The sequence below is a fragment of the Adiantum capillus-veneris genome, chromosome 23 (genome assembly GCF_014529385.1).
Source record: "Adiantum capillus-veneris isolate H3 chromosome 23, ASM1452938v2, whole genome shotgun sequence".
NCBI lineage: Eukaryota > Viridiplantae > Streptophyta > Polypodiopsida > Polypodiales > Pteridaceae > Adiantum > Adiantum capillus-veneris.
This window is the reverse complement of record NC_140953.1, coordinates 54,651,548-54,795,726: the sequence shown is the minus strand read 5'-3', so window position 1 is coordinate 54,795,726 and position 144,179 is coordinate 54,651,548. Positions and strand designations below refer to the sequence as shown.

Below are 144,179 nucleotides of genomic sequence, written 5' to 3'. Positions count from 1 at the left end.
AACCTTGACCTGCCATCCCAACTAGACCATTCCATAGAACTTTTGGCCTAAAAATCCGCTTCAAACACACTTTCCCGCTATCCTTTGGCTGCCAAGGGCATCAGCACCTGCCGTAGCCTTTTGCACCGCACTCGATGGCACCCTTTGCCTGGCATAGACCACCACTTAGCTTCGACCAACTTTAGTTGCACCAACGGCCTCAACAGTTTGAGCCTATACCATAAATGTAATGGCATGAATACATCACAATTTGACATTGCCAAACATAAAATGTGAGCTTATATCTGTGTATTTGCCAATGCCTGAAACCGATTTTTCCATTACCCTTGATCCTAAGTCAATGAGCAGTACCTTGGCATGGAGTAGAAGACTTGCTTTTCATGATGGCCTTCAAAGAACTTTGCTTTGCAAAGCAAAAGATGTTTTCCAAAGTAAAGTTTAAAACAAAAAAATAAGAATAACTTGAAATTGTCTAACCTTGTTGCCCCTTTGTGGCAAATTGTGTTGAAACTCCAAAGTAAAGGCTCGCCTGCGAGCAGATTTCAATCTGATTTTTCTTGTCTTGCTTGAATGTGGCTCATAACCATGTATGATGATAGATTGAGAGTTGTCGTTGACGGGAGCAAAGCGAACCCCAAACCCCGACGGCCTCTAAAACACCGGGGACCGAATGGCGTGCCTCGAGCCTGTCATGGTAAAGCAAACAGGGGGCACCACCTAGCTTCAGCGGCTAGGACGCAAACAACACACCACCATAACAAAGTTTTCATCCAAGAGAGATGGATGCTTGGGAGTAATGATGAAAAGGAAAGGGAATGAGATCAAGTGAGAGAGAGAGAGTGAGTGAGGGAGGGGGTATAGCGGCTTAGTACTTAGGAATCATAAAAGGATGGCGAATTCACACACCCTTCACATATACACAAGCTCACTCCAAAACACAAGACTAGGTGGCGATTCCGCACACCTCACATGGGCAAAACATTGCAAGAAAACATACTCACAAAACCTCAAGCTTTATTTAGAGAATTAGGCGATGAAATGGGGAGCATAGGGTAGGGAAATGAGAAGGGAAAAGTGGTAGAGCACATGGCGGATAGGTGGGAGTTGATGGCGAAGACTCGCACGAGGATTATGGCCATCATCCTTCATTTAGTTGCCCTTCATCTTCCATAGCCAAGGGTGTAGAGGTCATGCTCAAGACAAGCATGGTGATTGCGGTGATGGTGATGGTGTGGGTGTGTGTGTGTGTCCATTAGGCACACACAGTGCATAGTGTGTTCTTTGGTGATGTCGTGTGTTTTTGTTTGATGGTGACCCCTCTTTATATAGGGGAGGAGGGGGGGAGAAATTCTAGAATTTAGAAATGAAGAAATCATTATCTACATAGGCCATGTGACTGTGGGCCCCACTTGTCTGGCTGTGTGTATATGTGCCAGAACAGCAGTCTCATGAGAGAGAGACTAAGAGAGAGAGATGGGTTGATGAAAAAAAAGTGAGAGGTGACATGGAGAATAAAGTAATTACAAGAGGGGAGAGAGGGGAGTGTGCTCAAAGGTGAATCTGTGTGCAGATGTGTGTGAACACAAGAAAAATCAGGTAACCACCGGGTGGGGATGGGTCTGTGGGCACCTTTTTCAGTGAAACTGAGTGTGTGTGAGTGTGGGGGAGGTTATTTAGCTACAAGACAAGAGACATGGAGCCCTTTAGAGAGAGAGGGGGGTATTTGGGTCATGGGATATGATAGGAGAGAGAAAGAGGGGGTGGGGTATACTATTTTGGAAGATAGGGTAAGTTGCATGTGAGTTAGGGTGCATTATTGGTGAGTTATAATGCATTATTGGTGAGAGGTGGGGTAGCTTGAGGGGAGAGAGAAATGAGAAAGGACAAAGGGAAGAGAGAGGGGGTTGACCTTTTGAGTGGAGCAGAGGAAAAGGGACACCCGGCGGGGCAACAGTGAAGAAAAAGGAGGCAAGGTGGGGATGGGCTACCCCGCAGGCATGAGGTGGCCTATTTTACCTTTCTTATATATTTACATAATCATACTTTATTTTTTCTTACTTTTTCCAATGCCTTTTATCACTCCCTCCATAAGAGGGGGTTTTCATGGGGTGGGGACGAGAGAAGAGGGGTATGGGAGCTTGGCTTGTGAAAAGCCCCCATCATTAGCCCTCCCCTTTTGGCTAGAGGCATTCATGTCTCTAGCTCATCTGTTTGATCATTATCGTCGGAGGTGGCGGCTGATGGTGTGTCCTCATCTGGATTGTCAATTGGTGGAGCCTGGTCAAATCGAAGAAAATAAGGTTTAAGTCGCCAACCATTTACCCTGGTTTTATGAAGTTTTCCATCAGCCTCCATAAGCTGGTAGCTTCCATTGGCATACTTTTTCCTGATGATAAAAGGGCCTTCCCATCAGAGCAGGAGTTTCTTATCCTTGCGCGTGTCGAAGCGATTGTCGTAGAGGAGCACCAACATTCCTTTCTTCAATTCTTTTTTCCGGATATGCTCGTTAAAGCTAAGTCGTCTATGCTCTGCTTGTGCTGCATAATAATTTATTGCTTCTTCTCTGTCCAGCTGCAGTCTTTCCAAGTTGATGATGTGATCTCTCAAATGCATGTTGGGTTGTTGAAGTTGGCTTGCCATTACTCTGAGACTTTGTAGTTGCACTTCAATGGGGAAGATTGCTTCTTTTCCAAATACTAGATGATACGGTGTGAATCCCAAGGATGTACGAAATGAAGTTCTGTAGGCCCATAAAGCTGGTAGTAGATACTTATCCCAGTCTCCAGGATGATTGTTTACCTGCTTGGTAATAATTTTAGAAACCATTCCATTTACCTTTTCAACTAGGCCATTACATTGAGGGTAATATGGTGAAGAGTGCCTCCTTGTAATGCCCAGTTTCTGCATTAATTCTCCTACCAAGTCTGCTCTGAAACCTGGCCCTCTATCAGAGATGATCTCTAAAGGTGTGCCAAACCTACAACATATGTGCTCGTAGATAAATTTAGCTACCTCTACCGCTGTGATTCTAGTGGTGGCTGTAGCCTCCTATGCTCATAGCTAATGGATGCTCTTGCCAACATACAGATGTCATAGCCAAATAAAATCAACCTTGTCGAGCTTTCATAGAGAATCAACCTTGTTGAGTTTTACATCTTATTGAGAATCATAAAAGTACCTTAGATTGTCCTCACTATTGAAAGGAGATAGATGAGGAAACTTAGCTATCAAACTTCATCTAACTACAAAACTTTTCTTGACCGAGGTAACTTTTGTTTGCTAAGCTGGCTTTGTAGAAAATTCTACAAGTTTTAATAAGTTCACAATTGTAAATTTTTAAATTTAACTTACTTACCACCTTGCTTGAATCACCACCCTTGGTAGTGTGCAGTCTTTTACATTTTCTACAGTCCTCTTTGTCGATGTATCGTGGCTGACCTTATGACCTGTTGATATACTGATAAGATACCTTGCTTCCATGCTCAAAAGTCATAACTAGACAGAGGTAAAATAAGGTTGACCTTGTCGATACTCTACCTTGTCGAGTAGGATGCCGTATTATTGGAAACATAAAAATACCTACAATATACGCCTATCATAATCTCACAGACCAAGATTACCTTAGTTGCCCAATATTAAGAGCATATACTACAAGAAACTTAGTTATCCTGCTTTAGCCAACTCATAAACCTTGTATTTTTGGAAATCCGTCTTTGATTACCATGTTTGCATGCAACCGTTGTTGATTATTCTTGAAAGGCCATCGGATCTTGGTTTCCGAAAACTTCTGCAATTACCTATAGCTTCGCGTATAGGGTCGGTCGGTGTCCCATTTTTGCAAGGCTACCACCGAGTAAGACTTGTTTACCACACTAGCTATGGGGAGAGTGTGCCCAGGGTAGGAGCACTCCCTTAGAGGAGCTTTGGGTTAAATGTGATCCTTGGGCACCCATTGTTTGAAGGTTTGAGGTCCAAGCTATGGCGGTAGTGCAAGGGAATGTAGGGAGAGAGAGAAACAACTGTGGCGTCCGAACGAGATGTCGAGGGGACGTGGTTGTGAAACAAAATTTTCTCTATACGATAGCACATATACAAAGGGGAAAAATGGCCCATCTCCTGTAGAGGTTGATGTCGGCCTTTTCCTCCCCCAAGTGGCCATTTTCATGATTCTTCCCGACGAGATTTTCCTGTGACTCCCTCTCTACCCTTCTCTACTATGCATGCAAACCATACAAGCACATCCAAGGCTTGAACTCTACAACCTTCCATGCCCCCTCATCACTTCCTCCTTCCTCAAAGCAAGAGATTGAGAGAGAGTTGAGCTCTGATACCAGCGTAAGGATACAAGAACATACACATGCTCTTCTCCACCCAACTGCACCATATATAGGCCCTTGGCCCCAACTATATACAGACCCCCTATTCTGCATGTGCGTCCTAGCCCTTGGCTTGACATATCTACTATCAACTAGTGATGTGTCCTTGAAGGAGGATGCTACTTCAATGGCAAAGAGGTCATTTTTGCATTGACTTTACCTAGAAGTGTACTGGTGGCAGCTAAAGAGGTGTATTGATTACACTACCGATTGATTGGAATTTAATCATGCAAGGGGGTGATATACAACCCTTCATTCCATATGCAACCACAACAAGGATAAGAGACAGAAAGACATAACCCCAGTAGACTCCACACAACCACATGTAAAAGAAAAGAACAGATTCTTAAATCCTAATGTAAGCAAAAGCCTACAATGAGAAACTATCGTGTAATAACCTAGAATATACAAAACATAAATAAACTACTACAATGTTGAAAACTTGACAACATGCAACCTCAACTTCACTCGTCCAAACAAGAAGAAAAAGATAATCACCTATATCATTAAAACAACTATGACATCTCTCCTCATCTTATTAGTGTCCAAGTGTCGGTGGTGCACGTTTAAGAGTTCATTTATGGTTAGTACATAAGCCTATAAAACCAACGAGGGAGTTGAGTTCACAAAAAAATAGGTTATCGTGTCCTTGAGAGCAATGAATGCTAAAGGGATCCTAGAAGTTGTGGATTAGCTAGATTGCAAGGTACTCCAATGAAAAAACTATCTATACTTACACACACACACACACACACACCCTCTTGAATGCAAAATGATGCCCTCTTGATGAAAATGTAGATGCAAAACACCACAAGACCTAGCTGGGGGGAGAGAGGGTTGTTTTGGGCCACAAAATAGCCTCAAAGTGGTAGCATTAGAGACGGAGAGAGAGAGGGTTTGATTTTCTTGCGAGCTTCCTTTGGCGAGCTTTTTTGAGAAATAAGCCTTTTTTGCAAACTTCTCCACTATTGAGGAAATTTTTATTAATAGCATACCACTATCAAGACTTCTATAAATCATGAAGACAAAGCTATAGGTGATATAAACCATCAAAAGTATGTGCTAATTTTTTCCTTGTATCCTTCTCCAACAAGACAACTCAAATGCACACTAAACAAGTTTGTACAAGGAGCTAAGTTGCATTTATACGCCCGTATATTATAAATTGTAGGTATATTACGGATTTATACGATGTATATCCATATTATACGCGCATATCTGAATAAAAAAGGAGTTCGATCGAAGTATATTTCGATCGAAATATATTTCGATCGAAATATATTTATACTTATAAGAGAAGAGGCGCCGCAGCAGTTCGAACGAACTACTGTGATTGTGATTGCTAGAGAGATAGAGACAGAGTTGCTAGAGCTTTAGAGAGAGCAGTAGACAGCGAGAACAACACATCCAGAGCGAGCCACAGAGTAGGTATTTCTTTTAGTGTTTTTCCTATTTTTTTTGCAGTTAATTTGTTAACACTATTGTTGTGGAGCTTTGCTCGCACCTCAGTGTTAGTTTGTATTTTGTTTTTTGCTAGCGCTGTTGCTATGAAGCTTTGCTCACACCTCAGTGTTAGTTTGCAGGTTTAGACACCCGTCCTTGGTTGCGTTGATCCTCATGACACACTGCAAGGGGGGTGACTTTAGACGCTTCGTCCTTGACTGTTACTGACCTCCGTGTCGCACTTCAAGGAGTGGCTTAGGTTGTACAATTAGACTTTTCGTCCCTGGTTGTTGCTGACCACCGAGTCGCACTACAGGGAGGAGTTAGCTATCATGCATCTTTTCTTCCTAGTTATTGCTGTTTATTGCGTCGCACTATTGGAAGATTGGATTTAAAAAAAAATAGATTCCTCGTCTTTGGTTGTTGCTGACCACCGTGTCGCATTGCAGGGAGAGGTTTAGGGTTGTCAAATCCATCGTCCTTGGTTGCTGCTGACCATCGTGTCGCACTCCAAGGAAATTGGATTCAATAGATTCCTCGTCTCTGGTTGTTGCTGACCATCGTGTCACACTGCAGGGAGAGGTTTAGGATTTTTATATCCATCGTTCTTGGTTTTTGCTGACCATCGCGTCGCACTACAAGGAGATTGGATTTAATAACTTTCTCGTCTCTAGTTGTTGCTGACCACCGTGTCGCACTGCAGGGAGAGGTTTCGAGTTTTTAAATCCATCGTCCTTGGTTGTTGTTGACCATCATGTGGCACTCCAAGGAGATTGGATTCAATAGATTCCTCATCTCTGGTTGCTGTTGACCATCGTGTCGCACTGCGGGGAGAGGTTTAGGATTTTTAAATCCATCGTTCTTGATTGTTGCTGACCATCGCGTCGCACTACAAGGAGATTGGATTCAATAACTTCCTTGATTGTTGTTGACCATCGCGTCGCACTACAAGGAGATTGGATTCAATAACTTCCTTGTCTCTGGTTGTTGTTGACCACCGTGTCGCACTGCAGGGAGAGGTTTCGAGTTTTTAAATCCATCGTTCTTGGTTGTTGCTGACTATCGTGTCGCACTGCAAGGAGATTGGATTTAATGAATTTTTCGTCTTTGGTTGTTGCTGACCATGTGTCGCACTACAAGGAGAAGATATATATTATACACTCTTCAATCCTGAATGCTTTAACCATCGCGTCTTTCATTACTGTTGTTATTATGATGCATGAAATGTTTAGATCTTTCATTACTAGAGGTTATTATTGGCCATGAAATGTTTTTGTTTAGATTTATTAACAATCATACATGTCAAATTTTTATCTATTCTGGATTTACCTTACTTATATTTCCTTCATGTATTTTCAGGCTTTAGTCATGGTAAAGACAAATTTAATGCGTCAGCATCGCAAAATTATTAGTGATGCTCTTATTTTGTCTCTCTATGGAGCTTTAGACGATCATTTGCGATGAGCATTTGATCCACTGCAGGCAAAGTTCGATGATTTTGTGATTGAACTTGTGGAACATTGTTGGCTGAAGCTGTGCAGTGCATTCCCAGTTTCGTTTGACCCAGCTCTGCGCACTAATGGAGTGATGCATAACACAGTAAAGCAATTATTAGGCCAGATCACTAGAAGTTTTGAAAGTATGGTTCATCCAAAAATCAAAAGCAAACCTGGAATCAAAGAGCGAATGCAGCTTGTAGCACAACTACATTCAGAATTAAATAGCAAAGATAAGATCGAAGGCTCTTCAAAACGTCCTAGGATAGAAGAGGATGTACCTCCTTCATCAGGTGCTCAGTCATCCGCTGTAAACCTGGATGATACGATGTGTCCTCCTATCCTACACTTACTTGGGGGGCATTCCATCTTTCACTTGCAAGCACCCCAATTAGGTGAAGGACGTTTTGCAAATGTGAAACAAGTATTAGTGTCTCATCCTCTCTTCAAAGACCCCGTCTATGCGGCAAAGATATACAAAGACCAAATAGGAAGCAAGCCAACATTGCAGATCGTGCTAGAGGAGACAACTGCTACAACTGTTCAGCATTGTGGCATGATATTGCCCCATGCTCTTGTTCCGTATATCAAAAGACCTATGTTGATCTTCAAGCTTTGGAATAGAGGTCATCTTGAGCAGTGGATTTAGGCATGTCATCATGATGGAAGCAAGCCTGCAATCAGAGAGTTCCAACACACATCTGGAACTATACAACAGTTCACAGACAACATTTTGCCAATATGTAATGCTCTTCTACAGACGATTAAATTCGTGCATAGTCATGAATTTATTCACAATGATCTACACACTGGAAATATTCTACTCCATTTTGGCGAGCGAGGAGTGTATGTTGGCATTGCAAAGTACACCATCAAACACTTTGGCAACATTTCCCAAGCTGCCAAATGTCACCCCTCAATGTAGAGCTCAATTTGAGCGAGATTATCCATGGACTGCCCCTAAAAATATCAGCACCAATCCTCCTCCATTCACCAAGGCATCTGATATATATAGTCTCTCCTATATTCTTAGGCGCTTGCTTGCATGTATTCCAGAGCCCGTCGAAGTTCTCAAGCGCGAATTTTTGTGCAATGTAAACAAACATCTTGCTAGTGGAAAATCTCCCAAACCATTAGATAGACCTAAGATATGGGATTTAAGCCTTTGTTTGAATGGAAGCCATAATGTTGGCTATCATATTGTAACCGAATCTGGCTTGAGACCTATTGATGATTAAACCAGTAATCAACTTTTTTGGCATTAATGGTGTCACGTGTGCAATGTGTGGTGTCACGTGCGCAATGTTTTTAAAGTTCTTCAAGTTGAATTTTTAAAGTATTTCAAGTTAGATCGCTCAATTCTTTAAACCATGTCTCTTTTTCAAGTGCTAAAACTTGTCTCGTTAAAGTTTATTATTTTGTATTTCAGTTATGGAAGATATTGCTCCCGACCAGAATGCACAGCAGCCTAATGATCCTTTGCTTAATCATGCATTGGCTCAACAAATTTACAAAGAGGAAGAGATTTGGGTGGCTCAAGGAGATCTCAGTGCTTTGGCTGCAACCCAACAAGACGAATCAGAACTTCAAGGGGAGCCACTGAATTACAGGCAATGCAGATAGTTATGCCCGAATCACTTCGTACGCAACACATTATTTCGAGTCAGTGGAAATGCTAAGGCTTCTGCTCCCTTTAAGGTTTCAGATTTGCAACACACTATCCTCGCATGAAATATCCTTGCAAGATTTATCCAAGTGTACACATCGCCACCAAATAATAATCAAGTGGCAATGTACTTTCTGCAACAAGTTATTGCTACTATGTATTGCAGCCCAAAGTTGATTGGAATGATCATCCCACTACAGGAGGTGTTGGGAAAGGGCGTCCAGTCGAGAAGATTCATGCACGGGAAGCTAATCAAGAAGACCCTCCTCGCAAGAGAGGTTACACATTTTTTCCCGAACAAACTGCAGTTATTGAGCAGCTTGCAACCCAAGGCGTGGATTTGGCAAGTCAAGGAGAGACCCCAGCCATGTTGCACTCTCGTATAGCTGAGCTAGAAAGAAAGTTGGCATGGTACGAGGCAAGGTATGGGCCTGTTTTAACGAAGAAGAGATGGGCGATGCCGGCCCAAGTGATTCAATTGGCACTTCAAAATTTCGTGTATCTGATCTCTTTGGAGAACAAGCCCATGATTTAAATTAAATCTCCCAAACAATACATAGATCTTTTTGTATTTTAAATCTCAAGATTAGTAATTAAAACCTCTTTTTGATATGTAAATCTCTGTTTGTTGGAACAAATAGACGTGATAGATGTTGTTGCAATTGTGTAAGTTATGTTCTCTCTACTACCCTCTTTTTAATAATGAGAGAGAGAGAGAGAGAGAGAGAGAGAGAGAGAGAGAGAGAGAGAGAGAGAGAAGGTATGGATTGTAAAGCTAAACTCCACATAATTTTCGCATTGAAAAATTAATTGATAATATAATACAAACTTTACAGCTCATCCGTCACTTCAATCACAGGCACCATGTCATCAATTTCTTCGACATTTGAACATTCCGGATCAATATCTTCCGGGTTCCATTCCATTTCATCATTGGCACGTGTGGCTAATTTCGCAGGCTTATGCATAAGTCGCATGTTACAAAAGACATACACCAAGTCCGCAACTCGTTTAGGACTTAATCGATTTCGTTTTTTAGTATGCACGAAAGCGAATGAAGACTAGTTTCTTTCACAGCTACCACTTGAGGTAGCAAACAGACAATACTCTCACAACCACATGTTGAAGTTCTACTTTTTCTCCACCGTACTCTTTCCACCAAACTGGTGCGCTCATCATCTTGATAGCATCTATATGCCAAGGATCCCCAAACGTAGTGGGATGATCATTCCAATCAGCGGGTCACACAAAAAATTTGTAAATTTTTTGTTGGCGACTTTGTTCTAAACAAAGCGTAAGAAAATGAATGCTCTCTTATAAACTTCACCAAGTGGTTTGCATCTAGAAGAGTTTGCTTAATAGAAGGAAATTTTCCAAAGTCCTTTAAGAGCAAATTCAAAGTGTGAGCAGCACATGGAACCCATGTAATCTCTGGATACTTTGCTTCAATTGCTTTTCCAACTGCTTTGTAGTTAGATGCATTATCTGTGACAATGGTGTCACATATTTAGGTCCCCCTGCTCTTCTAATCGAACGCTCATAAACACCAGCAAGATATCCACTAGTTTTTTCTTTCAGGGATGTATCGATCACTTCAAGAAAGATGGCACCTCTTGGACAAATCAACATCACATTAATCAATGGTTTCTTCTGGCAATTTTTCCAACCCTCTAGAGCAATTGTGCATCCATACGCCGGCACAAAATCAATAGTTGTGCACTGTAAAATATTCTCTGATGTTGAAGATAGGATTTTGAATGACATTAAAAGGAATTCCACATGCAACAAATGCTTGAGTCTACTTAAGATGGAGTTCAAGCAGACATTGTTTCCCAAATTCCTATTGCAAAGTAGGATCACTTGGTGCAAATTCTCCTCCAGTCCATGCTTCACTTTGGCTTATGTTAGCAGTAGAGCTTCCGGTAGGATTAGAGCTACAATTCCCAGCAAAGGATGAATGGCACCCTCCTTGACCTGTAGTAGGGGTCAAGTGAGGATTTTGATCATTCTCGATCGTCATCTCGATGTCCCTAGCCATAGATGGAGCCATCATTTTGGGACCTCCCTTTTTTTTGCCCTCAAGAATTCTCTTTGCCTTGAGCGCCCACTCGGGAAATTTTATAACAATACCTCTTGGGGGGTATTTGCAAGCTAGCACTTTTCCAGGGATTTTGAAACATGTTCTTTTATCCTGTGAGCATTTCCACTAAAATTATGGCCACAGGTCTTACACCTCAGCTTTGATGTATTCTTCCCACTGACCAATTCATCTACGTAGTTCCACTCGTATCCTTTCACCATCTTCTTCAGATTTGCAAACTCAAACAGAACTAGTTACTAAACGCACATCTAAAATCAAACTCTAATACCATTTACATTACTCTATTCATCAACGTTTTCAACTTCTTTAAATTATAAATACCAAAAATAATTTTTTAAGTGTGAGCTTTCACTTTACACATGAACATGATAAATAAATTGCTTAATCCATCTCAATAACTTCCAAGTGTGAGTAAACTCTACACAAAGCAAGATATCTTTAAAAGACCTATCTAAATTGCCTCCAAGTGTGAGTATAACTCTACACGTGGCAAGCAATCAAAATTCGCTACTATGTAAATCTCTTCTAGGTGTGAGAATACCTCTACACAAAGAGAGAGATTATTATTTAATCTACCTAAATTGTCTGTAGTGTGAGTATTACTTTACACATGACAGTCAATCATTAGATAAATCTAACATAAGTTACTTCCAGGTGTGAACATAGTTTAACACACAACAAGTAACTCTTAATTTTAACTATTTAACTAAAGTTACTTCTAAGTGTGAACATAGTTCAACACAAAGCAAATAACCGCTAACTTTAACTACCTTGAATCACCTCCAAGTGTGAGTTTCCTCTACACAAGGCAAGTAATCATTAACTATCTTACTTAACTTACCTCTCAGTGTAAGATATACTTCACACAGAGCAGGTAACTCAAAACTCTAAAGCCTATAAAAATAAATATATACAAGCTCTAAATTTTCACTAGAAAAAATATGCATATTTAAACTAGCATTTTTATATTTTTCTTCGTGTTGTAAGGCTCACCTATAGGTGAGATGAGGGAAGAGAGATCAATGGAATGAGCAAAACAATCCGTTTTAGCGTATATAAACAAATTTATTTTGATCTAATTAATATTTCGATCGAAGTATGATTTCGATCGAACTAATATTTTGATCTAAATAATATTTCGATTGAATTGCTGAGAAATTATACGATACGGTGTTTTTGCTGATGTGGCAGCGTATAATACGGTCAAATAAAAATGGGTGTCGTATAGTACGCCCGTTTAAGGTGTATTATACGTACACCGTATAACGTACAATGCAACGTAGACGAGGAGTATGTGCTAGCTCCTCTGAGCTTAAAAACCTACGCACAAAGAGATTCATATTACAAAACACAAAAAAATTAAGCATTCAACATAATATTTTCAAACAAAAATTTGATTAATAGAAATACTTCCCGAATGTGCAATCCGCTCTTCCCACCAACTCATGCATGTATCCAACAATGATATGTTTCCCTCCTCTACGTGTCCTTTGTGCCACTATTCATGGATTTCTTTACTTTTTAGTGATGCTTCCTCTTTATTTGTTGCTAATCACCATTCTTCACATAAGTTAATATGTTGTTTTCTTTCTTCACACATTGTTTAGTATGTCTAAATAAACTCTTTTTCAATGAAATAGGCATGTGTGATCCCTATCCTCCATGATGTTTGTTGGGCACCCATCTAGCATACATATCGATCAAAGCACGACCAAGCATGACATCTTTTTTTAAGAGCCCCTAAGGCCATAAGATTTTGAGTTGCAAGCATTGGTTGGAGAAAGGACTTCCATTTGCATACGTGAAAATAGCTTAGAGCTTCCTTGCAATAGCCACAATCGGCATATCTTGCAGCCATCACATCCAAGCGATGACATTTCAAAGAAGAAGCCCATGACGAACTTCTTGTCCTTTCATGGTCGCATCACATGTGGCATACACATTGACCAAAGCACTGGCAAGCATAGCTTTCTCCAATAGTCCCTGATGAGCAATGGTATCGTGAATTTTCTCAACCATGTCAACATCTTATGTAAGGTCACAAGCCTTCAAGATACAAACTCGCCTTCAACTTTGCATATTGCAATCGTGTTCATGCAACCCGGAGCCTTGTCCTCACCCTCACTGCTCATTCGATTTCCTAATGGCTGCTAACATTCCTAACCCCATTTCCCTTTGTAGCAACGCATGTGATGCTTTAACTTCTACTCCTTTGATTGATGGGCATCCTCATTTTTTAATTGATGAGAAAAGGAGGCACATGCATAGGTGGTGCCATTTGCAGAGGGTCCCTTTCCGCTTCGCGTTCGGTGAAAACAATTAAGAGCTTCCTTGCGACAACCATGTTGGGCATATCTTGCAGCAACACACTCCCAAGAGACAACAACCCAGGCAGGGAGCTCAACTAAAACTTTTTAAGCTTTTGTGAGAGCACCACATTTAGCATACATATTGACCACATCATTTCCAAGCACAACATGTTTCTCCACTAGCCTTTGACTGGCAACCTCATCATGAATACTATCTCCCACGACAATGTCTTGGATAATACCACAGGGATTCAAGGTTCATGCATAAGAATTGCATCGAGAGGGACCCTTTTTGTTTCACATCTTGTGAAAACAATCCAGACCTTCTTTGTCACGACCATGTTGGATGTATAATGCAATCAATGCCCCATATTTCAGGTAGGAAGGTGAACGAAAACTTTTCATGGTCGTGCCACATTTGGCATACATAACGACCAAAGCACCTCCGAGTACAACATGTTTCTCCAATAGCTCATGTTGCACCATGGCTCGAACAATATATATGCTCTCTCGAAAAAGAGTGATTCATGAAGTACACCACATTTGGCATACATGTCAAGCAAGACAATGCCAAGTACGTCATCTTTTTTCAACAGCCCTACCTAGCAATATCATCATGACTTCTATTGCTTGTATCAGCATCTTGCATAATGCCACATGCCTTCAAGATACAAGCATATGTGATTGCATTCGGAGAGTTGCCCTCTCTTTGCATCTGCTCAAAATAGCCTAGAGCTAAGCTAATTTGAGTTCATTTTCTCTATTGACGATATATGTGAAATTTTTATTCAAAGTGATGAAATCAATGAGAAGGATCGTGGCAAGCTTGGAGAGGCCATGAAACTTTGGAACATTCACCTTGGACACAAATACCTCCAAGATGTAAGCAAGACATAACTCTGAACAACTATGATTTCAAGAGAGATGTATCGCCAACAATTATGCTTTTTACAATATGTTTATTATGAGAATTATCATTATAACATAATTTGGAAGTCATTTTTCTCATAGAAGGAAAATTGATATTCAAAAAGGAAGTGTGTTTATTGCCGTTTTCTTGAAGAGGACAATTCCACGATAAAAAATCTATCATCATATGTGAAATTGTGAAGGTTAAGAGATTCCTTTCTAAGGTTAAATACTTTGGATGCTAAGGTTAACCTTAGAGCTTTCTTTCTAAGGTTAAGAGCTTCCTTTCTAAGATTAAATACTTTGGATTATTTTTAGTTAATTATAGCATGTAGATTGAGTTTGGTTATAAAAGGAGAGAGGAGACTATTAAGAGAAGCCTAAAGCTCTAAGAAGACGGTCAAGGTCATTTTTGTAGATAGAGGACTCTGTTCTTCAGAGAAGTAGGTTGTTGCACATGCAACACAACCCTTCACAAAAACATCCATAACTTGAGCTTTAGCTCTTAGAGTCATGCAATCCAAGACTCAAAAGAAGATCTCTTTGAGCTCTACATATCTATGGCATCACTTTTATGTTTGAATAAAATCACCTAGTGTTGCAACAACAACTTTGCTTGACAATTATTTTCATTAGTCCTAGAGAAGACAATGGATAAGTTATTTGTCATGCAAGAACCGTTCATAGAAATCTAAGGAAGAAGAGATCACAAAGAAGAAAGAAGATGATGCTTATTTTTGTTGATGCCTCTATGATTCTATGTTTCTGATAAGAGAAGGCCAACATTGTTGGCTTGATCAGAGAAGGCCATTATGTTGTTATGATGAAAAGGTCACCTTATTGTCAAGATGATATAACATGATTGTATTTAGATTCATTGTAAGATTCCATGATACAAGAGGGAGGGAAGATCGACCATGTTGACTCTCAATAATGTGTTGTTTCTCTTTATCTCTCTTTAAGTTTATTCTTATGCTTATATCATTGTCTCCATGTTTTGATGTTTTGATGTGATTATATTTTAACCATGAAGTGTCATAAAAATCTAATATCTAACCAACCCAAATGATTTTCTCATATTAAAACTGATTATTTAATGTGGGAGAATAGATGGAAACAAGGGTTAGAATATAGACATGTGCTTACAGAACTATCTCAACACGAGGCCAATGGTATAGGGGTCCAAATGAGAGATGGTATGTCAAAGAGAAAGGCTAATTAATGGAGCTTAAAATACCTTAGGGTTAGCTTCATTAAAGACCTCCGAAGGTTAGTGTTAAAAGTTCTTTGACCTTAGGTAATCTAGGGCTGAGCTTGAGGTGGGAACCCGGCCCCAACTTGAGGTGCGTGTTGTGCTTGATGACTAAGGTGCTTGAGGTGCTTTCTGTGCTTGTTGACTAAGATACTTGAGGTGCTTGTCATGCTTGCCGACTAGGGAGCTTGAGGTGCTTGTGGGAACACTACCCAAGCTTGAGGTGCTTTGTCATTCTTGCTGACTAAGGTGCTTGAGGGTAAGGTGTTCAAAAGTTAAATCCCATTCCTACAAGAGAGGCGGCGAGTCCTAAAGCTAGGGGATGAGAGAGAAAACACACACCCTCACACAAGGCAAGCTTGGTACAAAGAAAGCAAATAGGACACTTGTCAAGCTCCTCCTCATGTTGCCCTCATGGTGTGCCTAAAGCCTATTGGTTGGCCTGCCAACGGGTCCAAAGATAATTTAGTAGATTTAATTAATTATTTTTGCATTTATCAAGTCCTCTCTCTCAAAGGGAAAAGGGGGACACTTGTCCCAAGCCTACCCTTGTTGCTTGATATGCTTCTTGTAGGTGTTTGGCTAGGCCTGGAAGGGTCCAATGAGCTTCAAGCATGAGCTACAAGGGGGGGGTCGACCAAAACAAGAAGGGGGCTAGCTTGGGGGGTATACTCTCGCACACACACTCTCATTGTGTGAAATGCAAAGTGAAAGAGCTCCATCTCCTTCTCCAAGCTAGTAGAGAAGTTGAGAGACTACACCAACACTCTTGGCTATGGAATACAAATCCAACCAAGAGCCATGCTTCAATTCTTAAGCTTGGCATCTTCTCCATCTTCATTACTATGCTATTATGTATGCTAGCAAGAAGAGTGATGATAAGTGAGGAACTACTTCTTTCTCCTATGGATTGTTTCTTCTTCATCTTCCCTACCCTCATTCCCCCCCCGGTTCCCCGCTAGCTCTCTCCACCTTCGAAGGTATTTGAGGCCTTGGGACTAAGGCTTGGAATAGTTAATGCTTTTTGCAAAGTTTATGTTATGCTCATGATGCATGAAGCTTTTCATCTTCATTGCATCACTTAGGTCACAAGGAACACAAAGATTGTATTGTACCAAGTATCTCTTGATGGGAGAATCTATAATACAAATTCCTCTTGGAGGGGGGACCGGCTCCACATAAATCCAGTCCTCAACTATTGTCATGTTCTCTAAACTCTCTCTCTTGCAAAAGTATTATTCATGCCAAGTTAATTCAATACTATGTTTATGTTGCTACCATCAATTAAGTTCACCCTCTATGCTCACAAAGTATTCTCACAAAAGTGCTTTCTTTAATTTCTAATTCCGCTACTCTCAAAGGAGTCATATGCTATTTCCATTAAATTGGTATCAGAGCATTTGGTTTCTCTTTTCTTGCTTAAGAAGAGAGGTCCTTAAGTAGCCTATGAATGGCTGATTTTGTTAATTATATTAGGGTAAGTGGGACTGGGATATATTATTGGTTTTGTTGAGCCCACTATGTTGTCAAAGTCGGTGATGCGGAAGCGTGTAGACCAAGGTGAGAAAGCATGGGAGAGAGAAAGAGAGAGAGAGATGCACTAAACCAATCAACCAAGGCAATGAGATAACAAATGGTAATACAATGTGGGGGCTAAGGGTTTCTTATATAGAAATCTCAATAAATTGCCCTACCTAGACTTTGACAAATAAGTGAAATAAATCCCTAAAAGCCAAAATGAATACTGGGTTCACATTGGGCAGCTCACTTGACATGCCTAAACTTTAACACCCTCTTTGCAGCTCATAGTGGACATCAATAGTGAAACCAAGTCAATGAAGAAGCTACCATGGACACCCAGTAGTTGCAGACTACTGGATATACCTCGGTGTTGCTCTCCTCAACTTTAACACTCCGAGATAATGAACTCTAGAACACATCCTGTCCATGATCCGACCAACAAAAATGAATTGACGCACCCATCCATAGTGTCTTTGATACGCTTAATTGGTTTCCTGTCGGATGCATGTGCCTTGAACTCCGTCCTATGGGTCCAAACGTCAATAACTTGAACTCCTACACAAGGGTCCAAATAAATCATAGGGAGCACTATTTGCCCCTCTCTACCACTCACAAAACTCCACTTACCTGGGCGACCACATTGGGCTTTATACCCCAACAACCTCCCACTTAAAGTCCAATGTGGTACTTTAAGTGTGAGAGAAGCTACTATACAAGCTAATATACAAGAGATGTAGAGAAGTGATGTACTACCCTACACCTAACTGCTTGCGAAAGTGCGCAAAGCTCTCTGAGGGAAGTCCTTTTGTAAGTAGATCAGCAGGATTTTCTGTGGTGTGAACTTTGACAAGCTGAATTTGCTTATCCTCGAGCATTTCCCTGATGAAATGATACTTCACATCGACATGCTTTGTCTTTGAGTGATAAACTAGATTGCGAGCCAGTTGTATAGCACTCTGACTATCACAATATAACACGGGCATCTCTTCTTTGATTCCCAAATCTGTTACTAGTCGATTAAGCCAAATTGATTCTTTGCATGCCTCTGATGCTGCAACATATTCAGCCTCTGTAGTAGACTGAGTAACACAATCTTGTAATCTAGAACGCCATGATACTGCTCCACCAGCCAATGTAAAGACATACCCTGACGTAGACCTTCGGTTGTCTAAGTCACCTGCATAATCTGAGTCTGTAAAACCCTTTACACTTAGCTCCTGACTCCCATAGCATATACGCATACTCTTTGTAGCTTTCAGGTATCTCAATATTCCTTTCACTGCCTCCCAATGTTTCTTGCCTGGGTTTGACATGTATCGACTTACTACTCCCACTACAAATGCAATGTCTGGGCGAGTAGCAATCATTGCATACATCAAACTACCCACTGCAGAAGCATATGGAATCTTATCCATTTCAGCCTGTTCTTCCTCAGACACAGGACAATCTTGTTTGCTAAGTTTCACATATGGTGGCAATGGAACACTCAATGCCTTTCCCTTCTCCATATTGAAACGTTGCAAAACCTTGTCAATATACTCTGTTTGAGATAACAAAATCAACTTCTTTGATGTGTCTCTCTCAATGCGCATACCAAGTATATGACTTGCCTCACCCATGTCTTTCATGTCAAACGATTTTGCCATCTTTGACTTCAAAGCTGAAATTTCTTCCAAGTGCTTGCCAGCAATCAACATGTCATCCACATACAAAATAAGGATCAGCCAACTACCATCCTTAGCCTTCTTTGTATATAGACACTGATCGAACTCACTACGTTTGTAGCCTTGAGAAAGCACATTAGGAGAAATATGAACCTTGCATGGGCCTTGTAAGGAATCCTAATTTTTAGGGATTAAGGCTAATGGTGTGTAGGGTTAAGGGGACAAGGGCATTCAAGAAGCTAGTTTTGAGTAGGCTTTTCTAGCCTTTTTTTTAGACACATGTGGGATGGGGACCTAGGAGGTCACCTTCTCTCTCTAGCTTTTTGAAAGTGAAGGGAGTAAAGAGGTGTGGCCACATCATCAAAAACGTGGATCACTAAGAGCCAAAATTTGACTATTTTTACTTATTTTTTACTTAAAACTCCCCCCCAACATATATCCATATCAAAAAAGTATTTTTTGACATTTTTTTAAACCTACAAGCACTAAAAGTCCAATTTTTCAAAAAAAAACTCCCCCCCCAAAAAAAAAACCTTTCTTCTCTCTTCCTCCTCCCTCCTTTCTCCCTCTCCTCTCCCTCCCTGCCCCTTCTCTCCTCCTCCTCCCCTCTCTCCCTCTCCCCCACTGTCCCCTTCTCTCCTCCCATGTTCCTCCCTCTCCCTCCCTGCCCCCTTCTCTCCTGATCCTTCTCCACTCTCTCTCTCTCTCCCCCACTACCCCCTTGTCTTCTCCCATGTTCCTCTCTCTCCCTCCCCCCTCTCTCTTTTCATCCTTTGCTTCCTCATGCAACATCTACCATGGTGCTCAAGGACATCACAAATCGTATGCATACATATTTGCTTGTTCGCAACGTTTGCACCGAAGGCCGCACGTGAGGGTGAGCAGAGGTCATCCCAGGAACGTCGTACCATCGGTGAGATGAAGTTGAAGATTCTTCAATATCTTGCCAATACCATCACATATTTGAATAAAACACCCCTTTATGCAAGGTAATAATATACTTCTTACTTTTGATTGTGTTCTTCTTATCATAAACTTTGAAGTCTAAGGTGTTGCCTCTACTTGTTTTGTAGTGCTTGGCACAAAGGTTGCTTTTATGCACAAATAGTGAAAGGCTGCAGGTTAGAGAGGCCAAGTGTCACCACTTTTCCTTTAAAACAGTCTTCTTTGTTACATCTTGTAGGTAGGTGCTTCAAATCCATGCTTATTAGGGGTGGTAGTCTCATCCTAATGTATATTTTTGTATTGTTTATTCCCAGCTAGATAGAAATACTTGCAAATTTGTACAACATATACTTAACAAGTGTCTTCATTATATAGCTTGCAAATGTTGAATTCATACATGTTTTTTTTATAAGGTGACCTCTTGCTATGCTAGTTGAGTGGCGTTGTTTGCAAGAATGGCTCAAGGAACTGGCATAACATGAAGCTTTTACGGTGGCACAAAGCTCTCCTCAGCGGCAATGTGGCTCCCACTACACCAAAAATCATTATGCTGACATGAAGAGATCCCTAGTAGGACAATACAAAAACTTTTCATCATCAGCAACACACTCTTTCCTAACATGAGGGCACTCCTACCAAAGATATTTTTATGTGATAGGTCACCCCAGAAGCATACCATGTCATGGAATGGATGTAAGAACTATGACCGCACTACTCCTTGGAAAGTGTTCACATATTTATGTTTATCAAAGTTAATGAGAAGAAATTTGGACTTTTTTGTTTGTTGATGTGTAAGAGCACTCTAGGTCTACCATATTTTAGATTGTTTGATAAGTTAAATAAAATTTGTAGTCATTTAAAGTGTAAGTTTGTTTTTGTTTGGTAAGATTGTACATGAGAAGACATAATAAAGTATAAGAGATCTTGACGGAATAAGCCTCGATTAGACTCCTACCATGCACTTGTGACACCAGACCTCTCCTTGAACCTTTTGATTTCTATCATTGTGGGAAGTCTAAGGGTGGTCTATTTTCAAATTTTTAGCAATAACTTTTTTTTAAAGGAAATTTTGGTTATTTTAAAGTTTGTACACAGTTTAGGAGTTCATTCTGATTGTTTTCCTTCAGTTTCAATTTTTTATCGAGGGCACTCCTTGGAAGCCACTTTTGAAGGTGTTAGGGTGAGATTTTGAGAAAGTTTTGTATGTAGGAAATGCAATCCTTAACATAATAAAAAACATTGGTTCTCTGAGTATTTTCAGATTCCATGGTTTTAATGCCCGTTCGAGCCCGTAGATTAAGGAAAAAGTAAGAAATGTCTGTTTTACATCATTTTTAAAGAAATTGCCAACTTGCACGTTGATTTTTGGAAAATCCGAGTAGGATATGATTTTTTTGCATCACACGATGGTCGAAGAGCGCGACGAGATGAACAAATTTATGTGAGACAAGCCAAGACAGATTCGGAGCCAATTGAACCCTAGAACCACTTGAATTATGACCATGCATAAAAATAAATCTTGTACTTGTCATTTTAGGGCCCCAGGGACCCTCAACATGAGGGGCCACAAGGGCGTGCAAATCAGCCATCCAAAAAATTTGGGTGGCTGATTTGCACGCCCTTGTGGCCCCTCATGTTGAGGGTCCCTGGGGCCCTAAAATTACTTTTTTTGGATGCATATCCATGAGATAGAATTGGGCAAATTAATGTATTCATAGCAAACTCCCCCCCCCCAATGGCAAATAGCTAAACATTGTATCATGCCATGCACTAAAAAAAGCTTGTACTTGTCATTTTAGGGGCCCAGGGACCCTCAACAAGAGGGGCCACAAGGGCGCGCAAACTTGCAGACTTCCTTCTACACCTGCTATGTTCAAACCATCTGGAGGTGCAGAATTACTCAAAGCTGTGCGAAAAGTGTCCCAACTTTTCGGCAATGTGATCAACAGGAACATAGCTCTAATAGGTTCATCAAACTTGACACCTTGAGCTGACAACTGACTGTAGATGGTGTTGAATTCATTCAGATGATTGGACATAGGTGTCCCTTCTTTCATCTTCAAGTCAACAAGCTTCTTAAGCAAGTATACCTGTGAAGCTGCACTCTGCTTCTCATAAAGATCACTCAGCTTTGTCCATGCTTCATAAGCCGACATCTCGTCTGCTACATTGAAGTAAACGCTTTCTGCCAAAGTCAGCATAATGGTAGAAAGTGCCACTTCATCCATTTCGCTCCATTCATCTTCTTCCATATCTTGTGGTTTTATCCCCTTGAGCTTTATAGGTTTTATCTGCTTCTTTTGTACCAACACGTGCCAAATCTGCTTCTTCCACAATGGGAAATTGGTTCCATCCAGCTTCTTGATATTGTAAAGAGCAGTGTCCTGTGATCCAGCCATAGCTAGGCTTCACAGTAGTTTACTTTCCTAGGAAAAATTCGACAGAGTTTCCCCTGTAAACTGACCTCTGAACCAATATCAACCTGTCAAATGAACTAAGAAAGCTTCAGATTCTGCAGAAATTTCAGCAGAGTCTCCTTTGTAAAATGGCTCTGGTGTACTCAAAAAACAGACCAAAAACAACTCAAAAAACATTGTCTCTTTGACATTGTAAGCTGCGGGTAACCTGTCCTGCACCTGTACAGTCTCTCACTGTCCTATAAGCATAGACTGCAACAATGCCTCAACGGTAGTAAAGCAAAGATGCAATCCCAACTGTCTAACTCACAGTCAATACATCCTAGCTGCCTATCTAAGGGTGCTCGAGGGATCGCTCCAAGACCTGTATCACCAAAAGGATCTCAACATTCGAGAATCCCCCAGCTCAATAAAACCTCACTCGACCCTCAACAAAGGCTGCAGTGAATCTGACAATACATAGACTTCCCACAAAATCATACATCCACAAATTTCCCACTATATGTTGTAACCGCTGCGGCGGTTGTTTGCTGCGTGACTCACAGCCAGCAAACCCTCAACAAACATACATCATCTCTGACAATACATCCCATGTGGAAGTACCTGCAATGTCAGGATGAAATCTGGAATATCAAGCAGCAAACACAAGCTACCTGATGAACTAGTGGATGTCGCCTACAGTCTGTGTGTAGATGCGCCCGTGTCGTATGTGACACGCCTCCAAGAACTGTGAGCCGTCCTTCAATGTGTAGACAGCCACAAATCAACCTCTGGGAGTGCCGATATCCTCAGCACCTGCATTCATAGGCCGAAACCCCAAATTTGCAGAGTCGGATCTGCACCCGTAGAGACCACGTAGTCGAAAATGGCCTGCGCAGAACTTTGTCGAAGCCGAACGGTGGCCGTGTCTTCGCCTGTCGAATCTCACTCCAATCTGATCAGGTGACTCTGGCTACCTGCAAATGCTGCCCCGAGCCTCGATCTGAGCTCTGATACCAGTTGAAGGAGTACGAGCGGAAGTGTGACACGAGAGAGAGTGCGAGAAGAAGAGCACGACGATATGGTGAACTCGCTCTACTGTAAATGTGTAGAGCATAGTGAGTTCTTATTAGGTTTTACAAAAGAATATGTGTACATACCTGGCGGCCCGTCCACTTACCTGGGCGACCACATTGGGCTTTATACCCCAACAATGGCCTTAAGCCAAAAGGAATGCGGAAAAGCTTGACTCTTGACCATACATCGTGCCATTTCCGTCAGTGACCTGTTTTTCCTCTCAAAAACGCCATTTTGCTGAGGTGTATAAGGCACTGTACATTGGTGTTTTATCCCACGACTAGCCAGAAATGCATTAAATTCATGAGACATATACTCCCCCCCTCGATCGGAACGGAGGGTGCCCATAGTACATTTCGAGACATTTTTAGCCATAGCCAGAAATTGTTTGAAGCACATGAAAACTTCGGACTTCTCTTTAAGCGGAAATACCCATGCATGCCTGGAGTAATCATCAATGAAAGTCACGAAGTACAGGTAATTCCCAAGGACGGAGTTTGCATGGGCCCACAAACATCACTATGCACGAGCTGCAACCTGCATGTGGCCTGAACTGAACCATCCTTTGGAAACTTAGAACGTTGCATCTTACCCAAAATACAGCCTTCACAACCATGTTTGACATGTGCTTCAAGAGGCGGCAAAGAAGCAACCATATCAGATTTCTACAAACGCAGCAAACTGGCAAAATTTAGATGACCAAAATGTGCATGCCAAAGGTTTGCATCTGAAATAGCCCTTGCATCTGCAACAACATTTGCAAAATTTTGTCCACACTTGTCATACAAAGTGAGCTTATACATCCCACGGCACAAAAGGCCAGATACAACAATTTCATCACCAAAACTGAGATCATGAACTGTACATCTGTCATCCACAAATTTGACTACAAGTCCAAGTCTAGCAAGTGCGGATACAGATAAGAGATTCTTCTTGATCCCAGGTACATAAAGTGCATCAACAAGTGTGAAGGAACTGCCATTAGCAGCAGTGAGCACAATCTTTCCAACTCCCTGAACTGGATAAGAGGCATTGTTGGCACAAGTGACAGAATTCCCATGAGGGACAGACTCGAGAGAGGTAAACAATTCACGATGTGAGGTAATGTGCTTTGTAGCACCACTGTCGAAATACCACACATGTGAATCTGCAGCAACTGACAAGCATGCATCATGGACAGCGGGATTGTAAGTGCACTCTGTGCTAAAAGCCCATTCTGCATCAACATCAGCATTACAGTCTCCTTTCACAGAAGACTCAACAATGGCTACATTTGTAGTGGAACCAGCATTTGCAGTGGAACCACCCTCTTTCTTCTTAGCCTCTTTGGCCTTCAACTTAGGACACGACTTGATCAAGTGATCATTAGCTTTACAATAATGGCAACGCATCTTCTTTTTGCCCTTATCACCAGAATTTCCAAACGAATTCCTGCCAGCAAAAGCATTAGGAACAGAATTTTTGCCACTCACAGCAGAACCATAAGAAGTGGCTGCATTACTGTTACCACCCTTTCTTTGAGAAGCAATAAAAGCTTGTTCAACTGCACGCTGCCTAGTCCTATTTTTTCTAGAAAGTGACTCTTGCAACAGCAATGTGCATAATGCATCAAACTTGACAACTTCAGGATTTCCTTGGGTCATAAGTCTCCAAGTACTAGCAAAAGTCTGGTAGGAATTTGGTAAGGCATCAAGAACATTCTGCACAAGGGAACTATCTGAAATGACTTCACCTACAAAAATAAGTTGCTCATTGATATCCTTGACACTGGCAAGGAAAGTGTCCATATCATCTTCCTCATGCATAATCTTTGACTCCAGCTCTTTACGCAGCAAAGCAATTTTAGCCTCATTGCGACGTGCATAAAGACCTGCAAAAATATCCCAAGCCTATTTTGCAGATTTTGCTAAACGGATGTGAGGAACAATGGTGCGCTTCACAGACAACGTAATCAATGCATGAGCCTGCGCATCCTTAACATCCCAACGAGCTTGTTCTGCCATAGGCAAAACAACTCTAACAGCTTCTGCAATCCTTGCAGCAAGACCGGCAACATCCTCAACATCGCCTACATTCTCAGAATCAGGACGTACATCAATGCCCTGCACAATGTTCCAGACGCCCTTTGACACAAGAACATGTTGCATCATATAAGCCCACATAGGATAGTTGTCCCCATCCAACCTGTCCTCAGCAGCAAACATCTTGAACACATGTGTGTTGTTGTTGTCAGCCATGGTAAATGCTGCACCTGATGTGAAAACTGTCCAAAAATAGGAGAAATGGAGCGGGAACAACACGTGCTATATAGCACAAACTGTAGAAGACTATAAGGCACCTGTTATGCAAAAAATGGCACTGACATAAATTCTGCACAAAATGACAAAATTGCCTGTGCAGACCTGCCTATAGTGGAAACGGAGGCCGAAATGAGCCCAAATCAAAAATCTGAGCAGACCGAGCTTTACAAGCCCACCCAAAGTATTTGTCGACCTACGAACGCTCGCCAAAGCTCACTGAAATCGGAGAAAGTGAGCAGGCGTGTACTGGAGCAGCTGGCGACTAAGCCTGGGAGGACACAACCTGCTCTGATACCAATTGTTGGAATTAGGGTTGCAGAGAAACACACACATCTTGGAGAAGACGAAGGAAGCTCAAGGCACACAATAGAGAGTGTATTACTTAGTGTGCAATGGAAATATTGATAGCCCTAGAGTGATGGGCGTATATACAATGCACGAGGGAAAAAACCTCCTAAAGAGGGAAAAAATGCCCCGACGGTCCTAGTGTGCTCACACACATCACTACCACATGTATATGGTAACACGCACTTGACGCACTTGACGCACTTGCCTTTTTATTCAGCCGAAGGAATCACTGCTGCGTTTTAAAACGCAGGTGGGCAGTATTTTAACTCCACGCTGGCAGGGCAACAAGGGGTTGCGTTTCAAAACGTTGTTGGCTGCTGGAGGCAGATTGCTACAAAGGCAAGGTGTGAACAAGCAGTAGGGCAGGCCTGCATTTCAAAACGTGGGCGGCAAGGCAAAACCCAAGGCATTTTGTTGTGCAAGCGGGCAAGAACAGGTAGCGGGCCTGTGCATTTCAAAACGCCAGGCTAGAGAGGGGAAAACGCGGGCTGATTTGATAGCTTTACAAAATGCTGGCTGTGCATAGGAAAAATGCCAAGCAGCAGTAGGCAAAAACGCACGCAACAAAAACTTAAAAATGCAGGATAGCCAGTAGGTGATTTGGTGGCAAGTTACTTCTTCGTCTTCTCCTCCCGGACGCCTTGCTCCGCCAGGGTCTTTAGTCATGCTGCTCTGATACCATGTCAAAGTGGCGATGCAAAAGCGTGTAGACCGAGGTGAGAAGCACGGGGGGGGGGGGGGGGGGGGGGAGAGAGAGAGAGAGAGAGAGAGAGAGAGAGAGAGAGAGAGAGAGAGAGAGAGAGAGAGAGAGAGAGAGAGAGAGAGAGAGAGAGAGATGCACTTAACCAATCAACCAAGGCAATGAGATAACAAATGATAATAGAATGGGGACTGAGTTTTTCTTTTATAGAAATCTCAGTAAATTGCCCTACCCAGACTTTGACAAATAAGTGAAATAAATCGCTAAAAGCCAAAATGAATATTGGGTTCACACTGGGCAGTTCACTTGAGATGCCTAAACTTTAACATATGTGGGATATAGTGCACACCTCGGGAGATTTGGTCTTAATAATGGAGTCTTTTTAGACTTGCCTATGGCTTTACCATTATTGAGCCATAAGAAGCCTCAAAGGAGCTATCCCTCGGCAACTCTGCAATATTAGACCCACTCCACTACTCTCTATAATTAATTAATTCGAGCCATGGGTGTAGATACTTAAGTGCCGATTTTCAAAGGCTAAGAAGAGGAGCAACTAAGGTTTTGAATTGCCAAAGAATACACTAAGTAAGCACACAAATTTTGTTAGCATGGCTACCAATAACCAAGAGAGTAGAATGAACATTGCTAACTTTGATTTTTCACATGAAGGTGCTAATGATGATGCCCCCATGTTTGTCAATTATCTTGTTACTAAATTGCAGCAAGCTATGGGAAACCCTGCTTTGCAATCCAAAGTTACTCAACAACTTTGTGCTTATGGGATGTCCCTTCCTCTCCAAGAGGAGAGAGCTTAGGAGGCCTCTTGATAAAGAGACCCCCAAAAAAAGACTCTCTCCCATACCAGAGGAGGAATCCAAAGAGCAAGAAAGTAATGAATCTTCAAGTTCCTCTGAAGATGTAGCTCCACGAAGACAGCGGTCTAGATGGTCGCCAATCACCCTCTTCTCCTTCTTCTTCACCTTCCTCCTCTTCCGACAAAATCTATGGATATTCTCCTAGAGAATACAAGAGGGGAGGGCATTCCAAATCATACCCTGCATGGCAAAGGTCACAAAAGCTCAAGAAGTTCAAAGAGGTAGAAAAGAGTATCTCTTTTCTCACCTATGATGGCACCTTTGGTGCTACCAACAAAGTATTGGCCTTCATCCATCAATTTGATGCGGCCTTTGGAGACAAGGGCTTCACGGAGTCCTCCAAGCTACGCCATGTAGCTATGCACTTCCAAAAATTGGCTCGCAATGGTGGGCTAGCCTTTGTAGCAACGGTGAAGCCCCAAAGACATGGAAAACTCTACGAGTTTCCATCATGAAGCAATTCCTTCCAAGCAATGCAAAGGACAAAGGACTCACCGAATGGTGCAGTTTGAAGCTTCTCACCCATGAGTCTATCCACAAATATGTAGACAAGTTTTGGGATTTACATCTCAAGTCTATTGTCTTTCAAAAGATAGACTTCATCGAGCAAAAGCAACAATTCTATGCGGGATTACCTGAAGAGATGGCCGAGTATGTCAACTCTCAACAGCCTGGTTCTATCACCGAAGTAATCCACCACACTATGGTTGCTTCATGCATCAATTTCTAACAAGGGGCTAGACAGAATGTCAAGCCCATGGAAAAGAAAGAAAAAAATGATGCAAAGGGGAAAACCAATGCCCAAAATTCTTCCCAAGGCAATTCCAATAACAACAACAATCGGTCCAAGGAGAAGGGAGTTTACAAAGGTAAAAAAAAACTCTCTCATGAAGAGCTTGAAGCTTTTCGCAAGGACCATAAGTGTTTTAAGTGTGGGGAGCAAGGACACAGCTATCATTCTTGCCCAAAGAGAAATGCCTACAATGAGACTCCTAGAGCTTCCACCATCGAAGCTCCAAAAGAGGATGCTCATTGCAAAGATTACCTCTCTCCTATGCTTGGCCAAAGGTAAGGGAGCATGATGCCTTCATCTTGACCCTGGCTCTACTCACAACTTCATACCAATGGACTTGGCCACCAAGTTGGGCATTCAAGCTTTTGAGATGGGAGATGTTGGAACTACCGATACTACTTTCAAGGGACAGCAAGCCTATGTTACTCCCTTGATTGGGAAGTTGAGGCTTCATGTCCAAAGCTATGTCCACAAAGAAGACTTTTTCATCTCTCCTCTCCAACATGAGGATGCTATCCTAGGGGCACCATGGTTCAACCGCATGGCTACCAGCATGAAGTTCCTTGAAAGGAGAATCTACTTCACCTACAGGGAAAAGAACATGTATATAGATGCTAGTGAGTCTGGTCGTACTATACCTTGTAAATCCACCTGCTTTTGATAAATCAATGAAGAGCTCAGTTTTTGCGTACATGATTTTTGTCAAAGTCCCTAAAAGGTCCTAATGTTTCATCAAATGTAAATGGTAGGAATCAAGAAGAGCTAGACTTGTCTAATTTGTTAAGTATGGAGCCTGATTTACCTCTTGTAATTTTATGTATTAAAAACGTACATTTGTAAGGCCCCCATTATGAGGAGAAGCCATAGTGCATGAAGAAAAATCACTAGCCAGAAACCAAACTTTTCACGGTCGGAATATTATTGCCGTGGACGGCGACCGAAAAGTGGTCGGAAAACGGCCGATCGTTTGGCCGATTGGTCGGTGGCCGGTGGTTGGTGGCCGAAGTCAAAGGTGGACTTGCCTTCTCAAGGGCGGCCACACATGGGCGGATTGGAGAGTCCATTTGGACTTGTCTACACAAGGGAGGCTACACACAGCTGCCTCTCATGAGAGAGGGTAGCCCTTTTGGTCTATAAAAGGAGATCATTTCTACACACATTTTAGAGTGTGAAGTTGATGCAACAAGGTGGGTGTGAGGTGGTGAGAGTGAAGCAAGGCGGGAGCTCTCCATTTGTAACCTACTTCTTGTTTGAAGTACTAAATCCATTGAGTGGCTTCTTTTCTGTGGATGTAGCCCACATTGGGTGAACCACGTATATCGTGTGCACTCTCTCTCTCTCTCTCTCTCTCTCTCTCTCTCTCTCTCTCTCTCTCTCTCTCTCTCTCTCTCTCTCTCTCTCTTTCTACTCTATAATCTCTTGCGTGTGATAATTTGTTTCTCTCCATTAAGTAAACTACTCATTCATCTACTTAGCTATGTCCTATTTCCTAACATAATTTTCTAAAAGGATTCCAAGATGTGTTCATCGATGATATCCCTATGGACTTACCTCCAAAATGAGGGGATGATGACCATCAAATTGAGCTCCTTCCAGGAAGCTCACCGCCTAACAAACCTCCTTATCAAGTTTCCCAAGCTCAACAAGATGAGATCAGGAGGCAAGTACAAGAATTGGTTGACAAAGGGATGGTGAGGCCTAGCTCCTCTCCCTTTTGTTCTCTAGTCCTTTTAATGCAAAAGAAAGATGGTACATATCATATGTGTGTGGACTATCAAACACTAAACCATATCACTATCAAAAATAGATTTCTCGTGTCCCAGGTAAAAGATCTGTTTGATAAGCTACAAGGCTCTACCTACTTCAGTAGGATTGACCTTAAAAGTGGCTATCATCAAATAAGGATAGTGGATGAAGATATCCTAAAGACCGCATTTTGTACAACGTTTGGCCTTTATGAATATCTAGTCATGCCTTTTGGCTTGACTAATGTACCAACCACGTGCAATTTTCTAATGGAGAAAATCTTTAGGCCTTACCGCAAATTCATTGGAGTGTTCTTTGATGATATCATTATTTACTCCAAGTCATTGGAGGAACACAAGCACCATCTCCAAGTGATTGTTCAAGCACTAAGGGAGAACAAGATTTTTCTCAATCAAAAGAAAAGCGAATTTTTCCTTCAAGAGATTCAATACTTAGGTCATATTATCTCTCAAGATGGTATTCGAATGGATCCATCAAAGTTGGAGGTAATAAAATCATGGCCTAATCCAAGGAATCTACAGGCTTTATTGGTATGTGTGCATACTATAGACGCTTCATAGCAAAGTTCTCTCAAATAACATGACCTACATGACTTAACAGAGAAGAACGTGAAGTATTCATGGACTGCTAAGGAACAAAATTCTTTTGACAAGCTCAAAGAGAATCTTACCTCCCAACCAATCCTCATGCTTCTGGATCTCTCAAAGCCATTTGAGGTTCAATGTGATGCTTGTGGTGATTGCCTTGGAGCAGTTTTGCTTCAAGAAGGACATGCCATAGCATATGAGAGCCGAAGGCTCAATACGGATGAACGGGTCTTAGGCATTTATGAGAAAGAGCTTTTAGTTGTTCTACATGCCCTAGACACATGGAAGCACTATTTATTGGGGACTCCATTCATTTTACCAACAGACCATCAAAGTCTCAAGTACTTCATGATGCAAACAAAGCTTTCCAACAAACAAATGAGGTGGGCAAATTTTCTTTTGCAATTTAATTTTCATATTGCTCACATTGCTGGTAAGCACAGTCAAGTGGCCAATGCACTTTCACAACGACCAAAAGTTAATGTGGTGTCTATAGCAACTCACAATGATCTATCTTCTATGATAGATGAGTATGCTACTGACCCTGACTTTAGAGACATAATGTCAGACCTTGCTTTGGGGAAGAAAGAGGAACCATTCACCTTGCAAGATGGTTATCTTCTCCACGGCAATAGGCTATGTGTTACCCACTCCCTTCGTGAGAAAGTCATGTATGAATCCCATGCTCCTCCCTATGCGGGGCATAGAGGCCTTCAACCTACTTCTATTGGCCTACCATGAAAGTGGACATACAAGAGTATGTTTCAAAATGTGTAGTATGCCAAAAGACCAAGTATGATAGAGGGAAGCAACCTGGCTTACTCCAGCCATTGCCTATCCCAAATTCACCATGGGAGAGTATATCCATGGATTTTATCTTTGGATTACCCAAGTATATCCATGGGAATACGGGAATATGGACAATAGTCGACAGGTTTAACAAGCAAGCTCACTTTATTCCTGTCAAAAAGACTATTAAGGCACACCAAATGGCAACTCTCTTCATATCACAAATTTTCAAACACCATGGATTGCCAACATCCATCGTGTCAGATAGAGATCCTAGAATGACCAGTAATTTCTGGAAAGGTCTCTTTGAAAATCTAGGAACAAGATTGAATTTCTCTTTGGCCTATCACCCACAAACAGATGGCCAAAGTAAGATAGCCAATCTGACAATACTCGATCTACTAAAGACTTATGTTACCGAAGTAGATCAACGCTTAGAATGGGAAAAGTACTTACCTCTTGTAGAGTATGCGTACAATAATATTGTCCATACATCTACGAGAAAAGCACCTTTGAAATCATTGAGGGAAGATCTAAAAGTCCTTTGCTACTTAAAGTACATGGGAAGATCTTCACTGCCGATCAGTGTAGCCGTGACCTACAAGAATCTTTTTAAAAGATTAAGGAGGCTATTGTAGACCCCAAGACTTTTTTATTTTTTGTATCAAAACTGGGGTAACTTGGGGATTTTCACGGGCATGTTAGGTGCATTAGCATGTTAATGATTTCCATAATGAATGCATTAGTGCTAAGTTTTGTCAACTTTTTATAACTGCAGGCTGATACGTTTTTACCTAAAGTAGTTAATCACTTGATGACTAGAGTCAGTTTCAGAGAGTTTCCTGATAGTTAGGTTAGCGACTTTAAATTCGAACCATGGCCATTAGGCATCCCAGTCTGAGTTTAATAGGAAATTATCAGATTTCAATGAGTTCCTAGCCTAAGTTTAGCCGAGTAAATGATTAGATACTAGCTTGATTTTAAGCTTGGTCCGAAAGAAACTCCAAAATTCATAGGTATTAGTGACCGCAATGGGGTTGCGAGCTCAAGATTAGTCGGAATGGATTCTTTAAAATATATTATAGTTGCTTTATGATGTAAACAAATTCTTCTTTTTATGACCGATTTGGCAGGATAGATGAGTCACCCAATGCCTAGTCCAGGTGAAAGTGCAGTAGTGAGGTCTTGAATCCAGTCTTAGCCAAAGTAGATCTTCGGAGTCTTGTGAGTTTGCCCTCACTTGCGTTAATGCATGTTAGTCGGTTGAAACAGTAAAATCCCAGTTAGATTTTGAGCTTGCCTTTGAAGAAACGGGAAGTTTATACACGCTTTAGTGTAATTATCGGTAAAGTTTCAAATTTCGACTTAAAGACCGAGAGAAGGAGAGAAATGGCGAGAAGGAAGTCGAATAGAGAGAGATCTTGAGTTCAGTTCTCATCAGATAAATCTTTGAGGTATCGGAGATTTTAACCCTTTTTCAAAATGGGAACTAGGTCTTCTAAAGACCATTAAAAAATCAATTTTAAAGAAAGAACGTTTTTTTAAGGTTTTTTCTGAACCGTTATGCAGAGAGAGAGAGAGGGCCAGAGGTGGAGGTCGGTAGAGCGAGGGGCGTGGCCAGAGCGCCATAGCAGAGAAACCGTGAGGAGCGCGAGGTCACGAAGAGGCAGACCAGGGAGAGATGGGTCGCGAGTAAGGGTCGCCATGGACATGCAAGCATCGAAGGGCGGGTGCTGCAAGAGCACCTGAGAAGAAGAGCATGAGTAGTTAAGAGGGCCGAGTGCAGTAATTGGGAGGCCACCAGGGTGCAGTTAGAGTTAGAGAGAGTTAGGAGGGCTGTAGTATGTAGGCCGTCATCAGGAGTCGAATGCATAAGAAGGGGCGCCAGTTCTCTGTGGACTGCCGTGAACGAGGAAGGGAATTGAGCATGAGAGGAGCCTATCCATATTTCATGAAGAGGACGACGTAGGCCATGTGCAGAATTAGAGAGCAAGCGAGGTTTGCTTGCTGTAACGCCGTTTAAGAGCCAGGAGGGAGGAAGAAGAGCCTCTAGGAGGCAAGTTAGAGAGAGAGAGAGAGAGAGAGAGAGAGAGAGGGTGAGCCCTAGCGTGAAGAATGAGGAGGGAAAGCAATTGATTGATCCGCGATAATTAAGCAGAAAGCAAAAGAGTTGTCAGAGATAGCCGGGAGGATTATTTTTCCTTTTGATGTAGCGAAGTTAAGAGAGAGAGAGAGAATAGACTGCCAATATGCTGAAGCTGAAAAAGAGAAAGAGAGTATTCCTTTATGCAGCGCAATGGGTGTGTGAGGGTCGCAAGAAGTAGAGAGAGAGAGAGAGAGAATACTGTGCATATCATGTCTTGAGAGGTATTTGAGAGAGAAAGAGAGTGAAATACTAATTTCGGAATGAGCAAAGAAGAAGAGACGAAGCTGAACGGGATTCTAGGCACAGAAGTGTTTCGAAGAAATTGAAGAGAACAGTGGTTTCGAGTTCATTTAATGAAATAAACATTAAAAATTAGTTTTTTTTTAATACTTACAGACTTAAAAACGATAAAATCATTAAAACATATTAGATAGAAGTATTAAAAACTTAAAAACAAATTATTTTCATGCACTAGTTCTTAATTGAGAATAAATCTGATCGTTTGAAGATGTATCTGTATTAAAAGCATGTTTGGAAATGAAATGTTGCATATTGTTGCATGATAAGTGGCATTTGGGAAAGGAAATGAGAATATTGACAGTTTTTGACAATTTCAATGAAAATTTATAGTTTTACGAGATTATTCTGGTGTTTTTGATTTGAAAAGTTTGCAAATTTATTCAGTGATTCTAGTTGCAATATTCAATAATCTGAAATCCAATGAGTGATTGATTTTTTCTATGAGTCTAGAATGTGTGAGTTTTGAACTCTAACGATCAAGTAAATGTCTGAATAAATGCGTGTTGATAAGTCTTGGTTAAAAACTCCATTAAAAATGTATATGAGAACTCAAAATTTTAACCATAAATAGCATATCTAGAGATGTATACATGAGAAATAGTGCATATTAGAGAGTTAGACTACTAAACTGGGAGGGCAGACATATTTGGACTACGAAGCATAACAAAGAGGGTGAAATACGAACGCATAATCAGAAATTAGTTAAAATGAGCTCGAAAGCCGCACGTCTATGTTAGTTAGGGGACCGTTGGTTTAATTGAACGTTATTTAGAATACTTGGAAGGCGACGTTCAACTATATCCATCTCCGTTGCTGATAAGCAGAGAAGGGCCTTAACGTTCAAAGTAAACGATTGGGTCTTAATTAAGTTTCCCAAGGCTTGATTAAGGTAAACGACAGGCAAAAATCCTACGGGCCATCAAAAGTATTATGCTAAACTAGCAAAAAGATACTATGGCCCTTTTCAAATCTTGAAGCCCATCAATGAGATGGCTTATCAACTCAAGTTGCCCAGCCATTGGTTCATACACAATGCTTTTCATGTGAACCTACTTAAGCCCTACAAAGGAGAGCCACCAAGTGAACCAAAAATTGAAGACCTTCCCAAAATCGAAGACCAAGAAGAGGTGCTGCAACCCGAAGCTATCCTTCGGCATGAAGACAAGGTACTACGACATGGTAAGATTATCTGACGATATCTTATTAAGTAAAAAAATTATCCTTTTGAAGATGTTAGATGGATGCAAGAAATACAGCTTAAAGATAGTATGAACCTTGTCAATGCTTACAATGCTACATTAGAGTAAGAAAATGTACAAATTTCTTTTGAATGACCAATGTTTTTGTCTTATAAGACTAGTTCTCTTTTTATTGGGCATAAATTTAAGTAGTATGCATACTTACAATCATGTTTGTCATGTTTACTAAGGCTTTATCTCTTCTACCTCATAGTCGAGGACGACTATGATTTCATATAAGACCTAGGGAAATGTCATACTGGATCCACCGCCCTACCACCCTATGTATAGACCGGCTCCTAGCCCTAGCCATCATATGGATCCTTATTCCACACTGGTCCAGTCCAAGCCCCTGGCTCAGGTCCCTGACCCCCTAGGCTTAGGATCCTTGTCCTGACATTACTCCCCCCTTGGAGAAGCGTTTTCGTCCTCGAAAACACAAGTGGTAGTATCTCCGTAAGAACACTGATGTTTTCCGTGTTGGCATCCCATATGTGAGCCAACGAATACTTGGTGCAGTAAGGAGGTTCAATGAAACCAAGAGTAACATCTTGATTTTCAACATTGTTGTCCTTTTGCAAGCACTTGAGTCTAAATGGTAACTCCATTCATAACTCACTTGAGTATTGTAACGGAGTAACCACAACTAAGAGTTGTCCAAAGGTATAACCAGTTTTTAGATCTTCTGAAGGTACTGGAATAATGCAGGAAAACCTTGGTGCAACTTTCTATGAAGTTCTGAGCCAGATTTCCAACTCGCGTGAGTATCTTAAAAAGCTCATAGCTACTAAGAAGTAGAATAGGGTGTGTCCTTATGTCAGACTTCTGAACATTTTGGAACACCCAGAACTACATGTTCACCCCTATTAAGTCCTTGACTTATGAAACTATGGAAACGGTATCCAACCCCACCACAACAGGTGTTCAAAGTTGAAAACCTTACGTAAGCAAATTCTAGAATAGGGAGAGAATCACCCATTTAGAAATGCGTTGTGCTAACGTATGCTCTTAGCAGCTCCTTTAGCAAAAAATACTTGTAAGCTGCCCATACAACACTCGATGAATAGCAGCAGTGAGAGTGAGGTATTGTCCCCCAACCACTTACAGACAGTCTTCCACGATTGACAATAAACTATGACTCAACCAGTGAGTATCTAGCCATATACTCCATATGAGTGGAGGCAACCAACTAGGTTTAAAGCAGTTGGAGTGGAGTAAACTCTTAGAGTTTAGACCAAGCAACCACAAATACCCATACTGAGCCATTACCTTGTATGGCAGGGTGTAAACTCGTGATAACTCTGCAGTAGAAATTGCACTTGCAATGCAAAAAGGTGCAGAGAGAATAAAGTCCATGAATTGGCATGCCACTCCAAATAAATCAGTGTTAAACACTAGGGCCCATAACACCTAGTGTGCATGCATTTAACAAAAATTTATCCAACCCGCAATTCCATGACGAGACTTTCCATGGTACGTACGTGAAAGCCTTTCAACAGAGTTGGACCATAACCGAATGTGAAAGCTCAGTCACACCTAGGTACCAACCATGAGACATTCTCATTAATTTAGCATACTTGACTATATGTGGAAACGACCGTCCGTTAACACTAGGTTGGTAACCTAACAGGACATAAAAGTGTCCTTTCAGGGTTTTGAAAAAAACCTCCAAAACCATAGTAGATCCACTCATTTTGTAAAATCATTTCATGAGGTTATAGTTCAAGGCCTACTACACATGGAAAAAATAAGAAACTTGTAAAATTTCTCATCTTTTGGTCACACCAAGCCTCCAAAGTTGATGGACCAGTACATTTTCATCAAAAAGTCATTTCTTAAGTTTTGTTGCATAAAAATAAGATTAGGGATTTTTGTAGGACTTGAGATAAATTCCCTAGTTAACTTCAATGGGTTGGTGATCAGAACATATGATTGCTTCTCACTCACTATTTTTTGTTTTGCCAAAAGAAATAGGTACAAAAAAGTTGAATTTTTACCATTCTGCAAAACTATCATCAAAGTTTCTATAGCCACACTCAATACAAATAATATATGCATGTTTTATTAGTTCCCTATTGTCCTTTAGGTTCATAAGGAGCCATGGAGCATGTCAAAAGAATAATACATCTCTTACCAAGGGGAATCTTGGGGACAAAGATGAAGTGCTAAATACAGCAAACATGAAAAAACTGGGTTCAACATTATGAGTTGTAGAATCCCATAAAAACTATTCAATATCTAGCCAAATTTGATCCTTATGACTAGATATGGTTACTACCTACAAAATGCATGTAGTTGTCACAAGAAACTAACAATATTGAAAAAGCTATACTTGATATACTAGAATGTTTCGTTTTCTTCTATAATTGAAAAAATCAACCATCGTTGTCTATTATGAAAAGTAGGGTATTAGGTGCCCCAAAACTCAAGGAATATTACCTTTATGTTACAATATGTGACATAGAAAATCAAAACTGCATTTGGATATCATGAAAGCCACCAAAAAAATCATAGAAGAGCTAAAATTGGCTAAAAAACAGGATTTGACAATTTTTGTAATTTGGTCATAATGTACAACTTTAACATTTATTTCTCCCTAGAAGCATCAGGACATGTTGAGGACTACTGAAGATAGTTCTCTAGCATTATAGACCTCACAAACATGAATTCTAGAGTGGTATAGTTGCAAAAAGTTGAAAAAAGCCAAAAACAGGACCCATTTTTTCACACAGTTTAGGTTGTGAAATGTTGTGCAAGGACAAGGTTAAAGATGGAATTGATATTCCAAAAAAATGTCGAGTTTTTTTCAGCTCATGAGACAACTTTCTAGAAAGATAGCACCTCAAAATCCATTTTGAAACTCTTGGCATGATTCAAGGAAAATGGTCACTTAACAAGACATAAAAGTGTCCCAGGACATAAAAGTGTCCCATTACCAACCTAGTGTTAAGGTGGTTTCACAGCACTTGTCCTCGCAACAAGTCTGTACTGAGTACCCGGCATTTTCTGGCCACTGAAATTGTTCCTGGCCAGTGAAATTGCTCCAAATGGTCTACTAAACGGATGCGACCAGCATGTAGGGACGTCATCGTGACACATCATTAGGAATTAGGTGCCAGTGTTAGTCCCAGAGACTCCTATTCTCCACATGTGGAATATGTCTCAAATAAGGATGTCTTTAAGTACGAGAAGTACTTGTGTGTGGAGGTAACTACAAACACTCTGCGACGCAAGTGAGAGGGACTCTCATTATCATTGCTCCACAATGGCTAAACCAATCTCCTTGAGTTCCTAGACCATGTTGTATCCCATGTGACAACATGTGCCAAAGAGAACCCTACAAAGGGGTTCGTAATAGCATAATGCAGAAATGTATATTGGACACTACGGCCCAAAATGCTTTGTTCCGACATGCCCTTGGCATGTCTCTGAAACATTCAATCGTATTTATACAAGTTGAAAAAATCAAACAAAGCATACTAAAAAATGGAATAACACCAAATCAATAGATGCGTACCTGGAGATTTCAACTGAATGTTCAGTGACCCGTATTCAAATACACAGGAGCACCTCGGCCACCTATGGAAAAACAAGCAACATTGCACTGGAAACCCCGGGTGTTGCTTTTGTAATCCAAATCCGTTGGTTAGAATCTACATAGTCAAACCCCTTGGTAAGACCCTTTGTAGAACTGTTGAACGAGCAGGTAACGGTAACCAACATAGTCAACCGTGTATCAAATGATTGAAATCAACTTAACACTAGAATGGTAACCTAACAGGACATAAAAGTGTCCTTTCAGGGTTTTGGGAAAAAATTCCAAAACCATAGTAGATCCACTCATTTTGAAAAATCCTTTCATGAGCTTATAGTTCAATAACTACTACGTATGGAAAAAATGAGAAACTTGTAATTTTTCTCATCCCTTGGTCACTACAAGCCTCCAAAGTTGATGGACCAGTGCATTTTGCCCAAAACAGCAATTTCTTATGGATGATTGCATATAAATAAGAGTGGAGATTTTTGTAGGACATGAGATAAAATGCCCCGTTAACTTCAATGGTTTGGTGACCAAAACATATGGTTGCTTTTACCTCACTTTTTTTTTTTGGGCAAAAAAAATAGGTACAAAAAAGTTGCATTTTTGCCATTCTGCAGACCTATCATCAAAGTTTCTATAGTCACGCTCAATACAGATACTAGATACATGTTTTATTAGTTCCCTTTGGGCCTCTGGATTCAAAAGGAGCCATGGAGCATGTCAAAAGGATAATGGATCTCTTACAATTGGAACCTTGGGGGCAATGATCAAGTGCTAAATACAGCAAACATGAAAAAACTGGGTTTAGCATTATGACCTCTAGAAACCCATAGAAACTACTCAATATCTAGCCAAGTTTGTAGTCTATGATTAGATATGGTTACTACTTACAAAATACACACAATTGGCCTAAGAAACTAGCAATATTGAGAAAATTATACTTGCTACTCTAAAATGTATCGTATTCTTCAGCAATCAAAAAACTCAACCATCGTCATATACTATGCTATATAGCATATTAGGTCCCCCAAAACTCAAGGAAGATTAGCTTTATGTTATACATTACACTTACACAATCAAAATTGAATTTCGATATCAAGAAAGACACCAAAAAAATCATAAAAGTGCTAATTTTGGCCAAAAAAACAGGATTATGCAATTCTTGTAAATTGGTCATAACTTTCAATTTTAACACTTAGCTCTCCCTACAAGCATCAAAACATGTTGAGAACTATGAAGGCCTAACCTCTAGCCATCTAAACCTCACAAACATGAAGTTTAGAGTGGTATAGTTGCCAAAAATTGAAAAAAAGCCAAAAATAGGACCCGTTTTTTCACACAGTTTAGGTTCAAAAATGTTGTGCAAGAGTAAGGTTAATGGTGAGAGCCATACTAAAAAAAAAATGCTAAGTTTTTTTCAGCTCATAAGGCAACTTTGTGGATATGTAGCACCTAAAAATTCATTTTCATACTCTTCAAATAATTCAAGCAAAATGGTCACTTAACAGGACACAAAAGTGTCCAAGGACATAAAAGTGTCCTGTTACCATTCTAGTGTTAAAAAGTTGAATTTGTCCACTACCCCGTGGTAGATGACAGGCTTCTTTCCTTGAAAGTAGAACTAGGATAGATCAAACTATGATCCGCAATGCCTATGGGAAGATTTAGCAATCACCCGCCGGGTCTTTCCCCAAAACATTATGTCCATAGACAATCAATAGTGCTATAAAGGGAGCCAGAGATCCACACAAGTGAAATGTCTAGCTCTTATGGACAACCATGCTGTCTCAACTGATTGTGGCATCTATACTCCATGGTAGAGATGAGCTGATGGGAGTTTAAGGCTATCAAAAACTCAACTCGAGTGTCACACTGAAAACATGTAGTGCAAAATGACACTCTAAACATCTGTAATGACAAGACTCTTGCTTGTCCATTAACGTCGATGTGTACTCCACTAGGTAGATCTGTTCAATCTTGAGAACAATCACCCAAGGAATATGTTAACCCTCACAGCTCACGGACACCCATCACCTACGATGGACGCGTATTATGTATTTGGTAGAGTCAGGTACCGGGCTTGTCGGACCAATAGGGAAAGGTAGAGTGATCGCCGATGAGAGGCGCACTTTAACTTGGACATTCAAGGGATTAGTTGGTTAAGCATGGGCGCCCAAGTGTGAATGGGGTGAGCTCCTATAAAAGCCAACTAAACCTAATTTTTACTCATTCTCTCATTTGTGCAATTGAAGAGTGCTCTTGCTCCATCTCCATCTTCTTCTTCTTCACCTCCTTGTGTGTGTGTGTGTGAGAGAGAGAGAGAGGGAGAGTGTGTGTGCGATCGAGCATTACGAAGGCACGACGGCGGCGAAGCGGTTGAGCGCGGCACGACTGCAGCTTCTTCTTCATCGCGGCGAGGAATCCACCACGAAGGCGAGCGTAGAGCGGTGAGTGACACACCCTTTGTTTTCTTGAGCTTGCTAGTTTAGGCTTGTTGTGTGCTTGGAGCCGTTTGTGGCTCGCACACGGTGTATTGGCAAGTCCCTTGCTTCGACAGTGCGGCAAGGAGCGCACATTTTTTGCGCCGCTGCCGGGGATATGCCCTACACTAAGCTCGGTTAGCACTTTACGCTTCCTTGTGGTGCAATCTCTATCATAGGAAACGCGGGGAAGGGGTGTGTGGAGATTTCTGTTTTTTGCGTTTTCTGCAATTGCTGTCAAATTTCAATTTCTGCTATTGTCTGTGTTTTTTCAATTTCTGCAATTTCTGTATTTTCAAGTTCGGCGTTTTCAATTTCTGCAATTTTCTGCAATTTCTGCGTTTTTGCTGCATTTTCTGCAATTTCTGCGTTTTTTCTGCATTTTCTACAATTTCTGCGTTTTTTCTGCATTTTCTGCAATTTCTGCGTTTTTTTCGCATTTTCTGCAATTTTTGCATTTCTGCGTTTTTTTCAATTTTTGTATTTTCTGCATCAACAGAAAATAAAATTAAAAAAAAATCTGAAAAAAAAAAGTTTTTTGAGAAAAAAAAAATAATTTTGAAAAAAAAAAAAATCCGGAAATTAACGCGAGCGAGTGGGTGGCGATATTTTTCGAAAATAAAAAACGTGACTCTTAAAACGGACGGTTTGGTTTGTATAAAAGATAGATCGGGATCGGTTTCCCAAGCCCAAGCCCAAGCCCAAGCCCAAGCCCAAGCCCAGGCCTCAGTCCTCAGTCTTATGATATATACTAGACTCACTTTTATATATATACCCTACTCCCTCAAGAGAGAATGAGAGCATGTGGGACAAGTCCTCCACTCTCCTCCTTTCTCTTCCCACTTGCACCCTTAGACTTTCTAGTTTGGGCCTAGTTCCCTACTGGAAATTGACAGTTTTAGGGATTTCGAGGGCATAGAGTGACCAAACGGAGGGCTGTAAAGCACGGCACGACCCTCTGACCGATACGCTCGTTTTGAGCTATCACACGGCCCATTCCACGACACGCTCTAAAAAATCTAGCAAAAAAACAAACAAAAAACACGCTAAAAACTAGTCACAAGGCCTCCTAGAGCAGCTTTTTGACACCTTAGGGTATCAAAAGCACATGCACTTACGCTCTGGGCGGGTGCTAGAACACGAGCATATTGAGGGTGCCTCTGTTCATACGGACACCCATTACCCATCCACGATAAGCTCTAGACCCTCAGCGGGGACACAAGGTAGCACCACCCAAGACCCTAAAATAGCCGCTAGTGACTCCTCCTCCGACTCAGAAATCATGGAAGCATACCCTACCCAAAACACGGAGAGAGAAGGCCATGCACCTCCCGAAGCTCCACAGCCTAATACTAGTATGTTTAGCCGTTTCATGGAAACATTAGGTAGAGCTACTCGCTCGGAACCTGAGGCAAATGAAGCACACGAAGGGGGTGGGGAAGTGGACTCTCCTTTCACATCGCACGTGGACCCCACACCCCCAAAGAGTGTCCATGTGGATATCCTACCAACTTCTTACCAAGAAGGCCCTGTTGAGCTGCCTCCTTCAGAAGTTCCCTCTAGAGTACCGTTGGTGACAAGTAAAACCACGGGGAGCAACATTGCTTCTACCTCACAAGAAACCATTAACACGTCGACTCTAGAAGGATGGTTCATTAATGATCATTGGACATATGACCTCCACACTGAGGTGTTGACGGATCTACACTCTGGCCACGCCTACCATGTAGGATGGATAGAGATTGTACAATCCACCTCTAGTGCCACGAGCATCGAAGATCAACAGAAAATGATATGTAATGTTATCCATGGCATTATTCAATCAGAAAGGCAAAACCGAGGGGTAAATATACTCTCAACTGGCCCCATGAGATTTCTGGATACGAGCAAGGCTCAACAGCCTACTCTATCACAAATGGAGACTCCTCTAATGAGCCCCATGGACCCATCTTATGTCATTTCACCTGGGGTCTCTATGCAATCTGAGCCTCCGAGCGAAAACTTTAGCTTCCCTAACTTGGCTCAACCCTCTATTAAGGAAAACACAGTGCTCACTCCAGGGATAAGCCTAACAGAGAATGTACCGATGACATCTACGATTAGCGCAGTGCCACTACCTAGTGTCATAGTACCTAATATGGGGCCTCGACCATATGTGCCTCTAGCCCCTTATGCACACATGGCCCCCACACCTCCAATTGTACCACTTGCTTATGCTCCTCGAGTGCCGCTCCCTAGCCCTTATCCGAGTGGACCTATGCCCGGTTATGTTCCATATCCTGCATCATCCACACATATGCCAAGACCGGTACCCGTTCCTCTCCCACATATGATTCCAAGAGTACCTCCACCGGCCCTGCCTCCTCACATAGGTGACTTGGCAGCGTTTGCTCAAACCATAGGTCGATCTATCGCGGAAAATATGCGTCATGCATCTGATAGAGAGCCTAGAAGTAAGGCAGTACAAATTGCCAAACTCACGCAAAAATTCAATGGGGACGAAGATGCTAGAAAACACATTGAAGTGTTTGAACAAGTATGTGATTCCTTAGGGGAACGCAACGAACTACATAAGTGCAATGCCTTAAGCTTGACATTAAGTGGGAAGGCTGGAGATTGGTATAGGACCCTAAGGGTGGACGAGAAAACAATCTACCCTACCCTTCGAAGGTTGTTTCTAAAGGAGTACATACGAGAAGGTGTGCTTTGGGGTGTAGCATCTCAGCTACAGAAGGCCGAACGTAAGGAAGGAGAGTCAGTAAGGGACTTCATTAGTCGTCTAAAGCACTTAAACTCTCGTTGCCCTGTAAATGAGCGCTTCAACAATAACCAACTGCTTGATCGATTCATTCGAGGGTTGAGGAATGAAGGAATCTATAATGGACTAGTGATTAGAGGTATCACAACCTGGGAAGATGTCACTGCCAATGCAATCCAATTAGAGGACAACTTGATGATAGCAGGCATGAGGGTGTCTACTGACACGAGATCCACTAGCTCACAAGCCATTGAGTATGAACCCATGACTGCAAAGCCCATTGCCAATGAGCCAAAGGTATTTGAGACATTCTTGACAGACCTCACCAAGGCAATCCAAGAGTCTCTTAAGGATAATCGACCCCCTCAAAATAGTCACATGTATCCAAGAAGGGAGCAACAATGGTGTTCCATTTTCTTAGTTCCACATAGCACTAGTGAGTGCCCTACGTTTAGAGTAAAATTTAATGGAACTTGCAACGCATGTGGTAGGTATGGTCACCAAGCTAAGGATTGTTTAATGATCAAACGTATGATGGCAAATAGACCACCTGTAGCCTGGACGGATGCGCCTCGAGCTCCTGTATTGATGCCTGCTCCACCTGTTGAGCAACTACCGCAACACATGGTCCCTAGATCTCAAAATGTTGTACAAGCTACACCGTTACCACCTCCTGTGCTAGGACCGCAGCCCCCGCATCCAAGAGTCGCCCCTATGAACCAAGTGGGTTGCGAGCCATCTAATGCTTATGCAGATGGTTGTGAGGAGGAAATAGACACTAGTATTGCCTACGGACTTGATACATTGGAAGAATTTCCTATATACTACATGGAAGATTGTTGGGGACAAGTCAAGCCGGTTTATCAAGCTGCTGCTCTCGCATCCAGAGGTCAAAATATCAACACCCAGGCTAGGAGGCCACCTCTTCAATGCTACGAGTGTGGTGGACCACATCGAGTAGCGGAGTGCCCTATTAGGCTGCAAAAGAATGCTGCACAGATGCAAATGAATCAAGGGAGCACGTCTGCAATGCCAATACTCACATGTAATCGTTGTGGCATAGATCACTTGATTGCCCAATGCCCCTATAACCCAAATGCGCCTAAAATCACACCCCTGAATTTGGTCGAAATTGCTAGTGTGACATCGCCAATACCACCCATCGCACCCGCTTATGCGATTACACGGTCCATGCTTCAAGGGCCAAGCCATATCCTCAAAGAGAGAGATACCGCGTCAGTTATCCAAGCAAAGAAAAAGAAGACACGAAGGAAGAAGTCGCAGAATACGGAAAATTCAAAGCCAAGTTCCAAAACAAACATAGGAACAGGAGATGACCCCGTGTATATGAATGACCTCGAGGATGATTCAGATTCAGTCGAGACAATGGAGACTAGAACCAATACCACAAAGGGAAAGACCGACAAAGAAAACCGTAACATGGAACCAAATGAAAACCGAATAAGAGAAAATCATAAAGAGCCTCTGAAAACACCACAAGTGTTTCCAAATCCAATCCAAGACCCCCAAGATAAACCGCAGGGGCAAAAAGGGAAGAATCGTAAAAAGAAGATTGGGACGTACCCAAACCCTGTAGACGAGATTAAGCAGGTGAAACATCTAAGAGGTTTAGTGGAGGAGACTCAAAGGAAACTAGAACCAGAACCCATGCAGGTCAAAATTCATGACACAGTGTTTCCCACGCAAGTTCATCCACCCCACATGAACCATAGACCGTTAGCCATATCTAGTATCATCCAAGAAGGGAGTGAGGACAGGACATCAGAAAGTGATCATACACCCACACCCTTCTTGTTGGAAAGGATGTTTAACGAAGGAATACCTGATCCCATTGAGGAATATGAGATTCCATCCTCACCAGTTCCTAGTCAAGGACCTACACCCTGCAAAACGCCAATGAATGTTGCCAAACTAGTGGACTTCATGTCTTCTGAGGTCCGAACCACGATCATAGCAAAGCTGTATGGAGATCCTGAGTTATTCCTTGCACTTCGAGCATTCCTTAACGGAGAGCTACGAACGGGATTACCGCAGTTTGCGCAACCAAATAGGCCTGACTCGATTATGATTGATGAGGAAAATCATGTGCAATCACTTGACTTAGATGGACACGAGTCTGTGATCGAGGTACCCATTAACGAATTAGGCCAGTATTTTGAAGGCGACGAGTCTAATGCGACCCTACCCATCACTACCAAGGGATTAACTATAAAGGGAATTCTTGATGGTGGTGCGGGAGTTAGCATCGTTACAAAAGATTGTTGGGAATCCATGGGAAAACCCCGCCTCAGTGTTACTAACATTGTGGTAAAGATGGCAAATGGTACCATAGCCAAACCTATGGGGATGCTCAAGGATCTTAAGATCAAAGTTCTAGGACACAAGGTACGACATACGTTCATTGTAATGGATTTCTCTAAACACCTTATGTCATATGAAATGATTTTAGGACGACCATTCATGAGGGAAGCACAAATGGTTCACGATTGGTCTAAAAATCATGTCTATTTGCAATTCCAAGACTCTGTCCTTAGAGTGGATTTGGTGACTGGTAAGGTACACCCCTTAGGGAGTAAAACCATTATTGATCATCGCTCTGACACCACGGTTCACTCGGCCCCACTACAATATTGTTACACTTGTAAGAAGGATACAGACATTGGCCAAGATTCTCCTTACATGGATGTGTTACCGGGTATGACGGAATCAGACAATGTAGATTGGGTACACCTAGCATCAACCATAGACACTTGGGGAAATAGGGGGACGACCTGGGTAACACTTGAGGGGGATGAAATTCCTATACCCTTAAATATGCTACAAGCAATGCATATCGCTTCTGACAAGACTCATCCTAATGTAACGAAGAAAACATACAAGTGGGTCCCTAAAGCTTCTTTAGTGACCATAGCTAGTGCTAAAAAACGGAAACCTAGTAAGAACCGTACCACTCACTCCAAGAAATGTAAAGAAACGCTGCGTTGGATTCCTAAACGACTATTGGAAGCCCAAGGATACTATCAAGGAAATGATCAAATCTGGGTGCCAAAACGTAGATTGTGCTCTTACCTATCACCTGACCCATGTAAACCCAATCCCGTAGCTCCAAAACGAATCAATGATCGTGGAAAGGAAAAAATCACAGAATGCTACACACCCGCTCCCGAGCTAGTTTGGGTACCAAAGAAAGAACGATTTGTTCCACCTAGCTCAGGAACAGGGAAATCAAATGAAGCTTCTTGCTCTTCATGTAGTCCCTATATGCAAATAGAAGCTTCGACACAACCTCCACCTAACACTGTACATATCCATCCAAGCACGAAAGAGTTTGCACCTTCCGGGGTAAGTTCACCACCTACAACAACGTTGCAAATAAAATCCTGGGAGAGTACCTTACCACCCTTACAACTTGACGAGGCACCTAGGGTAATAGAAAACTACTGGAAAAAATCCTCACCTATTACCAACTGGAACAATTGGTTTCAAAGGGTGACAAGCTCATTTCAAACGGTATGATCTACCCAAGGAAGGGGGGAATGTTTGTGGACATCCATCATTCACTTGCTTCCCTCTCAACCTTTTTCCCTGACCTCTCAATCTCCGATCTTAGGGAATGTATATATATAGCCTTATACTCGCAAAAAAACAAAAATAGTAAAGAGCAAGAGCGCCTAGCAATGAGAGAGCACCCTATCAGATCTTACATATAAGTCTAAATTCACCGTGTCAAGTCAAGCAACACACAAAAACAACTCTTATGTTTTAAAGGCCTAACCAAATCTATCTGTCTTGTCAGAAATGGCTACTTCACCAGAGGCATGCACTTCTATTTTTGATGAAAGGTACCCCTTGTCTTTTCAACAAGTGTTCTACGTATGCTACCCTATACTTTCTTGCGAATGGGATTTGATAGAGAGCCTTGCATGTGAGAGAAATTTTGAGGAGTTAGAATGGCTGATACGTCTATGGCTAACTAGTGATCCCTACCCAGTAGCGAATGTGTCTCCAATGGCACATGCTTATTCTTTTGCACAAGATGAGTATCCACGCATCACGAGGTTCTTGATTAGCATGCTTGCACAAGAGGATGATGAAGAGGAACTAATAGAGACCGAGGAAGACTATGGCCTCACGGACAACGATTTTATTTATCTAGATGATGAGGATAGAGGCCTAGCCTTAGGGTGGCCACCCGGTTTATATAATATCCTCTTTCCTTGATTCTAAAAGGGGTGACAGATAGGTAGGTTAGGGGTCTAGATTGTGTTTTGAGTTTGTTTTTTAGGAGTTTTAATTTTTCCCACTGATGTGCCTCCTGGAGGTATTTCTTTTGTTTCCTAGTGTGTACAGGAGCGTGTTTCTATTGATAGGATTTGGACCTTCATGGAACCTTTCTCTCGTTCACACTTCAAATCAAGCGCGACCATCAACACAAACAGGTGTTTCTTATCCATTAGCATTGCCGTTATCTTTTTGCATCTATGATTGTCTGCTTTGATTGTGATTGGTAGCATAATATTCAGCGCATTGGCTTAGTATCAAACATTTAATTCAATGCAATCTTTTGTCATAATCACTTGTCTAGGTTTAAAAATCAAGCAGTCCGACTAAGCTAGTTTGACCAAGCTAGGTATTAGAGATCTTCTCTTAATACCATGGGGAATGACTTCCTAATAAGCAATGGTTACTTAGGTTCTTAATCCGATTTAGGCAGCATTGTATGAAATGTACTAGGGCTTTCTAGTGGGCTTAACCCTATTGACCTTTAGCTTAAGTATTATAAAGGGAGTTTACTAATGTGATGAGCCTGGGGAGTGTAACAATGTTATATGACCCCCCAAAGTTACAAAATTAAAATGATGAAAATGAACAAACAAAAAATTAAAGTGCCACAATGTAAAATTTTAAGCTGGAAGAGAAATCTCGGCTTGATTTGGTACTTCACTCACATGTATCGCCTATGGTACTAGAGCCCTAGAGGTTCCCAGCGTGGGCGCTTTTCCTTGAAAAGCAAAAAACCCAAGGCATACAAAATAAGCACCCACTTCAAAATTGAATCAGTGTGAAAAGACCTTGGGGGGTCAAAGAAAAAGTAATCAGTCAGGCGATGATTTCATGAGAAATTCCTTTTATGGTAGCTTAACTACAAGGTTTTCTAGATATAGCCTCTAGTCAGCCCTTGAACATGAATACTTGGCTCTCGCGATTAAACAACTTAATTGACCACAGAAAGTTAAGAAGCTTACCCATGGTATTAATATTCGATCTCTAGTGCTTTTCGACCGTCAAATTAGCGACCCCAGACTTGTTTAATTTTTTGCCTTTACATCTGTTTATGCATTTGATTACATTGCAATTTAATGTTCATTGCTAACAAATTGTTTGAAATTCTTTTACCAATCAATTTTTCTATCTAAAACTGCATATGCTTTTTAAGAGAATGCAATTACTGTGCCAATGTTGTTTGATTTTGCAGTGACTGAAGAAGGCTAAGGACATTCATCTCAAATGCTCTTCCACCTCGACGATCCAGCTTCAACTCAATAGCTTCCGAGGACGGAATCTACATCAGGAAGGGGGGCATGTTAACCCTCACAGCTCACGGACACCCATCACCTACGATGGACGCGTATTATGTATTTGGTAGAGTCAGGTACCGGGCTTGTCGGACCAATAGGGAAAGGTAGAGTGATCGCCGATGAGAGGCGCACTTTAACTTGGACATTCAAGGGATTAGTTGGTTAAGCATGGGCGCCCAAGTGTGAATGGGGTGAGCTCCTATAAAAGCCAACTAAACCTAATTTTTACTCATTCTCTCATTTGTGCAATTGAAGAGTGCTCTTGCTCCATCTCCATCTTCTTCTTCTTCACCTCCTTGTGTGTGTGTGTGTGAGAGAGAGAGAGAGAGGGAGAGTGTGTGTGCGATCGAGCATTACGAAGGCACGACGGCGGCGAAGCGGTTGAGCGCGGCACGACTGCAGCTTCTTCTTCATCGCGGCGAGGAATCCACCACGAAGGCAAGCGTAGAGCGGTGAGTGACACACCCTTTGTTTTCTTGAGCTTGCTAGTTTAGGCTTGTTGTGTGCTTGGAGCCGTTTGTGGCTCGCACACGGTGTATTGGCAAGTCCCTTGCTTCGACAGTGCGACAAGGAGCGCACAGAATACCAACAATTGGGTCTTACCCTAGATTTAACAATGGCTCTTAGCCAGCGTGTGTGGCTCATAGCCCTCATGGCAATTAATGTTCAATCGTCAAACCGTTGAAGACTAATTTGGATGGCATCTTGCCCAATTTCTAGCTGAGAGTTAGAGCACCTTGGCTCATGTTGACTCACCAGCGAAACATGTATCAAAAGCTTCTTAGAAATTTTTCATTATCTTTAGAGAGAAAAAAGAAAGAGAGATAAGAAGATCATGTTGGCCTGAGGAGCTTTCCTTAAACTACTATGACGTATATAGTTGATTGCCATGCTCTTGTGCATCTTATGCCTAACGTGCAACTTATCTTATAAGCATGCAATAGTTTTCTGCTATGACTCTCATCGAGAGAGGTAACAGAAAAACACAAACTGACCCACCTACCGTGTATGTGGTTGTGACGACACCAGTGTGACTTAATGATAGAACATTGCCTTTGAATTAAGTCTGAGTTTTAGGTTCATTTCAGTGTTGTTGTTTTTGACAACGACTAAAAATCACGTTAAACAATCCAGAACTTATCTTGTCCTTGACAAAGTGTCTGGTGTTATAGCAAAAGCGTGTTCACGAGGCGGTAGAATTGAATCCACCTAGCTAACATGCCGTGCATACATAATTTTAAGCCCTTGGCAAAAGTGATGGTCTCAAATGTGAGAACCAAAACTAGCAGTGCCTTGCACAACTCAAACTGGTAGGCATCTGGTGAGTGGTACTCCCATTTTGCCAGTTTCCCAAATTTGTGTGCCACTGCCCCTGATGCCAAGTCATTGGGCAGTACCTTGGCACAAGGGAGAAGCCCTGCTTTATGTAAAATTGGCGAATCACTGTAAACATGGAGAAATAAACAATACTGAACATGGTCTAACCTGGTCATCCTGCTATAACCCGTTGTCTGGAGATGTCGAGGAAAACAAAAAACTCGCTCAATGTAGATCATAACCATCTCTGTTGCGCGAAAGAAAGGTGGTCTAAAAAATCTTGCAGGCATATGGATAAATTCTCCAAAGGCGTGTGCTCATAGCATGCCCCAAACGTGAAAAATCTCAACATATAGGCCCTTGGCCCCCTGGCTCTTAGCTATATATAGCCCCTGTACAGCATGTGTATCCGTCGGCCCTTGAACGACCATACTGTGACCTATACCATGCTGTGAAATAAATCTACAACCTATCGACCTTGTCGAGCAATTTCAATGGAAATTAGCCAATATTGTGGGGCAAGCATCCTCTGTGAGCTTCTAGAAATAGTGATAAAGAGTCAGCCATGCCGAGCAACGTGTCCCCTACATCAAGTCTAGCAATAGGATGTTCAATCTCCTTGAGAGTCTAAAACATAGCAAATCTGGATGCGTCTATAGCAAATTGAAGGACTGACAAGCCATGCTTCAGATCAGGGCGGTAGGTACTCAAGCCATGCTTGAATCCAAGTTTTCCAGTGAAGCATTGGTTCGATGCCAACAAAATTGTAATGCTTAAAACAATTGTCACAAGCCGTGCTTGTGCTTGGAGTGCCTAAATTGCACTCATACTTGTTGCATGTAAAGATTATCTTGCGATTCTCATACCTAACTTTATGCAAAGATACAACAAGTAATTGTAGATCAAGTTATGCAGATAACAAGGGAGTAAAAGCATTGTAATGCATCGACAAAGCGTACCTAATATTGTTTGTCGCAGCATGTAAAAGCTATGTGCCAATCCGGATTACTGCGGCTAGAAACATTGAACATGCGGCATAACATTGTGCATCAAGCTTCCCCTGTCGAAGACTTTGAAAAATTTGGTCACGGCCTAAACCGTGGTCTTACCAGGTAGGTTCCGTCGCGTACTAGACAATGTTGATTTGTCGTCACCAATTGTGTCGGCAAGAGATGCTTACCAGAGCGAAAAAATCAGAATTTTTTTTCATGGCCATACAATCCGAGGATGCATGGTTGCATGCCATGCATGAGGCCGTGGGTTCCGGTTCTGGCCATGCAATCCGGGGATGCATGGTTGCATGCCATGCATGAGGCCGTGGGTTCCAGTTCTTATCAAAGGTGGGTGCCCCAAAATAGGGTGCCCATGTTAGCTTCAACATGTGAATTTATTCACTGGCTATGGCGTCTCAGATCCAAGGCAATGCAACAGACAAAGAAACGCTCACGGCGCACAGTCAAGCCTTCGGTTTGATATGTTGCAGTGTCGAAAACGCCTCAGAAGTCCAGGGCGAAACATTTCGGTACCATAGCCGCTTCCTTCTGCCGACCTCCAAGATGCCTTCCCTCACTGCTAAAGTCGCTTCACGCACGACCATGCCGACCTTGCTTGGCTCTGCAGGAGTCGTTTCCTACGATCAGGGAGAGAGAGAGAGAGAGAGAGAGAGAGAGAGAGAGAGAGAGAGAGAGAGAGAGAGAGAGAGAGAGAGAGAGAGAGAGAGAGAGAGAGAGAGAGAGAGAGAGAGAGAGAGAGAGAGAGAGAGAGAGAGAGAGAGAGAGAGAGAGAGAGAGTGCAAGACCATGCATGCCGATCTCCTTCTTCCCAACAGGCCATGCCGATCTCCTTCTTCCCTCATCCATCCCTGAGCTCTGATACCAATATAAGACCTAGGGAACTGTCATACTGGATCCACCGCCCTACCACCCTATGTATAGACCAGCTCCTAGCCCTAGCCATCATATGGATCCCCATTCAACACTTGTCCAATCCGAGCCCCTGGCTCAGGTCCCTAACCCCCTAGGCTTAGGATCCTTATCCTGACATTTCAAGAGAGAGATAATGTCATAAAAATCTAATATCTAACCAACCCAAATGATTTTCTCATATTAAACTGATCATTTAATGTGGGAGAATAGACGAGAACAAGGGTTATAATATAGACATGTGTTTACAGATCTATCTCAACACGGGGCCAATGGTAAAGGGGTTCAAATGAGAGATGGTCTATCAAAGAGCAAGGCTAACCAATGGAGTTTAAAAGACCTTAGGGTTAGCTTCATCAAAGACCTCCAAAGGTTAGTGTTAAAAGTCCTTTGACCTTAGGTAAGCTAGGGCTGAGCTTGAGGTGGGAACCCGACCCAAGCTTGAGGTGCTTGTCGTGCTTGATGACTAAGGAGGCTTGAGGTGCTTTTCGTGCTTGCTGACTAAGATGCTTGAGGTGCTTGTCGTGCTTACTGACTAGGGAGCTTGAGGTGCTTGTGGGAACATTACCCAAGCTTGAGGTGCTTTGTCATGCTTGCTGACTAAGGTGCTTGAGGGTAAGGTGTTCAAAAAGTCAAGTCCCATCCCTACAAGAGAGGGGGCGAGCCCTAAAGCTAGGGGGATAAGACAGAACACACACACCCTCACACAAGGCAAGCTTGGTACAAAGAAAGCAAATAGGACACTTGTCAAGCTCCTCCTCATGTTGCCCTCATGGTGTGCCTAAAGCCTATTGGTTGGCCTCCCAAGGGGTCCAATGATAATTTAGTAGATGTAATTAATTGTTTTTTCATTTATCAAGTCCTCTCTCTCAAAGGGGAAAGGAGGACAGTTGACCCAAGCCTACCCTTCTTGCTTGATATGCTTCTTGTAGGTGACTGGCTAGGCCTAGAAGGGTCCAATGAGCTTCAAGCATGAGCTACAAGGGGGGTCGACCAAAGCAAGAAGGGGACAAGATTGGGGGGTCTACTCTCTCACACACACTCTCATTGTGTGCAGTGCAAAGTGCAAGAGCTCCATCTCCTTCTCCAAGCGAGTAGAGAAGTTGAGAGCCTACACCAACACTCTTGGCTATGGAACGCAAATCCAACCAAGAGCCAATGTTCAATGCTTAAGCTTGCCATCTTCTCCATCTCCATTACTATGCTATTGTGTATGCTAGCAAGAAGAGTGATGATAATTGAGGAACTACTTCTTTCTCCTATGGAATGTTTCTTCTTCATCTTCCCTACCCTCATTCCCCGCTAGCTCTCTCCACCTTCAAAGGTGTTTGAGGCCTTGGGACTGAGGCTTGGGATAGTTAATGCTTTTTGCAAATTTTATGTTATGCTCGTGATGCATGAAGCTTTCCATCTTCATTGCATCACGTAGGTCACAAGGAACACAAAGATTGTATTGTACCAAGTCTCTCTCGATAGGAGAATCTATAATACAAATGCCTATTGGAGGGGGGACCGGCTCCACATAAATCCGGTCCTCAACTGTTGTCATGTTCTCTAAACTCTCGCTCTTGCAAAATTATTGTTTATGCCAAATTAACTAAATACTATGTTTATGTTACTACCATCAATTAAGTTCAACCTCTATGCTCGCAAAGTATTCTCACAAACGTGCTTTCTTTAATTTCTAATTCCGCTACTCTCAAAGTTCATTGGCCATTTACATCACATGATATTAGGAATCTCTTTTTTTGTTCAAGTGATGTTGGTAATTAATTCTTCCAATTTTGTTACATAAACAAAGTTATTTTCACTCCTGGATTACTAAGTTTGTCATTTTGATCTATGAGAAAAGTATTAACGCTAGTTTGCAATTTAATACCCTGGTGTCATGGTTTCCCACCAAGTTGTTGCAATCATTGTGGCGAAGTTAGAAACACATTTTGCATATCTTGGTTAGAGTCTATTTAAGTTATGAAGTGAAAAAAATAGGCAAATTTTCCTATGTCAAGATACACAATATATAAAGGGATTGGTAAGAAGTTTCAATTGACAATTTGATCAAAAATTATTGGCGTTTTGTAAATATGTCATAAATTCTCTAGTATTTTTGGGAAAAAAATCCCATGTTTGCAATTTATATTTTTATGCCGGTTCTAAATTACCAATAGAAACTTGTGGGATCTACAACTCTTTTCAAGACATTTGTATGCATTAGTTAGAATTTATAATCTTGTTAGGTACACATTTGACTTTTGCATTAAATGTTCAAAATCTTCTCTAGTAATTTAGTGTGTAAAAGGGTCTCAAAATAACCAAGGAACTTTGCATTCTCTTCTCCACCAAACCACCTCTTCTTATAGGCCTCTTAGCCTATCTTTAGGAGACCCCTAATTGTTGCATGCTTAATTGGCCTTTTTGAGGAGCTATGTCCCCCCTTAAAGAAGACTTATTGTCTTCAAAAAAATCAATCATAAGAACACCAATATTTTTGAAAATTAAACCTGCATTAGGTCAGCTGATCCACTTAAAAAATACCACCTCATGTAGTCATTGGTGGAACTATTTTCTTGTAGCTAAAATTGAAGAGCGAAAAATTAATTGATTGGAATAAAAAAAGATTGCTCCTTTGGCCAAAAGGAACCTTAGTCTAGGGCTCAAATTAATAGTAGCTAAAATCAAAGAGTGAAAATTTGAATGATTGCAATATCTTCTAGAAAGATTATTCCTTTGGACAAAAGAAACCTTGGTTTATTGCTCAAATTAATAGTAGCTAAAATCAAAGTAAAAATTGAATGATTACAATCAAAATATCCTCTAAAAAGATTGTTCCTTTGGCCGAAAGAGACCTCATCTTAAGGCTCATATTAATAGTAGACCCTACCTTAAGCAAGATGCTCTAATTGAGAAAACTTCTTGTTCCTAATTCTCAAGAAATTTCTTTCAAAAATTGGATTGCTTACATATTCATGCAAATTAGTCAATTAGCATTTAGATTTGTCTGTGACACATTAAAAAAAAGTTTGGCGCTCTGTGTCTAAGTCCACGGTTACATTTACTCTCCCCATGTGGTGTAAATTCAAAAATTGATGTTGTTCTCTTGAAAGAAGAAGAGCATGATATGGAGTGCTTCGATTGAATTGAACAAGTTCCCTAAAACTTCTTAACTCCACAATTTGATGGATGTTACAGTGTGGCCAATCATGGCTACACAACAATTGATCCTACATTCCTTTGCTTAAAATTGTGTGATGTTATATTGACTGCACATTGCTTCTAATTTGAGTAGCCAAAGGTGACCCTAAATGTGATCAAAGCTAACATCGATTTTTGGTCTTATAGTATTTTGAGAAATTAATGCTAATAAGAAAACTCAGAATTAGCAACAAAGCTCGTGCTTGCACATAGTCATATATGCATCATGACAAGAGAAAAATTGATGTGAAATTAGCACCACTATAACATCCTTGTCCATTGGTTGAGCAATCCTAACATTTTAGAAATATGTGTCATGAGCTAGAATCATTATGATACTTCAAGACCCTTGGCCTTATCATAAATCATCATGTATTGGTATATCATTGCATCAACCATTTAATGTAGTAGCAAAATGCTTGATTGTAAAATGATAAAGAGTAGGCAAAATAAATGCTACATGAATTGGTTTGCTAGGGTTCATAACCATGCATCATAATAAAAGAAAACATCATTTGTTGCATGTATATGAGCCAATGTTCATCCATGGAAAAAAGAAGATATTCATATTCAAAGCATAAAATGCGTATAGGGAAAAATAAATGCCACTTGGAAAATAAATGTATAAAAATGTGCACACCCTTGTGCAAAAAGGGCTAAAATTTGTGTACTTGTGCAGCCTTGTGTATGCTTTGCATATCTTAACCGGGGACTTTGATTGCCTTCATTTAGTCGCCCATGTTGATCACCAATTTTTGATATCCTCATTTGAAATCATTGGCAAAATATGCTAAAATCATTATATTGTATTGTCTATTTGATGCACTTTGCATGGGGTCTATCATGAGCTTCATGCACATTGCATGGTTCATCGTAATCAAAGAGAGATGCTTTGATTGTTTAGAAACCCAAGAGAAAAAATTAATGCTTCACCAAGTATGCTATGCATGTCAACATTGTGAATATAGGATAATCTTTGCACATAACTTGAGATTGTAACATTGATCTCATCGAATAATTATCTGCAAAAATTTTATATAGAAATCCATGAGTTTGTTCCTAGAAATGAAAACATGGGTCATTTCATACCTTATGCTTACATCTTTGTTCTTTCTTGTGCCAAAGCTCTTCCAAAAAGGTGATGAGGCCTTTGCAAACTACAAGAGACTGTAGATCCTTTGAATCTTCTAAACTCAATGCAATTGGCTTTTATTTGTGTCGGTTCATAGCCTTGCGCGATTACTATCATACTTGTGGTGTTAGCCTTGCTTTGCACCATCCATGTATGGAGCCTTGCTCCTTGAAACTCAAACAATGCTTTGCATGATTGCATGCCTTTCTTCACCTTGCTTGCCTACCTGGATATTGGCTTTGCATGGCCACAACTCCTTGCCTCTCAGCTTTGCACGACCACAGCTCCTCAACCTTGAGTTTCTCCTCTATACATGACTTTGCATAGTCTTCCTCCTTTGCGTGACCCTGATTTTTAAGCTTGAGAGCTCTTGCATGGGCTTTGCATGCACTACGACATCATCGATCTTCTCTGCCAAAACTTTGAAAGGCCAAAATTGTGTTTTTGATCTTTGTCAACATACGCAGAACAACTCAAAATCGGTGCAAAATCTGAGAGAACTTTGTTGTATAAAGTTGGAGACCACAATGATTCCAATAAATTTTTTCATGCAGAATATTCAAAATTGACTTCAACATGCAATTATTTTGAAGAAAATAATATGCTCGATTAGAATCTTGGGAGGATCTACAAAGTACAAAGAGAGACCTTCTCCACTTTCCTCTGCCATAGCTTTGATACCACCTAAAGGACCAAGAAATTGTGAATGCTCTTTTCCCCTCATCCAAATCCTCTTATAGGCCTCTTAGCATATCTTTAGGAGATCCCTAATCATTACATGCTTAGCCAGTCATGCCCAAGAGCTGTGTCCTCCCTTCGTCCTATCCTGGTCTTGAGAGGTCTTTTCATTTAAGAGCCTCGTACTAGTCCTTTTCACTTTTTTTGCCTACCCTAAGAGCATGGCTATAGTGTTTGCCTTGCCTTTTTGGTTTTAGTAAAATTTTAGAAAAGAATTTATATGTTTGTAATTTTTTGTTAATGGTAGATAAACAAAGTTATTATCAATCTTAAATTTGTTATTTCTAGCTACCAAAAAAGTATCAACACTAATTTTGTCTTTGGACCAAGACACTTTCGTGTACTATTTTCCCACCCAAGTTGTTGCATACATTGTGTTGAATTTAGAAATACATTTTGCATATCTTGATCATAGACTATTCAGGTTACAAAGTGAGAAAAAAGATAGATTTTTTATATGTCAAAATACATGATATATTAAGAGACTGGGAAGAAGTTTTAAGTTGAAAGTTTGATCAATTTGAAGCTATTTTGACAAAATTATCATAAAATTTACTTGGGATTTCTTGAAGTTTTTATGTTTGTAAAGTATATTCAATAGATATCAACCATAGAAACCAAAAATCAAGCCTCATATCCTAGTTCTCATGTTGGTTTCAAGTTAGAAATAGGAAGTCATTTGTGAAAATGCTAAGAAAGCAGACTTGTATAGCACTTTTCAAGAGCATTATTATGCATTAGTCAAATTTTATAATGTTAAGTCACTTTATAGGTAAAAAAACAACAAAGTGAATATTTTTAGGGCTTCGATCTCTCATTAATACAAACCATATAAGCCCATCTTAAAATCTTTGTTATGCAAAATTTTTAAAAATATACAATTTTCCTCAACTATCATGAAATTAAGTTTATGCATGTCCCTGATCATACCAGTACCATGTGATTTGATAAAATATATTTGTATTTGCGTTATATTTTTAACTTAAGCAATTCCATAGCTAATGTTTCCTACATTTTAAAATAGCCTTTTTATGGTGCACAAATTTGAAAATGTAGCACAATCTAATAGTTTTCTTATATAAAGATCAATAATTCTTATATTGTGCAATAGTTGTAGAGAGCGCATACACATATTATGTTATGCAACTTGTAATTACATAAAAATAAAGTTTTGTGTTGCCTACATATGATTCAAAAAATTGCTTAATAGACTTGCACAATTTTGCCCTATTTAATACACTCATGAAAGATTTTTCAAACATGTAAGGCTTGTGAAAATGGATAATACAACTATAAACAATTGTCTTAAATTTGTTTTCATGCCAATTTATGGTTTCTAAAGCTTTGTGCCACCAATTTTCCTGGATTTTTTTTCTTTTGTAGTTTTGTGCGGGTACTCTTTCTAAATCTTATTCCACATCATTTGGATTCAAAATTTCAAGTGTATACAAGTTTTAGGGATACTATGATTAACATTTCAAAGGATTTCTTGAAAAGAATTTTTCAATGTACATAGCATTTTATTGAAAACCATACAAAAAGGACACTTAAGTGTTTTGTTTTGGTACATAACATTTTATTGAAAACCATACAAAAAGGACACTTAAGTGTTTTGTTTTGGTACCAAACTAGTGTTAAAGTGATTGATAGATTGTAACAAGGTGAAGGTACACTTTGGCATTCTAAAACACTAAAATGAAAGAGAAGTCAAGCTATATAAGGATGTGAAATGAAGAGAGTGACAAGAGAGCCATTGACAAACTAAAAGTAAAATAAGTTTTTGATTGCAATAACAAAATTTCAAATGTATCCTAACTTTTTTGGTCTGCTAAAGGCCTTAGTGCACTATGGGCAAAGGTCTTTCAATTTTGTTTGCATGACAAGTGTCCCAAGAGGCTCAAAAATATTTTAAAAACCATTTGTGATTATATATGTATAATAGATCATCTTTACAACTAATGGCTCCTTCAAAATAAACTTCATTACCCTTTAAGATTCCCTTTCTATTCAAGCTCCTTCCCTCATCACCTCGCCTCCCTACGTGCATGCCCCTGTCCCTAGACCCGTCCTCTCTCCCACTAAGACCTCCTACAACAGTCGTGATAAGCAATCTTTGTGTGAATTTTGAGGCCCTTATAGGTTCCCTAGCATGTGACAGAATTTGGGTGAAACCTGGGCTCTGTGTGTGTGTGTGTGTGTGTGTGTGTGTGTGTGTGTGTGTACGGGGGTGAAGGGTTGTGAGAGAGAGAGAGAGAGAGAGAGAGAGAGAGAGAGATTGGAATTGTTGGAGATACTCTCTCAAAACATACCTGCTACAAGGCGAGGCTTTTTACAAAAGGTTATGCTTAAGAAATGTGCATTTATTTCAATGCGACTTTTTGTCGTATACTATTTGATAATTCTTGGTGGATAAGTTGCTGGTTACATACCCAAATGAGGTGCATAATGTTGAATTTAAAACTCAGTGAACTAGATTTGAAGATATAGTTTTGGGTCTCTTGCATTATTATTTGGGGATTAAGTATCGCAATAAAGGTATTGGTTTGTGTCAACGAAAATATATTGATGCATTCATACATAGGTTTGATCTTGTGTGATTGGAAGCGTGTTGCTACAACAATGGGAATGTGTTTGAAGGGTTCTAAAGGACATAGCAAGCTTTGGTTTAGCTTTGATTTTGCTCCTTGTCTTTCGTCGAATAGTGATGATTGGATTTTAAGAGAGACATTTCTCACCAGTGTTCGCGAAAAGTGTGTCTCAACTTAGCCTTGATCCATTAGAAATTCAAAAATGCCAATTAGCGTGCCAACGGAAAAAAAAAACATTCTGCATAGATTTTGCAAGAAAAAACGTGTAGGTATGACCAAAAATATCGTTTAACTTGCGAAATTTTCCCTGAAAAATTGGGTTGAAGTGATTTGTGTATGTTTGGGATAAAGCATTTTCCTGAATGCTATAGACTCTCACAACCACCATACTCACGATTCCGCATAAGAGAAGGAAAGCAAAAAGCTTCCAATTTTTTTGTTTTCAAGTTGGAATCTACTTAACCTACTCAAGACGATGGTGAACTAGCTTTTTTTAGAAAGCGGAGAAGTTGTGGATATATTTTTCAAAAAAGTGGAGTTACTTCTCACCAAGGTAGCAGGGATGAAAGTTTATATAAGGTAAGGATCAATACATCCCTCTTATTTTTGGGGTAAAAGGCCCTTTCAAAACATATAAATAAAGACAGGAAGGAGGATAGGTGGGAAATGAATTTAAAACTAGAGGGAGCCTAAAGTTACAATGAAAGTCAAAAGTTAACTTCATTTGGGAAATATGAAGTCCTTCCATACCCTATATGAACAACATGTATGTGTGTATGAAGACATATATTTTAATTTTCTTCATCTGACCTTTAAATTCTATTTTTTTAAGTGGCTTTCTTGCAGGACATCAAATTTACACCATTAAGAAATATAATATAAGAATCTTTTCATCCTAGAGGGATTCGAAAAATAAAACACAGCATGCATCATTGTGGTCATCCTTTTAATGTCTCTTTATCACAGCTAGCTACTAAATTTCTTGGTCATGTGCACATTAAAAGTTCACTTTTCAATCTCAACGATGAGCATGCTATTAAACATTCAAGGCCCATCCATCATACTTGAGTAGCATTCGGTACCTTGGTTTGTTTTATCCCGGAAGAAAATAGCCACTAGATTTGCATGCTTTTTCTAACTTGGATTGGGCAATTTGTCATGGCATCCTTGTGTCCACAAGTGGTTTATGTTTCATGCTTGACAACTCATGCATATAGATACAAGCATCTTTCACAAGCAAGCATGTATGTCTTGTGGTAATTGATTTGGGGCTTAGACAACAATCTGCCACCACTATCTACATTGAAGTCATAACGCATTGACAATTGCATGGAACGACTATTTCATTCTCATACATTATCATTATCTTAGGGACAAACTCTTTGCATGAAAAAAGGCTTCACATACTTGATTTACACACAAAGGCATTGCCTTGAGAGAAATTTGTGTACTCCCCTTTGTGGATAGAGGACTATTAGCCCTTCCCTAGATCTTCTGCACAAGCTCATGTTCTACATCACTCCCATAAGGATTTGCTACCTTATTTAGGTGGTGTTGTGTTACAACACGCTCTAAGACTACCAAGGCACCTTTTGCCATCACTAGAAGATTTTCCCATGCAAGCTCATCGTTCAAAGACAAACTTATCTTCGTACGTGCACACTAATTGATAATCTCATGTTGTATTCCCTTGAGCTTCTCCTCCTCCTCCAGGCTGTGTTGCATTCTTGCAACCATAAAAGGCATTATCATTTAGTGTGCAAGCAGGTTAGCCAACTTGCATGTGCAGGAGAGAAAATCTTTACCTCATATGAGGTTTCAGACTTGATGCAAGTGGTATGCAACTGTGTGTGTGTGTGTGTGTTGGGGGGAGGGGGGGGGGAGAGAGAGCTGTTGTTCAAGAGGGAAATGGGATAACTGATATAAGAGGTATTCCAATTTCCTCTTCTTATTGAGAGAGAGAGAGAGAGAGAGAGAGAGAGACACACACACACACCCATGAAAAGATAAGTTTTTGATGTCATAAGGGAGGGGGGATGCCTGACGACACAATGATGGGTAAGCCAAAGCCACTTGACCTCTAATGTTGAGAGGAGTGCTTACTCACATATTTTGGAACCGGCATTCCTTATGTGACCTTCCTACATACTCACAAGCCAAACTCTCAAAATTCAACTTTCCAACTGACTTTCAGAGTCTAGAGTCAGAAAATTGTCGCCTATCAGTACCAAAGCAGAACAATGCTAATTCTTCACTTTTCTTTCAAATAGCCTTAACGTTTATGTTCTAAGATGATTTATAATAAGCCTAACCTCCACCTCATGTAAGGGGTATTATCAGGTCAAAAGAATGAATAATACATTGAGAGAATCCACAAAGGGCAGAAATACCTTGCCAAATATAGAAAGCTAATGAAGATGTGCCATAAGCCTTACATGTGGGCATTCAATAATCGCCACAAACATGTATCGGGGTCTTTCGAAATGTGCACAAAATACAAATGGCATTTCGCACGCAGAGTGCAGATCAGCGTTCGAAGAATACACCAAGCTTGCACGAAAAAACATGACAGTGCATGTTTTTGGGCTTGTATTTCAGTTCCCAATGAGACCTCTATAGCGAGCATAAAACAAAATTGAGGAGAATACGACCAGGCATAAAACTCCAGAGAGAAGAACCACCTATACAACACCACACAACAATCAGTAGCAAGCTAGCAACACGCAAAGCATAGAAACTGAAACGGAAACTGTAAGAATTGACACCAAGGCAGCGAAAATGTCCATGTACGTGAAATGGAAACAGAGCTAGAATGGTCACATCATAAATGTAGGTGTTGGTAGAAAGAGACTCAAAGAGATGAGAGAGAATGCTTAGTGTTTTACATAAAGAATCCCAATCTTCTTTTAAAAACTATGTTATATTTTAACTACATGTTCAAGTTCTTCTTTTCGAGTGTTTAAAAGTTGTTTTCTAAAGCTACAACCTCAGAAGCTTTAAGTCTGGAGGCCTTTGAATCCCTCTCTCTTTAGAATTCTCTTCTTCTTCTTCTTCTTCTTCTTCTTCTTATTCTCTGCTTCTGGATTCAGGCAAGGCATGGCGACTCTTCCATGGGCATTCACCCCCATAGTCATCACTTCTACGGAGGTATGGAATCAGTATGCATCATCTCTCTACACAGTCTCCGGGCAGCCACCTCTTCTGGATCCGCCAAAGTCATGCCCACATACGCATGCTTTCTTTACCGCCGAGATGGCCATTGACAAGATGAGGAGAGCATATGATCACGATGGCCTAGTAGCAGAGCATTTTATACATGCCAAAGTTCTGCTTGCAAAGCTTCTAGCAGTGATGTTCAACCGTGCCGTGTGAGAGGGTCTACTTGATACTTAAGAGTTTGTCTACTATCGTACCTATCTTCAAGTCAGGGGACCCTATGGAGCCTGAGAACTACCGCACTATCATGATTGGACACACATTGGCACGGTTGTACAAATCCATCCTTGAGCAGCAGTTGAGTAGATGGGCAGAGAGAGAGGATGCACAGGCAGCAGGACATGCGGGTTTTAGGAGAGGTTTCTCTACCCTAGATCATATTCTGACACTCAAAGCCACTATTGAGGAGGGGAGATCACATGGGAGATGGCTCTGTTGTTGCTTTGTCGATTTCCGCAAAGCCTTCAATACAGTGCCCAAAGCCACATTGATGTGCAGACTGCAGGAGATGGGGGTACCCACAGAGTTGATTTGGGGGATCTTGGCTCTATACAGGTCAGTGGTATGGCATGTACACACTCCAGAGGGGGTTTCTGATTTGGTTCACTCCACTATCGAGGTGAAATAAGGCTGCCTGCTATCTCCTACACTATTTGGCATGTATGTGGATGAGGTTTCTGACTACATTGAGAGGGATGGTGATAGAGGAGCACAGTTGACAGGGACATGTATCCCACTATTGTTATATGCTGATGATATTGTGTTAATTTCTGACTCCCCACAAGGGATGCAGCGTCACTTAGATGCTTTGTACACATTTTGCTCATGATAGTGGATTGTCTGTTAACCTCGGGAAAACCAAGGTTATGGTGTTTAACACCATACCACAGTGGGTCAAGAGGTCAGCACCTGCATTTACATATGGCCAAGAGACGGGGTAGTCTTCAGTGGACCGGTGTTTCCTTTGACGAGAGCAGTAGAGACTAGACTGACGAGAGCCTTGGGAGGTTTGGAGAGGATGTGTTCGCAGGTTCAATTTCAGGAACCTTGAACAACGCTCTAGCTTTTTGACACTCTAGTAGCTTCAGCTATGCTTTACGGAGTTCATATTTGGGGACCCTCAATGGACCATCATGGCAGATCAGGTGGCATTGATGGATGGAGATGTATAGAGAGGCCTTTAGTCTCTATGATCTCTTGGATGATTCGGGCTAAGGCCTCAATGTCACATGAGATTATTCGAGCCGAGCTAGCTGCCCCCCCTCTCGTGGTCGAGGCACTTACTAGATCAGTATCCTTCATGCACAGTTTACGTGTCACGTGCACATCTAACCATATGTGCATGTGGACAAGTTGTAACTCCTACTTCTAGGGTTTAGGTCAGCCTAGGAAGTGTTCTGGCACCCTTGTGAGCCTATATGCAAGACGTTCATGTCCAAGCACTTGAGAGTAGTCGCATAACCTTTGATTGCACAACCCATTAGTACCTAAGAATAAGCTTTCCACCGCATGTGAACTGCCTCTAGCCGCGTGTGGGAACCACCTCTTATTAGGCACTTAATTAACCAGCGTTTTTGCATCAGCATACTCAGCGTTTTCAGCCTTCATCATAGCCAGCAGATTCCCATCGCAGCAGTAGCCTCAGCGATTCAGTTTTCAGCCCTCAGATCCACTTTTCAGCCCATAGCCTCGTCGCATTCGTAGATTCCCGCAAGCATTCCCTAGCGTTTCCAGCATTTAGCCACAGCCTCACAATACCTCATCCTTTCCAAGTATCATCGTGGTCATCGCCGTTGTCGTCGTCATCAAGCATCTAGAACCATTGTACCAGACTTTGTGCAATCTAAAGCATCTTAGCATTTAGAGCCATTGTACCAAACTTTGTGCAATCTAAAGCAAATACCTCTCTAGCAATAGAGAGGGGGGCCCTTGGAGGGGGGTTTGGGACCCTATCTGGTGTCGATCCTCTCTCTCTCTATCACTCACGACACTTCACTCACAGTTTTGCATTCTCTCTTGTTTTGGTCTATTGCACAATCTCTCATGAAGTAAAGGGGGGCTCTCTCTCCCCTTCAGTAAAAGGAACCTTGGGCAAGAACTAAGCGCTCATCCGGAGCATACACCATCATTCACTTCCCTTGTAGATTACACTATGGGACCTCCCCACATACAAATATGCTCGGCTAGCCCTTGAGTCATCCCGACAGCTAGCGCTACCGGGGGATGCAACATGCTCGTATGGGAAGATGACATCATGGTTTCAGCCCCATGGTTTCAACATGAATAGCCTGTCTCCGTTCCAATACTCCTTGGATGCACCCTCCCTATCTCTCACACAGACAGAGATAACTAGACTCATACGTCAAGATCTGATTCAGCTAGATACCAGGCGCACATGGATACAACCGACACACGAGTTGGGCACGAAGATGGCTTTCTATAGAGAGCATCTTCTCCAACTAGCAGAGGATGTATATGTGATCGGACTGGCCTATATGGACACTCATTTATCCCATGGGATACAATGTGCTATTGGTCAGATGAGCACATCATTGCATCAATTAGAGATTGAGACTCGCAGGTTCAGAAGAGTACCAGCAGAGGCCAGGATTTTCCAATTGTGTCATAAAGAACCAAAAACAGAGTTACATCACATTTGTCATTCTCCAGTATACTATGAGATACGAGGCCGCTTTCATTGTCTATTTAGAGAGGGTTTTGGACCATTGGCCAGAGTCATGAGATATCAGGATCAGAGATGCCTCGGGCAGTTTTTGCTAGAGCTCCGCAAACACAGGGAGAGTCTCTTGAGGAGATCAGGCAGTGGGAGACATTCACAGAGGGAGATCACTAACTTTTTTAGAGCAAAGACTCAGCAGTCAGATGAGCAAGCTTCACAGTAGACTTCAAAGCCCATCTATACCAGATTTTGCTAGAGCTCCGCAGACACAAGGAGGGAGAGTCTCTTGAGGAGATCAGGCAGTGGGAGACATTCACAGAGGGAGATCACTAACTTTTTTAGAGCAAAGAATCAGCAATCAGATCAGCAAGCTTCACAGTAGACTTCAAAGCCCATCTATACCAGATGTATATTAGTGAACAAAGCCATTGAGCTCGGGAGAGCTAGACGCCCACGTCTACGAGGGCGACCACAACATCGATGGAGGCTCCATCAGAAGATCAAGACTATTCTAGCACGACATGGGAGACGTCAAGTACCACAATTTAAAGCGGCGGACATTGACAATGCTCTTCAACGACCGATGCAATACTTTCTCGGACAACGCCCGATGTCGGGCATTGATGATGATGATTTCTTTTTTCCTTTAAATTGTACCCAGACACTATTAGATCCACCAAGATTGTATCAATTTGGTCTAATAGGCCATTTTTGTCTTTTGAAAACGTTTAATATAACATTTCATTTCTCTCTCTCTCTCTCTCTCTCTCTCTCTCTCTCTCTCTCTCTCTCTCTCTCTCTACAGATATGCCCGCCTAGCACTTGAGTCCTCCCGACAGTTAGCCGTGCAGGGAGATACAACATGCTGGTATGGGAGATGACATCATAGTTTCAGGCACATGGATTCAGCATGGACAGATTGCCCCCCTTCCTGTACTCATTGGATGCACCCCCTTTGACTATTACACAGTCCGAGATCACCAGGCTCATCCGCCAAGACCTGACTCAGCTAGACACCAGCAGGACATGGATACAGCCAGCACAGGAGCTGTGCACGAAGATGGCTTTCTATAGAGAGCATCTTCTTCAGGTTACGGAGACCCAAATACATGGACACCCTGGGATACGATGTGCTATTGCCAAATATGCACATCTTCACACCAGCTTCGGGTCGGGACTGGGAGATACAACGGAGTACCAGCAAAGGCCAGGACATGCCCCCTATGTCACATGGAGCCTGAGACAGAGTTGCACTATACATGCCACTACCCAGTCTACTATGAGATACGGGCCGCTTCCACTACCTGTTCAGAGAGGGCTTTGGACCACTCTCTAGAGTCATGGGGTACGAGCTGCACACACAGAGAGAGCCTGATGAGAGGAGAGGCTAGCCAATCTCAGAGACTGATCACAGAGACTGATCACAGACTTCTTTAGAGCAAACACTGGACATCTATGACCACAATAGACCCCACATTCTCCTCGCACCAAAGGCACGCTGATTGACCGAGCTAGGGAGATCCAGACACCCATGACTACGGAGGACTACATAGCATCGACGGAGGTGATATCAAAGGATTTGAATCACTTTCGCCCGACATGCATGACGTCCGGTCAGACTACTACCATGGAGGAGATTGATGAGATCCGCCAACGACCGATGCTAGATCTCCTGTGATTTAGCTCTTTCTAAGGATACACTGTCACAAGACGGGGACCACGTGCCAATAGAAAAGAACAGACTGAACAACTTTAAGCACTTCAAATAACAACTGAGAGAGAGAGAGAGAGAGAGAGAGAGAGAGAGAGAGAACACGCGACACGGAGTGGCGGAATTCCACCCCAGAGAGTATTGGCCCCAAACCTTCGCGCCCCTTTCGGTATTTCTTTATATTGCATCAACACAGTGACACACTACAAGCCGCTACTCCAGACTCTGCACCTTCTCCAAGAAGCATGCCAGAGAATGAGCCCTAGCCTCATATTTAAAGGCCCTTGGCCTGAAAAGCAATTACAGTAAAAAGCCTTTAAAACTCAAAAGCTTCTGGTCCAAAAAGCAATGCCAAAAGCTGCCAGCGTAATTTACGAATTTTCGTACAGCTTGCCACGTCATCAGTAAGCGCAAAACGCAGAAATCCGTACAGCCTGCCACGTCATCATGCCAGCGCAATTTTCGAAAATCTGCCACGTCATCAATTTTTACGTGTGTGCGGGTCCTGCTTTATTTTAATCCTTTATGTCACTTGGAGCCCCATCGAACGGGGTCCCCATAAGTTGGTAGGACTTCTTCTTTTGTTACTTGTTCTTCTTAGGGTTTAGGCCCCTTGGGCAACATCTGCAAGTTGGCTCCCTTCTTCAGGGCTTTGACACGCCAGCAGTTTGTTACATACACCCACACTATGTTGTCTTAGCCCCCCATTCACTTCACCCCCTACCCCCTACTCATATCCTACACAAGCCTAGCTAGCTAGCTGCTTAGCTCACATCTAGCAGATCAGGATTCTATAGTATTTTTATTTTGTTACTCAAAAAATGTAACTTTCTGGTCTCATAGGTCACTTTGGCCTTTTGAAGACGTTAATATAACATTTCATTTCATCATCTCTCTCTCTCTCTCTCTCTCTCTCTCTCTCTCTCCACTAAAGAAAACGGGCATATTCCTTGGAGATGACCTCACTCTCACACAGCTTGCGCATATGAGAGAGGTAATGCCAGAGATTCAATCGGTAAGGGAGAAGGGAAAGACTGCCTTCTACAGAGATGGCCGGGTGGTGATTGTAGAGCGGCGCTCCACATGACAGTGCGAGACCTATGGGACCACACTCAAAGTTGCCACCTATAATTGTAATGGATCTATGCGCCTTGATGTGGGTGCTTTTGAGGATAGTTTTACGAGAAGAGACGTCGTCTTCTACTCTGAGACACATCAGGCCCCGGGGCAATCTATGCCTCACATTAGTGGATATAGATGGGAGACGGCCTGTAGACAGGAGACACGATTAGAGCACAGAGGGCGGGGCTCAGGAGGAGTGACAGTGTTATTCAGGGAGGAGTTGTAGCCATTGATACATATAGCCCGCAGGGATGAGCAAGCTAGGTACATGTGGGTGAGATTGAGAGCAGAGACAGGCAAATATCTTTATATTGCTATTTGCCACTTCCCCAAAGTACGTCAGTGTATGCACCACCCAAAGGACAGTCCCCCTTCTCTATTTCGGATGATGATATATGGGAGTTCTCTAGAGATAGTGACATCATCATTCTAGGGGATTTCAATGCTAGGACTGCCCATCATCAGACAGTATTTTATGATACTTCAGAGGAGATGCTCAGAGAGTTGGATGTTGCAGAGACGGGCCTATCCAGACTATCACAGGATGGAGAACACACTGAGTATAGATAATACTTGATAGACATGGGGACTACACATGGATTGGCCATCTTGAATGGACCTACAGAGATTTCCCGCTGCGGGGGGTTTTACATGCTTTCCACACAGACATGGAGCCAGCACAGTGGATTATGTCATGGCACAGCCGAGCCTCATCTCTAGTATCCAGGATCTCACGGTTGGACCCAGACCTGTTGGTGTGGCAATGGACCATGCTCTTGTGTCGTTGACCATCTCTTTTCAGTTTAGTGTAGCACACAGGCTACAGGCAGCAGCCCTACTTGCTACACCTTCACGCGGGAGACAGACTTTGTATACATAAATGGGATCTACAGACGCCTGTGCACAGAGGAGCCAGGGCGACCTCTGGAGGAGCTTACTACTGTACTGACACAGACACTACATGATGCAGCAGCAGAGGCATACCCACATACCCAGCCTGAGCAGAGATGCCGTTCGGGGAGCATGCCTCAGGACAGTTGGTATGATGAGGAATGCCGAGACACTAGAGCTAGACTTCAGAGGGAGGTGCTTTTGGGGGACATCACTCACAGACAGTCGCAGATTGACTTCAACGCCTAGTGCGGCAGACGAAGAGGGCATTTTTGGCTCGCCTAGAGCAAGATCTATACCAGCTATTCTTGAGTCAGGACTCACGTGAGGCATGGCGGCTCTTTCATGAGCACACACAACCCCCCCCCCCCCCTCTCGCCGCCATCACTTCTACAAAGGCCTGGGGCCAGTATGCATCATGTCTGTACACAGTTCCTGAGCAGCCCCCCCTTCCCGACCCCCCCGATCCATGCCCACACACATGTGCTTTTTTCACCGATGAGATGGTGAGGAAGGCCATTCACAGGATGCGGACTGGGAGAGCATATGATTATGATGGCTTAGTGGCTGAGCATTTCACGCATGCCAGAGATTTACTAGCAGAGCTTCTAGCAGTTATGTTTAACCGCGCCATGTGTGAGGGCTTTCCTGATACTTGGAGCCTATCTACTATTGTACCTATCTTCAAGTCGGGAGACCCTATGGAGCCTGGGAATTATCGCACTATCATGATTGGACACACATTGGCACGGTTGTACGCATCTATTCTTGAGCAGCAGCTGAGTAGATGGGTAGAGAGGGAGGGGATACGCGCAGCCCGGCAGGCAGGTTTCAGGAGGGGTTTTTCTACTCTTGACCATATCTTGACACTCAGAGCCATCATTGAGGAGGGCAGATCGCGTGGGAGACGGATCTATTGTAGCTTTGTGGACTTCCGCAAAGCATTTGACACAGTGCCCAGAGCTAGATTGATGCGCAGATTACAGCAAATGGGAGTACCCACAGAGCTCATTTGGGGGGTCGTGGCATTATACAGGTCAGTAGAGGGGGATGTACGCACCCTAGAGGGTCTATCCACACCGGTTTACTCCACTATTGGGGTGAAGCAGGGCTGCCCGCTATCTCCTACTCTATTTGGTATGTATGTGAATGAGGTTTCTGACTACATTGAGAGAGATGGTGATAGAGGTGCACAGCTGGCAGGGACATGGATTCCACTATTGTTATATGTTGATGATATTGTGTTGATCTCCGACTCTCCCGAGGGGATGCAACGTCACTTGGATGCTTTGCATAGGTTTGCCCAGGAAAGTGGTTTGTCCGTCAACCTTGGTAAAACCAAGGTCATGGTATTTAATACCACCCCACAGTGGATCAGGAGGTCAGCGCCCGCATTCACATACGGCCAGGAGAAGGTGGAGTATACAGATGCTTACACTTACCTTGGAGTGGTTTTTAGTGGGCCAGCATTTTCACTGAGGAGGGCAACAGAGACTAGATTGACCAGAGCCCATGCACCATTGGGTAGATTGGAAAGGATGTGTTCACAAGTTCAGTTTCAGGAGCCTCGGACGAAGCTCCGGCTCTTTGACACTTTGGTGGCTACTGCATTGCTTTATGGAGCTGAGATTTGGGGACCTTCATTGGATCATCACGGGAGGACAGGCTGCAGTGATGGATGGGGGACATGGAGAAGCCTTTGGTCTCTATGATCTCACGGCTCATTAGAGCCAAGGCTTCAGTACCACGTGCTATTGTACGACAGAGCTAGCTGCCCCCCCACTAGTGGTTGAGGCGCTCACCAGATTTGTCTCCTTCATACACCACATGTGGGAACTTCCCAGAGACAGATATGCACGCCTTGCACTTGAGTCCTCTCGACAGTTAGCCATGCAGGGAGATACAACATGCTGGTATGGGGAGATGACATCATGGTTTCAGGCGCATGGGTTCAGCATAGACAGATTGCCTCCCTTCCAGTACTCACTGGATGCGCCCTCTCTGACTCTTACACAGTCCGAGATCACCAGGCTCATTTGCCAGGAATTGATTCAACTAGACACCAAGAGGACATGGATACAGCCAGCACAGGAGCTGGGCACGAAGATGGCTTTCTACAGAGAGCATCTCCTCCAGCTTACAGAGGATGGTTTTGTGACGAGGCCCAGATACATGGACACCCACTTGTCTCATGGGATACGATGTGCTATTGGCCACATACGCACATCTTCACATCAGCTGCGGATCAAGACTAGGAGATACAGCGGAGTACCAGCAGAGGCCAGGACATGCCCCCTGTGTGACATCGAGCCTGAGACAGAGTTGCACTACACATGCCACTGCCCTGTCTACTACGAGATACGAGGCCGCTTCCATTGCTTGTTCAGAGATGGCTTTGGACCATTCTCTAGAGTCTTGTGGTATAAGGATCAGAGATGCCTGGGTTTGTTTTTGCTCGAGCTGCGCACACACAGAGAGAGCCTGATGAGAGGAGAGGCTAGCCAGTCTCAGAGACAGATCACAGACTTCTTTAGAGCTGCCACTGGACACCCGGAGGAATTACTACCACAGCAGAGCTCGTCGCCTTACACCAGAGGCACACTGATCGACCGAGCAACTAAGCTGGGGAGATCCAGACGTCCACGACTGCGGAGGACTACACAACATCGACGGAGGCTGCATCAGAGCATTCGGATCACTTTGGCTCGACATGCACGACGCCCGATCATACTACTGACCATGGAGGAGATTGATGAGATCCGCCAGCGATCGATGCTGGATCTCCTGTGATCTAGCTATCCCAGCTAGTTGTTTAGCTGCTTAGTTCACACCTAGCAGTTTAGGATTCCATAGTATTTATTTTGTCATCTTGTTACTCTGACTTTGTATCAGATCCACCACATTGTAACTTTCTGGTCCGTCCGTCCGTCCGTCCATCTGTCTGTCTATCTATCTATCTATCGTATTTTTATTTTGTTACTCAAACAATGTAACTTTCTGATCTCATAGGTCACTTTGGCCTTTTGAAGACATTAATATAACATTTCATTTCATTTCATCATCTCCCTCCCCCTCTCTCTCTCTCTCTCTCTCTCTCTCTCTCTCTCTCTCTCTCTCTCTCTCTCTCTCTCTCTCTCTCTCTCTCTCTCTCTCTCTTTTTTTTGTTTGGAAAAAGTCAGGGCTGTATATTACTGAGTACAATATAATCCCCAGCGGATGCCAAAATAGCCTATCACGTGGGGTGTACAAGCTGAATGTAAGGAGGAGAGCCACTATAGTGACAACTCGACTAGAACAATCTCATGGTGGTCGGTGTGATGAATGGAGGAGAAACCACTGAGGAGGGGCATAATGCCACGTAATCTGGCCACCTGTAAGTGTGAAGAAGAGTGGGGATCGTGCCCAACACCGAAGGAAGGCAAATCGGCGATCCTCGACTGCTCGAGATGTACCTGAGGAAGAATCCCACTGCCAAATCAAGGTATGAATGATGTCCAGCCAAATGGCAGTGAGGGTATCCTGAAGGAGTTGTGGAGCCGCACTTAGAATGTGGAGACAACGAGCTCTCCAAACATTCCATAGTGTAATACTAGTGATGACTGAAAAAACTTCATCACGTGTCTCAGAACCCCCCTACCAAGCAATCTGTGGTAGCATAGCCAAAGTCCCTCGCCGATAACCAGCCGATGTGAGCATAAAGGCTGGATCTGTGTCTGAGCCCTCGTTGAAAAGATGGGGGCCGGGCATCGGCATCAACCATGAGACAGATCCCCAAGTAAGAAATCCATGCTGAACACCTGCTCTGCTAAGTAGAAAGCAAACTGCAAGCCACACTACATGGGAAGCTGAGCATGACCAAAGACAGTGTGCAGGTGACTCAGGTAGTCGCAAAGGACAGCGAGTACATAACGGATCATGACCCATAGTAGCTAGCCAAGTCCCAACTGGAAGTCCCGCATGTGCAATCATCCACATGAAAAAATAAATACGACGAGCCGCATGTAAATCCCAAATGGCGGACCAAAACTGCTGCAGATAGGCATGGGAGAGGCCTGAATGTAACCAGAAACGCATACGAGTGGGCTGCTCTGGCTGCTGTCTCATCAATGCTAACCGTCCAATCCTAACAGTGTACTCAAAGAAGGATACAGGTGCATCGGTGGGGTCAGAGTGAGGCCAATGCCACTCGCCTGGGTCCCAATAAAGCTGAGATAGGGTACGACCCTCCCACACCCCAAGCCTCCAAAGTGCAGCATCAGCGGAAGCGAAACGAGGGTCAACACAACGACGCTTCCCGCGGGAGCCAACTACTCTGATGGCCTCCCATCGAGTTCCGGGAAGGGCAAGGTGCGGAGAGGTGGCATCATATGTCAATCTAGCATGAATCCCGTGAGACTGGTCAGTATCAACTGTGAATAGCATGGTGTCTAAACGAGCTAATAAGAGATGCTCTGAGCAAAGAGGCCTTCCCAGCCACAATGGGGAGGCATCTGAACCGTGCCTCGCATGACTGCATCCCACTGTGAAGGAACGGCGGAATCAATCTCAAGCAGTCTGTCTGTCACCCCGCGACCAATGTCATAATGTTCTACCACAAAATCAACATCCAGCATACGTGTCTCATGAAACAACCGCATAGAGACAGCAGGGCCAGTGTCCCAGGCAGCCCAATCAATGTGAGTCCTCTCTCCAAGCTGACGAGGTGGATCAACCGAAGAATCAAGAACTGCAGCATTCCAAATGAGAGGCTGGCGCTCAATCTCCTCACGACATGAGGGAGGTGAGTGTATGATAGCCCGTCGCATGGAAACCCAAATCTGAAGGAGCGATCGGATGAAGGGTGAGAGGGAGGCGGTGGACAAGGGGGCATCAGTAAAGAGAAAACGATACCCTGTCTGCCAAGTATGACCATCTCTAGTGCCGAGTCGTGGAGTCACTGCGCAAAGAGCAGCTTGAAGAAGCATCTTCCAAGGTTCTTGTCCGAGAAAAAGACCCCGAACAATAAGCTTGGTAAGAAGGGAGCAGCTCTGTAACTCTGGATCAATAATGCCAAGGCCTCCCTCTGACCTAGGACGAATAATCGTGGACCAGCGAACTCGAGCACGGGTATCAGTAGTCCCATCTGTGCCACTCCATAAAAAGTTCCGCACTAAGCGGAGAAGCGGAGCTATCACACCAGAATGTAATATCCAGCAAGAAGCCGTATACCATACTGTAGCCAGAATGACCTGTTTGGCGACCAATGCACGGCCAGCCAACGACAGATGACATGAAGACCAATGGCATAGCTTCCTACGAATAGACTGTAGTACGGGTGCAAACTGCTGTTGTGAGGTAACATCGAATCCAACCTGAAAGCCCAGATATCTGCATGTCTGACCCGATCGCAGCCATGTGAAACCATCAGCTACCCCCCAAGTAGGTATGTCATCACTGCCAACCAGTAACCCATAGGATTTATGCCAATTAATGCCTGCACCACTAGCAATGCAAAAAACCTCTAGGGCCTCCCGCATGGCATCAAGAGCAGCTAGCAAACAGCGTAACATGAGCATAGTGTCATCAGCAAACTCCTGATCGATAAGGTCTGGAGCTGTAGGTACTGGCATGGTCAAGCCACAAAATGCATGACTCTGAGCACGAAGAAAGTCGGACATAGTCTCTCCTACAAACAGATACAGATATGCTGCTAGAGGACATCCCTGACGGACACATCGAGAAAGCTCAAAACTGCGACTGACACGGCCACCAATAGTAATAGCACTGCTGGCAGTCTTGAAGAGAGCGGAAATGCCTGAGATCCATCTCGAAGGGAAACCCATCCTGGCTAAAGTTCCTTCAAGAAAGTACCACTCAACACGATCGTATGCTTTCTCGAAGTCAAGGATGAAAAAAGCGAGAGGCTCAAAAGATGATCTGGCCCACTCTACTGCCTCATAAAAAGTGAAGATATTATCCAGGATGCATCGATCCATGACAAAGCCTGTCTGAGAAGTATGAATAATATCTGGTAAGAACGGCCGCAAGCGATGGCTGATCATTAACGCTAATATCTTATAGACCGAAGGGAGTAGGGTAATAGGTCTCCACTGTCGGAGCTCAGTGGTGTCACCCCCCTTCGGAATAAGAGATATGAGACCTGAACAAAGATCCGGATGCATATATTCTGATGCAAAGATATCCTGACAACCGCGAAGCAGTGGTATATGCAATACATCCCAATATGTCAAAAAGAAAGCTCTAGTGAGGCCATCCTCTCCTGGACAAGAGGATGGATCAAGACTCTCTATAGCAGCATGGAGCTCTGCAAGTGTGAAGGGTGCCAACAAGATCTCTGCCATAGTGTCTGTACAACGGTGTCGCTTGTGGTGCCAGATCTGCTCACGGGCAAGTAAAACCTCAGTAGTGCATACATCAGCAGTGAACAATGTCTCAAAATAATCTGCAGACATATCAAGTATAACATTAGGATGCATATGTAGTGTCCCCTGAGCATCGCACAAAGTCCAAAGGGTGGTGCCAGGAGGGCGCTCTTTATGCGCAGCGAAGAAGTCTTTATTCATTCGATCAGCTTTAGCTATCCAATGAGATACTGAAGCATGATGAGTGAACTCAGACCTAGCATCCTGTACGCGACGAATCTCCTCTGTGAGCTCTCTCTGTCTAGCTAGCTCTCTCTCTCTCTCTCTCTCTCTCTCTCTCTCTCTCTCTCTCTCTCTCTCTGTGTGTGTGTGTGTGTGTGTGTGTGTGTGTGTGTGTGTGTGTGTGTGTGCGCAGAGGGCACTTGCACTACCGTAGGTCATTGATATACAGCCGCATGGCAATTTTATTGTTTTCCTCTGTTTGCTTTCCAACACATTTAAATACATTTCGGCCTTAAATAGAATAGGAAAACCACTGTTTCTGTATTTCAAGCCCCAAAAAAACTCATCACTCTCTCTTCCTTTTTGCTTGTGGCATTGCGCAGTTGCACTACCGTTTTCAAGCCCCTGAAACACCATTTCCATGTCACTATGATGCAAAAAGACCTGAAAAGATACTAAACTTACCCATTTGAACACATAGTTGTAGCCCTTATTCCAAGAATAAGGGATATTCATGCCAAAAATCCCTGCAACTGCTGCATAGATTGCCATAACCACAGTTCCTGCGCTCAAAACTAGCTCAAGCTGGAAGAAACAAAAACTCACTATTTCAGATCAGCATTTCAACAACCTTTTTCTGTGAAATGAAGTAGAACAAGACTCGACCTGAATGAGCTGATTTCGATGATTATCAAGCTGCAAGCAAGTTAAAGGCTTAGTTCCCCCAGGCATTCATGAGTACTACTTGCCTAAAGATACAACATAAAGACTTTGCTAACCTGAATATTAATGTAATCTTCTGTGTCATCTATGTATTCCCTGAGCTAAAAATTAAGCACAGGCAATCGTTGGTGGATAATTCTTGGAAATTAAATAGAAAGCATTAAAGTTCAAATAAACAAGACTAGTTCAGGGTTAGGGAAGAAAATGTTAAGCCATACCCTGCACAGGACATGCCTCATAAGAGTGTGTCAGTGCACGACATGCAATAGTGAGAGGGTGTGGGTGCACCGCGAGAGAGAGAGAGAGAGAGAGAGAGAGAGAGAGAGAGAGAGAGAGAGAGAGAGAGAGAAGAAAAAGAAGAAGAAGAAGAAGAAGAAGACACACTGTTGGGACCCTCTCAAGGGGCCCCCACAAGTGTGCGCGTGGCATGCACATGTGCACATGTGTGCATGCAGAGAGAGAGATGAGCAAAACATGATACTTAACTGTTATAAGCTTGTGTAATGTTCCATCAATTTGCATGAAATATGCCTGCAAATACAGTTACAAGTTTACAAAGTACATATTTAACAACCTCAGAAACATTTGTGCAATAAATCTAAAAAACCCAAGGACCTCCAAAAGCATCTCAAGCTGTTCCACATCATTATCTGCTGTATATGTTCCAGCACTGGCTCTACTGGCTCGAGAGATCCTGGAGCCTATAGTTGGAGATCCAACTGCCCAGTTCGGAGGCAAAGAGCCACCTACCGGAGAAGATGAACTTGCTAATTTCCTTGTCAGAAAAAGATCAGCCATATCACCATCATCATCAAGAAGCTGCTCCAGCTCATCTCGAACCTGAACAATTAGAGAGACGTCACTTCAACAAAAACACGGCTCCAGTGAATATATCATTGGGGTTGGGTAAGGTCCATAAATCAAAAGCTAACGTCTTAAAATGCTACCTTTTGAACACGTGCTGTGAGCCTAGTCATCCCACTCTTCAATTTCCGAACCCGATCCAAGTTCCGACTACTTATCTATTGTAAACACACACACACACAAAGCACAATCAATACGAAACACACGTCTAATTGTCAATAGATAAGCATGTTAAAGTTAGCAAAGATTCCAGAAGCATTTAAAGAGACTCTCACAAAGAAGAAAAACTAGAAACAATTACTTAGGACTTGACTCTCACCCCAAACAAGATTATTTAACCCAAGGGGATCCTTATACAAGTGAATATGCAAGCAACCATATGATGTATTAACCAAACTATGCACTTACCTGGGAGTGGGGGGGTTTGGTGTGTGTGTGTGTGTGTGTGTTTGGGGGGTGGGGGTGGGGGTGTGGGGGGGGGGGGGGGGGAGTGTAAGAAGAGAAACCACAGTCCACAAAATGCTTTTTTAAGAGATGCTTGTATCTATAGTTGATAAAAGACTAGTACAAAACTAAGCACTACCACAAAAAGCAGTTTTTTATTGTCCATTATCCATGCTGGTATTGCCCTTGTCATGCAAGCTTTAAATCCTTTAGATAACAGAAATTCAAGAAAATCAGATTGATATTTGCTTTTCATGCATAAACAGATTGTACACAGCTGATATTACTCACTGCAAAACTCGACTTAACTCTAGGGAGATTACCACCACGGAAACACTACAAGATGAAACACCTCCAGGGCTAATTTGATGCACCAACGAGAATTGTCTGAATGTGAATTGCGTCCAGCCTCCGATGGGAAGATCTGGCGCTGATTTGCACACCCGATGTAAGAGGATTCAAGGGGCTGAAAGCTGACTGCAAAAACACAGATCTGATGTCGAAATGTAATCCAACTCGATGTGGGCTGCATACAACCTCCAAGAGAGAGATCCAGAGATGATATGCACAGCCAATGTGAACTGGATTTATGGCTGAATGCTCAAACGCAAGTCTGGCTGCACATTCTGGACTGAAAAGGTAGCAGACTTGAGTTTTAGCAGCTGCAAGGATGAGGGTGATGATGTGCAACAGATGGGGTAGCTAAGGGAGCTTCTTCTTGAGCCAAGATATTGGCTGAGAAGAGGCTGACGATGGTTGTTTAGTGTCTCTCTTGAGGGGTATCACGTGGTGGCAAATACTACGATCCACCCCTTTCATATCTTTGTAAGACAATGCAAATACATCTTTATATTGTTTGAGGGTAGCTATCAAGGGCTATATCTCTTCCTCTGTAAGCTCCATGGCTATATAAGCTGGTGTCGATTTATCTCTTGGTTCCACCAAATCAATCTTTTTTGTGTTTTAGGTTCATCATACGATGTTCTCGGATCTTTAGGCTCTCACATTGGTTGCTCTACCACAATACATTGGTCTTGAATTTTGTATCTTTTGTAATGAGAGGGTGCATTAAATTTTTCTAAGTTATAGCCACCCTCACTTTTCATTTTTGTAGTCCAAACCTCTTTCAAATGGCTGCAATTAGTGAAGCTGAAAACGCTAGCTTTTGTTCTTGCACACCTCCGCCCAAGAATGGGCAAGGGGCTTCTTTTACAGTGGTGTTTGGGACCTAGAACTCTGCAAGTCACCGCCTAGGTTGAGGGTGAGAGGCAGACCTCGAATTCAATAGGTTAGTGGGTGGACTGAGTGTGAGGAAAAGCAGCCCTTAAGTTGGGTGCACTAGCCTCAAAGTTGCAGTAGCTAATCCACAAAGAGCCCAGATTCAGACCTCAAAGTGTGTGTCTATAAACTTTTCCTTCAAAATTCCAAAATGTGCACACACTTAATTTTAGGGTAATGTGAGCCTCTTCCAACCTAGTGATGTATTTGACCTGGGAACCGGATCGACACATTGCACTTATCCTAGGCTACATGCTGGTGTTGCTAGATGCGCAAAGTGTAACAAAACTTGCCAAACATGTGTACAAACAATCATGCAAGAGGGTTCCGAAATGGAACAACCCATCGACTGACTTGTCCTGGCATGCAGTTCTGCAAAGAAGCTCACAAGATTGCTGATACTTAACCCCATGGACTAAATAGACAAACCCTAGCTCCGAAGACATAATAATAGCATGTCCATGTGGAACATAGAGCCATGTGCACGTGACACTCCTTTGTAGTTTTCTCCTATGCACTATTTTTTATCAGTTTTCATTTGTAGGCACATGGAGCCAATTGCTAGAGTGATACCAAAGCTCAATCCAGCAAGCAACCCACTCCCCTCACAACTTGCGACTGAAAGGTCATGGAGTCGGAGGAATACCCCACGTTTTTGCAAGAGGGTTGTAGGAGTGACTCCTAAGGCAAGGGTTTCAACCACAGTTTTCCATATTTCCAAAATTTGCAATATTTTCCAAACTATGGCCATCCTCTAGTAACTCAGGCAGTGCCTTCACGAAAACCTCCTAGCAATACAGAAGACTCAGCTTAGACCTTACAAGACCCTTTTTGAACAAGACCACAAGGTTGCACTACAGACCATTGAAAAACACAATCTTTATGTCTAGCTCATGTTTATTTTGACCATTATGAGTTGCCAATGCACAAATGATAGTGTAAAATCCCTCGTCTTATGAAAAGTTTTAAATACATGAATGTTTTATGTCATAAAGTGATGATGTGGCATGGCCTAAAGGAAAAATCCCAAGACAGAAGAGGCCGTGCATCTCGCGGGAAGAATCAAAAGAAACTTCAACTTAAGGAACCTGTCCAAGTGGCCCAAATTAAAAGGTCCTGACCAAATAAGTTGTAAATTAAAGCAGGTCACCAAATTGCGTAGCAGCATGCTGACGTGGCAGCACTGTATGGCATGGCCTGCAAATCGCGGCGCGAATTATGCTACTGATATGGCACTGTACGGATGCCCGCGTTTTACGGGATGGCCCGAAGGGTGCTTGCTTTTGGGGCACTGAAGCTGCATGTAATTGCTTTTCACTAGGCCAAGGGCTTTTATAAGTGTGTCACTGCCTCCTCTTCCGGCAATTTTGCATGGGAGCACTGCGGGGAGAGAGGACTCTCAAACATTGTACTTGTTGAAGTATAATAATAAAGAAATACCGGGAAGGGGCGCCAATATGTGGGGCCAGTACCTCTCAGTTTTGTTCAATTATATTCAATCTCTCTTGCATGTGGAAACATGTCTTATGTAGAAAACAATCTCAAGACAAAAAAACCACTTTTAAGCCAAAAAGGACTTTCACAGGTGTACATAAGAGTAGAATAGCTTGACATTGGGCTACAACAGCCGTAAAACATCTAACCTCTACCACCACCTGAGAATTAATCTCTCTATCCATCTTGGCACGGCTGGATGAAGAATATATAGTCAAATTCTTCACCTTTTCAAGCATCAAGACTTGCAAGAAGGAAATAGAATTTTCCGATACATTGACAATTCCACAATAAATGAACATTAGGCTTGATCCATATAGGTGATCAAGCACTATTGGTTTCCTAGTAAGTGAACAAGCATGGAAAATCCAACCACTCTAAAAGCGATGATAGCAATGATTGCTCTTTCGCAAAATATCTATTTGTAGAGGACAAAGACTGCAATCATGAAAGGCTTGTCATGTGATAATTCCACAATCATTGAACATTAGGCTTGATCCATATAGGTGATCAAGCACTATTGGTTTCCTAGTAAGTGAACAAGCATGGAAAATCCAACCACTCTAGAAGCGATGATAGCAATAATTGCTCTTTCGCAAAATATCTATTTACAGAGGACATAGACTGCAATCATGAAAGGCTTGTCATGTGATAATGACACGAGTTTAGTAATAGCTTTTTCAATAGCAAAACGAAGTTTGCCTTCCATCATTTGATATCCCAAGGCCACATGGTCCATGAGTACTTGCATGGTGTACACTTTAGTTTTAAACAATATCTAGACATAAGCGACAAGTACATTCCTTACAGTAATTTGCAAGTGCATAATCCCTTAACTATGAAACACAAATTTATAATATTCCTAAGTCTCTACAAGATAATGTTGGGTAAGGATTTTGTCCTATGCACCAAGTTGCCCCCAACATCACCGTCACCTATTCTTTGTACCTTGGTGAGTAACATCCCTTGTCCAGTCGTAGCCTATGCGGCAGAAAGTCTTGTGATACTCATGTGATAGTCATGTGCACTTGTTGAGTTTTATCAAATGAGACTACATCATGGCAAATGAGGCCCCCATCCCTCTAGCGTTGGCGCACCTTTGTAGGGGCTATTTTGAAGTTGTACTAGCCCTAGATACTCCCTCCAGCCCTACATTATAGAGGTACCTTGTACACGCTTCTCTAGTTCATCAGCCAATACGATTCTAATTTCACTTCGTTTCAATTCACATTGGTCTTTAAGTACTATATTAATCATGAATGCAACTTATAAGCTCTAACAATTCGCCATTACAAGAGTGTTATGCAAGAGCTCATGGATTAGGCGACAGTTGGTTACAAGATGATGGCGAGAGAGCTTACTTTTGCCAATGATGTTGTTGCTTCAAACACAGCACCTCTTCTTCCTACTTCTAATCTTCCTCTTTCTGCTACTACACCTCCTATACCCCCTCATACTAACCAAAAACTTTTCTATAAACTTTGACTCCCTTACAACAACAACTTTTGAGAATAAATGTCACAAACTGCTGCCATGTCAAGCCACTGAAGTACGGAGCCAACCTATAGATCCCAGTCGAGGGGCCTAAACCCTAAGAAGAACAAGCAGCAGAAGAAGTTTTATCAACTTGCAAAGTCTTGTCGAGTGGCCTATTTTTAAAGACAAGTTCCCACCAGCTTACGGGACCACATCCGATGCGGCCCAGGGGAACTAAAGCCATTAAAATAAAGCAGGACCAACACACACAAGCGTAGAAGATGATGACGTGGCAATTGTACGGACGTCGAACGCCCAAGATTTGCGATGGCAGTGCCATGTGGCAGTTAGTACAAGTCTCCGCGTTTTGCGATGCTGATGTAGCAATTGTACGGATTTCCGTGAAATGGGTTGAGCAGTTTTTTTTAAGCCAGTTTCTGGGTTCAGATGCTTTTGAGTTTGAAGGCTTTTCATGTAACAGCTTGTCATGGCCAAGGGCCTTTTAATATGAGCCAAGGGCTCATTCTCTGGCACGCTCCCGCGTAGAGGTGCAGAGTCTGGAGTACCGGCGTTGTACTGAGTTCAAGCAATATAAAGAAATACCGATCCAAGCCAACCTAGCAGCCCAAGTAGCAAGCAAGCATATCTAGAGAGATCCAACGAAAGCCCTCTCCAGGCATCCTGTCAAGCATGGGAGCATCACCAATCCAAAAAGAAATTGTAATTCGCCAGTTAAAAAATGCTCCTGATGCACAACAAAACACCTCCAAAGCCTGCTCACACCTGTGCAACTTGGCTTCACAGCCCTCCAAAAACATGCCTTAGTCATCAGTTGTAAGGTGCAGCGGAAGTGAATGTTGAACTTTGCTCAAGATGAGTGCTCCGAACTGCCCTTCTCTCGATAACGAGAGAAGTCTATTCTATTGATTGCACAATCTGGTACAAGATGCTGATGCAATGAGTCTAAGTGCTGCTATGCCGAAGTCGGCGGTGCGGACGACGATGACGAAGCTGAGGCTGAAAACTAAATGCTATGAGTTGGTTCTTGTCGCACTAAGTTGGGGCTGTCCCGTGTACTCGTTACCTTGCTGAAAACGCTGTCTTGCGGTCTCTAAAAACGCTGAAGTCTCTAAGCTGAAAAACGCCAGGTTCTGCTGCTTGAAACCGCTGAATTGGCTGCTTGAAAACACTGCAGAAGATGGCTGAAATCGCTGATCTATGGGGCTGAATTCACTCCTGCAAAAATGCTGCAATGCTGGCTATGAAAAACGCTGATCTGCTGGGTGCAAAAACGCTACAATGCAGGGCTGAAAACGCTGGTACAGGGCTTCCAAAAACGCTGATCTGAGTGCTGAAATCGCTGATGCTTAGAGCTGAAATGCTGAGGTTCTTAAGTCTTGGTTCTTGTTGAGAAGATGCTCCAGAGGGCCTGCTGCACGAGGTGTCTGTGCTCTCCTTCCTGCTTCTGCCAGAAATGCTAGCGCTAGGGTTTCCTTATATATTGTCTTAGGCAAATTGCCCTACCCAGTTTCCCAACAAAAGTCACTTAAAATAATAAGTGAAAACTATCAAAAATAGGGAAAATAGGTCTATGCACCTGATGGATTCTGATGGTAATGCTGATGATCATGTTGTGTGCAACCAGAGGATATGCATCTACTCTAAGTGTATGGACATGCACGGTCTGCGAACAGACTCACAAAAGTGCCAGAACACATCCTATTCTAGACTGACTTGATTGAATTGAACCCTGGTCATTGTCCACGGACACATAGGGTTGGATGTGTCACATGACATCCCCTCCTTTTCAAAGTGAGGTACTGGTACCGAACTGTATGGCGTCGAGGGAGATCGCCAATAGCATCCGGAATCCTGCAAAGGACTCTTCGCTGGCCCACTCTAATGCGTGGGTCGTGCGATACTTGAACTTCATAAAGGTCTGCAATGCCTGCTTCTATGGGCCGCGCCGAAAGCGACACAAAGTCCTTTGAGTCTCCTTCAATGCTTCAACTTCGTCTATAGTCATGCGTCTACCTTCTTCAAAAATCTTCGACGCTAAAAATTCATGAAACCACTTCCAACACAAAAACATGAACATACCCATTCCATGTAATGTGGCTGGAAAAATTCTAGTCTTCCTTAAGGACGGTGCATGCAATGTAGACGAACATAGAGACGGAGTGCCCAACCGTTCATCAAACACACGCAAAAAATGGGGTCGAATCGTGACTGTCTGATCTAAGTCAATCAACTGTGGCAAATCACAATGGAAATGCCGATGCTTGATGCTCAATCCTTCTTGAGCTCTTTCGGAAACTGTGTCATACCAAGGAAGAGACATGGAATGTGACTTTTCGTGCTCATTCATGAGCGAATCGTGTTCATCGTACAATATGGCATGCCTTTGGAAAGGGATCACATAAAGACGCTGACTAAAATACAAGAAACGATCACGAATGAAACAATCGAACAATGCGTGTTGACTAATCACTCGAGCACATAATACTTCCTCAGAGGGTTCTTTGGACCTCGATTCGAGAGCCAAGATCAATTCTTCGTGATCGAACGAATCTGCAATGAGGTTAGCTTCACTAGGAAAAGTGGCAACTAAACCGTCATCCTTGTGAACAATCACATCATCTTCCTGCAAATCATCATGTTTGTGAGAAATCACATCTTGATCATGCTTATCATTATCATGCAAACCATGGAATTCTTGTGTGTCGTGCTTTGGAGAAGACGAGACTGAAAGAGTCTCCTTCTCCTGAATCCTTTCAATCTTCGCCTGCACATTAGAAATGAGAGATGAAGAATGAACAACTTGCTCTCCACAAATGATAAGGGGAGAGTCACTTTTGGCATTGAAAATGAACGTATTTTCCGCCCAATCAATGAGAGGGTTATGTTCACAAAACCATCGAATGCCCAAAAGCATATCACATCCTGAAAGAGGAGAGACTACAAATTTTCTGCAGAAGGACACTTATTGAACAATGAACAAAACATCAAGGCACTCTTGCGTGATGAGAGAGTCCATACCGGGAGAGAAGCCAGACACCTCGAAAGGAGATGTCTTACGAACCTCCAAGCGGGCTCTTTCGACAAAAGAGTCACTAATCCAATCATGCATACTGCTTAGGTCAAACAATATGACAAAACGCTGACCATTCACATGACCATAACACTTCATGAGAGAATCATCAATGGGAGGATCATGGGATTTGGCACAACCCATGGCGTAGATGGGGAAGGAGGAGGGTCAGAAAAACCTCCTTGGTGGTGAGATCCTTCTTAGCTACTGTCATGCCCATCATCTCCATGCGAAGTATCCATTCCGCTTCGAGTGATGACCATACACTGTGATCTTTGGTTCTTAAGTTCACGAGGAACTTGGGTTCTTGTGGGTCTTGGGTTCTTGGGTGCTTGGGGGTCTTGAGGTTCTTGAGGTTCTTGAGGGTCTTGGGGTTTTTGAGGTTCTTTCGCTTGCAATCCGTGTTAGAGAAGGATCTTCTCTTCACCCGAGTTCTGCTCTTTTCCGAGGGCCCACCCCTTGGAGGCCTTGCGCTCACACCAAGGTTGCTTTTTCCCACCTCACGTTGATTGGCCAGTTGCAAAGTGCACGGTCCGCTCTCAATGAGAGAAAAGAGGCACAAGGGGAGGCTGGACAAGCCCTTCTTTCTTGGGTATCCTGTCACTCTTCAAAAACACGATTAGGAATCGACACGACCAAGAAATCTTGGGTTACGTGCGACCGCAACAAGCAAAAAAAATTATGTGGTTCTTGTGGTTCTTTCCTTGAGTGATACAGAACACTGCCAAAGCTCTGATATCAATGTAAGGTGCAGCGGAAGTGAATGTTGAACTTTGCTCAAGATGAGTGCTCCGAATTGTGCTCAAGGTTCCTTTTACTTAGGGAAGGGAGAGCCTTCTGTTCTTTAATGAGAGAGTGTAAGTGATCACAAACAAAGTGGATAAACACTGTGAATGAAGGTGCTGAGACTGAGAGATAGAGAGAGAAGAATACGAAACCAAGAAGTTGTCAAACCCTCCTCCAAGGGCCCTTCTCTCGATGGCGAGAGAAGTCTATTCTATTGATTGCACAATCTGGTACAAGATACTGATGCAATGAGTCTTACTGCTGCTATGCCGAAGTCGACGGTGCGGACGACGATGACCAAGCTCAGGCTGAAAACTGAATGCTGTGAGTTGGTTCTTGTCGCACTAAGTTGGGGCTGTCCCATGTACTTGTTACCTTGCTGAAAATGCTGTCTTGCTGTCTTGTTGTCTCTAAAAACGCTGAAGTCTCTACGCTGAAAAACGCCAGGTTCTGCTGCTTGAAACCGCTGAATTGGCTGCTTGAAAACGCTGCAGAAGATGGCTGAAATCGCTGATCTATGGGGCTGAATTCACTGCTGCAAAAATGCTGCAATGCTGGCTATGAAAAACACTGATCTGCTGGGTGCAAAAATGCTACAATGCAGGGCTGGAAACGCTGGTACAGGGCTTCCAAAAACGCTGATCTGAGTGCTAAAAATTGTTGATGCTTAGAGCTGAAAACGCTGAGGTTCTTTGGTCTTGATTCTTGTTGAGAAGATGCTCCACAGGGCCTGCTGCACGGGGTGCCTGTGCTCTCCTTCCTGCTTCTGCCAGAAATACTAGCGCTAGGGTTTCCTTCTATATTGTGTTAGGCAAATTTCCCTACTCAGTTTCCCAACAAAAGTCGCTTAAAATATTAAGTGAAAAATGTCAAATATAGGGAAAATAGGTCTATGCACTATAAAAATGCTCCTGATGGATTGTGATGGATTCTGATGGTAATGCTGATGATCATGCTGTGTGCAACCAGAGGATATGCATCTACTCTACGTGTTTGGACATGCACGGTCTGCGAACAGACTCACAAAAGTGCCAGATCACTTCCTATTCTAGACTGACTTGATTGAATTGAACCCTGGTCATGTTGTAGCTTGTCCACGCACATATAGGGTTGGATGTGTCACGTGACATCAACAAACTTGAGGTCCATAGGCTCACACAAACCAACCTCCTGGGAGGCCAAAAATCTGCTCATCATCTCTAGGTAGAAACGAAACAAGAAGGGGCCAAGAGGGCAGCCCTGCCGTACTCAGCCTGTAAGCATGAAGCGTTCCCCTCGACCTCCTGCTAGCAACACATGACTATGAGCACACCTGTAGAGAGCAGACACCCCTCTGATCCATACATCTGAAAAACCCATCCTCCACAAAGTGCCCTCCAAGAAGTCCCAGTCAACTCTATCGTAAGCCTTCTCAAAGTCGAGGAGCACCACAAGGTCCTCTCCTTGCAAGCAAGCGAGGATAGTCGCCTCCCTAAAGGTGAACATGTTGTCAAGGATACTATGCTCCTTGACAAAGCTTGTCCGAGTCTCATGTATGATGCTCTGAAGTAGTGGCTGAATCCTCAAACTCAGAGCCTTTGCAAGATTTTGTAGGCTGAGTTGAGAATGGTGATGGGTTGCCACTGTCGAATCTCATCAAGAGATCCCCCCTCCTCGAGGATGAGGTAGATCAAACCCTCACTCATGCTATCAGGCATCTCCCCAATGTGCAAAATGTGCTGGTATGCACAACATAGGTCTTGTCCAGCACCTCCCAATACTCCAAGAAAAAGTTGGGAGTCAAACTATCCTCTCCTAGGAAACTACTAGAGGGAGTGCTCTGAGATCCTCCTGAAGCTCCTCTGGCAGGAGAGGGCTCTCAAGCATTTGTCGTGTCTCCTCATTGATGAGGCAAGGCATTTGTGCCCACACCTGCTCCCTGTATGCATCCCTGCGCTCTGACTATGGCTCAGCTGAGAGCAGCTCTCGGTAAAAGTCAGTAGATGTTGCCCGTGTCCTCACGCTCTATAGCAACCGTCCCATCCTCCTGTCTCCTCAACCGGCAAACACTCATTGTAACTCTGTCACCCGCCTGGGTCCACTAAGATGCATGGCGTCGCTCCTCAATGGCGATCAGCTCCAGTCGAGCCTGCTACATCTGCTCCTCCATCCAGGGACTACCTGGGTGCCGCTCATGCATCCTCTGTAAGAAGGCAATGCCCTATCGTAGTTGCTTCTCCTTCTCGCGGGCCACAACCAATCATGTTGTTGACTCTTGGAGAAAGAAACGACTAAGCTCCATGAGGCCATGGGCTAATCTAGCAGCAACGTCCCTCTGTGTATCAAGACTCTCCTCTCCGTTCACAGCATAACATAACACTGCCACTCTTTTGTCTGTCGGCTAGAGTAAGGATCACTCGCACATCATCAGAAAGGTAGTCCCTGTCAAAATGTAAACCGAACCACCCAAGTCACAAAAGTGCTATTTGATTTATCATGTTTGTCTAATTCCTTCAAATAGATCAAGGAAACAATTTGGAAATGGCCAAAGCTGATACAAGTGGGACAGATTTGCCCTTACAGTACATCAAGTATGATTATGCATGAATATTGTGGATTCATGGCAGGTATGATTATGCATGACTATCGCAGATTCATGGCAGCAAGCCATTGTGGGCAGAGGCATCAATGTGCCAGGCGGGGCCCAGTGGGTCACTATGCAGATACATGGCTGCCTTGTGGGCTTTCTGAACATCTATGCACCCAACCATGCGAGTGCACAGACTGAGTTTTGGTCACATTCGATGGAGTCCCTACCTCATGCAGAGCAGTGGTGCATGGGGGGGGGGGGGGGGGGGGGGGGGGGGGGGGGGGGGGGGGGGGGGGGGGTCATGCTACTGTACATGGGGGTGAGTTGGCTGCTTGGCTCTCCTTTTCCAGATTCGACCGCAGAGTAGGCAGAGTGAATCTATCCAGGATAGATCGCTTCTATGCTAGTACCCTAGTTTGTCAGGGAAAAGTGTGCATTGGCTGCAGCACTCTTACCACCAATCATTGTATGGCACAGCCTGACGTGGTAAAGCATGCAGTTTTATTCGGAATTGGTGAACAATTTTTAAAAAAAAACTTTTGGTTGACCCAAAAGAAAATTTGACAAGGTAAGAAGCGGGCAGAATAAAAAGAATCTCCAAGAAGGCTCAATATTCCATAAAGTTGCACTACTTAATTCCATCTCTAGAGGCCAACTACCTTGCTTTTAACTATTCCTTTGACTTGGGCCTCTAAAAACCACGTCACCTCCATTTGCTTCATCAAGAATTGTGCAAGTGAATCAACAGTTATCCCACCTTCTCAGGCTCTATGTTTAATTGTGTCTAAATAGAAACTTCACGTTTCAGTTAAGGTCTGCACCATATTCTTCTTTCATGCATACACAAGATCAAAATTGTATCTCAAATGATGGAAAAATATAAATCTAAAGCCACAATCTTACTCCTACATTCAAGATTGCATGTACTGCACATCTTTGAAACCTATGTTGGAGCATTGTTATGACTTTTTTGTCCTTACTATTCAAGTAACTTGTTTTTTGAAATGCATGGCTAGGCTGCACACTAGAATAAAGTGCCCACGAATATCCCATTGATAAATAAGAGTTGTGAGGTGAAATTGATGGGCAACATTCTTCTGTATGTCAGAGTCAGATCATTTATACAAAACAACAGCTAGTGAAGGTCACATTCACCATGTCCTAAAAACCAGCCAGACAACATACCTTCCGAGTAAGTTCGTCAAGAGCTGGATAGGCAGCAGACTCCAATTCCGTAGATCGGGCGTCCAAATAACTGCATATAGCTTCCAGTGCAACCTCTAAAGCTCTAAATTCAAATGGAGGCTCTGCAACAGCCACAGACAAAAACTGGCATTGTTCCCTGCAAGAGAAATGGCTGCAAATGCCTAAACCTCCACCTTTAAATAAAAATGCATGGTTGGTTGTCTAAGTAACTCACCATCTTCCATGTCTTGTGACATTCGAGACTTGGAAGACGTTCTGAACTTCGCTGGTTCCACACCATTGATGTCCACATTGTTGTTGGTAACATCCCGTCTCATTGGTAGGCGGCGACACAGCTCCTCTACAATTGGTATCACATTCTCATCTGCTGGGTTGCGTAAGAACACCTAAACAGAAAACCATCTCGGAATGTGTCAGGACACCTTCAACAATTCAGCAGAACACAGGCAATCACAGTACCTCCTCTGCTGTAATAACCGCCTTGATATGCTGCAGTCATGGAAACATAAATGTCAACAACTAACCACCAAGACCATACAAATCAAACATTTCAATTGGTGCACGCACGAATGTGTTAGTTCAATGGCAACTCAATTGGGCTTTAGACAGCTTTGGCATTGAGCGTTCTTATTATATCAAATCAAACACTGCACAGACTCTTGCAAACTCTGGCTTGGAATGCATGGTGTTAACATTGAGATGACAAACAAAATGATACTACACAAGATGATTCGCCACTCAGAAATTTGAAAGATCAATGGGTATAACTTTATGAAAAACCTTTAATACAAGCCTATAACATGGCGATAAGGTGCAGTAGGGGGCTAGAAGCTTGATAAACGATGTAATACTCACCTCTAAATTCAAAACAATGGCACGTTCTCGACCCAGAATGGTTGAAGGGTATGAAAGCAAAGGGTCCAAAATTCTGAGGTCTCGGGCATGGATTCCGACCCGATGCATGATGGCATACTTGTCTACCTCCAGCACCATGGACTCTCCTTTTGAGTCCAGAAGCATCCACTGTCGAGCAGCGGCTGCTTTCTTCTTGTTGAAAGCTTGTATGTCAGCAACAGAAGGCACAATTGCCCTGGCCATAGCTCGCAAAAAGCTTCACTCACAAGCATACTCTGCACAAAGCAAGGTGATCCTTAAAGTGGGAAATTAACGAGCATTTGTGATGAAAGAACATCATCTTGCTCCAGCATGTCTTGACAATGATGGCCACAACGCTTTCATTATTAGCTTAATCACCTTCATAAAATCAGAAACACGAACACCATAGACCATTGAGACAGAGAAAGAAGCCCCATGCCTACAACTCAAAAAAAACAGACAAGCTAGCACACACTGATAGAGAGGCTGCTAGAGGAGCAGCCGGAAGACAAGTGCAATTACTGATGCCAAGACACCAAATAAATGACCAGAACTGTGAAAGGAAAGGGCTAAGCCAATGCTGCATATCCTGGGGACAAGAGCGGCCTCCCAACGTGCACAGAATACTCGAAAAACGAGATGCTAGCTCCTCGTGTCTACCAAGAAAGCCACAACCACTTTCTATATCCAAAGTCAGCCATGACAAAGGGTGTGTCTCAAAATGGTGATGGAGGCAGAACTCCAATGCCCAAATCCAAGCGAAGCAGCCCAGATTTCACAGCGCTAATTGCACGACTGTTCAGATGTGCTAATGTGGCAGCATATGGATGTGATGGCATGGCAGGCATACAGACATGGCACTTTTTACGCTGGGATTGCTATTGTTAGCAGATGATTTTTGTGTGCTTTAAATCTGAGGCCAAAATGCCATTAGCACTCAGATTATGAGTGGGCTTGCACTAGCCATTATAACCGAAAACTTTTGAGCAATTTAAAAAAAAAGTACCACAAGGGGAGCCTGTTGGTGGGGCCAATATTTCTGAGTCGGGAACTACACCCCGCAGTGACTCGTTTAAAGTATTCTCTTTCAGTTACAATTTTTTTGTTTTCGATCAGTTTGTGCTATTGTTGCACTCTTTCACTAACTTGTCAGGTGAAAGCACCAGTCCATTCTTCTCCTGAAAAGTCCGATCTGAGTCTGCAAAACTCGACCATGGACGCAACACCTCCTAGCCATCGCAACTCAGAGGAGCATACTAACTTCAGTTGTTTTGCAGATATACTATAATCGCGGACGATTACTCTTCTTTCAAGGGGGGGGGTGTCACAAACTGCTCACGTGTCAAGCCACTGAAGAGCTGAGCCAACCTGTAGATCCTAACCGAGGGGCCTAAACCCTAGGGACAGCAAAAGAAGCAGAAGTTCTCACCAACTTACGGATCCTTGCTGAGTTGGGCAGACAATAATAATAATATGTTTACCAACTTATGGGACCTCGTCCGATGGGACTCAAGTGGAACTCTACCACTCCGTGTCTCTGTGTCGTGCATCTATTTCACTTCAGTTGTTTGAAGTGCTTAAAAATCTATCTCGTCTGTTTTTTCCGTTGGCAAGTGGTGCCCTTCCCGTTACAGAGGAAGTTTATGAAGAAGTTACACATGAGGACCTTGAACAAGAAGAGGCTAGTGATGACAACAGCCACGCAAGGCAATCTAAGGCCCAGCCAAATCCAATCAACCACGACAAGCTTAAAAAAGCCAAAAATAATGTCCCCATGGAACACTTTCCTGCTTACTCTCGTGATCCACTTTATGCCAAACATAGGAAGGTTCAGCCGATGAACTGTAAGGTGCAACGGATGTGAATGTTGAACTTTGCTCCATATGAGTGCTCCGAATTGTGCTCAAGGTTCCTTTTACTTACGGTAGGGAGAGCCTTCCGTTCCTTTAGTGAGAGCGTGCAAGTGATCACAAACAAAGTGGATAAACACTGTGAATGAAGGTTTTGAGATTGAGAGATAGAGAGAGAAGAATACGACACCAGAATTTTGTCAAACCCTCCTCCGAAGGCCCCACTCTCTATGGCGAGAGCGGTCTACTATTGATTGCACAAATCTCTACAATGCAATAGCCTTGCCAACGATGTCGACAACGAGACGGGCTGAAATCTGAAAACGCTAATGGCTGAAGTTTGCAAATCTTTATCTGCTGAATTCTGACTCTATGTCAGTGACGACGGCGATGACGACGATGTGACGATGACACGCTGAAAACGCAGATACTGAAATCTGCGTTTTCCGGGCTGAAACTGCAAACTTTGGTGGATCTGACCGTGCGGCGAGGATCTGCTGCAAGAAGGTGAGATCTGCGAGGTTCGGGACTTCTATTGCGGTGTCTTGATGCTGAAAACTGAAAACGTTGATGCTACTTGTGGTTCTGTCGCAATGAATCTGCAAAACGCTGAGTGGTCTTGCTGATCCAAAAACGCTAGGGCTGAATGTTGTCCAGATGCAAAAACGTTAGGGGTCTGCTAATGCCGGGGCTGATCTGCAATGCAAAAACGCCAAGGCTTGCTGTTGATGAAAAACGCAAGGCTTCTGCTGTTGGCGAAAACACTAAGTGTGCTGTTGGGGAAGGTCTTGCTGAGAAGGTGCCTGTCGGATGTCTGGTCCCTACTGCCTCTTCTTCCAGAAAGTGCTAGCGCTAGGGTTTCTTATATACTGGCTGAGTCAAATTGCCCTACCCAGTTTCCCAACAAAAGTCACTTAAAAACAATAAGTGAAAATTGGCTAAAATAGGGAAGATAGGTTTTCTGCAATGTAAAATGCTCCTGATGGAATCTAATGTAATGCTGATGATCATGTTGTGCGCAACCATAGGATATGCATCTACTCTAAGTGCTTGGACATGCACGGTCTACGAACAGACTCACAAAGGTGCCAAAACACTTCGTAAGCTAACTAAACTGAACTGAACCCAACCCTAGTCATGAAGTAGCTTGTCCACGTACACATAGGGTTAGACGTGCACGTGACATTCTGTCATCACGAGGACGTTGCAACTGCTAACCTTAGTTGTTGGTTTCTTTCCAATGATTTTTGTTTAATTTTTGAGACCCTCCTTTTGAAGTTGCAAATGGTCGGACATTGTATGGCCAATGTGAACGGTAGTTTCACCCGCAAACGGGAAGTTGGTCGGCACTGGAACTCGTAAAGTAAAAGGATGTCTAAGCTCAGTTCAAGATCATGTAGGTCCCCCGTCGCACTTAGCAAGTTGGTGGATACTAGGAAGTGAACTCAATAAAGGCATAAAGTCAAGGTGGGATCACCAACAAAAAGTATCCGACAATTGGGCCACATTGCACTTTTGGGGATGCGGTCCCAATGAGGATAGATGGTCAGATGACCAGTGGGAGCCCAACGGAAACATCTCCTTAAAATTAGGAAACTGCTATTTTGGGCCGTAAAATGTGTTCGGTTCATTACCTTCGGAATGACAAGGGGAACATTTTATTACTCTACTGCAAAGTCAACTGATGCACCAGTTGAGAGATTTTTAAGCAGGACGCCCAATGCGGGAAAATTGCATGTATGAATGCCAAGTGGTACTTTTTGGTCAATTTACCAAGTCTGGGAGAACAGAACTCGTAACTGACTTTTTGGAGTAGTTTTGGAGGCTGATAACTGTGATTTTCGGGCATTTCTCTCCATTTTTGAGCTTCCCATGACTTTACCTTGGACCAAGGAGCTCATTTTCAGCATTGGAAGGCATCAGATGCGTGTTTACAGGGCTGTTTTACTGCGTTTTCAGCGATACGCAGGTTTTGGCAGCCATGGAAATCTTTCTCTTTTTGCATCTATTTGTTCACAGATGCATTACAGGTCAAGCACAGAAGAGGGGGCGCTCGATTTATGCTTGGGGGATGCTTCATTGAGAACCTGTCATAGGTTAAGAGCTATGGAGGGCTTTCTTTCCCTCTCATGTACAATGTGGTGCTAGGAGTGATGCCCTGCACGCTACACACTGCTCTCTCCCCCCTACGTGCAGTTATGTGATGCCCCACAAGAGGGCTCTTCATTTGACTGATGTACAGCTGTGTGGGTTCATGCTTTTGTGCTGAGGCAAGAGCCTCCTTGAGCAGGAACAGGGGTAGCTAGCTGCTACTCCAAAGTAGGCACCGGTGAGGGTCATAACGTCACCGTACAAGTGCAAATTCAGCGTTGTGTATGCGCAGAAAATTGACTGTTTTTCAGCCATACGGATGCCAAAACCTTGGGAATTGTGCCCCACTGGCAGAGGACAGCTAAGGGACTGTTTGGGGATGAAAACAGGGCAAAAACCAGTAAATACAGCGAGCTGAATTTACCGTTTTTGGGCAGGAATCAAAGGGTTTACGCCAGTGCAAGTGAGATCCAGCAAGGGAATTGATTTCGCGCAAGTTTTGGGACTGTTATGCTGCCGAAAATTGGCCAAATCAGGTAGTATCTAGTGTGATACAGGTAAAGGATTCCCAGGACCTTACTTTGTAATTTTCCCTCTCAAAGAATAAAGAAATACTGAAAGGGGCGCCAATTTTGGGGCCTACAGGTTGTCAGCATCTGCTCGGGGCATTCTAGCTTCCGAGCCGTGTGTGTATTCAAGTGTTAATTCCCTTCGCACGTTCTCTTTGCAAATTGCTCTGTGTGTGTGTGTCTCTAAAGTAAAGAATTTCGGGTGAAAGCCAACGTCTACCGCCCCACGGGCCGGTTTCACATCCCCTCCTTTTCAAAGTGAGGTACCGGTACCGAACTGTATGGCGTCGAGGGAGATCGCCAACAGCATCTGGAATCCTGGGAAGGACTCTTCGCATGCCCACTCTGATACGTGGGTCATGCGATACTTGAACTTCATAAAGGTCTGCAACGCTTGCTTCTTTGGGCCGCGCCGAAAGCGACAGAAAGTCATTTGTGGCTCCTTTGATGCTTCAACTTCGTCCATAGTCATGCGTCTACCTTCTTCAAGAATCTCCGAGGATAAAAATTCATGAAACCACTTCCAACACAAAAACATGAACATACCCATTCCGTGTAAAGTGACTGGAAAAATTCTAGTCGTCTTTAAAGATTGTGCATGCAATGTAGATGAACATATAGACGGAGTGCCAAACCGTTCATCAAACACACGTAAACAATGGAATCGAAACTTGTCTTTTTGATCTAAATCAATTAACTGTGACAAATCACAATGGAAATGCCTATGCTTGATGCTCAATCCTTCTTGTGCTCTTTCTGAGACTGTCATGCCAAGGAAGAGACATGGAATGTGAATTCCTTGAATGCAAACATGAGCAATCCGCATACATCCGTGCTCATTCATGAGTGAATCGTGCTCATCGTACAATATGTCATGCCTATGAAAAGGGATCACATAAGACGGTGACTAAAATACACGAAAGCATCACGAATGAAACAATCGAACAATGCGTGCTGACTAATCATTCGAACACATAATACTTCCTGTGGGGGTTCTTTGGACCTTGACTCGAGAGCCAAGATCTGTCCTTCGTGATTGATCGAATCTTCCTATGAGGGTTCTTTGGACCTCGACTCGAGAGTCAAGATCGGTTCTTCGTGATTGATCGAATTTGCAATGAGGTTAGCTTCACTAGCAAAAGTATCAACTAAACCATCATCCTTGTGAACAATCACATCATTATCCTGCAAATCATCATGTTCGTGAATAATCACATCTTGATCATGCAAATCATCATGCTCGTGAATAATCACATCTTGATCATGCAAATCATCATGCTTATCATCTCGCTTATCGTTATCATGCAAATCATGTGGGTCGTGCTTTGGAAAAGACAAGACTGAGAGAGTCTCCTTCTCCTGAATCTCTTTACTCTGCACCTACACATTAGAGAATAGTAGGACAAACTCTTGCATGTGTTGGTCTGTCTACGCTTCACGCTCTAACCATCTTTCTTTACGCTCGCGATCCAATTCGGCTATTCTTTCTTTGTGCTCGCGATCCAATTCTGCGTTTCTTTCTGTGGCCGCCAAGCGCACTTGCTCGCACTCACGCTCTATGGCTGCCATTCTTTCTTCGTGCCACACTTCTCGTTGTCTACCTTGTCGTACCATCATGTCCATCATCGACTTGACCAAAGCCTCCATAGGAGTTGGTGTAATCTTTGGCGTAGATGGGGAAGGGGGAGGGTCGGAAAAACCTCCTGGTCGGAAAAATTCTTCTTCGCCTCTTCCATGCTCATCACCTCCATGCGAAGTATCCATTCCGCTTCGGGTAATGACCATACACTGAAGTCTTGGGTTCTGAAGTTCACGAGGAACTTGGGTTCTTGTGGTTCTTGGTTCTTGGGTTCTTGAGGGTCTTGAGTTCTTGAGGTTCTTGTGTCACGTGACACATCCAACCCTATGTGTCCGCGGACAAGCTACAGCATGATCAAGGTTCAGTTCAGTCCAATCGGTCTAGATTAGAAGTGATCTGGCACTTTTGTGAGTCTATTCGTAAACCGTGTATGCCTAGTCACTTAGTGTAGATGCATATCCTCTGGTTGCACACAACATGATCATCAGTATTCCCATCAGAATCCATCAAGGAAATTTTCCAGTGCATTTAGCCTATTTTACCTATTTTTAACATTTTTCACTTATTATTTTTAAGTGACTTTTGTTGGAAAGTAGGTAGGGCAATTTTGCTAAGTTTGTATATAAGCAAACTAGAGCTAGCACTATTTGGCAGAAGAGGCAACAGGAGCCAAGCTCAGCAGGCAACTTCTCCAACAAGACCTTGGTGGACTTCCCTCCAAGCAAGACCCAGATCTAGCGTTTTTCTTCATCAAGCACCATCGCCACCCAGTGCATCAGCCTTAGCGTTTTTCATCAGATCCTTGCCCTAGCGCTTGCATCAACAAACCATCGCCGACAGAGCTTCAACAACCCCTAGCGTTTTTGACAGATCCCATACCTAGCGTTTTTGACATTGCTAGCGCTTGCAGATTTCAGCCTTTGCAAGTTAAGGCCTGGCGATTTTCAGCATTAGAAGACCATCAAGATCAGCCCTAAAGAGTAGCAGATTCAGCCCGGTAAGAATCTCGGTTCCAGTCTTTAAGAGCCTCAGTTTTCAGCCCTAAACCTGCAGAATTTCAGCGACAAAGACCCACAGAAACAGCCCCAAAATCAGCGTTTTTGGACTTGCCGCAGATTTCAGCCCATAGCGTTTTTGGACAGCAGATAAAGGATTGCAGATTTCAGCCCTAGTGTCGGCCTCGTCATCCCCGTCATCATCGTCGACATAGCCCAAACTTGCATCAGTCTCATGCATACCGTTTATACCAGTTTGTGCAATCATAAGTAGACCACTCTCGCCGACGAGAGTGGGGCCTTCAGAGGAGGGTTTTACAAGGTCTCTGGTGTTGTATCTCTCTTCTCTCTCTATCTCTCAGTCTCATACACTTGCACACACAGTGTCCATTCACTTTGTTTGCGATCATAGCATTCTCTCATTAAGAATGGAAGGCTCTCCCTTCCATAAGAACAAAAGGAACCTTGAGCACAGTTCGGATCACTCATCTTGAGCAAGCGCAAACATTCGTTCCGCATGCGTGCGTATGAATCATGTGAACACATAATACTTCCTATGAGGGTGAGCCAAGATCGGTTCTTCTTGAGTCATCGAATCGTCCTGTATTTTAGTCAGCGTCTTTATGTGATCCCTTTTCCTAGGCATGACATATTGTACGTTGAGCACGTTTCACTCATGAATGAGCACGAATGTATGCGGATTTTTCATGAAAAGCTGAAAAGTATGGATTCAAGGAAGTCACATTCCATGTCTCTTCCTTGGCATGACACATTCGTAGAACGAGCACCAAGCATGGGCATTTCAGTTGTGAATTGCCACAGTTGATTGCTTTAGATCATGAGAGAAAGATTCGATCTCATTGTTTGCGTGTATGTGGTGAACGGTTTGGCACTCCATCTATTGGTTCATCTACATTGCATGCACAGTCTTTTAGCAAGTCAAGATTTTTTCCACTCACTTTACATGGAATAGGTATGTTCATGGTTTTGTGTTGGAAGTGGTTTCAGGAATTTTCAGCCATGGAGATTCTTGAAGGAGAAAGAAGCATGACTCTAGACGGAGTTGAAGCATTGAAGGAGCCACAAGAGACTTTGTGTCGCTTTCGGCACGGCCCAAAGAAGCAAGCGTTGCAGACCTTTATGAAGTTCAACTACCGCACGACCCACACATCAGAGTGGGCCGGCGAAGAGTCCCTTTCAGGATTCTGGATGCTATTGGCGATCTCCCTCAACGCCATACAGTTCGGTACCAGTACCTAACTTTGAAAAGGAGGGAATGTCACGTGACACATCCAACCCTATGTGTCCGTGCACAAGGTACAACATTATCACGGTTCAGTTCAGTCCAGTCAGTCTAGATTAGAAGTGATCTGGCACTTTTGTGAGTCTATTCGTAGACCGTGTATGCCCAGTCACTTAGTGTAGATGCATATCCTCTGGTTGCACACAGCATGATCATCACTATTCCCATCAGAATCCATCAGATTCCATCAGGGGAATTTTCCAGTGCATTTAGCCTATTTTACCTATTTTTGGCATTTTTCACTTATTATTTTTAAGTGACTTTTGTTGGAAAGTAGGTAGGGCAATTTTGCTAAGTTTGTATATAAGCAAACTAGAGCTAGCACTATTTGGCAGAAGAGGCAACAGGAGCCAAGCTCAGCAAGCAACTTCTCCAACAAGACCTTGGTGGACTTCCCTCCAAGCAAAACACAGATCTAGTGTTTTTCTTCATCAAGCACCATCGCCACCCAGTGCATCAACCTTAGCGTTTTTCATCAGATCCTTGCCCTAGCACTTGCATCAACAAACCATCGCCGGCAGAGCTTCAACAACCCCTAGCGTTTTTTAAGGCAGCTAGCGTTTTTGACACATCCCATACCTAGCGTTTTGACATTCCTAGCGCTTGCAGATTCCAGCCTTTGCAAGTTCAGCCCTAGCGATTTTCAGCATTAGAAGACTATCAAGATCAGCCCTAAAGAGTAGCAGATTCAGCCCGGTAAAAACCTCAGTTTCCAGCCTTTAAGAACCTCATTTTTCAGCCCTAAACCTACAGAAATTCAGTGACAAAGACCCACAGAAACAGCCCCAAAATCAGCATTTTTGGACTTGCCACAGTTTTCAGCCCATAGCGTTTTTGGACAGCAGATAAAGGATTGCAGATTTCAGCCCTAGTGTCGGCCTCGTCATCCCCGTCGTCATCGTCGACATAGCCCAGACTTGCATCAGTCTCATGCATACCGTTTGTACCAGTTTGTGCAATCATAAGTAGACCGCTCTCGCCGACGAGAGTGGGGCCTTCGGAGGAGGGTTTTACAAGGTCTCTGGTGTCGTCTCTCTTCTCTCTCTATCTCTCAGTCTCATACACTTGCACGCACAGTGTCCATTCACTTTGTTTGCGATCATAGCATTCTCTCATGAAGAACGGAAGGCTCTCCCTTCCATAAGAACAAAAGGAACCTTGAGCACAGTTCGGATCACTCATCTTGAGCAAAGCGCAAACATTCATTCCGCTGCACCTACATCTTGAGTTCTTGAGGTTCTTGAGGTTCTTCTTTAGCTTGCAATATGTGTTAGAGAAGAATCTTCTCTTACCCGAGCTCTTCTCCTTCCTGCGGACGCACCCCTTGGCGGCCTTGCGCTCACACAAAGGTTGCTTTTTCCCACCTCACGTCGATTGGCTGGCCGCTAAGTGCACGTTCCGCTCTCAATTTACATGCGGCCGCAACAAGCCCAAAAAAAAAAAAAAAATTATATGGTTATTGTGGTTCTTTCCTTGAGTGATATAGAACACTGTCAAAGCTCTGATACCAATGTAAGAAACAGCAGATGTGAATGTTGAACTTTGCTCAAGATGAGTGCTTCGAACTGTGCTCAAGGTTCCTTTTACTTACGGAAGGGAGAGCCTTCCGTTCCTTTAGTGAGAGCATGCAAGTGATCACAAACAAAGTGGATAAACACTGTGAATGAAGGTTTTGAGACTGAGAGATAGAGAGAGAAGAATACGACACCAGAATGTTGTCAAACCCTCCTCCGAAGGCCCCACTCTCTATGGCGAGAGCGGTCTACTATTGATTGCACAAATCTCTACAGTGCAATGGCCTTGCCGACGATGTCGATGTCGATGACGATGAGGACGACGACGAGACGGGCTGAAATCTGAAAACGCTAATGGCTGAAGTTTGCAAATCTTTATCTGCTAAATTTTGACTCTATGTCGGTGTCGATGGCGATGATGACGATGCGACGACGACGCGCTGAAAACGCAGATGCTGAAATCTGCGTTTTCCGGGCTGAAACTGGAAACTTTGGTGGATCTGACCGTGCGGCGAGGATCTGCTGCGGGAAGGTCGGCGAGGCTGCGGGAAGGTGAGATCTGCGAGGTTCGGGACTTCTATTGCGGTGTCTTGATGCTGAAAACTGAAAATGCTGATTGCTACTTGTGGTTCTGTCGCAATGAATCTGCAAAACGCTGAGTGGTCTTGCTGATCCAAAAACGCTAGAGCTGAATGCTGTCCAAATGCAAAAACGCTAGGTGTCTTGCTGTGGTCTGCTAATGCCGGGGCTGATCTGCAATGCAAAAACGCCAAGGCTTGTTGTTGATGAAAAACGCTAGGCTTCTGCTGTTGGCAAAAACGCTAGGTGCGCTGTTGAGAAAGGTCTTGCTGAGAAGGTGTCTGTCGAATGTCTCGTCCCTGCTACCTCTTCTGCCAGAAAGTGCTAGCGCTAGGGTTTCTTATATACTAGCTGAGTCAAATTGCCCTACCCAGTTTCCCAACAAAAGTCACTTAAAAATAATAAGTGACAATTGGCTAAAATAGGGAAAATAGTTTCTTTGTACTGTAAAATGCTCCTGATGGAATCTGATGGTAATGCTGATGATCATGCTGTGCGCAACCAAAGGATATTCATCTACTCAAAGTGCCTGGACATGCACAGTCTGCGAACAGACTCACAAAAGTGCCAGAACACTTCCTAAGCTAACTGAACTGAACTGAACCCAACCCTAGTCATGAAGTAGCTTGTCCACGTACACGTAGGGTTAGATGTGCACGTGACATGAACACAATTATTTAGCAATGGAAGGGGGTGACCCACCCTCGGCTAGAAGTAAAAGAGAAGGTAAAAGCGACAAAACCTTCCCGCAACAAGAAGGGTGTCACAAGACGAGCACCACGTGCCAATAGAAAAGAACAGACTAAACAGACTTTTAGCACTTCAATAACAATTGAACTGAGAGAGAGAGAGAGAGAGAGAGACGACACACGACATGGAGTGGCGCACCCCAGAGAGTATTGGCCCCAAACCTTGACGCCCCTCCCAAACCTTGGCGCCCCTTTCAGTATTTCTTTATATTACTGCTGATTCGCAAAGTACAACAGCCGAAGAGCACCTACTTTGCAATCTGCGCACTAAAAAGTGTCAGAGAGGGCCCCCAAGGCTCATATTTAAAGGCCCAAAGCCTAAAAGCATCGAATATGAAAAGTGACCCCAAAAAATCACTTTCCTAAAATTTCAGGATTTCCCTAAAAATACACCACGAATTCCGGAACGTCCGTACAGGTGCCACATCATCATATTTTGATGTGCAAAGCCTTTTGAGCGTGTTCTGCTTTATTTTTAATGCCTTTATGTCACTTGGGGCCCCATCGGACGGGGTCCCCATAAGTTGGTAGGACTTCTTCTTCTGTTACTTGTTCTTCTTAGGGTTTCTAGAATTAGGGTTTGTAGGTTTTAGGGTTAGGGTTTCCAAAATTAGAATTTGCAAGTTTTAGGGTTACGGTTTCCAAAATTAGGGTTTGCAAGTTTTAGGGTTAGGGTTTTCAGAATTAGGGTTTCAACAGTTAGGGTTTCTGGCAAAAATTAGGGTTAGGGTTTCTGCTCTCGAGCAACCACGTCATCACTTTGTGACACTTCTTCTGTTACTTGTTCTTCTTAGGGTTTAGGCCCCTCGGTCGATAGCTCCGTTCTTCAGTAGGTCGACACGTCAACAGTTTGTTACACTCCCCTTCTTGAAAGAGAGTAATCGTCCTCGATTACAACATATCTACAAAACAACTCATGTTAGCTCAAAAATTTCCGAGGGACAATCAATTTGCTCTTTTGATCAAGGAGTTAGCTTCTCCTTTTGTCACGATTGTGACTATGTTAACAGCAATACACCTACTCCTAGTTGCAGATACACGAAGTGCCATGCCAAGGAGGACCCCTACTCTTGGATGGTCACACCCCTTCGTCCAAAGGACGTGTCTCTTGGCCAAAAGCCACACTCCTTCGACGACTGGTCACACCCCTTCGCTCTACGGGTGCGACTTTTCGCCCAATGGTTGCAGCTCTTCGCCGAAAGGATGTGTCTTTACGTCTAAAGTCGTGTCTCTTCACCAAGAGACGTGTCTTTTCATTTATGTCTCTTCGTCTCCTATATAAGGAGCCCTTGTATCACACATTCAATCAATCAAACACAGAGTCTTCTAAGTCTTGTCTCGAGTTCAGTTCAAGTTTCCTAAGTCTTAATCATGAGTTTAAGTACTTAATAAAGGATTAGTACCTAGAATCCTCACAGTGGTATCAGAGCAAATTTTTTCCAGGACCCGAAGGTTGTGAGCCTCTCACCCTCACCACTACCCTCTTCCCCCCCCCCTTTTTCCTCGAGCTGCATGGAAGCAGAAGAAAGATGGAATTCAACTTCTTCGCCAATGGTATGAGGTAACTGATTTAATTCTACACATAAAAAAGCAGCATAAACAGAAAGGGACAGCAGTGTGTGCGAGTGTGTGGCATACCCAGAGTTTGTGTGTGGCGTACTCAGTGACTTTCGGGACAACTTCTGCTGGAGCCTCTTCGAGCGCCCTTTCCTCGGGTAGTACCCCTTCAAACCCATGGTCGCACCCCTTCATGCGAAAGGGTACCACGCCGGCAGGCTACCACCTCTTCCCAATGCTCACACCCCTTGAAAGTGCCCCTTCGGTTTGAAGAGTTCGCACCCCTTCCCAAGGATCGCACCCCTTCACGCGAACGGTTCTCAAATCAGCTCAGCAGCACCCCTTCACCTTGGCAGTACCCCTTGGCGCTATGAGACTCGCAGATGGGCTGAATTTCTGCAAACGTTGGCTGCAAATCTGAAAAGCTGGCTGAATTCTGCTACGCAAGGCTGAATTTCTGAAGCGCTGGCAGATTTAACACTTTATCGCTGGCTGAAATTAAGTGGCTGAAACGTCAACTTGCTGGGCTGAATTTAATGCAAAGTACCCAGCGCTGGTTCCTTTCTTACGCTGATGATATTTTTTACGTTGGCAGCCACTTACATTAGCACTTAATTTATCATAAGTTCCAAAAAGACTTTGGCCGGCCCAATTGTCCATGGTGTGGAAACTTTTTTAAACAAAATCAGCCAAAGGGTTTTTTTTAAATTGGCTGATCAGCCTCATATAATAAACCCCATGTGAACACCCTTATACATTAAAAAAAGTACAAAAAAACCTTACGCTGCCTCTCCCTTGCTCTGCTCTGTGCGCATCTTCTCTACGCAAGACATTTCGCACACATGGCCGACGCGAACCAATACACGAAATTCCTCGATGAAATTTTGCGGGTGAATTTCTCTACTCAGAGCCATAAGTGATAATTATTCCCGATTCCCCGACTCCAGAGCGCCAACTTATTCCAGACGCAGTTTCCGCTCACAAAGTACCCGTCCCAGAACCTGTTTCCTACCCAGAACTTGCACCTGTTTGAGTTCCTTTTGAGGTGTAACCATGCCAAATTCTCAGGATGGAGGTGGTCAATCTGACGATGCCCTTACTCTTATCAAGGAGCAGATGGCCACACTTTCCATAAGCCTCGCATCACTTCACACTTGCTTGGATGACATGCACACGGAAAACACTTCTCGAAGTCGACCTGCTGTTTTCTCGAACTACTAATGCAGCATCTTCAACACCTTCTTCCGAAGCTTCAGTGGACGAACCTAACAAACCAGATCCAACTGAAGAGGTAGACAATCGCGAACTTCAATTACTTTATAAAAATTTTAATGCTGCACAAAAGAAGAAGCTTGATGTTAAACTGTCGGAACCATACACTGGTCGCCGCGACAAGCGTGTGCTGGACCAATGGCTGTTCAAAATGGAGATTTACTTATCGAACACAGACTTGGTTGAGAGTAAAAAAGTTGCACTTGCTAGTTCTCTGCTCAAGGACACAGCATTTCTTTGGTGGCAACGACAGGTTGCTGATGGTAAACACACACCTTCTTGGGATAAATTCCGACGTGCTATTCGCAAGGCGTTCGAACCTGCCAATGCAGATTTTCATGCCCGGTCCTCTCTTCGCCGCCTGAGCCAAACAAGTTCCTTGGTCGCGTACATCACAGAGTTCCAAAGGCTAACTCTGGAGATAGAGACCCTTAGTCCCTCTGATAAACTTCACAGCTTTATAGATGGACTCGAACCCAACCTGAAGGACGATGTGCACAAATACAACCCTACCACCTTGGATGCTGCAATTGCCTATGTGGAGCGTCTTGGCGATAATCGACGCCCTACACGGAATTTTCTCCCTGGTAACAAATCTTCAAATAGCGCTCGCTTTTTACAGCCCGATCGCAGAGACAGCTATAGCCAAAGTCAGCAATATCAATCTCAGTTCAAACAGCAAGCAACACAACCTTATTCAACTTCAAGGTTCTATTCTCAAGATCGACAATCTGAAAGCAGATCTTCTTCACATGTTCCTCCACTTGATCGAGGTAAAGAACGTGATTTTTCTCAAGTTCAGCATTCCAATACTCAGCAAGACTCTTCGTCAAATGGATCTTCGACTTGTGATCAGACACTTCGACAGTTGCAGTTCGAGATTCAAACTTATGCAGATCAACTGGATTTTGAAGTCACGCCTTTATCTTATTACGACATGATTCTTGGTCAGCATTGGTTATTCCAATATGATCCAACAATTAGCTTTCGAGGACATACTATCAAATTGTTCAAAGATGGACGTGAATTGACTTTACACGGACTTTCTCATGCGGAAAGAGTGATTCAAGCTTTACGTGTACTAGTCAAGCGACATGATACAGTGGATTATGAAGAGAATATGATTTCCGATACAGATGCAGATATTATTATTGATGAATTTTTGAATTCATTAACTTCTCCTGAATCAATTGATGAAGACAAAGATAAAGATATAGTTGCAGATTCCGAGTCTGAAGACGACTATGCTTTCTTTGATTCTTTACTGGATGATGATATGCCAATTACAAGTCATGAAGTTACAGTTCCAGAAGATGATTTTGAAGAATTTTGGGATTCATTATTGGAAGATGATTACAGTCTCAAGCCAAAATCCTCTCCAGAGATTACTAAAGTTGAAGTCACCCCATCTGAAGAGTATCTTGAGAAGATTTCCTCTTCCCCAAATATTTCGCAGTTACTGGAAGATTTTGAACCAGAAATCTTACATCACATGAAGAATTTTGAAGATCAACCTCTTGTTGCAGTTAACCTGATTATGCCAGATTCCTCTAAAAAGTCTGTGAATAATGCAATGACATGGGATTTAGCAGTCGAAGCAAAAAGGTTTCGCATGAAGCAAAGGTTCAAGACAAAGGTTTCCGATAACTCAAAGATTGAAGATTTTCGAAGATTCAATGCTTTTCCAGAGTTCTATCAACATCAGAAGTTATTTCTTTGACACGGGCTCTCATTTTAAATGGGAGGGAATGTCACGATTGTGACTATGTTAACAGCAATACATCTACTCCTAGGTGCAGATACGCGAAGTGCCATGCCAAGGAGGACCCCTGCGCTTGGATGGTCACACCCCTTCGCCCAAAGGACGTGTCTCTTCGCCAAAAGCCACACTCCTTCGACGACTGGTCACACCCCTTCGCTCTACGGGTGCGACTCTTCGCCCAATGGTCACAGCTCTTCGCCGAAAGGATGTGTCTTTACGTCTAAAGTCGTATCTCTTCACCAAGAGACGTGTCTTTTCATTTATGTCTCTTCGTCTCCTATATAAGGAGCCCTTGTATCACACATTCAATCAATCAAACACAGAGTCTTCTAAGTCTTGTCTCGAGTTCAGTTCAAGTTTCCTAAGTCTTAATCATGAGTTTAAGTACTTAATAAAGGATTAGTACCTAGAATCCTCACACCTTTCGTCCAGATCGGAACTCTTGATATTCCGGCGTAGTAAAATTAGCCATCACATCCAGACCGTACTGATCTTCCACGGGTGTCTTGATGCACTAAAATTACATACCCAGGCAATCTCATCCAATTAGGAATATTCAGTAGTTGACACATCACAATGCAACACAAATGCTTACATATGCATGTTACAAGACATAGAAACATAAAGCCGCCAATGAACACTCCTCCCGCATAACCTAACAAGGTCCAGGCCGGGAGATATTCAATGACTCCCTCATCACTCCTCCCACATAACCTAAAAAGGTCTGGGCCGGGAGATATAGAGGCCTTTTACAACCAAACGCTCCCCAGACCGCAGCCTGTGTCGTTTGGAGGTGCTGAGAGTAACCACTGCTCAGACTTCTTAATACTCCTCCCGCATAACCATCTAGGTCCGGACCGGGAGTCACAACAACAATTATTTTACAAGCATACAACCAAACGCTCCCCAGGCATCTGTCTGCGTCGTTCGGAGGTTTTCAAACATACAAAGAAACGCTCCCCAGGCATCGGCCTGCGTCGTTCCGAGGTTCAAACAATACCAAAACAGTATTGATCACTTCTCCACCCGGGAATAAAATCACCAATTATTGAAACCAGAATCAAACAATTCAAATCGGCACCAAAACAGGTTCAAAACAAATACCATCCATTTCAAACAAATTCCAAACACGATCATCACACAAGATCAAACAGAACTCAAACTTAAAAAGCAATCTCGACATCAGTCGAGCTCAAAAAGTCGACTGACTTTCCATCCTGAAACCTGCACCAAAAATTAGGGTTAGGTTCCTTCCATGAGGTCGTAGCCGAGCACAGCATGGTCCGCCATGCTCTTGGACAAACAGTGTTGATTTGGCGGCGATGGTAGTCCCAAGATAGCAATCGCACTAAACCTCCAAGGTCATTTGCTCGTGAAGAGACATCTACTGAGAGATATCAAGAAATTTCAAGATATAATCTGCTAGGGTTTCCATGGCAAGCATTTCAGGATACCCCACTCTACCAGAAGTTGCACTCCAAAGGAAGATGTCAGAAACCATATAACTTCGGGCAAAATTTTCTTGAAAGCTTGCCAAGTACTTGGAGTATGCTGCTTGGTAGCTGTAGACATCAACATCTGCACTTCTTCTGAGAAGAAAAACAGTGACTTGAAACAAATCTGGATCCTTCTCTTCCAAGTGATCTTAATTGGCTTATGCCCTATAAGACACTGCGGTGAAGACGGGAGCGCGCCCGATGCGCGATGAAGTAAGGGTGGGAATTGCTAATAAGCCCGGATTGGAGGGCGAAGATACCTCTAATAAAATTCCAATAGCTTTGTCTGCTCTTTTGTAGGACCGGTATGCTTTCAGAAAAGCACACGACTGATGCTCTGATACCACTATCACAAGACGGGCACCACGTGCCAATAGAAAAGAACAGACTGAACAAACTTTTAGCACTTCAATAACAATTGAACTGAGAGAGAGAGAGAGAGAGAGAGAGAGAGAGAGAGAGAGAGAGACGACATGCGACACGGAGTGGTGGAATTCCACCCCAGAGAGTATTGGCCCCAAACCTTGGCGACCCTTTCGGTATTTCTTTATATTACTGCTGATTCGCAAAGTACAACAACCGGGGAGCACCTATCTGCAATCTGTGCGCTAAAAAGTGCCAGAGAGGGCCCCCAAGGCTCATATTTAAAGGCCCAAAGCCTAAAAGCATCAAATGTAAAAAGCTGACCCCAAAAAATCACTTTCCTAAAATTTCAAGATTTCCCTAAAAATCCGCTGCGAATTCCAAAACGTCCGTACAGGTGCCACATCATCATATTTTGATGTGCAAAGTCTTTTGAGTGTGTTCTGCTTTATTTTTAATGCCTTTATGTCACTTGGCACCCCATAGGATGGGGTCCCCATAAGTTGGTAGGACTTCTTCTTCCGTTACTTGTTCTTCTTAGGGTTTCTAGAATTAGGGTTTGTAGGTTTTAGGGTTAGGGTTTCCAGAATTAGAATTTCAACAGTTAGGGTTTCTGGCAAAAATTAGCGTTAGGGTTTCTGCTCTCGGGCAACCACGTCATCACTTTGTGACACTTCTTCTGTTACTTGTTCTTCTTAGGGTTTAGGCCTCTCGGCCAGTAGCTCCGTTCTTCAGTAGGTCGACACGTAAGCAGTTTGTTACAAAGGGATCCAACACAGTTACAAGTCAGCCACAGGTACAATTGCAGATATGGGATTTTTAGCATATGACGCCACATCTGCCACCCTTCCTAGGCTTTCTGGCCACTACGTTCTCAAATACAATGGCTAATGATGGCAATAGCTTTATGGAGTAAGTGCAACTTGTGTCACAAACAGGAGCGCATAACAATATCAAATGAACTCTAATAAATAGACTTTATCACTCTATATATATATATATATATATATATATAGAGAGAGAGAGAGAGAGAGAGAGAAGATCGACAGAGTACTTGGCACCACAAGATGGGCTTTTGTCACAAGACGGGCACCACGTGCCAATAGAAAAGGACAGACTGAACAGACGTTTAGCACTTCAATAACAAATGAACTGAGAGAGAGAGAGAGAGACGACACGCGACACGGAGTGGCGGAATTCCACCCCAGAGAGTATTGGCCCCAAACCTTGGCGCCCCTTTCAGTATTTCTTTATATTGCATCAACACAGTAGAAGCCGATACTCCACACTCTACACCTTCTCCAGGAAGCATGCCAGAGAATGAGCCTTAACCTCATTTAAAGGCCCTAGGCCCCAAAAGCAGTTTACAGTAAAAAGCCTTCAAACTCACAAAGCATCTGGTCCAAAAGCAAAGCCAAAAAGCCGCCAACGTAAATCACGGAAATCCGTAGAGCTTGCCACGTCATCATGTCAACGCAATTTTCGAAAATCTGCCACGTCATCAGTTTGTCAGTCTAGCTTTTGCATTTGCAAGACAAGCAGTGACAGCAGAACCAGCAAAAGCCCTCGCGTTTTTGCAAGGAGACAGTTTTCAGCCCTAGCATTTTTGCATCAGCATAACACTTCAGCGTTTTGCAGATTCACTGCAATGGAATACCAAGAAGCAACAGCGTTTTCAGTTTTCAGCAGTCAGACTTCGCACTAGAAGTCCCGAACCTCGCAGATCTCACCTTCCCGCAGCAGATCCTCGTCACACGGTCAAATCCATCAAAGTTTGCAGATTCAGCCCAGAAAACGCAAATTTGAGCATCTGCATTTTCAGCGTCTCATCGTCGTCCTCATCATCGTTGACAAGTCCAAGCATTGTAGAGATTTGTGCAATCAATAGTAGACCACTCTCGCCATAGAGAGTGGGGCCTTCGGAGGAGGGTTTTGACAACATTCTGGTGTCGTATTCTTCTCTCTCTATCTCTCAGCCTCAGCACAGTGTTCATCACTTTGTTTGTGTCCATTGCACTCTCTCACTAAAGGAACGGAAGGCTCTCCCTTTTGTAAGTAAAAGGAACCCTTGAGCACAATACAGAGCACTCATCTTGAGCAAAGTTCAACATTCACTTTTGCTGCACCTTACATGGTAACTTCACCAAAAAATCCAGGTTGTGTCATGTTGGGATGTATCTCAAGGAGACAGCAAGCAACTGTTGGTTGGCAAAGATTCAGGAAGGTACTCAAACCAGAACATAGACTCGATTTAAAGCTGAATTTCATGAACAATTCTTTCCGGCTGGCTTCGAGAAGGAAATCCAAAAGGAATGGAACTGGCTCGCCTAGCAAGAACATGAGAAAGTCACTGCTATGTTGACAAGTATTGGTAGCTTCTTCTAAAACTCACCCCTTTCATGAAGATTTCCGACGAGGAAAAGATGCGAAAGTTCGAAGCAATATCTTCAAAAGAGCATGAAGGTGTATCCCCATGATAATGACGGAGTCAGCAATGATTGTGAAACTTACACTCTATTGGAACTCCCAGAAGGATGGAACAAATCACCTACCGTGCAAAACAACGAGCAAGAAAGTCTCTCTAGGACCCTGATCAACCTAAGAAGCCAGAGGGCACTGATAAGCAACTTAAGTATCTCTCGCCCGCCCAACTACAAACCTTCAAGGAAGAAAGAAAATGTTTCTACTCAAGGGAGAAAGGACATATGAAGCCCAGCTGCTCAAGGACATATGAAGTCCGACTGATCTATTCGGCAACAATGGCACGAACAAGCGTCTTGAAGGAAAGAACAAATGAACATATGAAGAATAAACTGCTCAAGGACATATGAAGCCCGACTACTTTATTCGCAACAACGGCAAGAACAAGCGTCTTGAAGGAAAGAACAAACGAACAAGAAACCCGCTCCACCAAGCTCAAATTCTATTCGTGATGTTCAAGGGAATACAGAAACGGAGGAAGGGAAGCGTCGGCTTCTAAAGGGATGGGGATCCCTAAATAACCAGTGACTATATGATCCAGGATATACGGACAACTTCATCTCACTCGATACTGTAGAGCACCTGAGCCTCATACCTGCTCAACTAGGCACTCGAGTCACATTAAGGACGGCTCAATCTTTGGATTGGCGAGTACAAGGACAGCGAATCATTTTGATGGCACCCATCGAGGGATGTGTCATTATCCTGAGTATGCCATGGAACTTCCACATCCAACCGGTCCTAGACTATGTGGAGAAGTTTCTCACCTTCCCGAGCCTTTACGAAGAGTATTCTTCGATGACATGCCAATCTTCTCTAAGTCAAACGTCACAAATTGTTGACGTGTCAAGCCACTAATGACCAAGAGGATTGGGCACCCTAGCCCTAACCCTAGCCAACCTGCATATTGTCACAAACTGCTGACGTGTCAAGCCACTGAAGAACGGAGCCAACCTGCAGATCCCGACCGAGGGGCCTAAACCCTAAGAAGAAGCATCAGAAGAAGCGGAAGCAGCGGAAGAAGTTTTACCAACTTGCAAAGTCTTGCCAAGTGGCCATTTTTAAAGAGGAACTCCCACCAACTTATAAGACCGTGTCTGATGGGGCCGAAGTGGGCCAAGGGCCTTTACATATAAGCCAAGGGCTCATTCTTTAGAGGTGCAAGGGATGGAGTATCGGCATTATACTGAGTTCAAGCAATATAAAGAAATACGGAAAGGGGCGCCAAGGTTTGGGGCCAGTGCTCTCTCGAGGTGGAGCTCCGCCACTCTCGAAAGTTGTTCAGTCTGTTCTTTTCCGTTGGCACGTGGTGCCCGTTCTGTGACACATATCCTAGCCGAGAGGCCTAAACCCTAACACAAGCAGAAAAATACCAAGTTCTCACCAACTTACAAATTTTCAAATGGCCCAAATAACAAATTGGGTTAGGATTAAAATCCCAACCCCCAACAACCTATGGTACCCCCGTTCGATGGGGCCTACAGCAAAGCAGACTCACCTGTACTCGCAAAAAGACATGGACAAGCACTCTTGAAAAGAAGCGCTTCTACAGAGCCAACCAATACAACTTCCTCGAAGACAAGAGCAAGAAAACCCGAAGTCAAGATTCCACCGCAACACAGCAGAGATCCACTTCAAAACAGTTCACACTTCACAATTCGGTCGACATGGCCCGTAGTTCCGTGCGTAGAGATATTGGCCCCAAAGATTGGCGCCCCTTTCGGTATTTCTTTTTGTACTAATATGTGTTCAAAGTACAAGAGAGTGGGGTAGGTGCTCACTCTCGGACTCTGCATCCAGATGCTCTGAGAAGTGAGGCCCTACCCACTTATTTATTGATACAAGGGATGCCCAAATGCAGAGCCCCAAAAGCAGTAAGTGAAAAGCTTCTCTCTCAAAAGCAATTATCCCCAAAAGCTGCTAATTCAACCAGCGGATTTTCAGGAAAATCCATACGCAATGCCACGTCAACATCTCCACTTTTTGCCCGCAAAATCTGGAAGAATCCGTACAGTAGGCCACGTTAGCATTTCAACGCATATTGCGGGGGATCCGTATTGCTACCACGTGTCACTGTCCGGGCAGTCCTCACAGTGTGTGTGTCCGAGGTTAGCCACGTCACCCATTTGTGAATACCCCCTCTTGAAATAATTGTAATCGCCCTCGATTGCGCCTGCAAAACAGACAAAGGCCATAATACAAAAAGAAATACCGAAAGGGGTGCCAGTCTTTGTGGCCAATATCTCTTGGCACGGAACTACGCCGGGCCATGTCGACGACCTAATTGTGAACTATTTTGAAGTGAATCTCTGCTGTCGTGGTAGAATCTTGACTTGGGGTGTCCAAGTTTGTTACAAACGGACACCACGTACCTATAGAAAAGAACAGACTGAACGACTTTTAAGCACTTCAAATAACAACTAAACTGAAAGAGATAGACAACACACGAGACGAGGAGTGGCGGAGTTCCACCCCGAGAGAGCACTATTTCCAAATCTTGGCTCATATTTAAAGGCCCTTTGCCTATGAAAAGCAGATATGTGAAAAGCTTCAAACACAAAAGCATCTGGGCCAAAAGCAGCTAGCGTGTTTTGCGAAAATCCGTATACCTGCCACGTCAACACCTATCAACGCAAAATGCAGAAATGCGTACAGCTGCCACGTCAGCATGTCAGCGCAAAATCCGGGTCTTTCGTATTGTTGTGCCACATCATCAGTTGATCGCAAGAGACTTTGTGTATGTGTGTGTGGTCCTGCTTTATTTTAATGTTTTTAGGTCGCTTGGGTCCCATCGAATGGGGTCCCATAAGCTAGTGGGAACTCTTTTTAAAAATAGGCCGCTCGGCAAGACTTTGCAAGTTGGTAAAACTTTTTCTGCTACTTAATTTAGGCCCTTGGTCGGGATCTACAGGTTGGCTCCGTTCTTCAGTGGCTTGACATGTCAGCAATTTGTGACACACGGCACCCTTAGGGAGCAACCCTCAGGTGCAGATCTGGCCAAGGCTCGCTTGCAATGCTAAATCCATTCCCAACGTTTTTGGTCAGCACCTCTGGCATTTTTTAGATCACCCAGGCAACAGTAGCAGTGCATAGAGATCCTCTTACAGTGCACGGCCTCCTCATGGGGGCGTTACACAGGCCTCGTGATCATGCAGTGGCAGAGTTTCTCATTCATTTCCTAGATCTAGCCAGAAGGAGGTGCACCAAATCTATGCTCTCAGAGCATGTTGTGTCGATGTCGATGATGCAGAAGCATAGAGACCAAGGAGAGTGAGCGAGAGAGAGAGAGAGAGAGAGAGAGTCTCCTGAACCAATCAACCTTGGCAATGAATAACTGAATGTGTAATACAATGGAGACAAAGGGTTGCTTATATAGCAACCTCAGTAAATTGCCCTACCCAGACTTCGACAAATAAGTAAATTAAATACCTAAAAGCCAATGGACACCCCAGAAGTGGCCACCAACTGGATACACCTCGGTTTTGCTACCCTCAACTTTGTGCCTGAGAATAATGTCATCTTGAGCATCGATTGCCTTTGTAGAAAATTTAAATTGTAGACCACACTACGTCCAATAAGCCCCATTCGTGAGCTGTGAACACACCACATCACGTCCAAAATATAATACTCCAAGATAATGAACTGTGAAACACATCCTGTCCATGATCCGACCAACAACAATGGAATGGTGCACTCATCCATAGTGTTTTAGATACGTCTGATTGGTTCCTTGCCAGATGCATGTGCCTTGAACTCCGACCTACGGATCCAAACACAGATAACTTGAACTCCAACACATTATAGGGAGCACTGTTTGCCCCTCTCTGCCACTCACAGCCTCTCTCTAGCTGAAGTTGGTGGCGGCACTCGTATCCATGTGACTAGAAGACGGGAGTCCAAGCCAATGTAGTCGTCACCACACTAGCAGCCTCTTTTCTGTCCCTCCCTAAGTCACTATCACCGCTTTCCTCGTGTTGCTCGCTTTTACCTGTCCTTTGTAGAATCTCTGTTTTTGCTTTTGAATCTGCAATCCTTAGCCAAATGACCACGTTTTCCACAATTGTAACAATGGTTCTTCGTTCTCCTTCTGGAATCCGAAGCAACAAGGGCTCCCTAATGTGCTTCCCCATCTGTCTCAAAAATGCATTGAGTTATCAACACGGCTTCCTCCTCATGCGAAAAGAGCTGAGATCATCAAATTCCATCTTTTCCTTCATGACTTAGCCGAAGTGTCCTAGACACCATTTTATACTCCTTGTAATGGCCAACATTGCCTTCGCATCAGCCGCATCCCAATCGACACACGATTTGAGATATTCATCATCTTGAAAGCAGGTGTACCTCTTGTGGGGATTTCTCGTGCGACAGGGCTTCGAGCCATCGACAACATCCCATAAGCCTTTCTGTGAGAACCAAAGTCGCATGATCAAATTCCAATGAGCGTAGTTATTGCCGTTCAATTTGTCGATGGCGCTCAAGCAAGAGGGGCCATTCTGAAGTTGCAAGATTTGGAAGTAGGAAAGCCTTCTCGCACTCCAAGGGTAGCCACATTAATCCCAAGCCGTAAAATCGGCAATCTTAGTTTGGCAAAACATCGATGCCTTCTCCGAAAATTGGCCTCCTCAAGTCCTCTCCTCCCACGCAGCTGATCTCCAATAACTACAACAAGTGTAAAAAGTCCCTCCTTGAAAGCCACCAAGACTCGCTCGATTGGCTCTCTCTATGCTTCCCAAAGATGCCCACCAAGAGTCTTCGTAGCGTTTTCAAAACACTAAGTCCCAACAAGGCATTAGGCAAAATTTGGACTCACAAAGGGGCCCTTTAAGGAGTTTGACTTTACCTCTCTCTACCAAAACGGGCGCATGGATAAATTTTTACAAACAAACTCCAAAGTTGGCGGAGGTTTGACAGTTAGAATGTCCTCTTCAAGCTCTATCTACTGATATATAGCACGCCATGAGATTCCTTATATTTTAGAAGATTCTTTTTTTGATTCACCTATGATGTGACAACTCTGTCGGAATCTAAGTGAATCAAAAAAAGAATCTTCTAAAATATGAGGAATCTCATGGCGTACTATATATCAGTAGATAGAGCTTGAAGAGGGCATTCTAACTGTCAAACCTCCGCCAACTTTGGAGTTTGTTTGCAAAAATTTATCCATGTGCCCGTTTTGGTAGAGAGAGGTAGAGTCAAACTCCTTAAAGGGCCCCTTTGTGAGTCCAAATTTTGCCTAATGAAAGACCAACTCGTTGTCGGGAGGGAGAGAGTAGTTCGCTGTCAAGTGTGGCATTTCAAAAAGCAGGGGAGGGAAAGGGGACGGTGCACGTCGTAGATGTTAGGAATAGTTGGTCGGCAAACAACGTTTCAAAACGCCATGAAGAAAGGGAGGTGTAGTTGTTAGCGAAGAGAGGGCGGCACTGTCGACGTGAAGCAAAACGTGCTAGCATCTTAAAAAGCAAGCACAACAAGGTCACTAACTGGTAATAGGGGGTTGGCGGTGCCGTTCTCTACAAGTGACTGTCACGGCAGCGTTTTAAAACGCTGCCCGTCAATCACATTTTCAGCCACTGATCAATCACATTCTCTTCAAGGATCCACGATGCAAATCATGATCATTGAAACATAATTAGCAATCACATCCACATCGTGCTGATCTTTTCTAAGATGTCTTGATCCACTAAATCTTGTCATTATCAAATTCATTTCCTTTTTCACATTTCAAGCAAACCATGCCCATGACCATCCCCACGAGATAGTACATTCACAAAGCATGAATTTCACAAATCACAAACTTAGTTCACATTGAACACTGGTTCCAATCATTCAATCTAGCTATCCTACCTAGTCCAGAACTTTTAATGCATCTAGATCCCTATGTAGCCATCTCATCCTTCCGGAACTCTTGATGCGCTCACAACAATATCCAATCATCTTATCCAGATAGAAATCTTGATGGGTGGGATGACACACGATGTGCGAGTGGAAAGGCACATCTACTTCACATACAGCCGGGCTCAGCCACAAAATAGCCCTCATGCTCCCGGGAGATGCCCAGCCACCACCCGATTGGAGATGAAACTCTTAACATAAACCACCCATTGTCAAACTTTTGTGACTCGAATACATTCATGCTGCATGACCTGATTGTTCACAAAAACCACAAAAACACTGTGCTTAAGAGCTTTTAAGGCAACAATGTTGGGCATAGGGTGAGGACCTTTTTGGTACGGACCAGAGCCAGAGTACCCGTAAATGGCAAGAGCACTAGCGCAGCCTTTAAAGCCAAAATTTCTGGCTTTAAAAGCCATCAAAGCGGGACCTGCCATGAAATCGATCCTTTAAGTATCGACTGCCCATTTCTAAAAGACTGCAGCAAACGCTTCTGGGATGTTAGACCATCCTGCTTGCATTTAACTTGTCGCGCGCAAAGCAGTGAAAACAAGTCACGTACAGAGAAGGAGGGGAGAGAGAGAGAGAGAGAGAGAGAGAGAGAGAGAGAGAGAGCATAATTTGAAAGCAACAAATTTGAGAGAAGGCCAAAAAATGTTTAACCTGCTGCGCTCTATCGAAAGCTGCTCGCCCACTTGATCTGCGTTGTGCACTGTTTGGATAATTCCTCTCGAAGGCTGCTCCCCTTTGCTCTACTCTGCCAGGTAATACTCGAATTCTTCTCGCAGGTCCTTCTCCCGCGACGCCCTGCCAGCAGCTTGTGGAGAGAGCCTTATAATTCTGAACAAAAGCGTTAAGACTTTTTTAAAAAACTACTCATAGCATCTATTTTTGTTAGGACAGTGCCAACAAATCTCTCCCTACTTAGTTCAAGATCCATCCACTCGTTGGGTCAAACCTTTGTTTTGCTTTTGATTTTGATCAAATGGAATCTCAAGAGAACCCTCTTGAAAACGGAAGGAAAAGACGAAGGCTTCTAGCAGATACCGGAGAGTCAATCATGCGACGCAGGTGTGGGCAGATGTGTGGGGGCGGCGTGGGTTGAGGGAAGATACCTCGCTTGTGCTTAAAGGGAAAGAGAAGGGCATCACAAGTGTCACAAGAATATGAAGCCTGGCAAAGGCTCAAAGGCAATAGCAAACTATTTTTTTTGTTTTTAAGAAAAACAAATACATCAATGTGATCTCTTAAAATCTATATGACGTTAACCTTGCGAGTAGGTGTCACAAATTTTGAAAGTGGGAGCCGAGGTGAGGAAGGGCAGTTAGAGCGTGCACCGGCGTGCAGGTGGCAGGCGGAGCCAAGGTGATGAAGAGATGTGGCACTACAAGCTGGTAGCAAGTGGTCGTAAGATGGTAAATGATGTGGCAGTAGGAGGTCCAAGCTCCAGACGCGAGAAGAGAGAAGATGGAGATGAGTTTTTTTAAGGCTTGTGGGGTACAAGGTCGTGCACGCAGTCAACAGTGTTGAATTGGTTATGCTAGAATGCTCTTAGGGAGGGCATAATCTTAAGCTCGATTCTAGCTTGTAGACCTGGCTTGCTACTGCATGGAGAATTTTGCATTCATATGTGTGTTTCCTAGTGATTATGCATCAAAGCGCAACATGATACTATCAAAATTTTATTTTTCCCACCAACCACCAGAGCAAAAAGAGAAGCTTGAGGACATGAAACATAGAGAATGATATTATATGTATTATCAATGCATAAAGATAATGGAACTTTAGAATAGAGTGAATATATATTGGTATGTGACTCTCCTAAAATGGCTCTTTTATAATAATAATAAAAGTTTTGATTTAACGTTAAAGAACTTAAGGGACACTAAGAAAGGGCAAAAAGATCACTAGTGTATAGTAGAGAAAGAACAAAGACTTGAACAAGGAGAAGGATCACATCTGCATTCTAAACCAAAGAAGTGAAATAACACATGGCCTGCGTTTGGATGGGAACAATTGCAGAGCCCATATTAATGTGAACTAAAATTGCTATGCTTGCCATTTGACGGTTTTAACTGAGTTTATACCCTAGTTATGTGAACAAAAGCTTGGTGATTGATTAGGTCTTTTGGCTTTCCATCTTCATTTGTCTTTTGACTTTTCAGCTTCATTCGTCCTTTGACTTTCCACCTTCATCTGACTTTTCATTTCCTAAACTCACCCTTCACTTATGCACTTAATAAGTTTTGAGAGAATTCATATTTTTCTGAGATTGGGGAATTAAAGACCCGCTTTAGAGAAAGAAAGAAAAAAGAATTTTTCATCATTTACTATATGACACTAACAACAAGTTGTATTCAATGGCTCCCAATTGCACCCTAGAGTTCAATGCCTTACTAAGGCCTAATCTAAGCCAAAAAATCCCTGGAATACAAGTACATGTAGCATTCTCTCTCTCTCTCTCTCTCTCTCTCTCTCTCTCTCTCTCTCTCTCACAAAGAAAGAAACAAAAAATCATCAATGATGTTATCATGTGACACTAACAATAAGTTGTATCCAATGGTTCCCAATTGCAGCCTAGAGTTTAGCATGTTACTTTTATGTAAGCCAAAAATTACCTCTCTCTCTCTCTCTCTCTCTGTGTGTGTGTGTGTGTGTGTCCCCCTCCAAGAATAGCCTCTATATGACCTCGTTTATAAAAAGGAGTTTATATTATATTATTTTGTGAGTTTAAGGGTATCTTTGCGTTCATATCTTATTGTTTTAAAATTTAGGAATGCCTTTGAATACTAATTTTGGTGCCAAAAAGGGACACCTAAATGCCAAGTTAGTAAGGTGTTCCTTTAAGTGAACCAATCAGTGACACATAGAGACCCTTTCCCTTCTTTAAAATTTCAAACTCCATTTATATATATAATGGAACACCTTATATTTGATTTGATTTATATATATAAAGTTATATTTGATTTGTGCATTTTCAAAAATCCTTCTAAGTACCTTTAGCTTCAAAGTACACCCAAAGTACCTTTACCTTCAAAGTACACCCAAACTTCAAAATGTGCTTGATGAAAGGCCTTGAAAGTTTTTAATCATTTGACTCACATACAATTTAGTTTTATGAAAGTTCACTATGGCCTAAATAAGGCTATAAGAAGAATTCAATAATAAAAGGTTTCTTTGTGAGAGAAAATAAAAAAGTGACACCAATTTTTTAAAACATTTGTTATGACAATAAAATATGAGATTTCTTCAAAAAAGTGTAACAATAAACTATTTAAACTACAATGTATTTCAAAAATATAAAAAATAATATTTTTTTAAGAAAATAAAAAAGTTAATTAAATGAAAAAAAAGGAGATTCATAAAAAATAACGTTTGAAAAGACACTTGAAAGCATTGTAGCAAATTACGAAGAACAAAAAAGGTGGAAGAGGACGAAAACGATTGTGTGTGACCCAATATTCAATGGCCTTCTTCAAAAAGAGGTACACAAATGACAGTACCTCTCACAAAGACCTAGAAGAAATATTAAAAAGGAATTTTTTTTTGTCATGTGGCACTAATCTGCAAGCTTTATCCAATGGTCCACAATTGTACCAAAAATCCAACGCTCTATTAAGGACTCCTTATGTAGTCCAACAAGGTGAAAATTCACTCTGGCCTACATAAGGCTATTCACAAGAAATTCCTAATAGAAAGGTTCTTTGAGAAAAATAGAAAGTGACACTATTATTTTTAAACATGTAGTGTCGCAGTACAATGTTATATTTAATTGAAAAAATTTGTAACAATAAACTATTTACATTACAATATATTACAAAGGAATAAAAAATAATGTTTGACACAAAACTCAATGTCCCTCTTTAGAGACATAGGTACATAAATGTCAACACCCTCTCACAAGGCCCTATAAAAAATAATTTAAAATTATCATTAGCTTGTCATGTGGCATTAATCGACAAGTTTTTTCCAATGGTCTAGATTTGCACCCAAAGATCCACCCTTCATTAAGGACTCCTTATGTAGTCGAAAAAGGTAGAAAAGGACAATAAAGATTTTGTGTGACCCAATATTTAATTGCTCTCTTTAAAGAGAGAGGTACACAAACGTCAACACCTCTCACAACGACTCAGAAAAAATATTAAAAAAGATTTTTTTGCCACGTGGCACTAATTTGCAAGCTTTATCCAATGATCTACAACTGCACCAAAAATCCAACACTTTACTAAGAACTCCTTATGTAGTCCAAAAAAATTGATTACATGTCAAGTTTTCATTAAGAAAAATTATAATGTACTAGTGCGGTTAAAAAAGGCGTGGCCATTGTGAGTCACCCCCCCCCCCCCCCCCCACATATTCGTAGGTGTGTGATTGTGCGTATGCACACAAGTGGAGTGGGTGGATTGTAATCCTTGTAATCACTCCAAGAAGATGACAATACTCTCTCTCTCTCTCTCTCTCTCTCTCTCTCTCTCTCTCTCTCACACACACACACACACACACACACACACACACATCAGATGTTGAGATCAAGATTTGTAAATGTTCAGACGATCCATCAAGATAGGTGATGGATCGTCTGAACATTGGTTCCAATAGCAATGTAACCTAGTAAGCATAATGAAACCAACTTGGAAAGGACATAAAGAAACCAAGGATTCAAATTGTACTACACACAACATTTGGAAAATTTCAAGACTTCACTACATGGGCAACATGGCTAAATGTTATGATTTTTGTGTGCAAGATCTACATGTAGTATAAAGCTCTTCAAAAGCTAAAAGCTATTGATATGGAATTTCACCCAAAAGATATACCAAAATAATGATTAGCACTCTGAATGGTTAATGTTGTATCATGGCAATACTCCCAATGGCACTTTAGCAGCATTAAGCTCTTCATCTACCTCTATAAGATCAAGAATCTTGACATAGCCCTTTGATTCTATCATAGATACAAGCAGTCTCAAGCCAATGCCATGGTCATGGACCACTCCACCTCTTCCTTTAAAAGAGCTTCCATGAGTCCTCGTGCTAATTAAGCCAGCAATGCTCACACCCTCCCATAATGGCGCAGTACAAAGAGCAAGCTCATATGAGGCAAAACCTTGAAGGGACTACCGAGTGTCCACTCCACTGACAAGGGAGACGGTCATTCGCTTCTTGTCGATAAACTGAGATTTTGTAGTCTCTAGTATTAATAAGAAGCCCTTGGCTGCCATCGAGGCATGTGCGTTTGGGACAACTTGATCTTTTGCTATGTTTTTGCCATGTCCTCGACAATCTCTGTTTTGGAGGTATGATAAACAATTTGACATGATGTGCAAGGAAAGCTATTGGGCCACTTGCCATAGGCATTGTAGGCTTTGCAAGAGAGGGAGTCGCAAAGCATAGAGTCAAGAGGAGGGCGAGCCTAGGCGACATTATGGGTGAGTATAATGGTTGTGAAGATGATAGCACGAACTATGTTGAGAAGTAGACAACACTCCATGTCTGAAGCTCTACCCTGATCTTTGCCACATTGCCTAAAGTGAACTCTCTCTCTCTCTCTCTCTCTCTCTCTCTCTCTCTCTCTCTCTCTCTCTCTCTCTCTCTCTCTCTCTCTCTCTCTCTATCACACACACACACACACACACACACACAGAGGTGCACTTGGCCACCACCTGCACGATCTTGGAAAGGCTTGAAATCAAAATGGCTTAAGAATGTCATCACAAATTTAAAGGCAGTGTAAATTTCAATGCATGTTTACATCGCACGATTGCCATGCGATGTCTTAAATGAGATAGGATGCGGCAACTACAAGGACGACGACGCAAAGGGAGGTGATGTTGCATGTCCATGCAAGCCCTCTAGCCTTTAGAAGCCGATGCGTACATAGACTGTACTTGGGTCGCATTCTCTCTCTCTCTCTCTCTCTCTCTCTCTCTCTCTCTCTCTCTCTCTCTCTCACTCTCAAGCACAGACACACAAAAACGTCCGCACACACGCAGACAGCTGCTGTAACTTAGCCTACAAGATTCAACTCAGAACGCTGAGCATTGAGTTCATCAAGGTGTATTTACGTTGAGCGTTGAGTTCATCAAGGTGTATTTACATAATGGACTTTGATTGGGAGTTGCAACATCGAAAGTGCAGACCAAGGTGCAGTTCGTTCAGCGCTGTAGGAGATGACGCATGGAGGCCCTCTCCTTCCTCCAAAATTTTAAGCTCCATTATATGTAGTATAGATAGTAGAAGTAGATTGCATCTAAAAATTTTCATATGCAAGTTTTACAAGTGTCTAAGCACAAAGCATTGTGTATCTAATTGGATATTTGATTGCTTGAAAAAACGTAGGTTATATGTATTCCCACATATAATTTTGAGATTTACCTAAAAATTCTAGTTTTGAAGATGAGAAAACCTACAAAGATTAGGGAAAAAACAATGAAACACAGTAAAGTCGCCACAAATTTGTTAGGAAATAGGACGTAGCTAAATAGATATTTGAGTAGCTTACTTAATGGAGAGAGACGAATTTTCACACATGAGAGACTATAGAGTAGAGAGAGAGAGAGAGAGAGAGAGAGAGAGAGAGAGAGAGAGCACACAATATACGTGGTTCACCCAATGTGGGCTACATCCACGGGAAAGTAGCCACTCAATGGCTTTAGTACTTCAAATAATAAGTAAGTTACAAAGGGATTATACCCTTAACAGAGCTCCCGCCTTGCTTCACTCTCACCACCTCACACCCACCTTGTTGCATCAACTTCACACTCCAGAATGTGTGTAGAAATGGCCTCCTTTTATAGGCCAAAAGGGTTGCCCTCTCTCATGAGAGGCAGTCGTGTGTAGCCGCCCTTGTGTAGATAAGTCCAAATTGGACCTCCAAATCTGCCCATGTGTGGCCGCCCTTGAGAAGATAAGTCCACCTTTGAAATCAACCACCAGCCACCGGCCAACCGGCCAAACGATCAGCCGTTTTTTGACCACTTTTTGACCGCCGTTCGGCCATAATATTCCGACAAAAAGGAATATTCCCGGCGAGACTGACCGTGAAAATTTTGGTTTTTGCCAAGTAATTTTTCTTCATGCACGATGGCTTCTCCTCATAACGGAGGCCTTACAAATGTGCATTTTTAATACAAAAAATTACAAGGGGTAAATCAGGCTCCCTACCTAACACTCTCCCACTTGGAGAGTGATCTCCACACCAAACCTGTGACTGCTTTCCATCCTAGCTTCTTATCCTTGAATGCCGATCGAAGATGAGTAAAAGTTCAACTTCTCCTTGTTGACCACCTTTGTAAACATGTCTGCAAGATTTTCACTTATATGCACCTTTCCTAGCTTTAGTTGTCCCTCTCCCAAAAGTGTGCGTATGAAGTGATATTTCACCTCAATGTGCTTTGTCCTTGAATGAAAGGCCGAGTTATTCGCAAGATGGATAGCACTTTGGCTACCACTGTACAAGACACAATTGTCTTGTTTGAACCCAAGCTCTTCTAAGAATCTATGAAGCCACATAATTTCTTTGCTTGCCTCTGTCATTGCTCCATACTTTGCTTCCGTGATAGAAAGTGGGACCACTTTTTGTAGCTTTGAAGCCTGGCTTACTGTTGTGCCTCCAACCGTGAAGACATAGCCTGAAGTGCTCCTTCGAGTATCTTTGTCACTTGCCATATCTATTTCAGCATACCTTGAAGAAAAATATCAGTTCCTCCAAACTACAAAGCATTTGTTGTTGTCCCTTTCAAATATCTATGTATCCACTTCACGGCTTGCCAGTGCTCTTTACCAAGGTTGTCCATGAACCTACTTACAACTCCCACTGCATGAGCAATGTCTAGCCTTGTCTAGACTATAGCATACATAAGAGAACCTACCGATACAACATATGGAACTTTAGACATATATGATATCTCCTCTTGTGTCTTTGGACACATATCTTTGATTAGTTTAATGTGACAAGCCAAAGGTGTAGAAACCATTTTTACATTTTGCATTGCAAACCTTTCTAGGACCTTCTTGATGTAATCCTCTTAAGATAGCTTTATTGTCTTCTTCGTCTCGTCCCTTGATATCTTCATACCAAGTATCCTCTTTGCAGCACCTAAATCTTTCATTGAAAAAGATTTAGACAGCTCTTCTTTTAGGTCTTTGATGTCCTGCATGTTAGCACTTGCAATGAGCATGTCGTCAACATACAACATTAGGGTGATGAGCTTCCCATCTCCCAAATTCTTTGTGTAGACGCAATGATCTGAGTTGTACCTTTTGAATCCATGATCCAACATCCATCATACGAACTTCAAGTACCATTGTCTTGATGCTTGCTTTAAACCATACAAGCTCTTCCTTAATCTGCAAACCATTTTGTCCTTACCTTTTACTTCATACCCCTTTGATTGAAGCATGTAAATTTCCTTCTCTAAGTCATCATGAGGGAATGCCGTATTTGCATCCATTTGCTCAAGATCTAAATGATGAGCAACCACAAGGCTTAAGACAAGCAAATAGAGTTCATTTTTACAACAGGAGAAAATATTTCATTGAAGTCAATACCTTTCTTTTGAGATAACCCTTTTACCACAAGCCTAGACTTGTACATTTTCTTCCCACCTTCTTCTTCCTTCAGCTTGTACACCCACTTGTTCTGAAGTGCCCGCTTACCTTTAGGCAACTCAACCAGCTCCCATGTTTGGTTGCGATGTAATGAGCCCATCTCCACTTGTATGCTCTTTATCCATTCTTCTTTGGATTCGTGTTGCATAGCTTCCTTGTATGATTTTGGCTCTCTAGAATCTGAGATCAAGAGATGGTTGAAGGAAAGAATAAACCTTTCTGGAGGTCTACTTGCTCTTGTAGATCTTCAGGGAATAGGTTGAGGCTCCTCATTTGGTTGATGTTATTGTACGTTGTCGCCGTTTGCACTCCTTGAGTCTTCATCGTCCTCAAGCTCCATGTACTCATCACCTTGTTTCTTTTGTTTTTTTTTCTTTCCACGTAATCTTTGTACATATTTTGTTCGTTAAAAATTACATTCCTACTCCTAAAGATTTTACCATCTTCAGGATTCCATATGTGATACTCGAAGTCACCTTCTTCATAGCCGATGAAGAAACACTTCTTGGACTTTGCATCTAGATATGACCTTAGGCTTCTATCTATGTGCATGAAAGCCTCCTACCCAAACACTTTGAGAAATGAGTAGTTCACCGGTTTACCTATCCATGCCTCCTCTCGAACTCCCCCATCGAATGCCGTTGAGGATGACCAGTTGATTAAGTATAGACGTACTTATTGCTTCCGCCCAAAGCTCAAGCGACAGGCTTGCATGTAGCTGCATGCTTCGTGCTCTCTCCACGATTGTCCTATTCATCGTTGTGTACTCATCACCTGTTTCTTTTGTTTGTTTTCTTTCCACATAATCTTTGTGCATATTTTGTTCGTTAAAAATTGCATCCCTACTCCTAAAGTTTTTACCATCTTCAGGATTCCATGGGCAATACCCAAAGTCACCTTCTCCATAGCCCATGAAGAAACACTTCTTGGACTTTGCATCTAGATTTGACCTTAGGCTTCTACCTATGTGCATGAAATCCTCATACCCAAACACTTTGAGAAATGATTAGTTCACCGGTTTATATGTCCACGCCTCCTCTGGAACTCCCCCATCCAATGCCGTTGAGGGTGACCAATTGATTAAGTACACAGACGTACTTATTGCTTCCGCCCAAAGCTCAAGCGGTAGGCCTGCATGTAGCTGCATGCTTCGTGCTCTCTCCATGATTGTCTTGTTCATCGTTTCCAAAATTCCATTTTGTTGAGGTGTCATTGGGGTCTTCTTTTGCCTCCGAATGCAATTGTTAGCACAAAAACTTTCAAAAGCTTGGCTGTAATATTCACCTCCATTGTCGGATCTGAGGCATTTAACCTTGGTACTTGTTTTATTCTCGACAAAGGCTTTCCACCTTTGAAATATGGAAAACATATCGGATTTATTCTTTATTACATAAACCCATGTTTTCCTAGTCTCATCGTCTATGACTGTTGCATAGTACAATGAGCCACCAAGTGATGGTGTACTTGCGGGACCCCAAACATCAGAATAACCAACTCAACTTTTTTATTTTTTCTTTCATTTTCTGATTTTTGAAATTTTGCCCTCTTTTGTTTACCATAAACACAATCTTCACAGAACTCTAAGTCCACTTCTTTTAAACCTGGTAGAAGCTTCTTTTTTTGAAGAAACTGCATTCCTTTGGCACTCATATGCCCAAGATGGTGATGCCACACCGCGCTATTGACTTTTGTAGTTGTTGCACAAGCTGAAGATTGCGAGTTGACAATACACAAGTAAAGTGTACCAACGTTTTCTCCTTTGGCGACCACCAAATATCCCTTTGAGATCTTCCACCGTTTGTTTCTTAATGCAATGATGTGACCTTCATCATCCAATTATCCTGTAGATATTAAAGTCTTGCGAAGATAAGGAACATGCCTAACATCTTTAAGCTTCCATTCATTTTCGTTAGCAGTTTTGACACAAACTGTACTTTTGCTGACAATTTCACAAGCTTTATTATCTCCCAAGTATACATATCCAAAATTACCTTTGGTGTAATCTTGGAATTGTTGCTTGTGTGGTGTCTCATGGAATGAAGCCCCAAAATCTACTATCCAAGATTTAGACACATTCTCTAATGAGAGAACTAGAGCATCTTGCTCTACTTTACCTACCACATTGGCCTTTGATGTTGGCTTGTTGTCTTGAGACTCCGACTCCTTCTTCTTCTTGGACCAACAATCCTTCTTGACGTAGCCCTTCTTGCTGCAGTTCCAACATTCAAGAACTGACTTTGTGCATGATTTGCTCCACCTTGAGCGATCACGACCCTTTTCGTTTTTGAACCTCTCCTCAGGCCTTCCTCTTGTTTCCACTGCCAATGCAGTACTTGATGATTCTCGTGTGCTTCTCCTTTGCATTTCCTCGCTTAGGAGAACACCCACAACATCATCAAACGTAGGAGTATTTGTGCCAGAGATTGAATTACCTACAGCCATCACAAGGCTGTCTCAACTATCCGGTAGAGACGATGGTATAAGGAGAGCTCGCACTTCGTTTGAAACTGATTTTCACTGATTGAAGTTGACTTATGTTGGTGTTAAAGTCATTTAGGTGTTCTGCAAGCAACTGAACCATTCTCTGTCATCTTTAGATTGAACAAGCGGTTCATGAGAAATACCTTATTGGATGCCAATGGTTTCTCGTAGAGGTCGTCAAGTGACTTCATCAAGTCTTCTATGGTCTTCTTCTCCGAAACATTGAATGCCACCCTTGACGCCAAGCTTAACCGGATTGTTCCCAGTGCCTTTTGGTCAAGGACAATCCATGCTTCATTTGCCATTGTTGCGGGCTTCTTTGCAAGACCGCCTAGTGGCAAATAAAGATCCTTCTGGTAGAGATAGTCTTCAATCTGCATCTTCTAGTGTTGGTAGTTTTTGCCGTTGAACTTCTCAATGTTGAGCTTCCCTTCCTCCACCATTACTCCCACTAAATTCAAGGAATCCTTTTCTTGAGATACTTTAGCGAGCAAACTTTGCTTTGATACCAATTGTTTGGAAATAGGACTTAGCTAAATAGATATTTGAGTAGCTTACTTAATGGAGAGAGACAAATTTTCACACATGAGACATTATAGAGTAGAGAGAGAGAGAGAGAGAGAGAGAGAGAGAGAGAGAGGGCACATGATATACATGGTTCACCCAATATGGGCTACATCCACGAAAATGCAGTCACTCAATGGCTTTAGTATTTCAAATAAGATGTAGGTTACAAAGGAATTATACCCTTAATAGAGCTTCCACCTTGCTTCACTCTCACCACCTCACACCCACCTTGTTGCATCAACTTCACACTCCAAGATGTGTGTAGAAATGGCCTCCTTTTATAGGCCAAAAGGGTTGCCCTCTCTCATGAGAGACAGCCGTGTGTAGCAGCCGCCCTTGTGTAAACAAGTCTCCAAATTGGACCTACAAATCCGCCCATGTGTGGCCGCCCTTGAGAAGACAAGTCCGCCTTTGAAATCGGCCACCAGCCATTGACTACCGACCACCAGCCAAACGGCCAAACGACCGGCCATTTTTCGACCACCTTCCAATCGCCATCCGGCCATAATATTTTGACAAGAAGGAATATTTTGGCGAGTGGTCTTAAAATTATTGGTTTTCGCCGAGTGATTTTTCTTAATGCACGATGGCTTTTCCTCATAACGGGGGCCTTATAAATGTGCTTTTTTAATACATAAAATTACAAGGGGTAAATCAGGCTCCATACTTAACAAAATTTTCTCATACGTCGATTTTTAACTTAAGTATAGTGTGATCCTACTTATAAAATTTAAGATTTAGCATTGTATTGTACGTTGCCACAAAATTTCTTACATGTTGATTAAGTTTGGTGTGATCCTGCCTATAAATTTGAAGATTCAGCATTGTATTGTATGTTGCCAAAAATTTTCTCATATGTTGGTTGTTAAACTTAGGTTTAGTGTGATTCTACCTATAAATTTTGAGATTTAGCATTATGTTGTATGCGAATCCTCAAAGAAAACTTAAGTTTAGTGTAATCCTTCCTATTAATTTTGAGATTTGGCTATAAATTTTAACTTGAAGATGAAAAAGAAACCAAAGTTTAATGCAAGCCCAATTACAAATTTTGAGTTCACATCTAATTCTAATTTGAAAGTGAGAATGCCACAAATTTAAGAGGAATTTAGTGTAAAAACCTTCAAATATCGTCGAGATATTTCTCCGCTTCCTGCCTTTGGGAGCTCAGATTTTCTCATGCCACTTCGGATTCGCGCACGCCACTTTGGGTTCGCTTGCCCTTTGCCTCAATTTTGCTTGTCTTCAACACTGACCTTGGATTTGTTTTCCTCCGTCCTTCGCCTTGGATTCAATTCAAGGCCCTTGTTGATGCCCTTGATGATCGTGATTATGGAACCACCCTCTTTCTCTCTCTCTCTCTCTCTCTCTCTCTCTCTCTCTCTCTCTCAATTACAGCCACTACGCTCCTGAAGATGATGTTCTTGGAGGAGAGGATGCATACACACACACACACACACACACACACACACACACACACGATCCCACTGTCCCTAATATTATTTGGAACTCAAAGAGCGCATCAATTTTTGCATGTCTCTCTCTCTCTCTCTCTCTCTCTACACACACACACACACACACACAATCACTCAAAAGCGAGCAACTCGTTCTCTCGTTCTCTTTCTCTCTCTCTCTCTCTCTCTCTCTCTCTCTCTCTCTCTCTCTCCTCTCTCTCTCTCTCTCTCTCTCTCTCTCTCACACACACACACACACACACACACACACACACACAAAATCACTCATCATAAGCGAGTAACCACTGTCAAATTTGTGACGCGTTCTTGCTCTCTCTCTCTCTCTCTCTCTCTCTCTCTCTTATCTTACTCTCTTTGTCTCTCTCTCTCTCGCGCGCGCACACACACATATTCACGCACACGGCACCTCACACACATTCAAAACTCATTGATGGGTCAATGCAATACGTAGGCCTCATCAATTCATTCATTCTCTCTCTCTCTCTCTCTCTCTCACACACACACACACACACACACACACTCACTGGCCAACGCATTCATTTGTTATCTCTCTCTCTCTCTCTCTCACACACTCACTCACACTCTCTCTCTCTCTCTCTCTCTCTCTCTCTCTCTCTCTCTCTCTCTCTCTCTCTCTCTCTCACACACACACACACACACACACACACACATACAGATGGCACCGTAAAGCCGTGCTCTGTGTGTGTGTGTGTGTCTCTCTCTCTCTCTCTCTCACTCACACACACACACACACACGCATTGTTCCTCTTGACAATATATTTACTCCCATTATATTAAAAAAAGGGAAATTACCTGCATCTAAATACCTCTCTTTACCAACGGCATTCTTACCAGGGACAAGTGTGGAAAAAAATCTCACAACAACCACCCTTCTCTAGGCTAGGAGTTGCAAGTACCCACTTGTAGAAACCCCTATTTGGATAAATATGAATTTTATTTCTCTTTATGTGCCTACCTTTCCCTAGTGGGAACGACACTTTAGATAAGAATAATGCCTCTTATGAAATATTCTTCTTAATTTTTTATAAAAAAAGTTAAAAAAAACCTGAAATTGTTTGTTGTCATGCCATTTTGGTAGTGCTGCAAATTGAGCAGGTAAAGTACCTGAACCCATAGTGTTTTTCAAACACGATTTTGTTGCTACCTACACACACATGCACATACACTCACAAAATCAGTGGACAATACACGACAGTTCTTCAAAACAAACGGAACAAAATTTGGCTTGGTTCTTTACTCTCTCCATCTCACACACACTCACACTATCAACAAGCATCGTCTCAATGCCTGGCTATTTAAGGTTGTTTACTATCTCTCCCACTCTCCCTCATTCACTCTAGTGCAATTCTGCATACGCTCAGATAGTAGCCATTGCTTAAGCTACCTCATGGCTCCATCTCAATGCTTGGCTATTTACGGATTGCCTACAATCTCTCCCATTCTCCTTCATACACTCTAATGCATCTCTACATACGCTCATACAATAGACATTCCTCTATTGCTTAAGTTACATCTTGGTGTATTAGTATGCCCTCGTCGTTATGAGTAGTTTGTTTCCAAGAAGACTTTCTCAAGATTGGGTTAATATCCCATTGAGCACACAATGCTTTAGTGCTACCTAACTAGCACCTAATCATCCCTCCGCTTGTCAAAGTCATTGAGTAAACCTCTTAAGGTTCTGACACTTGACAAAATTATAGGCAAGCACTTGATCTTGGAGGCCGAAAAATACAAATCCATTTTCAAGACAACTCTTATGGCAGAAAAACAGATGGATTTTGAAACCGTGGATTATTCATCCTCCTCCCATGTGGACATCATTGTGGTTTCTTTACATTATTTGTCCAGTTTCCCTTTTTAAGGAACTAAAATTAATAACTCTAGTGCATATTGATTAACACTATCAAGGACAAGAGGATAAAGTGAAGATGTAAGAAAGCTTTGTATGTGTTGAAGCAATCTCCTCGTGCTTGGTCAAACAAGGCTTTCGTAACAGTTCAATAGAAAGCACACTGTATGTAAAGCATGACGGTGATGTACTTCTCATTGTCGTTCTCTATGTGGATGATTTGCTGATCACTGGACCAAATGAGAGACATATTGCTAAATTTAAGGCTGATTTGAATGCTAATTTCAAGATGAAATATTTGGGGTTGTTGCATCATTACTTGGGTATACAGTTTAAGCAATGTATGGTGGTACTGCCTTGTGTCAGAAAAGTTAGATATAGACCTTGCCATGTAAGTTTGGACTTGAGGATTGCAAACCTATTGCCACTCCCATGGAAACAAGTTTCAAATTGAGTCTTCATGATGATGGTGATCCAACAGATCTCACTCTTTACCAAACTGGAGTCCCCATTTATGTATGCAACACGAGGCCGGATATTCAGTTTGCAGTCTCACAGGTTAGCAGATTTATGCATAGCCCAGGGTTTAAGCATTGGCAGGCTGTCAAAAGGATTTTCAGCTACTTGAGTGGCACTTTACATCTTGGCTTGTTTTATCGCAAGGGGGGATCATTGCTGCTAGACTTACATGCTTTTTCAAACTCAGTTTGGGCTGGTTGTTTTGACACACGAGTGTCCTCAAGTGGTTTTTGTTTCATGCTTGGCAGTTCATGTATATCATGTTTGAGCAAGAAGCAACCTACTGTGGCCACTTTTAGTTGTGAGGCTGAGTACAGGGAAGTCTTCACAGGATATGGTTGAGTTTGTATGGATCAGATACCTTATGGCTGATTTGAGTGTTGGACAGGACACTGCCAACACTATCTACACGGACAGTCAGAGCGCATTGGCAGTTGTGGGGAGCCCATTTTTTCATGCTCGCACAAAGTACATTGAGGTGCATTACCACTATGTCAGGGAGAAGCTCTCAACAGGAGAGATCAACTTAGCGTATGTGCCAACACATGACAACCTTGCAGATCTTTTCACAAAGGCATTGTCTCATGAGAAGTTCAAAGCCTTCCGTAAAGCTTTGGGCAATGATCATGCCCTCAGGGCATGGCACTTCCCTTTACTCTATGTGGCAGCTCTCGTTCACCGCATCACTCTAGGGGGGATTTGTTACCATATACATGTGGTCATGATGTACGTGGACACACTTAGGACCGTCGGGATATTTTTTCCCTCACTAGGTGGCATTTTCCTCGTGCATTATATATACGGCCATCATTCTAGGGCTTGCCATCGCACACTAAGTAAAACACTCTTTGTTGTGTGCCTTGAGCTTCCTTCGTCTTCTCCAAGCTGTGTGTGTTTTCCTACAACCCTAATTCCAACAAAAACAATTGTTTATTCAAAGAACAACCTATGGATATCTATTCCCTAGATGTACTTAAAATAGAAGACACAACTGACACAATTATTTCACGAAATAGAGAATCTTTCATAACTAGCACAACTTATCTGGCGTTAAAAATTACGCTAGTAGAACCATATACATGAGAATTTTTAACAAGATATAGTTGAAATCAGATAGATTTCAATTCACTACCATTGGATTTGTAAAAAAAAAAAGTAATTACCCTTACAAAAATGCGATTAATACTTGCTTAGGAATTCTCCACCTTATATTGTACTCCTCTAGTGACTCCTTCATAGCATATGAAGAAATCTCTAAAATGATTAACAAGTTTATACACAATAGGTGAATGGCCTGGGATTAAAGCCAGCACAAATACACCATCATTTCTCTGATGAGGCAGTATGCCCTACTCTATGAGTCTGCTATCTCATAGAGTGAGTGTGCCTGGGTTTGGGCAATAACACACACACACACACACACACACACACACACACTTTGTCCTATGCCAGAAGATTTACTCCCATTACCATACATTGTTATGGAATTTTAGTCAATGAGTTTAAAAATGGGAAATTACCTGCATCTAAATACCTCTCTTTAACGACGGTATTCTTACTAGGGACAAGTGTGAAAAAAAGCTCATAACAACCACTCTTCTCTAGGCTCGGAGTTGCAAATACCCACTTGTGGAAACCCCTATTTGGATAAATATGAATTTTGTTTCTCAGTATGTGCCTAACTTTCCCTAGTGGGAACGACACATTAGATAAGAATAATGCCTCATGAAATATTATTATGACGGTGATTTTTATTATTATAAAAGAGTTTCTTTTTTTATATATTAAAAAACACCTCTCTTTATCAACGGTATTCTTACTAGGGACAATTAGTGTGGAAAGAAAGCTCACAACAACCACTCTTCTCTAGGCTCGGAGTTGCAAGTACCCACTTGTGGAAACCCCCATTTGGATAAATACGAATTTTGTTTCTCAGTCTGTGCCTAACTTTCCCTAGTGGGAATGACACATTAGAGAAGAATAATGCCTCTTATGATGTAATAAAAATGGCCCATGGAATTTGAGAATAGCGGAATTAAGAGAATTAGAGTGAGCATTTTTATGAGACTACTTTGAGAACATAGAGGGTGAACTTAATTAGTGGTAGCATCATAACCATTTTACGTAATTAACTTGGCATGAACAATACTTTTGCAAGAGAGATAGTTTAGAGAACTTGACATTTGAGGATCGGATTTATGTGGAACCGGTCCCCCCTCCAATAGGCTTTTGCATTATAGGTCTTCCTATCAAGAGAGACTTGGTATAATATAATCTTTGTGTTCCTTGTGACCTTGGTGACACTATGAATATGGAAAGCTTCATGCATCACGAGCATAACATAGACTTTGTAAAAAGCATTAACCATCCCCACCCTCAGTCCCAAGGCCTCAAACACCTTCGAAGATGGAGAGAGCTAGTGGGGAATGAGGGTAGGGAAGAGGAAGAAGAATCATTCATAGGAGAAAGAAATAGTTCCTCACTTATCATCACTCTTCTTGCTTAGCATAGCATAATATCATAGTAATGAAGATGGCAAGCTTAAGCATTGAAGCATGGCTCTTGGCTGGATTTGCATTCCATAGCCAAGAGTGTTGGTGTAGGCTCTCAACTTCTCAACAAACTTGGAGAAGGAGATAGAGTTCTTGCACTTTCACCAAGTGAGAATGTGTGAGAGAGTGTATACCCCGAAGCACACCCCTTGCTTGCTTCGGTCGACCCCTCCTTCGCAAGCTTGAAGCTCATCGGACCCCTCTAAGCCTAGCCAATCACATGCACAATGCATTTCAAGCACATGAGTGGCATTAGGATAAGTGTCCTCCTTACCTCTTTGAGAGAGAGAACTTGAATATATCTAGATATTTGCTGAATTGAACTAGAAGCTCATTGGACCCTGAGCCAATAGGATTCAAGCACACCATGTGGCTAAATATAGGGAGAGCTTGACATGTGTCCATGTGCCCCTTGAGAAAGGAGGTGCCCTTTGGGTGAGTGGGAGGTTAAGTCAAAGATTCCACTAACTTTGGGGCTTCCCCCCTCCTTTGTAGGGTCTCTTTTTGACTCAAGCACCTTACCCCCCATGCATGGGAAGCTTCTCAATCACCTTCCTCATCAAGCATGACAAATCACCTCAAACACCTTAGTCAGCAAGCATGACAAGCACCTTAGTCACCAAGCATGACAAGCACCTCAAGCTTGGGCCGGGTTCCCACCTCAAGCACAGTCCTAGCTTGCCTAAGGTCTAAGGACTTTTAACACTAACCTTTGGAGGTCTTTAATGAAGCTAACCCTAAGGTCTTTTAAGCTCCATTAGATGCACGTTGCTCTTTGATAGACTACCTCCTTTTGGACCCCTATTGAGAAGTAACCATCTCTCCTCTTGGTCCCCTCCTGAGATAAGTCTAGAAGCACTTATTGCACATTGCTCATTGGTATAGACCATCTCCTTTTGGACCCCTATTGAGGTGCAACCATCTCTCCTTTTGGTCCCCTACTAAAATAGGTCTAGAAGCACATGTCTCTATTCTAACTCTTGTTCCCGGTTATTCTCCCACATTAAATGATCAGTTCATTTGGGTTAGCTAAAAATTAGATTTTATGACATATGAAATATTATTTTAACGATGGATTTTTTGTTAAAAAAAAGAGTTTCTTTTTTAAAATATAAAAAACATCAAAAATTGTTTTCTATCATGCCGTCTTGGCAACGCTGCAAATTGTGCAGGTAAAGTACCTGAACCCATAACTTTTTTCAAAATAGAGCTTTGTCACTACCTGCACAGACACATGCACACACACTCACAAAATCACTGGACAAGACACGATAGTTCTCTAGTGGAATAGACGGAACAAAATTTGGCTTGGTTTTTTACTCTCTCCCTCTCACACACACTCACACTATCAACAAGCATCATCTCAATGCCTGGCTATTTAGGGTTGTCTACTATCTGTCCCATTCTCCCTCATCCACTCTAGTGCAATTCTACATACGCTTAGATAGTAGCCATTTCTTAAGCTATTTCATGGTTCCATCTCAATGCTTGGCTATTTGAGGATTGCCTACAATCTCTCCCATTCTCCTTCATACACTGTAATGCATCTCTGCATACGCTCAGACAATAGCCAATTCCTCTATTGCTTAAGCTACCTCCTGGCGCATTAGTCTGCCCTCGTTGTAGCGAGTAGTTTCTTTCCAAGAAGACTTTCTCAAGATTGGGTTAATATCCCGTTGAGCATGCAATGCTTAAGTGCTACCTAACTAGCACCCAATCATCCCCTGCTTGTCGAAGTCACTTAGTAAACCTCTTTAGGTCCTGACACTTGGCAAAATTACGAGCGAGCACTCAATCTCGAAGGCTGAAAAATACAAATCCATCTTCAAGACAACTCTTATGGTGGAAAAACCAATGGATTCTGAAATCTTGGATTATTCATCCTCCTCTCAGGTGGATAGCTTTGTGGTTTTTTTACATGATTTGTCTAGTTTCCCTTTTTAAGGAAGTAAAATTATTAACCCTGGTGCATATCACTTAGTGATTAACACTATATCTTGATAGATTACTAAAGTAATTTTTCTTAACGTGGAATGCAGAGTGTTATTGACCACTTTCACTCACACACGTTTATACAATAACAGACGTGTCATTTTTGTTGACTAAATTGCATAATACTTTGCATAAACAATAAAAGGCATCCTTTGGTCAATAAAGCATCAGTTATGACTAACCCCGAGTACGACATACTAGCTATTTTTTTTTAAAAAAAAGCTATTTTTCAATTTTAAAGTATGTGAGATAATAGTTTGCTTTTTCCAAACTCATCTAAACACTATGCTAAACATGAGTATCTCTTGACCTTGATGAATAGTTTTGTTCCCTGCTCTTTACTTGACTGAACATTAGGAGTATTTTTTTTAAATAATATAAATTTTTTATTGCTTTTTTAACAAGTCTAGAGGATTTACTGCCATAAGCAAACATGGCTTTTAATAGAATTTTTTGTCATCATTGAACAAATTTGAATGAGAGACATGGATGACAACTGTCGGGTCCATCCTATACCTGGATTCCATGATTGAACAAAAATACTGATGGCTGCAGGTAAGGATTCTGACTTCTTTTATCTTTGAATTTATAGCATTAACTACATTGACATGCTCTTTTTCACTCATGTAACATGAATCAAACTTCAGTTTGTGATGATGGGACACTTTGGACAATTTTGCTTTGCAAAAACAACAAAATGTAAACATAACACATGTATTAAAGTGAAATTTACTACACTGTGAACATATGATAAGATTCCCTCCCTAAGACTCTCTCTCTCTCTCTCTCTCTCTCTCTCTCTCAGGGTGTGCGTGCATATACTTGCTTATTTTGAACTAGTGCTACATGCTCCTAGTTAGGATATGGTCATGTGAAGCATACTTATGAGTAAGATGTTACTGATGCAGCTATGCCAAAATCGACATAGTTACAAAAGACCTTGCATAGTTGCATAGTTATGTTACTGATGCAACTATGCCAAAATCGGCATAGGTACGGAATGCCTTGCATAGTTGCATCTAAGAAAAATAAATGGTGTTATTGTGACCATGTATAAGGCACACTTATTTTAAAAGGTAACTAGTAACTATACATCACGTGACCACTACCTTAGCATGGTAGTAGTTCTTGTTGCATGCCAGCAATCAGCGTAGTCTATATTACATGCTAGAAAATAGTTGTTGCATGCAAGTTGTTAGTGGCTCCAAGGTGGTACTTATTGCTACATGCTTGTTGCTGATGTTCAATGGTAGTACTTAGTGGCTGCATCCTATGAGTTGGTATACTTTTAGTGTTGCATGCTAATGTTAGTTTGAGTTGCTAGTAGGCATCCCTCACGTTTGAAGGGTGACACTATTTTTAAGGTTCAAGGCTATAAAGAAACTTTCCTTTTCTTTACAAAGAAATTGGAAGGGCATACAACTAGTTTTTCAAATTCCCACATATCTTTGAAGGGTACTGATTTTCTAGCGCTTTTTAGAAGGGAAACCCCCCCCCCACCCCCCCCCCCCCCCCCCCCAAACACACACACACACACAAAAAAAAACAAACAAAAAAAAAAAGACTTGTGACATTATAAATTTACGCATGCTAGTGGGATAGTAAGCATTATTTGTTGATAGTTGTGGCTACACACAAAGTATCATTGGAGGCACTGCAACATGTCACTAGCATCAATCACATCAACTCTAGGTCGTGTGAGCTTTAACGACTTTCTTTAATGTAACAAACATTTCTAACGTTTTGGGTGCATCAATAAGTGTACTTTTCAACAAATTTGAAACTAGTGTTCCATGAATGCTTTGCATGGAGTTGTTTTACTCAATTCACAACTATTTAGGAATATAAGTAATGGTATAGTTGTATTACATTTATAAAAAATACCACACTATGCTTTAGGAAGCCTTGTGTCACTATCCCATCATGAATTTTCTGACCCTTTGTACATTAGAAAGAGCGTGGGGTCTAGGAGGGCCTCTTTATTTGCCATGTGATTATGAAAGTGTACTAATAAAGTTTTTACATACATGGGTTCAAAAGATCGCGATCAATGTGTTACTAACCATAGGGAATGTGCCATTCCTCTATAAAATTTTTTCCTCCTCGAGTGTTGAAGGGTTACGATATGGTTCTCCTCCACTAATGAAGGATCACATTTAATTCTCCTCAAGTGTAGGAGGGCCACTTGTCTTTTGGGATCTACAATGCATTAAGAGAGATTCAAGTTTTTAGATGTGGTGGTAACTAGATGATCCTGATACAAACTGTTCGTGGATACATATGTTGTATCTTGGGTAGCAAGGATTGTGTAGGTTTGCATAGCATTGAAGGTGCAAATAACAAAAGACCATACAAGAAGTTCCAACTCTCCCAAAGATGGGTGAAACACAAGGGGATAGTGGGTTGTATACAAACAAAAGGCTTCTTATGTAGACAAGCATATTCCAACCTTCCCTTCTTGGCCTATTGTATGTGAACATCCACCATAATCACTATATGGTTCATAGATCTCGTCAGTGTATTGCACTTTCCATCGAGGCTAGAAACTATCCATAACAGTCACATTAGTCTATACTTGGTAACACAATAAGTGTACAAGGCTTATTGTCACATATGGTTCAAAGTAACTTGTCACATCCTTTATTGATACGTGCCCTATCAAGCATGGCTTGTAGGATTTATGCCCCAAAAGATCCATCTGCTCAAAACGGTCAAAAGCTTATTTGCCCTATTGTAATGGATGATATTGTAAAGATCCATCTACTAGGGAAGGCCCTATTGTAATGGCACATGCCTTCATGTTGAAAACGCTTGATTGGCATTCTCATAATGGATTTTTGTCACCTATCCGAGTATTGCACACTTGTTGTGCCCAATTATGGTCTTCCATAGCCTTGCTAAATGTTGACTTTGCTGATCTCTTCAAGATCAACTCTTTGCTTTTTTCACTAATTGGCAGTCATCTTTAAAACTCATCATGTGATACAAGAAACTTTTGGGATTTTCTTGGAAGGTTTTTGGTTCACATGTTATATTTAAGAGAAAATATAGATGTTCATGGTGTACTAGGAAGTTGTTTAGTAGATAAATTGTATTCCATGATAGTGATTAATGTTTCATATCAGCACAGCCATGAAAATTTTTCAAGGGAAGGATGTCACAGCGAGTTCAAGAGAATAAAGGCTTGGGTACATGAGCCATAGCCAATCTAGAGTGTCTTTTCTTTTTTGCACATGACCGACAATCCCCCCCCGCAGCACCTGTCGGTATTGCTTTTATACACTCTACATCAGGTATTTCTCATGGCATATTGGCTACCACTCATGGCACTTAATCCAATAATAAGGGCACTCATCACTAGCTATTACTCATGGCATAGTGGCTGCAGGTCATTACACTTAGGCCAACAGGAAGGGCACTTACCAAGATTTCCACATATAAACTTTATGCTAGAATGAACAAGGAAAAGTCCACAACCAAATAATTCTTTCAAGCCACCAAGTTTTGGATATCGTGAGTCTCCAAAGCTAGTAACTAGAGCTGACCATAGCTGACCAATTCTTTAAGTTTACTAGCTACTGCCAATATTAGACATTAGCCTAGCTTGAAATATGTGCACCAAAATGGATGTGACAAGAACTTTCAAATTGGGACTCCTTAGCTTCCCAAGAGAAGCTACCTATTGAATAATGTTACACAATGCAACTCAGCTATACATGTTCTAAGAAGGTTGGGTAAAAAGCATTGCATACTTATTAAAACATTTGTTCAAAAAAATCCTCAAAATCAAAAGCAAAGTAATTATGGGTCTTTTGACTTCCATGTATATTTTTGGACACTATAAGAATCCAACTTAGTCTAGGTTAAATATGCAAAAATGATAACTCAAAAATACATTTGGATTTTAGACATTGCTATATCTTTAAAGATATGAGAGTGAAAGAGCAATGAGCAAAAGTTTATTTTCATTGCAAAATGGGAGTTACATGCTACTATTTGTAGGCATTAGGTACTCTTTTACGGAGAGCATATATCTTATATATAGAGCCATGGGGAGTTCACCACACACATTCAAAGTTTAGGACTGTACTTTGAAAGGATAACACTTTTGCAAAGGACATTTTTGGCACCACAACTTAAAAGGAGCTTGTGTAACTCATGTTCCAAGGTGGCTAAGATTCAATTCGTTTTTTAACCCTCTCTATGAACCTGGTCGCCTTCACCCGCTATGCAGCCCACCTGCCCTATTTGTCGGTAGTGTAAAGTCTCATGATTACGACGGCTCGGGGAGGTCAACTGTTGTTGGGGAAGGTCATGAAAATAGCTCAACATTGTGGCGGGATGGCTGTTCGGTGGCTACGTCTCATCGAAGGCAATTTTTTGCAATTTAATGAGGATCTTGTTGATTTCGAGCGCATAAGAACAAAAAGTTTCGACTTTCTATGTGACGTGACTGAGCTTTAATGGGTTCCTTCTCTCTCTACTTGATCGACTAGCTACCGACTGAAGGGCAAGGCCACGCGACCAGGCCCTATGTTGTCCAAATCTTCATGGACCTCCATGACCGAGCCATGCAAAAGCTTTCTCTAATATTGTAGCAAGAAATGAGTAATAGTATGCAATACAAAAACAAAATGTTGACGTTAACAAATTATATCTCAAAATGTTGACGTTAACAAATTATATCTCAAACTACATAGCAATACCTTGGAGTAATGAAACATGAAACAACTTACTAAATTAAGGAGTCCAAGTCTACCATAACCATGTACATTAGTGGGGACGACATATGAGGGTGACTAGAAGAAAACCCTACTTTGCATCAACTTGACTGAGCAAATAATGGGAGAAAGCCATCATTCCAACATCCACATGTACTGTAGTAAATGTGTGCAAGAGGCTATGAAGTGGCTTCTTTTCCACCAATATAGATGACAAAATGATTGTACATGTAGTGTAGTAAATGTGTGTGAGAGGCTATGAAGTGGCCGCTTTTCCACCAATGTACATTCAAAAAATGAATGTACAAGAAAATAGATTCACAAATAGGAGAATGAAATGCCTTCCAATGTGACACCGTACAAAACTTCTCATTGCTAGAAGAGGTACTCACAATGTGATGGAAATAACTGATAAGTTGTTGCAATTACATGTTTGACATTTAGAAAATGTATTACACATTAACTATGCCCCCCTTGTCCTTGCAATTCTCAAAACCAAGGATCCTCCCCTTCCAATGGTGGTTCCAATTTCTACAATTTTGAACACGGTGGGGGCAAGTAGCAAATGGTTGCATGTATACCCAAGCACGTTCAATGAATCTTACAACACCCACTTACCACATACACTCTTGTGTTGTGGCATATAAGTAATGTGAGATCTTTCTTTTGGGAGTAGAGGCTCCCATGTAATATGAGTGAAGGAAAGTAGAAGGTTGAGCTTGCTTGATGAGACAATGGAGGTGGGTGAAGCTTGAGTTGCACTACAATGGAGGGGGAGAGGTGGACAAAGGGGAGGAGCTTGCTTGGTGTTGCAATGGAAGTATGAGAAAATTAATAGAGGGAGAATGTTGGAGCAAAGAGTGAGTATGCTTGGAATAAAGAGCTTGGTATTGATTTTCTCGAGAGAAGAAACCACATTTTAGCTATAGAATAACTTTGGCAAGACTTTGAAGAGTGAAAACAGATGTTTTGACTTAAAATAAAAATTAAAAAATTAGTGTTTTGGATTTATAGGTCAAAAAATGCTTTCTTGGCTATAAATTAGGTTTGGGGGGTTTTAAAGGAGGGATTGATGGGAATGGGATTGTGCTAGCTAGGGTGGATGAAAGACAAACATTGTGCACACAAGTGAGTGTGTGTAAGTTAGATTGTTACTCAAGCAAATTAAGTTCCAAGATGGATTAACTTGAACTCACAAACACGATCTTGAGTAGTTTGCTAACCATTACAAGCTCACCATAAACAAGAGAGGTGTAATGCAAACATGGATTTGATTCTTTTATTCATGAAATGAGCTTTAAGTAGCTCTTCAGCCTTGCTACATGTGAGATAGTTCCACATTTTCTCTCCTCGACTCATACTCTAGTGAAACTAGGACAAATCTCACACCTTACATGGACAATATGGATTTTTCTCTTCTTTTGAATTCAACTTTTAAGGGTGTTTTAAAATTGGGGCCAAGAGCGGGGAAAGGAAGTAAAGTGGCTCCCTCCATCCCCCCAACTAGCCACCTTGCCTCCCTTCTCCTCACTAGGTAAGAGGCCACTAAAAGGTGTAAGGCTACCTTGTCCCCCTACTTTCTTGAGGGTATAGAGCGTGTCCGCCAACAGGGGAAAGGAAGTAAAGTGGCTCCCTCCATCCCCCCAACTAGCCACGTTGCCTCCCTTCTCCTCACTAGGTAAGAGGTCACTAAAAGGTGTAAGGCTACCTTGTCCCCCTACTTTCTTGAGGGTATAGAGCGTGTCCGCCAACCTTTTTCCATTGGATGACCTTTAATTAACCTTAAGCCCAAAAGGACCAAGAGGGTTCTTATTTTGTCTAGTGTATTCGCTCCCCCTCCACTAACCAAGACTAGGACATATGAGCTCTCAAACTATCAATAAAATCCCTAAATTTTGCATTTCCTCTCGGTCCAAATCATTTTGGGATGTTCACATTGTTCTTTGTCCCTATGATGATTTTATATACTTTTGTCTAAATAATTAGAACGACATACTGGGTCTAAGATGCTTTCTTTAATTAATTTGTTCGCAATATTCGCATGCACCTTAACTGTTAAATGCAACG

At 42.5% G+C, this 144,179-nt stretch overlaps 1 protein-coding gene and 1 pseudogene across 2 annotated transcripts; both read right to left on the bottom strand.

Moving 5' to 3' along the window:
• Positions 1–62,428: 62,428 nt before the first annotated feature.
• On the bottom strand, positions 62,429–118,186 carry MGT9 (magnesium transporter 9). Of its 2 annotated transcripts, XM_086496336.1 has the most exons (12): positions 117,993–118,186; positions 91,257–91,531; positions 90,861–90,890; positions 90,616–90,787; positions 90,381–90,502; positions 78,141–78,215; positions 77,809–78,033; positions 77,680–77,724; positions 77,250–77,294; positions 77,137–77,166; positions 76,936–77,055; positions 62,429–62,947 (listed from the first exon to the last, which is right to left on the bottom strand). In XM_086496336.1, exons 2-12 carry the CDS (start codon positions 91,497–91,499, stop codon positions 62,861–62,863), a joined length of 1,194 nt encoding a protein of 397 aa, XP_086352462.1. In that variant the 5' UTR covers positions 91,500–91,531; positions 117,993–118,186; the 3' UTR covers positions 62,429–62,860. The 2 variants fall into 2 exon arrangements, with proteins under 2 accessions (XP_086352462.1, XP_086352463.1); XM_086496337.1 differs by lacking the exons at positions 77,137–77,166; positions 77,250–77,294 and having other exon boundaries at positions 76,936–77,033; positions 117,993–118,185.
• Positions 118,187–121,747: 3,561 nt separating this feature from the next.
• On the bottom strand, positions 121,748–122,819 carry LOC147427800 (L-gulonolactone oxidase 3-like; annotated as a pseudogene).
• Positions 122,820–144,179: the final 21,360 nt, after the last annotated feature.

Coding starts and splice junctions, on each gene's coding strand:
- MGT9 (XM_086496336.1), bottom strand. CDS start 91,499: ATGGCCAGGGCAATTGTGCCTTCTGTTGCTGACATACAAGCTTTCAAC. Junction 90,891..91,256: donor CCATTGTTTTGAATTTAGAG/GTGAGTATTACA, acceptor CCATGACTGCAG/CATATCAAGGCGGTTATTAC. Junction 62,948..76,935: donor ACAACTATGTGTTCAAATGG/GTAAGTTTAGTA, acceptor GGTGTTGTATAG/GTGGTTCTTCTCTCTGGAGT.